Source organism: Neophocaena asiaeorientalis, unplaced genomic scaffold, assembly GCF_003031525.2.
Source record: "Neophocaena asiaeorientalis asiaeorientalis breed wild unplaced genomic scaffold, Neophocaena_asiaeorientalis_V1.1 scaffold336, whole genome shotgun sequence".
Taxonomy (NCBI): Eukaryota; Metazoa; Chordata; class Mammalia; order Artiodactyla; family Phocoenidae; genus Neophocaena; species Neophocaena asiaeorientalis.
The window spans coordinates 4,658,948-4,780,719 of record NW_020174788.1 but is presented as its reverse complement, the minus strand read 5'-3'; the positions used below and the strand labels follow the sequence as shown (position 1 = coordinate 4,780,719).

Genomic DNA, 121,772 nt, shown 5'->3' with positions numbered 1-121,772 from the left:
TTTGTTTGTTTGTTTGTTTATTTATTTTTGGCTGCATTGGGCCTTCGTTGCTGTACACAGGCTTTCTCTAGTTGTGCCGAGCGGGGGCTACTCTTTGTTGCGATGCGCGGACTTCTCATTGCTGTGGCTTCTCTTGTTGCGGAGCACAGGCTCTAGGCACGTGGGCTTCAGTAGTTGTGGTGCACAAGCTTAGTTGCCCTGTGGCATTGTTTCTTTTGACTGTTCCTCCCTTGTCTCTGCATCCCCTCCTTTCTCTGATTAAAAACTGTTTGTTTGTTTGTTTGTTTATTTATTTTTGGCTGCATTGGGCCTTCGTTGCTGTACACAGGCTTTCTCTAGTTGTGCCGAGCGGGGGCTACTCTTTGTTGCGATGCGCGGACTTCTCATTGCTGTGGCTTCTCTTGTTGCGGAGCACAGGCTCTAGGCACGTGGGCTTCAGTAGTTGTGGTGCACAGGCTTAGTTGCCCTGTGGCAAGTGGGATCTTCCTGGATCAGGGATCAAATCCGTGTCCCCTTTATTGGCAGATGGATTCTTAACCACTGTGCCACCAGGGAAGTCCCAAACAGGCTGTTTTTATTAGCCAAACTGGCTCATCCAGCTGGACTCTCTTTTGCCTTCAGCGTGTACATTTTGATGAAGCAAGCTGCCATGTAGGAGAGGCCCGTGTGGCAAGGAACTGAGGGTAGCTTCTGGTTAATGCCAGCAAGGGACTAAAGCCCTCAATCCAACAGCTGCAAGGAACTTAGTTCTGCCAGCAAACACGTTAATAACAATGAAAGTAGATCCTTCCATAATCAAGCCTGCAGATGAGACCACAGCCTTGGCCAACACTTTGATTGCAGCCTTGCAATTCCAGCTAAGCCACACCTGACTCCCAGAGTCAGGGAGGCCCCAACTGAATGGCCTCTCACCCATCAACTCTGCTTCTCCAAGAACTATCACTCTCTGTAAGATTTAGACAAAGTCCCACTCCTTCAGGGAGCTTGTCCTAATCTTACCCTTCTCTAATTGACTTGTCTATACTGCTATACTATACTTGTAAGTCTATACTGCTTACAAGTCACTTTGGCCCCTACCTTATACTGCCCTCTCTAGCTAATTGGGACAGCATTTTTCAGGTGGGCTGTGTATTGGCAAGAAGAGACTCCACACACTGACACCCACTGAAAATTTCTGGGTATTTGCTAAAACAAATCTGAAACATTCAAAGCAAAGTGATCATGCAAAACAAAAACCAATGCAGCATGTCTCAGATGTGCCTCAAATCTCCTAGTGGGGGACCCTCGGCTAACTATGACTTCCTCCACCAAAGCTAGGGTCTTCCCTGACCTGAAAAACTTAATTTTAACTGTATTCAAGTCTTTTTGTACTACAGCCCCACATCACCATTCAGGAAGAATTTACCCAAATAATCTGTGCATGTAATGATTCCATGTGAGAAAATGTTTCTAGATATCAGGCTCTCCTTGATCCTTGAAACAATCTCAGTATCAGTGAGACCCTATCTTCCCTCAGGAGGGACAAAAGTAGTTTCCATGCCAAGAAAACAAGCTCTTTCAAGCACCCCAGGTAGCTATTGCCCTTTCCTTGGTTATTAGATAATTTATAAGCATAAGGTTTCACCCCCAGGGAGACTGTAAGGGGAGGGGAATGAGAACCAGTGCTCACTGATCACTCATCGTAATCATCAGGACCATCATCACGTTAAGCACCACAAATTTGCCTCATGTGGGCCAAGAACATGCCATAAACTCAATACGAAAAAAACATACAACCCAATCCAAAAATGGGCAGAAGACCTACACAGACATTTCTCCAAAGAAGACATATACAGATGGCCAAGAGGCACATGAAAAGCTGCTCCACATCACTAATTATTAGAGAAATGCCAATCAAAACTACGATGAGGTATCACCTCACACCAGTTAGCATGGGCATCATCAGAAAATCTACAAACAACAAATGCTGGAGAGGGTGTGGAGAAAAGGGAACCCTCCTGCACTGCTGGTGGGAATGTAAACTGATACACCCACTATGGAGAACAGTATGGAGGTTCCTTAAAAAACTAAAAATAGAATTACCATATGACCCAGCAATCTCATTACTGGGCATATACCCAGAGAAAACCATAATTCAGAAAGACACATGCACCCCAATGTTCACTGCAGCAGTATTTACAATAGCCAGGACATGGAAGCAACCTAAATGCCCATCGACAGACAAATGGATAAAGAAGATGTGGTACATATATACAGTGTAATATTACTCAGCCATAAAAAGGAACAAAATTGGGTCATTTGTAGAGACGCGGATGGATCTAGAGACTGTCATACAGAGTGAAGTAAGTCAGAAAAAGAAAATCAAATATTGTATATTAACACATATATGTGGAACCTAGAAAAATGGTACAGATGAACCGGTTTGCAGGGCAGAAATAGAGACACAGATGTAGAGAACAAACGTATGGACACCAAGGGGGGAAAGTGGTGAGCGGGATGGGGGGTGATGAATTGGGAGATTGGGATTGACATATATACACTAATATGTATAAAATGGATAACTAATAAGAACCTGCTGTATAAAAAATAAATAAAATAAAATAAACTATTTTCCACTTCAAAAGAAAAAAAAAAGGTGGTGGCATATATTATCCTATTTCCTGACAATGCTGTGAGGTAGATATATCACTTCTGCTTTTCCAGGTACAGACACAGGGTCTCAAGGTCAACATCTTACCCAGGTTTGCATATCTCACAAGTTGCATGACCAGACATAGAATCAGCCTTCAAAGCCTGTGATCTTTCCAGTACCCGGTGGGCCTCTCTGTAAATCCCCCATATCCACTCTAATGTGTGAAAGACCATCTCAGTCAAGAAATCCTCCCATCTGTCTAACCGAATTCCTTCAAGCTGCAGCTTCAGGCCCTCGCTGCCTCTTCTGTTCTTGGAGGAACTGGTACCCAGACTTTAATTGCTCTTCCGCTAAGATTGTTAAATCACCCCTTGACCATCTTTTAGGCTGAACCATCCTGTCTTGCCAGGCCTGATTTGGGGGGCCATTAATCATTTCCATTCTCTTGACCCAAACACTTTTGATTCTCTGTAGCCCTCTGATGTACTGTCTCCATTTTGAAAGGTTCTTAAAATTGTCCAGGTTTCGGGGGTGGGGCATGACATTTGGGGGTAGGGAATCTTTCCATCTCTCCAAATAGAATGCCTTGTTCCTGAGGGAAGAGAGATTAGAAGAAAGCTCAGAGGGCTGGGGCCAGGGAAACAATATAGAGAATGAAAATAGATGAGTTCAAATGAAGATGAATCAGAAACACGGGATTAAATTTCCCTGAGGCCTTCAATCTTACCAGGAAATGTGCTGGATAAAATAGATTTGGATTTGATTTGTCAAATGCAAAATGATTTCTTCCTTTAAAAAAAATTAAGCAGGGCTTCCCTGGTGGCGCAGTGGTTGAGAGTCTACCTGCCGATGTAGGGGACACGGGTTCGTGCCCCGGTCCGGGAAGATCCCACATGCTGCGGAGTGGCTGGGCCCATGAGCCATGGCCGCTGGGCCTGCACGTCCGGAGCCGGTGCTCCGCAACGGGAGAGGCCACAACAGTGAGAGGCCCGTGTACCACAAAAAAAAAGAAAAAAAAAAAATTAGGCAAGATGCAGTGAGTACCCTTCCAGACCACGCACGGTTGGAATTAAGCACCACAAAGCCAGCACTGCCCCTGAGTAGGAGTCAGGTCAAGGCTGGATGCCTGCCTGTGTCTCCCTGGAGCCAGCAGTTTCCAGCAGGGTGCCTCCCATGTTAATCAGCACAGGAGGCAGCAGGGGTGTGGAAATAAGAGTGCCACACTGGGGACTTCCCAGGTGGCGCAGAGGTTAAGAATCTGCCTGCCAATGCAGGGGACATGGGTTTGAGCCCTGGTCCCAGAAGATCCCACATGCCACGGAGCAACTAAGTCCCTGCGCCACAACTACTGAGCCCGTGCACCACAACTACTGAAGCCCGCGCACCCAGACCTCGTGCTCCGCAACAAGAGAAGCCACCTCAATGAGAAGCCACACACCGCAAAGAAGAGTAGCCCCCGCTCGCCACAACTAAAGAAAGCCCACGTGCAGCAACAAAGACCCAAGACAGCCAAAAATAATTAATTTTAAAAAAAAGAATGCCACGCTGGGAATCAGGAGACCTGGGTTCTAGCCCCGGCTCTTCCAGTAACAAGTGGATGATGCTGGCAAGTCCCTTCACCTCTCTGAGCCTCAATTTCCCCAAATTTAAATCCAAGGGCTTCAGACTAGCTAATCCCAAGCGTCTTTTCCTGGTCTCACACTTCATAATTCTCCATTGAATATCAGCAGTTGCCAAAATGGGGTCCACCAAACACTGAATCTACAAGATGCTCAGTGAAAAGACAGCTAAGTGGTCCCCTAGGTTTGGGAAATGCTGTCTATGAATTCCCCTTTAGAGATTCAGAGTGGATATCAGCACATTAAAGATTCTGTGACTACTATATATGAAATAGATAACTTATCAGAACCTGCTGGTTAGCACAGGGAACTCACTCAATACTCTGTAATGGCTTATATGGGAAAAGAAACTAAAAAAAAAAAAAAAAAAAGAGTGGATATATGCGTATGTATAACTAATTCACTTTGCTGTACACCTGAAACTAACAACATTGTAAATCAACTATACTCCACTAAAAATAAAAAAAGATTCTGTGAAAATCTAATGTAAAAGAAATAACAAAATATGCTTAACTCAACCCAACAGTTCCCTAATCTTATATCACAGAACTTCTTTAGTTACTACCTCTGATCCTATGGAATGTATTTTGGGAAACACTGACATGTAAAAATTCTATACCTCCTCCCTCCTTGCCTTCAGGGTTTGATCCTCATGTGTGCCTATCTTACCCAGTCACAGCAGGACTTGGACAGCCCCATGGGGAGCTGGAGGCTCTGAGCACTTGTGTCCTGAAAGGAGCACATTGGTCAGCACGCAGTCAGCCCCAGGATAGTCATGTGCTTGCAAACAGAACCAGGGCTAAAATGGCAGGAAAATGAATTCGCTGTGTATGAGTGCTTTAAGTGTCATATAGGTAAGATGCAGGTTCTTCCCTGTCTCTGAACATCACCTCACAGGATGGACCCTTCTTCAGGGTCTTGGGTGTTTCTGGACAAACAGAGCTCGGAGGCCATCAGAAGAATGACTTCTATTTTGGAAAAACCTAAATTCACTGAAGTGGTGCATTAGTCTGCCAGGGTTGCCATAACAAAATACCACAGACTGGGTGGCTTAAACAACAGAAACTTATTTTCTCACAGTTCTGGAGGCTGGAGGTCGGAGATCAGGGTGCCCTCAGGGCTGGTTTCTGATGAGCCCTCACTTCCAGGCTTGCAAACAGCTGCCTTCTCCCTGTGTCCTCACTTGGCCTCTTCTCTGGGCCCACAAATCCCTGGTGTCTCTTTCTCTTCTTATAATAAAGCCATTAATCCTCCACCCTAATGACCTCATTCAACCTTAATTACCTTCTTAAAGGCCCTATCTCCAAATACAGTCACTGATGTGAGAGGGGTGGGGAGTAGGGCTTCAACTTATGAATTTAAGGGTGGGACACAATTCAGTCCATAACAGGGGGATTCCTCTGGATTGTTACTCAGAGGGAGAGAGAAAGGTGAGTTTGGGAGTTTAACAAACAGAGTCAGAAAAGGAAGCAACAGAAAATGTCCTCCAGGGCTGAGTGGATCAAGTGGTCTGTGGGTGCTCCCTGCCCCTTGCAGGGCTGGGAAGTACTAGGAAATCAAAGGGGATGTCTTGTGACACACCTCGAGAGGCTGTGCCCTGTGTGCCTCCCAGGGGCCAGCTTGGCCTGGAAGATGCAGAGCCCTTCAAGATCCTGTAGACTTGAAGGAAGGTATCAGCTGTGAGAGTGTGGACACAAGGTCCGAGCCACCGCCCAGTACACAAGACCTCAGGGCATTTCCCCACATGCCAGGGACAAGGGAGGGCCCCAGGGATGAGTGAAATGGAACTACCCACCACCCAGAATCATGAAATCTTGCAGCAGGTTCAACTTGTTTCAGAGACATAAAATAGCTATTGCATACACCTGTGTTTGGAGCGGATTTCACACCTGACACTGAGTACCCTTCCAGATCACTCACTGTTGGAATTAAGCACCACAAAGCCAGCACTGCCCCGAGTAGGAGTCAGGTCTCAAAGGGCAGGTCCAGACCTAGGTGAAAGATTCCTAGCAAGGCTGGACCAGTCAAAACTCGTTATACAGCATTTGTATTAATAAGCAGTAGAGTAAATGCTGACCCCTTTGGGACAACCAGGCCCAGTAACTCACCCTGGTTTAGCCACTCTCTTTGACTTGGTGGAAGGAATATTAGTTTCCTGCTATAAAAAAAAATTATCACAAACTTGATGGCTGAAAACAACAGGAAAATGGGCTTCCCTGGTGGCGCAGTGGTTGGGAGTCCGCCTGCCGATGCAGGGGACTCAGGTTCGTGCCCCGGTCCGGGAAGATCCCACATGCCGTGGATGTGGCCCGTGAGCCATGGCCGCTAAGCCTGCGCATCCGGAGCCTGTGCTCCGCAACGGGAGAGGCCACAACAGTGAGAGGCCCGCGTACGGCAAAAACAAAAAAAAACAGGAATTCTTTCACAATTCTGGAGGCCAGAACTCCAAAAGCAAGGGTCACCTGATTTTGTTGACCTTCCCTCCAGAGGCTCCAGGGGAGAATCTGTTCTCTCTTCCAGCTCCTGGTGGCTGCAGGCGTTCCTTGGCTTGAGGCCACATCACTCCATCACGGCCTCCATCCTCACATCACCTTCTCTTCTTCTGCGTGTGTCTCAAAATTCCCTCTGCCTCTCTCTTATAAGGATATATGTGATTGCATTGAGGGCCCACTGGATAGTCCAGGATAAATGCCTCCTCTCAAGATCCTTAACTCAATCACAGTGTCTGCAAAATGAGGTCCATTTACAAGTTCCAGAGATTTGACACAGATATCTCTTGAAAGGTAATTTTCAGCCTACTACAGGAGGGTCAAGATCTTGAGAAGCTCAGCCAAGTGTGACCCATCCTGCAGCAGCCAGGCCCACCACCATAGCTCCTGGGACAAGGCCTGGCACACAGTGTGGTGGGCTCTTAAGATTTGCTGAATGAAGAGTTTGTTGATAAAAGCCAATATGACGAGAAATAAAGCCATGGGCTAGGCTCACCCTTGAAAGGACTTATCTGTGGACTCTAGATTTTAATCGACTAGATAAACCTACTCACAAACACAAAAGTTGGGAGGGGGGCATGCACGGAAAAGTCCCCACATAGAACTTCCAGCCTTTTAAATTGCAAAGTGAGGAGAGTAAAAGAAAACGCCATTTACTTTCATAATCATTTCATAAAAGAAAGAACATTTTAACAACACAGGGAAGGTCATTGCCTCGAATAAAAGACAGTCCTTGAAATTAAATAAACCTAGCCTCATTAAAAATTCACTCCCAGTTCCTTTTTTTTCTTTCTCAGTTTGCCACAGACAAATGAAAATTCCATCATAGACCCATTCCATTTGCAAATGGGCATCTGGAAGCAACTACAGAGAAAAAATGTTAGAAGGGAAAAAGTTAAACCCAAGCAGGATCCTGTGGGGCTCCTGAGTGCAAAAGCCTTTCCGTGTCCCCTGTTTCTTGCTTGTAGGAAATAGGCTTCATTCAGCCTCCATGACCTTCCCTGAGTTCCAAAGGGCAGGTTCAAACAGTTGCTAATCAGGGAAGGGAGGGGATGTGGAGACAAGGGAGGAGCAGTCCAGAAACAATAGTGCAGCCTTGAGGCAGGGTCCTGGTTCCCCCTCGAGGGATACACATAACAATATCTTTGAGCTGTTTTGCTGCTACTGAAACCCTCACCAGGTGGAAGAAGTTAACCGCATACTTCCCACAAGCCCGTAAACCCCAGACCCTTTGGAACCAGAAGGTTGGTAATACTGACTCCCGTGTACCTCACCACCAACCAATCAGAAGAATGTCCACGAGCTGATCACGCCCTCTTTGAGCCATTACTATCAAACTCCTCACTACCCCCTTCAGGTCGGGACACACAGTTTTGAGGGCATTAAGCCCCCCGTGGTCCCCTTTGCCTGGCAAAACAATATTCTTTTCTACTTCACCCAAAACTCTGTCTCCGAGGTTCAATTCAGTACCGATGTACAGAGGCCGAGTTTCAGCTACAAAGCTACTCAATTCTAAGAATGAAGGAATGAGCATCTGTTGTTCAGGGAGCCTTCCCTCCCCACAATGTCCCAAACTGGCCATCAGAACTCCAGGCCATCAGCCTAACTGTGCCCTTTCCCTGCCATGAAGCAGACGCATGCATCCTTCAAGAGCTTCTCCCTCACCAGGGGCCACCCCAGGGTTATGCCAACAGCATCTGCTTCCTAAGGACCTAATGTGTTCTCTTCCCCATCACTAGGCCCAGGTGAGGTGAGCTCCAGGTGCTATTGTGGGGGAAGACAGCCAGGGACGGTGCTATTGACCAGGGGGATTTCACTGCTGGGCTCCATGAAGCTTTCAGGACACCTCAAAGAAAGAAGCCACTGCATCCCAAGAGTCAAGCCTGTGAAGTCCCTGGAGCTAGGCAAAAAGTCCCCTCTGATACCTGAGAAGAACTTAGGACTCTTGTGTATTGCTGGCTGACCTGGAATTCACACAACTGTCTGGAGGACAAAAAAAAAACAACACAACAAATACCTAAAAACAAGCCAGATGAGGGGCTGAAGGGAGAAGGACATAGTGGGTGCCGTCCAGCAAGTGTAAAGCTTTGGTTATGCTCCCATAGATTGCCTATCTCCACAGCAGTTTAAAAAAAAAAAAAAGTTTTGGTTATGCAAGATGAGTAGGTTCTAGAGATCTGCTGTACAACCTGTACCTATAGTTTACTATACTGTATGTACACTTAAAAATTTGTTAAGAGGGTAGGTCTTGTGTTTTCTGTTCTAACCACAATTTTTTAAAATAAATAAATAAAATAATTTTTTAAAGATAGCTCTTTGACCCAGTAATCCTACTGCCAGGAGTTATGAGAAAACATCAGAGATCCATCTGCATTTTAGGTATAAGAATGTTCATTCTAGTTACATGTAATAGGAAAGTGTTGGGGAAACTGGAAATACCTACATATTGGAATATCTTGAAGCTAATAAAGGTTACCTTGTACAAAAGAATTCTTAATTACATTTAGAAAACAGTCCCAGTAGAATAATATACCGAGATATTCACTGGTGCTCATTGCCACTCTGAAGAAAATCAGGAAGAAGAGGAACTATTGTAGCTTGTTCTCCCTACATATCTTCCTCGCCCACACAGGCCAAGGTTGTGCTGTTCACTGGCCTCAGGGGAGATTGGTGATGCAACGCAGCCTCCCTTCCGGGTTTTCTTCTAAATTCTAGAGTCACTGGGGCAATCTGCAGGGGAAAGGGAGAAGCTGTTGATAGGGAGAGAAAGAGGTGAGAGGAGAGAGGGCGAGAAAGGTTTGCGGGATCTCTGCCCCTCCTCCCTTTCCCTGTCTCCCATCCCCTGACTGCACCACAGGCAGATGGTGGCCCCAGAGGCGTGGCAGCAGCCTGCCCCAGGGGGCTCTCCCCCAGTTCCAGCCCCAGCCCTGCCCCGTCTTGACCAAGGTCCCCTTGGCAAACCAAGCACAGAAACTGCAGCAGGCCCACCATCAAGGAACATCTGGAAATGAGCCCACAGTCCAGCACATGCAAAGGACCTGGGACAAGACTCACGATTTCCAGGCCAGTTCTAGGGAGACCCAAGGTACGGACATGGGGAGCCCACCAGTGGGGCAGGGTGGATAGGCAGAAGGAGAAAAGATTTGCCTTAAAGAGCTAATCTGCCTCTTCTTACATGCCTAGATTTATGGAATAAAATCCATATTGACTATAGTTGCAAAGTGAAAAAAACAAGTCATAAAATGGTGTGACCTGCATCATCCCATGAGGAAGGTGATGCCATTTTCCCCATTTCACAGATCAGGAAACTGAGGCACAAGGAAATCAAGCAGCTCCCTAAAGGCCATGCAACTACCAAGTGTCAGAACCAGGTTTTGAACCCAGGTTGTCCAACTCTAAAGTGCCCCTCACCATCCACAGCTCGCAGAGCCCATGTCACACCTGTGTGAGTGCACCCTGCAGAAACATATGGACTAAAAGGGTCTTAGTCTAACCTTGGTAGTAATTTTTCTCTGTTCTTGTCCATATTTTCTGTAATAAACATGCATTTCTTTCATAATTAGAGAAAATTAAGTTATATTTAAAACAGGGGATAAAAAGGGCGTCTGTGTTCCCTGAGATCCCAGGAAGTACCCAAAACTCAGAACAGCCCCAAGGGAGGGCAAGTCCTCCTGCAGCACGCCCCATCTCCAACCCCTGCAGGCTCAGGACCCTGCTCCTTGCCCAGCAGGACTGGGTCTAGCTGCCTCTTTGGGGCCCAGGGGAGAAAGCCACATAGACACAGAGGTCAGCTGAGTTGCCTTCTCCCCTCCCATTGAGAGAGTCCAAAAGGGACCCCAAGGGCAGCTCCACTGCACCCTGACTCTGCTTCCCCCTACTCGCCAGACCCCATGCCCTGAATCCACTCGCACACTAGGTGGGCGGGCTCCTGGGGCCTGTCAGGCTGCAGAAGGCTTGGCTGTGCAGGAGCTGCCCTCCCAGACTCAGGGCTGGGGGGCAGCCCAGCTCTGGCCTTGACGTCGGATCCCACCAATGAGACCAGGACTGGTAAGGGAGGCTCAGATTCCACTGAGTGGGGATGGCTTACTAAAAGCCCCAGTGAGAGGGGAGGGCAGAAATTCCTCTGATGGTCAGAAAATGGTGTGGGCAGAACCCAGCAATTTTCACCCATCCCTGAGAACCAGGTCAGCCTCAGGGCAGAGACACTTTAGGAGCCCTTTGGCCACCCATCCCATTCAGCCCCTGACAGCTCTGTCCTCTTATAGCATCCACAGTGGGCTCTTCTTGGTTGCCCTATCTTATCCCAGCTGGGATAGCTTTCTAACTTGTTCCAGGAGGTTCTCTCTTCTCCTCCTGATGTGTAGTCTGTCTTATTTTTATTATTATTATTTTTTTTGCGGTATGCGGGCCTCTCACTGCTGTGGCCTCTCCCGCCGCAGGGCACAGGCTCCGGATGCGCAGGCTCAGCAGCCATGGCCCACGGGCCCAGCCACTCCACGGCATGCGGGATCCTCCCAGAACGGGGCACGAACCCATACCCCCTGCACCGGCAGGCGGACTCTCAACCACTGCACCACCAGGGAAGCCCATGTAGTCTGTCTTGAGCACTCCACTTCAGGAGTTCCAAGAGCACAGAAAGCCTTTTCCTGCCTCAGGGCCTTTGCACTTGCTGTACCTTCCGCCTGGAGCACTCACCTTAGGACAGGCTGGGTCTTCAGGTCTCAGCTTGGAGTCATCGCCTCCAGAGCCCCCTGACCTCCCTAAGTTGGGATCCAGGTCCTCAGCACAGCATCCTCAGGCCAAAGGTCACCAACTCAAAAAGATGAAACTGGTCCAGTGCAGGTGGATGAATGGCTATGGCACTGGGCTTCTGGACTGGACGAAGATGGGGAATAATGGGGATGGTAGCAGACCGGAGAGAGGATACCTTGTCCAAAAGGGGCAGCCAGCACACAGCCTCAGTCGGGGTGCTGCCTTGCAGAAATGTAGGCTGTGCTGCTGAATTTCTAGTTTTCCAAGAAGATTCAGAAACCTGGATTTCCATGGGAACTCTTTAGATTGTTTCTGTCCGTTTCATGCGCTGCCGCAGGCACCAGCAGGTTCTCCTCTGAGTCCCTGGGGTTGAGCTCCACCACTGCAGCCCGAGCTTTCCCCGGGGCTCAGGCCCCTTGCCAATCTCCTGGTTCCTCACCTCCTCTGGCCACTGTCCTCAGCTCCATGCCCCACCCCCAGGGTATACCTGGTGTCCTGCTCTGGCCTCACTGACCCTACTGCCCAGAGGGCAAACCTGGTGAACTCACCTCTGACCCAACTGAAGGAAAGGGCCCTACAGGGTTTTTCCAAGGCTGCCAACCCCATATGAGTGCCCAGCAGCGTCCGTGCCAAATCACCGGGGAACACAGACAAATGCCATCCCTACCTCTCAAGTTGGTGAGCTGTTTCCTACCACATCCTGCCCTTCGATCCACAATCGGCAAACCAGCATGTGTGCCTCTGTTTCACTAATTGCAGGCTGACGGATGGTGCTAGAACAGTATTCTGTCTCCTGCATACCAGCAAGCAGAAGCCTCAGGAAGGTACTGCCTGGACTCAAGTGGGCCAGGGCAGGGAGCTGACCCTTCCCCAACCCCATGAGCCCTGGGGTCTGTCTCCCTCATAATTTGGAGCAGATCCCAACACTTTTCCCAGCTCTGGAGCTCAGTTCCTAAACTCCCCAGGAAGGGATTTCCAGCTGGAATTAGTTTGTCCATTTCCCAACCTCTTCAGGCCATTCCTCCACTAATCCACAGAGAGACAGCCAAGATTCCAGCTGTGGAGGAGGCAGCGTGACCTTCTCTGGCTGGTCAGTGGAGTGAGGAGATGCCCCATCCCCAACGCCAGCTTCCAGGCTGAAATCGATGTGCAAAAGCAGGGGTTCATTCATTAGTTCAAAAACAGCAGCAAGCACGCTGGCAGGGACTGAGCCGTGCCTGGTACCACGTGGGCTGTATTAGCTCATTCAGTCCTCATGGCAGCTGGATGAAGTCAGCTGACACTACAATCTCCTTTTACAAACTAGGAAACTGAGGCACAAAGCTTTTAAGTAACTTTCCCAAAGTCATATGGCTAATAAGTGGCAGAATTGGTATTGAACCCCAGCCACTGGGGGCTCCAAAGCCTTAACGCTGCCCCGTACTTGTCAAGAATCTACTGGGACACTTGTAAATGTATGCTTATTCACATGGAAACATGCTCACAACCTACTATTAAGTGAAAAAGAAAGCAGAAAAACAATACAGAGAGATCAACCCTTTGGGAGAAATAAATATATATGAACATGCAGTTGCACAGGCTAGAACGTGAAAAGTCATGTCCCAATGACAAGGTGTTGGAAGATGGTGGGCCAGACAGACCTCAGCTGAGTCCTGGCTACTCCACTCTCTCCTCCAGTGGTGACTTCCAACAAGTCACTTACCCTCTCCAGACCTCAGTTTCCTCATCTGTAAATGAAAGGCTGCATCTAACATCATCCATATATGGATGAAACACAAAACACCACCCAGTGCGTTGTTCCATTTATATGAAATGTCCAGAAAAGGCAAAACTATGGAACCAGCAAATAGATTAGTGGTTGCCTGGGGCTGAGGGTTGGGAATGGGATTAACTGTAACGGGGCCTGAGGGATTTTATTGGGGCAATGAAAGTATTCTAAAACTGGACAATGCTGATGGTTGCACAATTCTGCAAATTTACTTAAAAGTCTCTTCATTAAAATGACTCATTAATTAAAATGGGTGGATTTTATGATTGTATATAAATCATACCTCAATAAAGTTCTTAAAAAATTATATGAAGTGGCTAGTACACAGCAGACCCTCAGCATATAGTGGTGGTTATTGCCATTATGATTGTAAATAGAATTGTTGACAGGCTTATGAAGTGGTATTTTGAGTGAAGTAAAATATTTATTTCTGCTTATCTGTATTTTTTATGTTTGTACAATAAATATGTATTTCTTGCGTAATAAAAAGAGAAAGAGAAAAACAGTTCCACTAAAATATCATTGAAAAGAAGGACTCTGTTATCACGCGGGTGATTTTAATTTTCTTCCTTTGGTTTTATTTCTCTTTGGCAACAGTGAATATGCACTGCTTGGATAAAACAGAGACTGTTGTTTTCATATACAGCTAATTTTATATTCAACCTTGGGCTAGACACTGCAAAGCATACACACAGGAATATGAGAGACTGTTCCCTAGGGTCTTTCCATCTGGAGTGGAGGCAGGACAGATAAAGGACTGATCTGGAAAGTTGAAGAACAAGGAGACAGCTAAGAAACAAAATGCACACCCCCAGCAGGGCTAGAGGACCCCGTGGAGGAGGAACACCTGTGGGCTGAGAGCTGAGCAGCCAGGGAAGATGGCCTGAGAAGACAAAGAGGGAGAATGTCCATTCCCTCCATAAATATTAATTGAGCACCGACTGTATGCCAGACCATGCTAGGAGCTGGGGACACATGGTGACAGCACTGACAAAGTCGCTGCCCCACAATGCCATGCTCCCGGCCACCCCAGCCCAGCTCTGAACACAGCACCAGCCAAGCATCCTGTGCCTGAAGAGGGTAGGGGTGGGGAGTCCCCGCTGTCCAGGCCCTCACCCACAGCTATGGGAGCACAAGAGTAAGAGGAGGCCCAGAATTATGAGATGGCCCGGACTCTCGTGCCAGCACTGCCACTAATTCCCAGGAACAGGTCTCTTCCTTCTCCACAGGTCAGTTTCCCCATCAGTACAAATGAGAGTGTAATGATTATGGGCACAGCTCTGAAGACAGAAACGTGCATGTCCAAGCCTGGCTCTGTCACTGAACCAGCATCTTTACCTCCACCAGGTGGCTTAGCTTCTCGGAGCTCCAGTTTCCTCCTCTGAACAAATGGGTGACGTGACAGCACCTAACTCGAGAGGGTTTGGCGGGTAGCGAGTATTAAACAAGGTAATGCATAGAAAGGGCGCCAAAAGTATACTGGGCAAATGTAAACCACAGCTGCAGCTTGTTTTCTTCCACCGGCTCGGGGATATTCGGAATTCCTGGGGCAGCCCAGCCACGAAGATCAGACCTGAGGTAACAAACAGCACCAGCTCAGCAAATGCAAACCGGATAGCCTAGAATGTGGGAGGGAAAGAGGCTGCAAAACCACTTGAAGAAAACAATCGAGGATAGTCCTCCAATTCGCTTCTCCTGCCCCTTACCCACATACTCAGTCCAGCACTGCCACCTTCTGGAGTTTTGCAGGAAAAGACACCTTTCCCACTGGCTGGGTATCTTTAATCCCAGCTGGAAAAGACGGAGTGGGAACACTAGAAATGGGGTGGGGCAGCATGCAGCTAATTCCATTGGAAAGTTGTGGGTGGAAGAGATTTGAGCTCTGGAGCTATAAGACTCAAGTCCAAAGCCTGGATTTTCTATTTATCAGCTGTCAGACTTTGGGTAAACTATTTAACCTCCCCACGCCTAAATTTTCTCATCTGTGAAATGGGAATAACAAGGTCTCCTTCTAGGGGGATAATACATGCAAAGTACCTGACACGGTGAGAACTCAATAAAGGGTTTTTCCCTCTGGACCTCTCCTCTCACCACACTGCACCTCTAGGGTTTAGAAGGTGAGGTACAGTGCAGGGGTCAAGTTCTGGGGTGTATCATCATCCCTGAGTGCTTGTCAAAAATAAAGATGCTGTGCTAATTATTAGAGAAATGCAAATCAGAACTACAGTGAGGTACCACCTCACACCAGTCAGAATGGCCATCATTAAAAAGTCTACAAATAACAAATGCTGGAGAGGGTGTGAGAAAAAGGAACCCTACCACACTGTTGGTGGGAATGTAAGTTGGTGCAGTCACTGTAGAAAACAGTGTGGAGGTTCCTCAGAAAACTAAAAATAGAACTACCATATGATCCAGCAATCCCACTCCTGAGCATATATCCAGACAAAGCTATAATTCAAAAAGATACGTGCACCCCTATGTTCATAGCAGCACTATTCACAATCGTCAAGACATGGAAAAAACCTAAATGTCCATCGACAGATGAATGGATAAAGAGGATGTGGCACATATACACAATGGAGTACTTACACTCAGCCATAAAAAAGAATGAAATAATGCCATTTGCCACCACATGGATGAAACTAGAGATGATCATACTAAGTGAAGTAAGTCAGAAGGAGAAAGACAAATACCATAAGACATCCTTAAATGTGGAATCTAAAATATGATACAAATGAACCTATCTGTGAAAGAGAAACAGAATCACGGACATAGAGAACAGACTGGTGGTTGCCAAGGGGGAGGGGCTTGGGGGAGGGATGGAGTGGGAGGTTGGAGTTAGCAGATATAGGCTTTTATATGGAAGGTCCTACTGTATGGAACAGAGAACTATGTTCAATATCCTATGATAAACTGTAATGGAAAAGAATATTAAAAAAAAGAACGTATATGTATGTATAACTGAATCACTTTGTTATACAACAGTAATTAACACAACATTGTAAATCAACTCTACTTCAATTAAAAAAAAAATACAGATGCTCAGGCACCACTGAAGTTGCTCCAGATCTGCTCTCCAGGGATGATGGTCTAGGAGTCTGCATTTTAACTAAGTCCCATGTAATTCTTTTTTTTTTTTTTGAGGTACGTGGGCCTCTCACTGTTGTGGCCTCTCCCGTTGCGGAGCACAGGCTCCGGACGCGCAGGCTCAGCGGCCATGGCTCACGGGCCCAGCCGCTCCGCGGCACATGGGATCTTCCCAAACCGGGGCACAAACCCGTGTCCCCTGCATCGGCAGGCGGACTCTCAACCACTGCGCCACCAGGGAAGCCCCCATGTGATTCTTATACTCAAACTTTTAGAGTCACCAGCACAGTGCAAAGAGCACCAAGGTAGGAGTTCCAGTTCTACCAGAAGGGCATGTCCTTTGGCCTTGCTCAGTTTCTGTGTCCCTGCCCATGAAATGTGGCCAAGAGTCCTGGCTGGTATGCCTCACAGTGGGGGGGCAGGGAGGATGCACTCTGGAAACTGTTGTGCCAGTGCTAACAGAAGAAGTAGGGGTGGTCAGAACAGCAGGGTATGGAGAGGTGATGGGGGAGAGGAGGAACAGGCACGGCTCCCCAGCCCCTCCTTCCGGGAAGGGCCAGGATGCCCAGGGGCTAGGTGTGCAGGGCAGATGAGCCTGATTCTCAACCCTCACAGAGCTTGTCACCTGCAAGCTATGTAACCCATGCCACGGGGAGGAGACAGAATTCCAGCTTTGGGACCCACAGCAGCCACCAAAATAGGCTGGTCCTTTCTGAGAAGAGGGTGGGAAAAAGGGGAAGAACCCAGGTTATTTCTAGAGCAGCAGCCCCTCCACTCCCCCACGCCCTCCCAGGTCACCTTCCTCTCCCCTTTGGGGTGCTGATCTCCTGGCTAGACTCACAGCCTTCCGGCACCCTGGAGGCAGACAGGGTCTTCATTTTGCAAACAGTAAAATCAAGGCCCACAGAGGAGATGAGCGCCACTTGCCCAGCATCTCTTAGTAAATCCTTAGCCCAAGGCTCACAAAATTCTCCTAACAATTACAGAGTAGGCAGGGCAAGGATTAGTATTGATATTTCCATCACAAAGAGGAGAAATCCAGATCAGAGATGTAGATATGTAATTTATCCAAGAACCCACAGCAGAGCTGAGCCTCAGACCAGGCTCTCTTCTTACTACCAAGTCACCTGTTTGTATTCCCACTGCAGGTAAGACACTGGGCCAGGTGACCTCCAGGCCTCCTCCAGTTCTACCTTTTATGATCCCAGGGCTATACCCTGTTCTTTCAGGTTTATCTCCCTCTAGTTTTCTCAACAAACCAACAACTTAGGCTTCCCCTCTGTCCTCTGAGCAAACCTCAAAACTTTCCACTTGTTTTTCTCTATTCCAAAGCTCCCTCCACCCCATCCAATCTCATGCCCACTCTTGCATATTTTTGGAAATTCTCCGGTCCTTCAAAGCCCAGCTCAAGTCCCACCTGCTCCAGGAAGCCTCCTCTAATCCCCCTGGTGAGGAATTTTATCAATTTGGTGTGGACCAGGGCAATGGGATCTGAAACGCCAGCCATTCAGTTAATGAGCACATGAGCCAGGCCCTGTGCTCGGAAATGCATGTACCTGTATTATACATATTGTGTCCATGTGCATCACACACTTGTATACACATTCCTTGACTAATCCCCGAAAGCTCCCTATGGGCCAAGGACTGACAATATGGCCATCTTACAGATGTGGGAACCAAGCCTCAAGTTGCTGACATGATGCACTTGAGGTTATTTGAGAAGCTGTCATCCTGCAGAGAAAGGCTCAGGGGGAAATATTAAAACCCGGTGTGAAGAGGGGACAGTGTTACAGGGAAGCAGGTTTCAGAGCAACATAAAGAGAATGTGGAACTAAAACCCCATGAGGACATGTGGTCACAGGGCCCAGGGTCCAGAAAGGCCTTAGGGTGGTCATTTTCCTTGGGTGACAGCAGCTGGTTAACTAGCACAGGACTTGGACAAGCCTGGTCTCACTCAGTACAATCATCTTTTTAGAAAGACAATCTCCTCATTCTACGTAGAAGGAGTTAAAGGCTGGATAAACAGGTTCACCCTGGCCATAGTGGGCCTGGGACTTGAGGCAAGCTGGATTCCAGAATCTGTGTGCTTTCTGATACAGGGGTCCCTCCTTATGCCCGTGGGGTCCATTCCAAGACCCCCCGTGGATGCCTGAAACCATGGATAGTACCGAACCCTGTATATACTGTTTTATCCTATACATACATACCTATGATAAAGTTTAACTTATAAATTAGGCACAGTAAGAGATTAACAACAATAACTAATAATAAAATACAACAATTATTATAACAATATACTGTAATAAAAGTTACGTGAATGTGGCCTCACTCTTTCAAAATATCTTATTGGACAGATTTAGTGACTTTTCCATTTTAGCTAAGCACTTATCACGCACTGTGGTCATCACTTTCCCGATTTGAGGTGCACAGCAAAACTAGCATGAATTTCTTTTTCCTTCTTTACCATTTCACAGATAGAAGATCCATTCTTACCATAGATCTTAGCAACCTCAGCATACAATTTCATCTTTTCTTAATAAGTTGAGAACTTCCCCCTTTTCCCTTAAATGAAGCATTTTACAGCTTCACTTTGGCATATCTGAATTGCTAGCATCACTGCTCCAGCCATTAGTAAGTAAAATAAGGGTGACTTGACCACAAGCACCATGATACCTCAACACGTGATCTGATAACGAAGTTGGCTACTGAGTGACTAATGGACAGTATAGCTAGACAGAGGGATGATTCATGTCCTGGGTGGGGCGAAGCGGGACAACACAAGATTTCACCACACTGCTCATAACAGCATGCAATTTAAAACTTATGGGTTACCTACTTCTGGAATTTTCCTTTTAATGTTTTTGGAGCTCAGTTGACCACGGGTAATGGAAACTGCTGAAAGCGAAACTGAGAATAAGGCAGGACTGCTGTCCACGACTGATATATTATTTACAAAGTTACTCAGAAATATTTACGTAGAAGGCCCCTCTGCTGATGGGCTGGCTCGTGGCCACAGTCCTGACCTGCTGCCATCCTGGCTACCCGGACACCCTTCTGATGCTCAGTGAACTCTGACGCTCCAGCACACTTGATCCTGTGTAAACGCGCTTGTGAACCTTCAGGTCTTCACGAAAATGAGAGAGTTTCTGGAGGGCCTCGCTCCTCAGTAGATTCATGGCCCGGTGCCAGAACAAGTCCCTGGACAAACAGAAAGCACCACAGGGAGAAAAGGACTGGAGGAAGGGTGGGCATCCATTCACCCAGCAAGGTCTGAGGGTCTCTCTGCTGGTGTTGGGGGTACAGTGAGAACAAGACAAACCTGGCCATGGCCCCCGGAGTCCCAGACACAGAAGCTTCCTCCTTCTCAAGTTAGCCATGGAAGAGGAGAGTACAGGAGGGCACCTCCTACCCGGGGACCCTGGTGGTCCCACCCTCCTGGAGCCCCTTCTTAGCAGCTACTGTGGGCTCTACCACTCTCCATAGCCAGAGAGGGGGAGGGGTCAAGGTACCTGTCAAGATACCCCAAGAGTTCTGCCCGCTCTTGGCCACAAACTCTACCTCTTGTCGCCCTTCCAGGCCCAGCTCTGAGGGGACCTTCCCTGGGTAACTTCCCAGAATCCCAGCTTCCCCACCCCACCCCCCAGCTGGAAGTGAGCTCTCCCTCCATCCTGTGTCCCTCCCCCTTCCCTGTGTGTCCATCTGATCCACCCAAACAGAGCCCAGGCCAGGAGCAGGCTCTGATCCCCTCAGGGACCTCTCCAGGGTCTTGGAGGTGCTAAAACCATTTTCTAAAAGAGTGAGTGAGTGCATGCGGTCAGGCAAGAATAGAAGGGGCCAGCAGTTCCACAGTCCTGACCCTGTGAAGGAAGCTGATTGATGACAGGGAATCCAGGCAGAAGAATGCGAGTAGTTTGGGTTAACCTTGTCTACCTGAGAAGCCACCTGGCAGGGAGCACCACCAAATGCAAACGAAGGGCAGCCAGGTATGTGTCCACAGGAAGCATTAAAAAACTAGAAACTGTGGTCAGTGGTGACTGGGTTATCCAGTGAGTTCAGGCAGCATTTCTACAAAAAGGATCCATGGAAGTTTAATTGAGAGGTGATCTGTAAGAACAGAGGTCACGGTCAAATTTGTTTAGTGAATACAGCACATTTCTCCCCTTCTTACAGACCTGCAGTGCCCCCCCTGCAGCACACTAAGGCACTGAGCAGTCGTGCTGCAAAGACAGCAGTTTAATCTGGTGCTTCCCACACTGAATTGCCTTTGTCTTTTTAAAATTTTTTTTTAGTAAAACCTACTTAACATCCCAAGGAACTAGCATTGCATAGGACACACTCAGAAAACAGGAGGGTGCTGGTTATTCAGATGTCTGTCTCTCAAGGAGGCAATTTTTGATGGTCTGGAATGTTTTATTCCTCTGTTTAAAAAAAAAAAATCTGTATTTGAAAGGCATTACAGCTTTAAAACAAAAGGACAAAATCCCAGTGATGGACTGTTAGGTGGCGGCCAGCCAAGTTGGATGGGTAAGGAATCTGTCATGAAATCTCCTGTGCCTTCTGTCCTTGACTATAGACATGACCTTTTAACAAGTGACTTTTCTGTGCCCCCAGTTCCTGTTTTGTAAACAGTTGTGAGGATCAAATGAGTTACTCAGTAACAAGTGCTAGAAGATTCACAGCATCCAAATAACCTTCTATATTATGAATAGCTCTTATTGTCCCAAACATACAAATTCAATGATTTCCTTTTCCACTCACGTGGTAAGTTTGATGGGCTCATAACTTAGCGTAATAGCCCTTTATGTGACATAATTTTGGAGCGATACGCACTAAAGAACAAAAGAGAGAAAAGAGGTACAGTGAACATTTAGAAAGGGAAGGATTCGTGTGTGCCACAAGATGGGCTGTTAGGAAGGCTTCCTGGAGAAGTGGAAAGGTGAGTGGGGCATGGCCTGGGCTGAGAGGACAGTCCTGGGAAGGGAAGGACGCCAAGTGAACATGGGCCTGGAGGTGACAACGAGCACAGCGTGGGCCTCGTTAACTCGGCTGTGGACAGGCAGGGAGTCTGCTCCCAGGAAGACTGCTGCTGACGGGAGAGCAGCCCACCATGGGAGCCGGCTCTGCTGCACCAGCTGAGGAGTAGTCATGCCCAGGTCCTGGAGGTAAGGAGAAATGACAGCTGGTCTGAGGAGCAGAATGTAGCCTTTGCTTCCCATGAGCCCCCCCCGCCCCCAGAAACCCCTCCAGGGCCCGGTTGGTTGGGAATCACATCATGGCCAGAGGCAGAAACCCACTGAAGCTCGCTCAAGTGTAAAGGTGGTTGGAGAGAGATTCCAGGGCATCTCACAGAAGGCAAGCAAGGGCAGGGGGGCAGCTGGACCTTGGGAAAAAAACAAAATACCGAGTGCCAAGGGCTCTGTCTTTGTCTCTTTGACTTTTTCTCTTTCATTGTCTCTGTCGCTCTAAGTCAATATCTCTCACCATCCCTCCCTCCCTCCCTCTCTCTTCCCATCTATATGTGTGTCTCTGTCTCTCTCTGATGTTTATTGCAATCTCTTTCACCCTCTAAGGGCCTCTCTCTCCCTCTCCTTCTCTCACACACATACACACACATACACACACACACACACGCACACATCTCTATTCCAGTCTCTCCCTCTATGTCTCTCTGTGTTTATCTCTGTCTCTCCCCATCTATATGTGTGTCTCTGTCTCTCTCTGATGTTTATTGCAATCTCTTTCACCCTCTAAGGGCCCCTCTCTCCCTCTCTCTCTCTCACACACATACATACACATACACACACACACACGCACACACACGCACACATCTCTATTCCAGTCTCTCCCTCTGTGTCTCTCTGTATTTATCTCTGTCTCTCTCCATCTGTATGTGTGTCTCTGTCTCTCTCTGTTTATTGCAATCTCTTTCACCCTCTAAGGGCCTCCCTCTCCCTCTCCCTCTCTCTCACATCTCACTGTCTCCCATCTCTGGTCGGTCTCTCTCCGCAGGCCCTTTCTCGACCTGCTCCTCAGCATGCATGGCACACAAATTGCCACCCCAGCCCCCAACACTGGACTCTGCTTGGCCTCTGAGCCCCAGGGCTCAATAGCATCTGTGACCCTCAGCAACAACTCTCTTTCAAGAGAAAATCTGACTGACCCAGCTCAGAGTTCAGATGACCACTCCCAGTCCAGTCAGTTTTGGCCAGGGAAAGTCCTGTGATGACACCATGATGGCTTCATCTAAGAAGGAGTCTGGGATGGGCATCGCCCTACAATGCAGCTTTTACAGCAGGACAGAACTGCACAGTAGGAAGGGCACTCACTAGGAGTCATGGGATTGTGTCTCCTATTAGCTCCCATGGAACAGCTGTGTGACCTGGGGCAAGACTCTGCCCTCTCTGGGTCTCAAATACCCCATCTATAAAATAAGGAATTGGATAAGGTGTTCTGTTAAGACACTTCTAGCCCCCAAATTCTATGATGTTCTATTTACAAAACAGGCATGGAGACCAGGAAAAAGAGAGAATAATCTAAGAAGTGACAGAGCAGAATGCTGAGAAAAGAGAAAACCATGTCCTGTCAGAAAGGGTTGGCAGAATTGTGTCCAGGGCAGGCACTGAGAGTGGGGGGCTGTCATTCCCGGGGCAACAGAGGTGGACCAATGGCTCCTGGAGCTCACAGATGCAGATTCTAGGCCTGTCCCAGATGGTTTGATTCAGCAAGTCACTCCAGGGGACTGTGGTACAAGTGGTCTCAGAACTTCCCTCTAGCATTATTGAGCGGGACTTTTCAAAGGGTTAGAGCTGCCTTAGGAGGAACTGGGCTTCCTAGGAAAGGTAGTGATACCCCCACCTTTGGGAGTATGCAAGAAAGGCAGGGCTGCTCTGGATGACCTCAACCATCCCTTCTTGCCTCCAGTTTCTCCATTACTCTGAAGTTCAAACGAAATCAAGACTGCAGTGGGAGCTCAAGACTCAAGCGGGGAAAGGTTTCCCCTCTTCCTCAGCTGCTTCTCTGGCCCTCACTCATCTAAACTAGAGGCCATGGACCTTATGTCCAGACAAGGGAAAGGAAGACACCAGGCAAACTGGTCCTCCTCTGCCTCTCCCTTTACAGCTCCTGGGCTTTCAAAGGCTAGCTTCTGGGTCAGTGGGAGTGCCTCTAAGCAACTCTCTTAGACTGGGACTCACTCATCTTCCAGAAATAAGCAGAATCTCTTAGACTGGGTGGGAGGGGGGAGTTCTACTCTAGACTCTGCAAGGAAGCCCCAGATCCTGAAGCCATGAGATTAGAAGAACGGTTCATCTCCCTCCTCTGAGGAGGGTCCCATAGCCTGTGGGCTAATTGGGTTCCAATTACCACCTGGGGTCCTGTGTGGCTTAGGGAGGACTCATAGGTCTGGAAATTTAATACTTTCTTAGAGGGCTCAAGAATTCACAAAGCACCTTCACACCAACTATCCACTGAATCTTCTCAGGAATCGGGTGTAGTGGTTGGTTGTGTGTCAGATGGGGAAACTGAGGTTGAGAGAGGCTGGGCTGGAAGTGGAGGAGAGGCAGAGCTGGAGGAGATGCAGGTCTCTGCCTCCCTCTTCCTTCCATGCCCCCAACTCCTCCAGGAAAGCCCTGGCTTGGAGAGGTGGAAGGACGCCCCACCCAGTCAGGGCTGGAGCTGGGACCAGGAGAGGGTGGGCTGTCATGGGAGCAAGTGGATGGAGCAGCGTGCTTATTAAGCAGATGGTCCTTTCTCAGGAGGATGAGAAGAAGTGACCAGCTGGGATGGAATCCTTGGAGAAGGGGGCTGCTAGGGAGCTAGGCAGACAGCAGGCTAGTGGATTTGGGTGTCAGGAGACCTATGTGTGTAGCCTGGAGTGAGGCCCTACTTCTCCCCAGGCCTCAGTGTCCCTGCCTGTCCTTTGGTGGGGCTAGACTCCGTGGCCTCCAGTGTCCCTCCTACTCTGGAACTGGGGCTTCTCCCTCCCTGAATTTCTGCCCAGCCCCTAGCAGCACAGGGCCAGTGTGACCCAGAGGCCACAGAAATTCCCTGGACTTTCAGGTCATCCCTGGTTCTGCCCCAGGCACCCCTAATCCCCACAGTGACCAGAAGTTTCCTAGAAGACTCAACATTACCTGATGTCCACAGTGGATGACTACACTGCAAAAGTTGCAGTGATTGGTACTGACCAGAAGATGGAGCCAAATATCCTGGAAACATAAGTTTTACTTCCTGGTGAGTTTTTTCTAGAGCTACAGGTGCAGAAACTAAACCATAAACACAATAAGAGATGTACTCAAGGTACCCCACCTGCTCAGTGGCAGGGCTGGAAACAAAGCCTCTCTCTCCCGCCCCTGGGGCCAGCAAGGATCCTTCTACCCTCCCCTGCTCTCTGCTTATGCCACAGGATTCTGGTCCAGTCAAGTTCATTCCAAGATGCCCTGACCTAATTGTAGCTCATTTGTGTTAGGTTGATGGGACTGGGGAGATCCTGAGGGAGAGACAGTGAATCTTTAAGTGGATGGGGTCGGGCTTTCACGTTTCATGTGTAGATAGGCAATATGGTCAAACACAGTCATATGCGAAGCTCTCTTCCCCACACCCACCCACCCCACAGCTGTGTTAACTTTGGGCAAGTCTCTTGAGCTCCTTAACCCTGTTTTCTCATCTGTAATTTAGAATGATACTACAGACCTACTGTGTTGTTTGGAGGGTGACATTAAATAATTGAGAACAGCTCTAAGCACTATGCCCGTGGCATAGTAGGGGGAAAAAAGACATCCTGGGGCAGTAAAGACATGGGGAGGGTACACACAACAGAGAGATACAGATTTTAGTCCAAATTCTGATACTAGCTTCTCAAAGTCTCTGACCTTAAACTATGAATGGCTGCTATCAGATTCTTTCCAGAGAGTATGGTAAAGGTGTAAGGAAGGAGAACCTCCACTCCCACCCCTACCACCACCACCACCCCATCACTGAGAGGCTTCACGGGGAGGAAAGAGGAGGAAGAAGCAACCAGAGAAAAATGATGGGGCAGCATCAAACTGTTCCTACTTTAAAACTTTTCCAGGAGCTGCCCAAGGCAGAAGGCAGCTGCATCCATTAATCTGCTTCTACACAGGCTTCAAAGAGAAGTTTGTTCGGAAGGTAAATTACCAGAGGAGAAGGAGAATGTTATTTGGGAACGCTGTTCCTGGGACACGGGACTTAGACAAATGACCCTTAGATGCAGCTGGGACCATTCCCCTGACCGGCCAAGGTGAGGCTGGAGAGGAATCAGGAGCAGAGTTCCTCAGTCTAGGCACAGCGCCAGCATCCTCTAAGCATGCCCTATGAAGCCCACAGCCCCTTTTCCCCAGCCTCTCAGCCCTACTCAGTAATTTGTATGAGGTCTTTGAATCCATGTTTACAGCCATGTGACATTGATTGGTCCATTCACCAAGTGCTGAAGTCACTTTCCAGTTGGCCAACAGCTTCCTTCCTGGGTCCTCTATGCCTGAGCAGAACCAGCCTCCCTCATCCCAGGATATCTGCCTGCCAGGAGCAGCTCAAACCGGGACAGCACAGTCACCCCAGAGAGTCTCCACATGAGCTGTGACCCTGGCAAGTCTCATTTCCTAACTGTTCTGACATAGAGAGGGCACAGGAGCCTCACCACCTGCTCAGCCTTCTTCTGCTGCTCCTCACAGGGTGTACGCTTCAGCTTCCCCTTCTCTTTCTGCAGCTCCTTCTCTTTTTTTTTGCGGTACGCGGGCCTCTCACTGTTGTGGCCTCTCCTGTTGCGGAGCACAGGCTCCGGACGCGCAGGCTCAGCGGCCATGGCTCACGGGCCCAGCCGCTCCGCAGCATGTGGGATCTTCCCGGACCGGGGCACGAACCCGTGTCCCCTGCATCGGCAGGCGGACTCTCAACCGCTGCGCCACCAGGGAAGCCCTGCTCCTTCTCTTTGTCATCATCTCTGCCAAACCCTGGAGAGGGTGGTGAAGAGAAAACATGCTCAGGTGAGAGGCCGGCTTGATGGTGTGACCTAAAATCATCAGGGTCTGTTCCTCCCTTGCCCACCTCTCCCCTTTCCCTCCTCCTTGCATGTGTGCAGGTTTTTCAGCTTTCTCAAAGTACTTTCATATTGAATATTCCATTTGAGCCCTACTGCCATTTTCAGAAGGGATTGTGGACCCATTTCACAGAGAAGTTAACTGAGATCCAGAGAAGGTAAGTGGCATCTCTAAAAACATGTAAGGAAATTGGTGCCATGGGTGAACTAGAATCTCAGATTTCTCCCTCCCGGTCCAGGGGTTCTTCCCCGACCAAGTAGAACATGACAGTTGAGAGAAACAGCCCAGCTCCCCCCATCAGCGTTGACTGGTGGCCCTAGTCAAGTGCCTCCCCAGGAATGACCTGCAGCCTCTGCCTTTGGGGGACACTTTGGGGTCAGCCTTTGGGTCTGTGTGGGCTGTGGGAAGGGATACTAGGCACCTGGTGTATGTAATGACAAGTGAGTGTCCACGGATGATATGTGTGCACGTAGCACGCCCGAGCTCAGCCATTCACACTTTAACAACCTACACATGCATGTTCCCCAGCGGCCGTTTCTGCTCATGGCTGCCATGGCCTCTCACCCCAGAGTTGTTGGTCTGGGGCTCCAGATTTCTTGATAGCCATTGTTTTTCTCTAAATCCTAGTCAGACCTCGGCAACTCTGGGGAGAGTTTTCCTGTTAAGATGGCCCCTTCTCCCACCAGGTCCCCGGAAGGTCATGCCCAGGATACAGAGAAAAAAATCCCAGGTGAGCAGGACAAAATCCATCTTAAGTGAGATTTCTTGCTTTTGTGCACACCAAGCTGAGAACAAATAGACTGACGGCAGCTGGCATCTTCCTGGCATGTACCAGTTTACAGGGGGGTTTATGGATGTTGTCTTCTATGATGGGCAGCCCTATGAGGTCAGCACTGCTAGCCCACTGGACAGATGAGGAAACAGAGGCCCAGGGAGGTGAGAGGAACGTCCCAAGAACCCACGGAGAGTCAGTGCTCCCACAGAGTTCTCTTCGCCTAAAACCTCAGATTATCTCCCAACAAAAGAAGGAGGTGGGTCAGGCGGAGAGGTAGGGTGGGGTGTAGAATAAGGACCCTTTGACCCTCCTTGTTTTCCTATTCTCTGTCTCCCTGAGCCAGCCTCCAGCTGGAGGGCTCCCCTCCTCAGACAGAGCCCCACAGGGAGGGGGCCTCCAGCCCTGGGAGCACAGGCTCCAGAGACAATGGCCATTAAGGTCCACCCCTCAATTTTTCATGACTCATCCCCACCCTGCACCCACGAGAGCCACTCTGCTGGATGGTGACTGTGCCCCTTCTCGGACTTGGTCTCGAGATTCTCTCCTGAGAACGCTGACACCTCCCCTCCTGCCACCCTCACCAGACAACTTGCCAGAGTAGCAAAGACAAGGCCAGATCAGAGAGCGCCGGGCTTTAGAGATGGGATTTCAGACTGCAGAGGACTGGAAAGGATGGTTGTGTAGATGTGAAAACTGAGGCCCAAGGGGGCAGGGACTTGCTGAGAATCTGTTGGGGGCTTAGAGGCAGAGCTGGGCTGGAACCCAGGTCGTGGAACTCCCCACGAGCACACCTGGCCAGGCATGCGCCCCACCTCCACCATCCCCTGAGATCACAGGAACTGATTTCTGCAGCCCCTTGAGCTGCCCAAGGTCACCTTTCCTCCTCCCCAGGGAGTCTGCCCTCTGATTTGGGGACACCTCCACCTGGGTTTGGAAGGAGACATCAACCCCAGTGAGAAGGGGAAATGAGTTTCTCAAAGCCCAGCCAGCTTAGAGACCTAGGGGCTCCCTTACAATGCACCTTTGACTCACAAACTCTTATGGGTGCATATTTCTCAAGTCCCCCTGCCCATAGAAGGCTGGAGGAATTGGAGTTTCTCTGCAGGGCCCTAATGGATAGAATTAGGACCAGTGTGTGGAATTTACACAGAGGCAGATTCCAGCTCCACATAAGACAGAACTTTCTATGGTCAGAACTGTTCTAAAATGGAATAGTCTGTCTTCTGAGGTGGTGAGCTCCCCAACACTAGAGGCAACCAACCTGCTAGGGATATTATAGAATAGAGTTTCTCAGAGTGTAGCCCACCTGTATCAGCATGAATTATCTGGGGTTATTCTTAAAGGGGCAAATTCCTGGGACCCACTCAACACCCACTGAATCAGACTCTAAGTGTGGGCCCAGGAATCTACCTTTTTAACAAGCTCTCAGGTAATTCTGAGGTAGGATTCTGACAACTGAATGTTTGAGAATTCCTGCTCTAGAAGAATACCAGATGGAATTTGCTCCCTTTCACCTCTGAAATTCTATGATTCTATCCTTCTATGAAATACATAACTCCCCTGGTTATTTGTGTTGTATAAGGGACATCCTAAAGACAAATTATTTTTAAGTTACAGAGTCACAGCTCCATGATGGAAGACAGCAGGCAGAGGAGGTGCATGGGGGCAGGCCAACCACAAAGGCAGCTGTTAATTCCCTGCTTCTCTACCCAGTGCTGACCTGAAGTGACAGACTAATATTGCAGAGCTTTGGCTATCTAAGTCTCAATGGTCCCACCCAATTTTATCTCAACGCCTTTGTATCCAAGGCCCAAATTCACTAGTCATAGCGGAGCCAAGAGAACAGAGGAAAATATCCACCTACTTAATCTGGAGCTGGAGGGCAAACTGGTCTCTGGGCAGGGCTAACAGATACTTCCTGGAGCCTCTCAAAAGTCTTCACACTTTCTACGCTTCCTCTTTTCAGCCCTGAGGTGAACAAACTCGTCCAAACATCCTAAGGCATCACAGTCAGATCATGACAGATGTTTCCAGCCAAAGCCTGGGGCTCAATCCCACCCCACCTCTTGCCCCCCTTGATCTCCCTTGTCAGTGGCAAGGCACACCCTCCATAAATTGTGGACATATTTTATGCCAGCCTTCACAATTCTCTCCCCTCTGACCCAGGAAATAGCCACTTATGTGTTTAAAGATATGTATAAAATGGTAGCAGCTACAGTATTATCAAAATAATAGACCTAACAGAATAACCTTAGCTAACACATATACAATACTTATTTGTTTCATTTCCTAAATGCTATTCCTATATTAATTTATTTAATCAGCACAATGAACCACGAACCAGTACTGTGATTATCCCCAGTTTAGAACTTGTACATCCCCTCAGTAGATGAAAAATAATTTGAAACAATCTGAGTGTCTAACAATAAAGGATTTGTCAAATAAATTATGGAGTTTCCCTAAAATAGAATATTATGAAGCTATTATAAATAAGGTTAAAAATATTTAATAAGCCACAAATATGCTCATTTGGTAATATAAAAAGCACAGGAAATAAAACTACATATAACTAAATTTGGGGTGAATGTGCATAGGAAAAAAAAAACATACCATGGTTAGGTCCTTGGCAGGGAAATCTTTCTGGAGTGGGCTGGCATTGAGCTAGGGTTTGTGCAGAAAGCTAGTAGGAGCTGGGGCAGGGGGTGTGCTCCTGATGGAAGCTGCATGAGCTGTTGCCACTCACAATCCCAGGTAAGAGGCCAGAGGGGGAGCTGAAACTGAGAGGCTCAACACTGACTGACAATTTGGAGATCACCATTCACTTCTGATTCTTTTACCACCTGCATGGTGAACATGGCCAAGTCCTATCCTTTCTCTGGGCCTCAGTTTCCCCATTTGTACAAAGGTGGTAATAACACCTTCCCCGACTCTCCCATGAACCAGGAAATGCAAAGCTCAAGTGAGGGCTTAAGTTTAGGGATTCCTAAGGTAAGCTGTGGACAAAACTGGGCTCTCTCTCCTGACCACTTACTGAGGCCTTACTAAAGACCAGAGATCAGGCTAAATCACATACAGGGCCAGCTTCACGGGTGTGTAACCAGTACAATCACACAAGGCCTACACTCACAAGGGCCGATGCTTGGGGGTTTAATGCTCTGGGGTTACCATCGTGAAATGCTTAATAATTTTATATTTGAATTTAGCTCTTGTTAGCAAAGTTAGATAGACAGTGGAACATGTGCTGGGGGCTTGGAGCCTCGGCCAACGCATGGCTCAGCTCGCTTTTTCTCGGGGTTGGGCCCCAGGCTCCTGTGAGGGTCTGCGCTAGCCCGCCAAGTATCCTTGTGCCTGAGAGAGCACAACATTCAATAGCAAATAAAAAACTCCATGGCAGGTGGACAGAGGAACCACGGAAGAAGGTGAAAAGCTCATTCTTGCTTTTTGAACAAGGAACCCTGCATTTTCATTTTGCACTGGAGCCCACAAATTAAGTTACCCTGGGCAAATCTAAACATAAGGAATGTGCTCATTTTATTTCATTTCACAGGCAAGGAAGTTGTGGTTAGTTTATGATGCCTAAGGAAACATAGCTGGAAGTAGCTTAGACAGAATTTGAACCCAGGTCAATTTGAGCCCAGAGCCTGTAGTCTATCTAACCACTGCGCTGCAGGCAGTCAGGTGACTGCACTGGTGGGGAGTCCCTCCAGAGCAGCAGCCCCTGATGCCCTCCAACCACAATCAAGGCTGTCACGATTCACACCAGGGGCAGCGTCTTCACCTGGACAGAGAAGGCAGAGCCCACCTGGGGGTTGTAAGAGGATTAGGAAAGCCTTCACACCTCAAAATAATCTTCATCAGCTGAGATAGTCTGGCCTGATCTCATCTGGCTGTATGAGATTCTTCTCTCTCCTGGGGAAGCTGAGTGGGCCCCAGAAAAAACCCACAGGGAGCACATTTTCTGGCTGTCTGGTTCCAGAGCTCACCCTGGCTCTTAAACATCTTGCTGTTCTGCCTCCGCAGGGGAAGTGAGCGGGGTAAGGATTGCAAGCCGAAGTGGATTTTAAATGGCCGCTGACAGCTGATGGGTCCGCCCACTCTAGGTAGCAGTGTTCTCTCACCCCAATTCCATTTGAGCGGCCCCCTTTTTAAGCCATGCCAACCCTGAAGATATAGAAGAACCAAAAACCACCCAAAGGTGGTCTCCTTAAACCCCAAGGAACTTCAAGATGCAGAAGAAAACCCCTCAGCTTGTTTGCGCTATTGTGTATTGTCTCTTCTCTCCCATTGGATCTTGGTATCTCTCTTTCACCTTGGCCGACACGCATCCTGTCCTGATTCCCTTCCTATAGTGTATTAACAGCAGCAGTTGCTTTTCTGGGAGGGCGTAATGTGAACTTGAATGAGCCAGCACACAGATATTTTATCTTCCCATTGCCTGTCTTTTAGGTAATCAAAGGAGACAGGCTATAATATGCATTCAACCATCAGGACTCTTTAGAGACCTTAAGTCTATTGGAGAGAAAGGGCTTATTTTTCACATTCAATTGGGATATAACAGGAAGTCCTAAGTAAGTCTCATCCCTTTGAAGGATGAAAAATCCTGTTACCCTCTCTGTCCCTCAACCTGCCCAGGCTTATCTTCCTCCCTGTAAGGCAAGATTGGCACTTCTTAAATTATGTCTTTACTGCCCCCTGATAAGTTCAGGTCAGAATTAGCTAATTGGCTCAGCATCCACTGGAGGCATGGAGAATCCAGACCCAATGGTCCAATCTCCTCTTTCCACAGCCGAGAACCAAGCAGCAGTCAGTGTAGTGGCTATGAAGGCAGGCCGAGGGTGGTGGTGAGTCTGCTCTCCCACCACACACCGTGTGACCTCAGGCTAATGTCTTAACCTCTGCAGGCCATCAGAACAGTTCCAGCTTTGTTAGGCTGTTGTGAAAATAAATGGGATGATGTACTTACAACCTTCGGCACACTGGCCTGGCACATAGTAAGCACTCAGTTAACAGTAGCTATTATCATTAGCAAGATTAATGCATTGAAAGTGTCTCCGTATAAATCCTGTGAGTTAGAGACTAAACCAGCATTAGAACCCAGTTGTCCTGGGTAGGTCCTGTCAAAACCTTTATTTATAAATGGCTTTTATTTAATTTATAATGCTTCTTTCACCTGTTTGATGCAGAATTTGGCTTTAATGATGCTGGAAAAAGAATTCCATAAACATCTTTTCCATTGAGTTGGTTGATTTCAGTGAACAACAATGGATTAGAATCACCCAAGAAAATTTCTCAAACCCCTTCCACTTTGGAACCTGCTCCCCAAGTACCTGTTTATGAAGAGGAGCCAGACGGAGCTGCACTTGCCACCATTCCTGCTTCCGAACACCTGTGATAGGGACGGTCACCTGAAAGAGAGGCCCCTTACGCCTTTGTTAAACCCAGGAAGTGGGCAACATTTCTTGACTCTTTGTCTCCCTTGGCCCAAAGCCCTCCTCCTTGCTTTTTTTTTTTTTTTAACTTAAATAGGTATTGAGATAATTATAGATTCACATGCAATTATAAGAAACAGAGATTCTGTGTTCCCTTTACCCGTTTCCCCCAATGGTAACATCTTACAAAACTAAAATAAAATTTCACAAGGATATTGACATTGATACAATCCACCTGTCATTCAGAGTCCTCAGTTTTCCTTGTACTCATTGTGTGTGTGTGTGTGTGTGTGTGTGTGTGTGTGTGTGTGTGTGTGTATTTAGTTCTATACACTTTATCACATGAGTAGGTCTTTGTGGCCACCAGCGCAGCCAAGTTACTCCATCACCACAAGGATGATGTGTTGTTCTTTTAAAACCACACCTACCAGACTTCCCTGGTGGTGCAGTGGTTAAGAATACGCCTGCCAATGCAGGGGACACGGGTTGGATCCCTGTTCCGGGAAGATCCCACATGCAGTGGAGCAACTAAGCCCATGTGCCACACTACTGAACCTGTGCCCTAGAGCCCTCGCGCCACAACTGCTGAGCCCATGCACCACAACTACTGAAAGCCCATGCACCCTAGAGCCTGCACGCTGCAACTACTGAGCCCATGTGCCACAACTACTGAGTCCATGTGCCACAACCCGCACGCCTAGAGCCCGTGCTCCGCAACAAGAGAAGCCACTGCAATGAGAAGCCTGCGCACTGCAATGAAGTGTAGCCCCGGCTCGCCACAACGAGAGAAAGTCCGCGTGCAGCAGAGAAGACCCAATGCAGCCAAAAATAATTTTAAAATAATAATAATAAAAGCTTAAAAAAAACCCCACACCTACCTAGCTACCTCCTCCCCCATCCCCATTCCTAACCCCTGGCAACTATTGATCTGTTCTCCATTTCTGTAATTTTGTCATTTCCATGTTATATAAATGGAATTATATACCTTATGCAGTTTTGGGGGATTGGAGTTTTTCATTCAGCATGATTCCTTTGAGATTCATCCAAGTTCTTACATGTATCAACAGTTTGTTCCTTTTAACTGCTGAGTAGTAACCCATGGTGCGGATGCATTCACCCACTGAAGGACATCTTCGTAGTTTCCAGTTTGGGGATGTTACAAATAAAGCTGCTGTGAACATTCATATACTCCTCTTTCCTCTTTGATCACTAATTGATGCAGATTCACCAAGATCTTTGTTCCTCCTGCTGCAAACGTGACTTGTCACTACACCATCCCTTCTATGCCAACTCCTAGTAGCTTTGGATAATCTGCCCAGATGCTCCCCTACAGACACTTATCACTAGACAGGTGCCTTCAAGCCTTTCTCCTAAAAGAAATAAAATAGAACAAACGTGAGTTTGGGAGCCAGACAACGTGAGCTCACACTGCAGGGGCTCTGCCTTTTACAGTGGTGAAGTCTCATGCGAGTTACTTAACTCTGAATCTGTTTCATAATCATAATAAAACAGCTGATAGTTAAGGTTTCTTTATCAACCACCTGTGGTGGCAGTGTAATGTAATGGTTAAAAACAGGAAGTCTGGTACCAAGCTGCCTGGGTTTGAATCCTGACTCTACCACTTGTTGGGTATGTGACCTCGGGCAAGTTATTTGTGATCTTCCTGTGCCTCAGTTTTTCCATCTGTAGATAGGCATACTAATAGTTCCTATCTCGTGAGGATTAAGTGAATACACACAAAATGTTCAGAACAGCACCTGGCACATAGTATTTACTAAGCATTAGTTCCCACTGCTATGTGGCAGGCACTATTCTAAGCACTTTACACAGATTATTTTACTTAATCCTATCAATGACTTTATAATATACGAGTGCTATTATGAGATCAATTTTACAGATTACCAAACTACAATTTAAGGGATTAAGACACTTGCTCATGATCACAGGTCTGGAAAATGAGGGAAGTCAGATTCAATTTTGAGTCTGTCTTTGCTTCTCACTTCTACACCATCCTGCAGGCCCATGAACTGGGGGAGGCAGTGCCCTGCCTGGCAGAGCAGTTATGAGGATTTACAAAGTTATGTGTCTTCCGTGGTGCCTGGTAGTCAGTGGGCTCCACATGTGTTAGTGTCCTCTTGTAACTATTGGTAGCTGATGAACAACAGATCATTCTATAGTTCTATACACAGCAGAAATTGGCCTCTCAAGACACAAAGCACCAAAACAGAAGTAGCAATTTGAGGGTTTTGAGGATGCATCTGCAAACATTTGCAATGTGACCTGCCCAACAATCACAATCAGATTTGGGACGAGTCCATCCAGCTCAGCCACAATCCATTACAAGAGAGCAGCTGCCTCACTTCCTTTCTCGGAGGGCTTTGCAGCTACCATGCAGAGATTGCTCAGACAGTGGCACCCACGTGAGCTCCTACAGGACAGAGGCCACACATTCTGCAGTCTGTTCCCCCAGCCCTTAACCCAGTGTCTGGCATAACCTCTCAGTAAATGTGTGCACAACCCCAGGGAGGCTCTGGTGCAATGGAGAGACTAGGCCGAGATTCAAAGACCCAGATTCGGGTCTACCCTGAGCTTGCTATCAGCCAGCCATGTGACTTTGGGGGTCACTTTTTCCTATGAGGCCTCAATGTCCCCAGCTGTGAAATGAGGGGTTTTCACCTTACATGCTCGAAATCCCTTCCAGCTCCATATCCTCTACTAGCAGCAAAGCACTAAGCAAACTTTCCTCTTTTACTTTTCTTTTTCCCTCCCACTCCCCTCCTTTTTCTTCCTTCTTTCTTTCAGCCAGACAACAAATATTTCCTGCCATGTGCCAGACCCAGTGCCAAAAGCTGGGAACTCAATAGTGAGCAAGACAAATACAGAAAAAAGGTACTTAATATTTGCTGATTTACTGAATGCACTAAATGCCTAAGAATATTCAATTCTTACTTTGAAACTTTTGCTTCGACATACATGCTAAACATGCAGTTCTCATTACTCTCAATGATATGCCTGGAAGAAGTAAAGGAAGATCAGGTTGTACTAAACACTTAAGAGAAGGCCTTCAGTTCTGACATAAACAGCTACAATTACTATATAGACAATTCAGGCTTAAACAGGTTTGGCTGAAATTGCCGAGTCAGTGCACCAGTTACCCAACTGAGACTGGCTGGTAGACACTGTGGAAAAATACTCCCATTCCAACTTTAAAAACATGTTTTAAAATATTAAGCATACTGGTGCATGCACAGTTGTGATGGGGAAAATGACTTCCTCTTTAGAACTAGCTTAAGAGCGTAGCAATGGCCCGTGCACACAGAAGGAAACAAATGTGGGGCTGACAAGAAGACACAGATGATGATTCAATTCTATTTGTAGTCTCTGTATCTGCCCCTTACAAGAGTAAGCCAGTCAGAAACTTAGACGTCTAGAAAATTCAACATTCATGTGTGAGGGTGATCAGTCACTGCAGCCTTCCTTTACCTTTAGCCTAAAGGACATGTTAGTTCAGACAATATTCTGATTTATAAAACAATTTCCCTGAAGAGCTGATTGGGGAAGTGATAGACATGAAGGGACTTTGGGATCTGGGCAGATGATGTAATGACAAGAAAGGATGTAATAACAAGGGTCACAAGTAAAACAGGGAGGAACGAGTGACTGGTTGGTATGTGAGGAACAGGTTGCGGTTGAAAAGTGACACTAATGGGCGAGTTTTCCAAATTCTCCTCATGTATTAGCCAGAGAACTCGATGACACATTAATTAAGAGGTTTGTTATTTTTAGAACTTCCTCATTTCTCAAATGCTTCATTCTAAATCATTTATGAAAATGAGCTTCACATTGCAAAGACATAATAAGCGATTTCAACCTTTGACATTTATGAAGAAATATCATGCTTACTGAGAGCCCACTGTGGGTACAATTTTATCTGGGTTTTTCCATCCTGAAGAGTATACTCGCCTTTAAATTCGGAAAACATCTAAAAGTGTAGAAAAATGTCTATTTCTCAACTGATGGCATCAATAGCAACTACTTATAAAACATCTCTCCCTGAAATAAGTCTTTGTATAAAAACAAATTCAAAAGAGAGGGTCCTCATTCAAGCAGAGGAACCCACAAAATCTTGTTTCCTGATTGTAGGACTGGAAAATTTACATTTGCACATCAGCCCTGATTTCAGATTTGTGGTAATGCCACCGATATGAATTACAAATTCACATTTCAGACACCTGTCAATCTAGGCGTCTAACCTTAAAAAAAAAAAAAACCACCTATCAAAATCAAGTAAGGAAAAAATAGCTTGTCCTTAACATGTTTCCAAGGTATTGTATAAAGGAAAAAGGAACAAGAATTAGTTCATGGAAATTTCTATTTCTTTTAGATCAAATTAATAAAGTCTCTTCTAATCACAGCCTTTAAAGATCCCAACAGTAGGAAGAGAAACATTTAATCCAGTAAAAACTGAACATTTAACCTATCAAGGTGTTAAGTGAATTGGGAAGGGGAGGTAGCACATACTATGACACAGCAGTAAATATTAGGTACCAAAAAATTTAAAGGAAGTAGCACCAGAAGAGTAGGTATCATCAAGAAACTACATCATGTACTCACCCCAAAAGGAATAATGAAGCATGCATCATCCAAAAACCATCACCATAATCCAACAGGTTCCAATGAGTCCCCTGAATCCACCTATTCCACCTATCAATGAATGTTTATGCTCTTACTTCCCTTACTCTACTGAATCAAAGAACTTTCATTCTTTTTCATCATATTCTAGGTGAAAGGTAGGTAACTGTTACTCAGAATTCATTGGTCCTTTCACCATTTCATTGGTGGTCTCCTAAATCCACTAAAACACATGTGAGTGGGTGGGCAAACCTGATGAGAGGGATGAAAGAGAAAGAAGAGGCAGTGACTCACAATGGCCTTCTGTAAGATCTAATCTAAAACAGGTGAAACTGAGGGCTGCAATCTGTAAAGGCATAAGAAGTCACTGTTCTATCCCCCACATCTATACCCCTCTTCTTAAAAGAAAAACCTTAGATGTGTTTCCAGATCAAAGAGTAAAAACTGCAAACTGCCCTTATATGAGAATCTGAACAGGTAGTAGGTAGTGTGGCCAGTTTCTAAACTTTACTCAAGAAATACCACCCTCAAGGATCCAGGTTCAGACACAGCAACTGGGTCTGAGGCACAAATTAGGGCTGGGGACACCAGCTTTACTTACCACAACACAACTGTTTTTCTGAAATTACAGAATTACTCACTTTGGGAAGGGTTAAATGTTTCTATAAAAAGAAATATTCAAAACCTTTTCTCATCATGTTAGAACAGAATATAAGCAGAGTAACATTTTAGTGATGTTGGTGTATCTTTTTAGTCCAAATCTACCTATTTTCCTCCTTGCTAACAAACTGCCCCCTACCCCAAATAAGGTGATCACATAGAAATAGTCTTGATATCAACCTGTTATAGGTTCACTTTGCTATTTCTGTGGTCTGAGAAGATATCAGGGCTCACATTTGCAAAAGTAAATAAAAGGATCAGCTGACATGATTATTATATTTTATTTAAAGGTTTTAAAAGATAAGGGGCAGAGCTCACAAAAGTTACCTGAATCATTAAAAACCATAAAGTTGGAGAATTTTTTTTTAGAAGAGTGGATACCAAAATAGCTTTCAGGAAGAAGATAACCTATAAGTCTTTTAGATTGTTGAACAAAGCAAAAGAAGGCTTAAGATATGAAAGATAAAAGTTATATTTATAAACATGCTAAAGAATACATTAAAAGAAACAAAAAAGAATGAGGAAAAATAAACTGTCTTAATCCTGTTATACATAAACATCGTTTCTATGGGACTCTACAGTCCACTTCAACAATATTCAAACAACAAAATCCCCATCATTGAAAGAGCTTCAACACTCCTTTGGAGTTGGCTATTACAGAATTTATCCTGCATATCGGGTATGCATGAAAAACATCCTGGAGACTCAGAATATCTGCAAACATGAAACTGTTTCTCTAAATTGCATTTATTGGTCATGAATCCCGTAAAGGGGGGTCAACTACAACTTGAAGCTTGTCATCTTGCGGTGGGAAAGCAATTTGAAGCCAAAGGGCACCTTGCTATAGTTCATTCATGTGGCTCTAAGTATATTCCATAAGCTTCTCTTCAATGCCAAATATCTACTGAGAATTAAAGAGGAGATGAAACTTTCTAACCAATTCCAAGAATTCATGTAATCATTACAGAGTTTATATATACTCGGTTTTCTTAAAGTCATAGATTTTATTATAGAGAGGAGAAAGAAAATGGCATTAATAGATCAAGCACATGAATTCCAGAATACTGAATTCCTTTTCCTCTTGCTTAACAACCAATTACATCCATGGACTGCAAAATTACAGCCACTGCAAAATTTTTAGTGTTTTGCATCTTGTCAAAGGAAGACCAATATTTTTGCCTGAGTGTCCCCTTAACCTTATGAGCTATTATTTTTTAACTTTCTATAAAACTTCTTTTCAAATAATTTATTAATTATAACAACTGGGAAGAGCAGTGTGAGGACCTGAATACTTCAACCAAGCACTGAAGGCAACAAACTTCCTTAAACATGCTCTCCTGCCTGGATTTTTATATATTAAAATAACCTTTCTCCCTCACTTCTCCAGGGGTACCCAGAAAAGAGTGGCATTTCTTGGCCATCACAAGTCTCATGTAGAATCTTCTCTGTTCTTCAGTGTCCTGACAAAGGCCTCTGGACCTGTAGCTCATGCCTCTGGTAATTCAGTCTTGTTCTCAATAAGAGAGATCTCCAGCACAGGTAAAAGTAGCTGAAAGGCATCCTGAATGTAGGAAGCACTGTTTGATGCCTATAAGGATAAGGATTGAAAAATAAGAAAAAGAAAATACTGCAGTCACTTAAAAGAGAAAATATATTATAAGACAACAAAAAAAAAATTAATTTTTACAATCTAACTATATCTGTAGCCTGGCAAATAAGAATACATACTTAACCATTTCACTAAACTTATAGGGGAAAGAATGATCTAGCTCTTTTGTTTGTTTGTTTTTTTGATCTAGCTCTTAAAATGATATAACAGCACCAAAAAAGAATGTCACCATTTTTGTCCAACTTGCCCATTAGAATGATAGCCATTCTTTGGCATCTTGCTCAAATATGGCATTCAAAGCTTATCTATTCCTTGATTGAATGGGTAGATCCTGTCACAGCATTTTAGTCTATTACTCAAAGAGGATTTCAGAAGGCTATGAATCCTACATCAATAGGATTTCTAGTCCACTGTGATTGTTCTTCTTCCATGGACTCAACGTAATCAGTGAACATGCGACAGGTGCTCACAAAGACAAAGAAGGAATACTGCTTTTAAAGATGATAAAGTACAGATATGTTTCTGTCTACTACAAGAGACATATGAAAAACTTGGAATCATTATGCTCAGAGTTTGCCAGACTTCATTTATATCTGACAAGTTCTGACTTTCCAGAAGCATAAGAGTTCATTACCTTAAAATAAAAATGTATAATTTCAAGGACAGGAGTGTTTCAAATCTGTAAGCAAGAACAACCAACTCAGAATAACAAAAGGGTAACCGTATCAAGTGAGCTTACGTTGTTCTGATTTATCAATGGCAAGAACCCCTGTTTAAACTTCAGTGTGACGTTTGATACCAAGTTTTGCAGCCAAAAGGGACCTCACAGCACATCTAGTTAAATCTCTTATTTTGTATATAAAGATAACAAGATTGCCAAGAAGGTAAACCCCTGGTCCATGGTCATAGTGCAAATCAGGGGAGACCTAGGACAGGACTGGGCTCCTGGTTTGCAAACTTCTTTCATCTCTACCACTCTGCCATCTACTAAATCATACACTTATTTTTTTTAAATTGCTTAAGTGATCAGAATAATTTCCCTAACTATTAAAGGAAAACTATGCAGTTAAGGAATGAAAGGCATTTCTTCATCGGTAATTTTAAAAGAATCTAAAACTAAAGAAGTAACACTCTGGTGGCAAAAAATTTTTTTCAATTCATATTTAAAACCTAACTGATTATCAAATATATTTTTCCCCTCAGACTTAGATAAATATGTTTTAAACAAATCATCAAACATCTAAATTTTTGCACAACTAATTTACAAGATAGTTCGTTTTTTTTTTATCTTTCACTTTTTCTGCCTTCTGTGGTTTTCTCTTTTTATCAATATAAATTTATTTATTTATTTTTGGCTGCGTTGGGTCTTCATTGCTGCACGTGGGCTTTCTCTAGTTGCGGCGAGCAGGGGCTACTCTTCATTGCAGTGTGCGGGCTTCTCATTGCGGTGGCTTTTCTTGTTGTGTAACATGGGTTCTAGGCATGCAGGCTTCCGTAGTTGCGGCACACAGGCTCAGTAGTTGTGGCTCGCGGGCTCTAGAGCACAGCTCAGTAATTGTGGTGCACAGGCTTATTAGTTGCTCTGCTTCCCGGACCAGGGCTCGAACCCACATTCCCTGCATTGGACCAGGGCTCAGACCTGTGTCCCCTGCATTGGCAGGTGGATACTGCGCCACCAAGGAAGTCCTAAGATAGAGTTCTTAAATCATGGAATCCAGAAAGCATCATACATGGCAGCAATATAATCCATCCATGGACTTAAACTACCTACCTTCTTAAATCTAATGAACTGACACGGATTATGTAAACACAGGTAGCTTTTTGACATAATAAAGCAAATTTCTGCGCAAGAAAATGACAAAATGTTTTGTTTTGTTTTGTTTTGTAACTAATCTTCTCTGCATAAACCTTACTCCTTTAAGGAGCAGTGCTAGCCTATTTGTAATTTTCAGTGCATCATGTTTACTAGCTAGTCTCCAGAAGATGTTTCATTAATGAGAATTGGCCATTAATTACAAAGGGGTAGTACTAAGTAATGACAGCCTACCGCTTCTTCCACTGCACTTTACCTGGCACCTTCATCTTTATGGTTTATAATTAATGAATAGGAAATATGATAAAATATACACCATTTTGGTCATATCTGCATCAACATGCTAAACTAGTGAAAAAAACAAAAAATGAAAACTTAAAAGAGTTATTAATACATAATGCCCCAGAAGTTAGAGACTTAAAAAACAATTAGTACTACTAACCTCTAGAAATACTGCAGTGATTAACGGATTAAGGACGTCTGCCTTTTCCTTGACCTAGAACAAAGGATAATGTGTTAAGCGAGCATAGCACATTAAAAAACAATAGGTAAAATATGATGATTGGTTCAAGATGGCGGAGTAGAAGGACATGCTCTCACTCCCTCCTGCGAGAGCACCGGAATCACAACTAACTACTGAACAATCATCGACAGGAAGACACTGGAACTCACCAAAAAAGATACCCCACATCCAAAGACAAAGGAGAAGCTGCAGTGAGGTGGTAGGAGGGGCACATCACAATAAAATCAAATCCCATAACTGTTGGGTGGGTGACTCACAAACCAGAGAACATGTAACCACAGAAGTCCACCCACTGGAGTGAAGGTTCTGAGCCCCACGTCAGGCTTCCCAACCTGGGAGTCCGGCAACGGGAAGAGGAATTCCTAGAGAATCACACATTGAAGGCTAGCGGGATTTGACTGCAGGACTTCGACAGAAGTGGGGGAAACAGAGACTCCACTCCTGGAGGGCAGACACAAAGTAGTGTGTGCATCAGGACCCAGCGGAAGGAGCAGTGACCCCAGGGGAGACTGAACCAGACCTACCTCCTAGTGTTGGAGGGTCTCCTGCAGAGACGGGGGTGGCTGTGTCTCACTGTGAGGACAAAGACACTGGCAGCAGAAGTTCTGGGAAGTACTCCTTGGCATGAGCCCTCCCAGAACCCGCCATTAGCCCCACCAAAGAGCCCGGGTAGGCTCCAGTGTTGGGTCGCCTCAGGCCAAACAACCAACAGGGAGGGAACCCAGCCCCACCCATCAGCAGACAAGCCGATGAAAGTTTTACTGAGCTCTGCCCACCAGAGCAACAGCCAGCTCTACCCACCACCAGTCCCTCCCATCAGGAAACTTGCACAGGCCTCTTAGATAGCCTCACCCACCAGAGGGCAGACAGCAGAAGCAAGAAGAACTACCATCCTGCAGCCTGTGGAGCAAAAAGCACATTCACAGAAAGACAGAAAAGATGAAAAGTCAGAGCGCTATGTACCAGGTGAAGGAACAAGAAAAAATCCCAGAAGAACAACTAAATGAAGTGGAGATAGGCAACCTTCCAGAAAAAACATTCAGAATATGATCGTGAAGACGATCCAGGACCTCGGAAAAAGAATGGAGGCAAAGATACAGAAGATGCAAGAAATGTTTAACAAAGACCTAGAAGAATTAAAGAACAAACAGAGGTGAACCATATAATAACAAATGAAAAATACACTAGAAGGAATCAATAGCAGAATAACTGAGGCAGAAGAATGGGTAAGTGACCTGGAAGACAGAATGGTGGAATTCACTGCTGCGGAACAGAATAAAGAAAAAAAAATGAAAAGGAATGAAGACAGCCTAAGAGACCTCTGGGACAACATTAAAAGCAACAACACTCACATTATAGGGGTCCCAGAAGGAGAAGAGAGAGAGAAAGGACCCAAGAAAATATTTTAAGAGATTATAGTTGAAAACTTCCCTAACATGGGAAAGGAAATAGCCGCCCAAGTCCAGGAAACACAGAGAGTCCCAGTCAGGATAAACCCAAGGAGAAACATGCTGAGACACATAGTAATCAAATTGACAATAATTAAGGACTAAGAAAAATTATGGAAAGCAACAAGGGAAAAATGACAAATAACATACAAGGGAACTCCCATAAGGTTAACAGCTGATTTCTCAGCAGAAACTCTACAAGCCAGAAGGGAGTGGCATGAGATATTGAAAGTGATGAAAGGGAAGAACGTACAGCCAAGATTACTCTACCCGGCAAAGATCTCATTCAGATTCGATGGAGAAATCAAAAGCTGAACAGACAAGCAAAAGCTAAGAGAATTCAGCACCATCAAACCAGCTCTGCAACAAATGCTAAAGGAACTTGTCTAAGTGGGAAACACAAGAGAAGAAAAGGACCTACAAAAACAAACCCAAAACAATTAAGAAAATGGTAATAGGAACATACATATCGATAATTACCTTAAATGTGTGAACGGATTAAATGCTCCAACCAAAAGACACAGGCTCGCTGAATGGATACAAAAACAAAACCCATGTATATGCTGTCTACAAGAGACCCACTTCAGACCTAGGGACACATACAGACTGAAAGTGAAGGGATGGAAAAAGATATTCCATGCAAATGGAAATCAAAAGAAAGCTGGAGTAGCGATATTCATATCAGATAAAATAGACTTTAAAATAAAGAACGTTACAAGAGACAAGGAAGGACACTACATAATGATGAAGGGATCAATTCAAGAAGAAGATATAACAATTATAAATATATATGCACCCAACATAGGAGCACCTCAATACATAAGGCAACTTCTAACAGCTATAAAAGAGGAAATCAACAGTAACACAGTAATAGTGGGGGACTTTTAACACCTCACTTACACCAATGGACAGATCATCCAAACAGAAAATTAATAAGGATACACAAGCTTTAAATGATACAAGAAACCAAATAGATTTAATTGATATTTATAGGACATTCATTCCTAAAACAGCAGATTACACTTTCTTCTCAAGTGCGCACAGAACATTCTCCAGGATAGATCACATCTTGGGTCACAAATCAAGCCTCAGTAAATTTAAGAAAATTGAAATCATATCAAGCATCTTTTCTGACCACAATGCTATGAGATTAGAAATCAATTACACGGAAAAAAACGTAAAAAACACAAACACATGGAGGCTGAACAATACATTACTAAATAACCAAGAGATCACTGGAGAAATCAAAGAGGAAATCAAAAAATACCTAGAGACAAGTGACAATGAAAACATGACAATCCAAAACCTATATAGCATGCAGCAAAAGTAGTTCTAAGAGGGAAGTTTACAGCAATACAAGCCTCAAAAAACAAGGAAAATCTCAAGTAAATAATCTAACCTTATACCTAAAGGAACTAGAGAAAGAAGAACAAACAAAACCCAAAGTTAACAGAAGGAAAGAAATCATAAAGATCAGAGTAGAAATAAATGAAATAGAAACAAAGAAAACAATAGCAAAGATCAATAAAACTAAAAGCTGGTTCTTTGAGAAGATAAACAAAATTGATAAACATGAGCCAGACTCATCAAGAAAGAGAGAGAGAGGACTCAAATCAATAAACTTAGAAATGAAAAAGGAGAAGTTACAACAGACACCGCAGAAATACAAAGCACCCTAAGAGACTACTACAAGCAACTCTATGCCAATAAAATGGACAACCTGGAAGAAATGGACAAATTCTTAGAAAGGTATAACCTTCCAAGACTGAACCAGGAGGAAATAGAAAATATGAACAGACCAATCACAAGTAATGAAATTGAAAGTGTGATTAAAAATCTTCCAACAAACAAAAATCCAGGACCAGATGGCTTCACAGGTGAACTCTATCAAACATTTAGAGAAGAGCTACCACCCATCCTTCTCAACCTATTCCAAAAAATTGCAGAGGAAGGAACTCATTCTATGAGGCCACCATCACCCTGATACCAAAACCAGACAAAGATACTACAAAACAAGAAAATTACAGACCAATATCACTGATGAATATAGATGCAAAAATCCTCAACAAAATACTAGTAAACAGAAACCAACAACATATTAAAAATATCATACACCATGATCAAGTGGGGTTTATCCCAGGGATGCAAGGATTCTTCAATATATGCAAACAGATCAATGCATAATGAAACTTAAAAGCTTTTGCAAAGAAAACTACAAACAAGACGAAAAGACAGCCCTAAGAATGGGAGAAAATATTTGCAAATGAATCAATGGACAAAGGATTAATCTCCCAAATATATAAACAGCTCATGTAGGTCAATATTAAAAAAAAACAAAACAACCCAATCCAAAAATGGGCAGAAGACCTAAATAGACATTTCTCCAAAGAAGACATATAGATAGCAAAGAAGCACATGAAACGCTGCTCAATATCACTGATTATTAGAGAAATGTAAATCAAAACTACAATGACTTATCACCTCACACCAGTCAGAATGGGCATCATCAGAAAATCTACAAACAACAAATGCTAGAGGGTGTGGAGAAAAGGGAACCCTCTTGCACTGTTGGTGGGAATGTAAATTGATACAGCCACTATGCAGAACAGGATGGAGGTTCGTTAAAAAACTAAAAATAGAATTACCATATGACCCAGCAATCCTGCTACTGGGCATATACCCAGGAAAACCATAATTCAAAAAGAGTCATGCACCCCAATGTTCATTGCAGCACTATTTACAATAGCCAGGTCATGGAAGCAACCTAAATGCCCATCGACAGACGAATGGATAAACAAGATGTGGTATATATATATACACAATGGAATAATACTCAGCCATAAAAAGGAACGAAATTGGGTCATTTGTAGAGACGTGGATGAATCTAGAGACTGTCATACAGAGTGAAGTAAGCCAGGAAGAGAAAAACAAATATCGTATATTAATGAATATATGTGGAACCTAGAAAAATGGTACAGATGAACCGGTTTGTAGGGCAGAAATTGAGACACAGATGTAGACAACAAATGTATGGACATCAAGGGGGGAAAGACGTGGGCAGTGGTGGTGGTGGTGTGATGAACTGGGAGATTGGGATTGACATGTATACACTAATATGTATAAAATGGATAACTAATAAGAACCTGCTGTAGAAAAAAATACATTAAATAGAATTCAAAAATTCAAAAATAAATAAAGTATGATTCCACTTTGAAACACACCCACACGTACCCAAATATAAATATAAGCATAGACAAAGGCTGGATCAGACTCAAGAAGGGCTTTAAATTTCCTTCTATCCAAATTGAGAGTGTATGCCTTTGTAGTTTTTTTGCTTGTTTGTTTTTGTTTTTCGGTACGCGGGCCTCTCACTGTTGTGGCCTCTCCCGTTGCGGAGCACAGGCTCCGGACGCGCAGGCTCAGCAGCCATGGCTCACGGGCCCAGCCGCTCCGCGGCATGTGGGATCTTCCCGGACCGGGGCACGAACCCATGTCCCCTGCATTGGCAGGCAGACTCTCAACCACTGTGCCACCAGGGAAGCCCTGCCTTTGTAGTTTTTACTAACTTTAAAAAGTATATTCATTTTGGAAGGGAGATAGAAATGGTATATTTGACCACAAAAACTTTAGAAAAATTTTAAAACAAAATATACAGATATGAAACATGCGCTCAAAATACTCAACTCGTTTTTAAGATGGGCTGTTTGGAAAATGTGGAGACAAATAATGCAAATTTAATACTTGCATGTGTTAGCACCTTAGAGTTGACTTGCTGGGTTAAAGTATCTTTATGAAACACATGGAAAACTTTAGCCTCATAAGATTAACTTCAGGAAACCCAGAAGCTCTTTTAAAGAAAATACTAAGAGGAAAAGAGAAACTATATCACAGAATTATCCCGTATAGGAAAAATCTAAACTCAAAGTGAGAAGAATTAATTTGGGCCATGCTCTTAACTAAAATAAATTTAAGGGCCCAGAATAACTTTGCTGCCACACTGACCCTTATACCCTTAACTACGAGCTGATTTTTTTTAATTGAGGTATAACTGACATACAACACTATACTAATTGCATATGTACAAACTAATGATTTACTATCTGCATACATGGCAAAATGATGATAATAAGACCCGTCAACATCCATCACTATACACAGTGAAGTAATTTTTTTTCTCGTGATGACAACTTTTAAGATCTACTGTCTTAGCAACTTTCAAATATGCAATACAGTATTATTAACTATAGGTATCATGACGTACATGACATCCCCAATGCTGTACATGCTGTACATTATTTATTTTATAACTGGAAGTTTGTACCTTTTGATCCCCTTCACCCATTTCACCCAGCCCCCACCTTTGCCTCTGGCAACCACCTATCTGTTCTCTGTATGTATGAGTTTGGTGTACTACAAAGTGATTTTTATCTGTCCATTTAAAATGCCCTTGATTTTATGCCAATTCATGATTACTGATGTCTGAATCATCTTCCATAGTTCACACACCTTCAGTAAATTTTTACAATTCCTTAAAACAAAACAAAAAAACTTTAGCTTTAATTACAACTCTCCTACTGGCTGGCAACTGCAAACTATGAGAGTTGCCATAGTCTAAGTAAAGCGCTGCCCCTTTAAACTAGAATCCAACTTTGGGATTTTTATCTTATCAAGGTCTACATTCTCAGTACAGGTCTCTAGAGCGAGCAGCACAAAATATACTGAAGACTGTATAAAAAAGAACAACGAGTTGCAAAATTCAGTTAGACATAGACAAACTGATCCTAAAATTCATATGGAAATGCATAGGGCCCCCAATAGACAAAAAAATCTTGAAAAAGAAGAAGAAAGTTGGAAGACTTACACTTCTTGATTTCAAAACTTACTACAAAGCTACAGAAATCAAGACAGTATGGCACTGGCATAGGATACCACAGATCAATGGAACTGAAATAAGAGCCCAGAAACAAATCCCTATGACTATGGTCAATTGATTTTAGACAAAAAGGGCCAAGACAATTCAACAAGGAGAAACTTTTCAACAAATGGTGCTGGGACAACTGGATATCCACATGAAAAAAAAAATGTTGGGCCCCTACCTCACACCATACACAAAAATTAACTCAAAATATATAATAGACGTAAACATAAGAGCTGCAACATAAGACTCTTAGAAAAAAACATGAGTAAATCCTCATGATCTTGGGTGAGGCAATGATTCTTTAGATACAATACCAAAAGAACAAGTGATAAAAGAGAATATTGACAAGTTGGACTCTATCACTATTCACTATCAAGAAAGTGAAAGGACCGCCCATGGACTGGGAGAAAATATGTGCATATCATATATCTGGTAAGGAACTTGTATCCAGAGAAAATAAAGAACTTCTATAACTCAATAATAAATAGTAAATAATAAAAAGACACATAATTAACATCAGAATAAATTATAAAATAAAAAACCCAATTTATAAAATAATAATAAAAAGACAACCCAATTTAAAAATAGGCAAAGGACTGGAAAAGACACTTCTCTATAGAAGACATACAAATGGCTAACAAGCATGTGAAAAGATGCTCAACATCATCAGCCATCAGGGAAATGCAAATAAAACCCATAATGAGATAACACTTCATACCTACTAGGTCTGGTAAAAGTTTAAAAAACAAAAACAAAAACACAAAACCAGACAACAGCAAGTGTCAACAAGGATGTGGAGAAACTGGAACTCTCATACATTGCTGGCAGGGGTGTAAAATGGTGCAACTACTTTGGAAAACAATCTGACAGTTCCTTAATGGTCCATATTACCCATATGACCCAGAAATTCCACTCCTAGCTATCCACCCAAGAGAAATAAAAACATACATGCATGCTCATAGTAACATTATTCATTACAACCAAGAAGAGTAAACAATCCAAATGTCTATCAACTGATGAATAGATAAATGTGGTATATATCCATATGATAGAATGTTATTAGGTAATAAAAGGAAATACTGATACAATGTGGATGAACGTCAAAAACATTATGCTAAGTGAAAGAAAACAGACACAAAATACCATAATATTGTATGATCCCATTTATATTAGATGCCCAGAATAGGCAAATTTATAGACAGAAAGTAGATTAGTGTTGCTTAAGGCTAGAAGAATGTGGAGGGGAAGGGAATGGTAAGTGACTGCCAATGGTAAGAGGTTTTCTGGGAGATGATGAAAACGATCTAAAATTAGATTTTGGTGACTGTTGCATGGCTCTGTAAATATATTAAAAACCATTGAAACGTACACTTAAATGGGAAAAATTTTATGATATGTAAACTACATCTTAATAAAGCTGTTCTAAAAACAAAACAGGGCTTCCCTGGTGGCGCAGTGGTTGAGAGTCTGCCTGCCGATGCAGGGGACACGGGTTCGTGCCCCGGTCTGGGAAGATCCCACATGCCGCGGAGCGGCTGAGCCTGCGCGTCCGGAGCCTGTGCTCCGCAACAGTGAAAGGCCCGCGTACCGCAAAAAAAAAAAACAAAACAAAACAGACATTAGCCCAATAAAAATCATGAATTCTTACCCCAGCAGTTGTTAGGCAGGTGGTGAACTCTTTAGACAGAGAGGACAACTCTTTACACAACACAACTGTCATCCTAGGAAAGAAGGGAAAAAAGAAGAAACAGGTCCTAGGTCCCCATATATGTTCCAACAGGTCCTAGGTCCCCATATATGTTCAACTACATATATGGGGACCCATGTTATTATAGGAAGAGAAGGTTCAGTCCTTAGAGAAATACTTTTCTACAAAATTCTCTAGAAAATACTATGCTTTCAAATTAAATCAAAGGAAATAACTAAGATACATTTTAAGGAGACAAGGTCGTACTTAAAAGATCCTACATTCCATTTAGAAATATAGTTAAATTAAATATTTATTCATTCATTCGACAAATACTTACTGAAAGGCTTCTATGTACCAGGTACTTCTGAGCACTGGGGATATATTAGTAAACAAGCAAAGCACCAGTTTTCATGAATACTAACTTACTTGCTGATTGACAGGGATACTATAAATATAGAAAGAGATGGATGTTTGTATATGTTTATAGTTATATATGTATACATTTATACACACACAAAAGTATACATATATTTATATATATAATATGTACTAGATGGTGATATGAAAGCAAGTAAAGAATTCTAAAATGTAACAGGGAAATGCAAATCAAAGCCACATGAGGCAGCAACATGGATGGACCTACAGATCGTCATACTGAGTGAAGTAAGTCAGACACAGAATGACAAATATTATATAGTATCGCTTATATGTGGAATCTTAAAAAAAAAGAGTAAAAATGAACTTATTTACAAAACAGAAGTAGAGTCATGGATGTAGAAAACAAATTTATGGTTACCAGGGGATGTGGAGCGGGGGGGTGGTGGGGGTGGAGCGATAAACTGGGAGCTTGGGACTGGTGAATACACACTACTGTATATAAAATAGATAACTAATAATAACCTGCTGTATAGCACAGGGAACTCTACTCAATACTCTGCAATAGCCTACATGGGAAAATAATCTCCAAAAAAAAGAATGGATGTATGTATATGTATAACTGATTTACTTTGCTGTACAGCTGAAACTAGCACAACATTGTAAATCAACTATACACCAATAAAAATTTAAAAAACAAACAAAAAAACACACAAGATATCATCTCACACCTGTCAGAATGGCTATCAACAAAAAGAACACAAATAACAAATGTTGGTGAGGATACGGAAAAAAGGGAACCCTTGTACACTGTTGGTGGGAATGTAAATTGGTGCAGCCATTGTGAAAAGTAGTATGGAGGTTTCTCAAAAAACTAAAAATAGAACTACCATATGACCCAGGAATTCCACTCCTGGGTATATATCAAAAAAACAAAAACACTAATTCAAAAAGGTACACGCGCTCCAATGTTCACAGCAGCATTATTCACAATCGCCAAGATATGGAAGTAACCTAAGTGTCCATCAACAGATGAACGGATAAAGAAGATGTGGTATATATACACAACGGAATACTACTCAGCCATAAAAGAGAACGAAATTTTGCCATCTGCAGCAACGTGGACGGACTTGGAGGGCATTTATGCTAAGTGAAATAAGTCAGACAGAGAAAGACAAATACTGTATGAAATCACTTATATGAGGAATCTAAAAAATACAACAAACTAGTGAGTATACCAAAAAAGAAGCAGACTCACAGATATGGAGAACAAACTAGTGGTTACCAGTGGGGAGAGGGAGGGAGGGGCAATATAGGGGTGGGGAAGTGGGAGGTACAAACTACTGGGTGTAAGACAAGCTCAAGGATGGGGAATATAGCCAATATTTTGTAATAACAACATGGGGAATATAACCAATATTTTGTAATAACTGTGAATGGAAGGTAACCTTCAAAAATTTTATGACTTTTTTTATTACAAAATAAATTAAAAAATAAAACAAAATAAAAATCCTACCCTTGAGGAGGTTAAACTGATCAATGTAATAGTGAATTAGAGTTAGAGAAAAGAAAAAAAGAATGAGAAAATAGTAGAAGATAGTATTAGATAGGGTGGTGAAAAAGGACCCTCTAAGAAGTAAAGGAAATTCAGTGAAGGAAAGAGCCATGACTGGAAGAGCATTCCATGCAGTGGAAATAGCTAGTTTTCCAAAGAATAGTCTGCTTTGGGACTGTGAATCCCTCATCCTAAGGATGTTTAAGACAAAACTAGGCCCCTCCTTACGGGATGTTGTAGAGGGGCAGTGAAACCGTCGGTGAAGAAATGGCTGAGAGAACATCAAGGGTCCCTTCCAATCCTAACACACTAGACACTCTCACTCATGTTTTTTCCTCCAATGAAAATTCTCATTATTTAATTAGGAGATTTATTTAGAAAACAGTAGGGTTTTTTTTCCTCCTGTGACTACCTACATTCTATCATTTTTCAAATTTTTGTTCAAAACCAGCAATATACTGGAAAAATACGGTTTGAAACTTAGATAGACCTGGGTTTAAATCCCAGTCTGCACAACCTGGGCATAATTTACTTAATTTCTCTTATGTTTGTGTTTCCTCATTTTTAAAGCTGGACTGATTATTTATCTTGAGGGTTGTTTTTAAAGATTAGAAATGATACACATAAATCCCTTAGCATGGCACCTGGCGTATAATTAGCACTCAATAACCAACAACTGTTATTAAGAACTGAGGTTATTAGAACTATTTTCTGTTTTCACTTATGCAAAATTCTACTTCAATTAAGGTCAGTGATCTGAAAAAAAAAAAAACTAGTTTTCCGAGTATGAATTGGTTAATAAAAAAGGGCAGATTTATAATATAGATTTATGGCTCAATGAAAATAAACAACACCCTTGGCTACATATTAACTAAAACCCAAAATGAACAAACCTCTAAGATGTGAATGGTGCAATGTGAACAGCGTCTTACTGAGAGGAAAGTTTCTAAAACTTTGGAAAGAAACTGAGAAAGCTCAGCAAACTGTATCATTTAGAGGGATACTCATTACACTTACTGGGAAAGGGCTCTGCTCCTTTCTATGGCTGTTACTTCCTGCTTCCTGCCATGCAGAACCAGAGCCACTGTTTTGTGAAACAGTTCAATTGAGCAGGCAGTCAGTTCTGCTAGGCTCCTGATTGCAAATGCATGGATATCCTGGATGGAAAAACAAAACAAAGCATAACAACACAGAGCATTGTTTTTTTAAATACAAGAGGAAATGACAACACCCTGCTTCTCCCATACTGAAGTATACGTTATCTTGAAAGCAACAGAGACTAACAGCTGCCCTTCAATAAACCTCCTCTTCTTCCATAGTAGCTATATAATTTTATAACTGGGCTCATAGCTATAAAAACAGAGGCTCCCCTGAAGTCAGGTGTGACCATGTGACTAAGTTTTAGCCAAAAGATTTGAATAAAAAGTGTCATGTGCAGCTTCTGGGAACCTTCTCATGACGCCACATACATGCACCCTTTGTCTCTTTTTCTTCACTCCTTGCATCCTATAGTCTAGAACTAAGATGTTGCGATCTTGGATCACAAGGTAGAAATTATGGATAGCAGTACAACAAAATAGGTGCTTACGTCCCTAATTGCGATACCACATTGAAAAAAAAAAAAGCCTTAGTTGTTTTCATTACCTCTATTGAATTGTTATTGATTTGCTCAATTTTTTCTGCTTCCAACTGTTTTTTTCCTTCTTCCTTCTCTTCTTATGGTTTGGCCAGAGATGTCCTGATCCATTCACAGGCTGTATTTCTTGCCTAAATAAGAAAAAGATTATAGTTGGCCCTCCATCTACACAGCTTCCACATCTTCAGATTCAACCAACCACAGTTTGAAAATATTCGGGAAAAAAAAAAAAAAATCCAAAAAGTTCCAAAAAGCAAAACCTAAATTTGCCAAGTGCTGGCAACTTAAATAGTATTTACATTGTATGTACAACTATTTGCACAGCATTTATACTGTATTAGGTATTATAAGCAATCAAGAGGTGATTTAACATATACCAGAGGATGTATGCAGGTTATATGCAAATACCACACCATTTTATATCAGGGACTTGAGCATCCCTCAATTTTGGTATCAACAGGGGGCCCTGGAACCAGGACACCTCTGGGGATATCAAGGGATGACTGTACAGTCCATCAGCAATTCGATTCAGCTCACCAAGATTACTGTGCACCCACCAGGAACATTTTAGCATCATGGAAGTCAGTGTTCTTGTTCTCACCCAAATCAACATCCCATCTAGCTTTTCAGTACTTAACTTACTAGATCTCCTTACAACACTTAACATTCGTGACCACACATTCCCTCTAATCCTTTGGCTTTTTTTAAACTGAGGTGTACCTTACACACAGTAAAGTGCGCAAATCTTCAGAGCATGACAGGTTACATGTGTATATGCCTGTGTAACTGTGACCCAGATCAGGATACAGAACTTTCCCATCACTCTAGGAAGTCCCCCATACCCCTTCTTAGTCCCAAATGGCAGCCTTGGTGCTCTACTTATCTCACCCTGCTCCCTCCCGTCTCCATCGATCCTATTTCAGTAATTTTAACTATTCCCTACCTGCTGCTGACTCCTGAATCCTTATTTCCAGCACTAACTTCTGAAAACAACATATTCCAACTCCCTTCTGGACATACACATCAGGATATCCTATAGGCATCTCTCATATATAACATATGCAAAATTTAAATTCATCATCTTTCTCTCCCTATCCCTAAATTTTTCATCCTCTCTTATTCCCGAGCTTTAGAAGAACCACCATATACCAGTCATCCAAGCCAAAATACACGAGCCATCCTAGATTCTTCCTTTCCAATCACCAAGATAGTCTGATTTTACCGTATGTATTTTTCCACTTTGCTCTTCCTCTCTATTATCACCACTTAAGTTCAAATCTACTCTATGGCAAGAGCACTCTGATTGGTCTCCCTGCTTCTGATATGGCTCCTCTTAAATCCATCTTCCATAATGGTACCAGTGATCTATCTAAGCCCATAGCTGATCACTCTGCTTTTCTTCAATGGCTCTCCATCCATTAGATCATGCTCTTTGACATGATCTAAAAAATGCCCATGACCTACTCTACCTACTTCTCTAGCTTCATCTCTTACCATTTCCCACTTTATGATCTGGTAATAATGACCTGTAATATGCCTGTTCTTTGTTCATGGTATTCCCTTAGTCCAAAGTGTCATTTCCATTTTTTTTTTCCCTAAATCAAGGCAACTCAATTTTTTTTCAATCCTCCACCCAAACACTGTCTGCTCCAAGTAACTTTCAAAGGCATCCCAGGAGATTGGGCACCTCAACAACCCTTTTCTGTACATCCACAGTCCCCTAAGTACACCTTCAACTTAGTACTTACCAAAATACACTGGAATTAACTATGTGTTATCTCCTAAATAAACTACATTATTACAGAACAGTGGTAGTATCTTATTTGGATTAGTGCACCCAGATGTTCCCTATAGCATTGAGAGATATCTACTGTTTTTACCTAGTTGGCATATATATCTCCTTTCTTTTGGTAGCAAGTTCTAGATTTTTCTCAGTTCATGTGGTTTGGATGGGGTTACTTTCAACCTCTGACTCCAAGGGTTGGCAAATGATTCAGGTTTAGCTACCAAGAAATTAATCCCCCTGTCTATACAGTAATTAGTTCATGGATGGAAAAGTGACCCAAGCTAGGTCAATGGGCATCAGCCTCAGGACATCTCATAAAATTACTGGGAAAGGGAAGTCCTCTTTCTGTTGGAGTTACTCAACTGGAAGAAGTCTCCTGAAGCTGCCAGTAATCATTTACCATCATGTGGAAAAGCATCCCTAAGAATGAACAGAAGAAAGCAGAGTCAAGAGATGGAGAAGGGACAAGTTTCTGGGTGGAGAGCCATGCCTGAAGCCAGTGTTGCCCCTTAGTTTTCTAGTTCCATGAGCTACTAAATGTGCCTTTTTCTTAAGCCAGTCTGACTTGAGTTTCTGTCATTTGCAACTGAGAAGAGTCCTGGTTTCTAATGAAATGTTTACTGTCATTAAATTAAGTCACCCACTTGAGTAACTTTATATACACAGAATGTGTTCAGAGCTGTAACCAGGCAATAGGAATCCAGAGAAGACGCTGAGGGTCATTCCAACTGAAAACTGAGAGAATCACAGGCTTTATTACAGACATAGTATTGGGGCTGAGCCTTTAAGGATCAACAAGTGGGGCTACACCCAAGGGTACAACATGAATGAGCTAGAGCACAACCTATGAACCCAGACAAAAAACAGACATTGATTTATGTGAGATGGAAAAAAGAAGAAAAATAGAGAGATATAAGGCCACATAAAACAAAAAGAAATCTGATACTATAAATTTAACTTACTTGGAGATATTTTAGTAGGCATAATACATACTCAAATTAACCTAATAAATATATTGTTATTATAATCTATTGTGCCAACTCAATGTAATTTATCATCCCTTTCAAAAAATATCAATGCTTGGGACTTCCCTGGTGGCACAATGGTTAAGAATTTGCCTGCCAATGCAGGGGACACAGGTTCGATCCCTGGTCTGGGAAGATCACACATGACGCAGAGCAACTAAGCCCGTGCGCCCCAACTACTGAGCCTGCGCTCTACAACCCACGAGCCACAACTACTGAGCCTGCGTGCCACAACTACTGAAGCCCACGCACCTAGAGCCTGTGCTCCATATAAGAGAAGCCACTGCAATGAGAAGCCCACACACTGCAACGAAGATGAGCCCCTGCTCGCCGCAACTAGAGAAAGCCTACACACAGCAACAAAGACCCAACACAGCCAAAAATAAATAAATAAAATAAATTAAAAAATAACCAAACCAAGGGCTTCCCTGGTGGCGCAGTGGTTGAGAGTCTGCCTGCTGATTCAGGGGAGGCGGGTTCGTGCCCCGGTCCAGGAGGATCCCACATGCCACAGAGCGGCTGGGCCCGTGAGCCATGGCAGCTGAGCCTGAGCGTCCGGAACCTGTGCTCCACAACTGGAGAGGCCACAACAGTGAGAGGCCCGTGTACAGCAAAAACAAAAAAACAAACAAAACAAAACAAAACCAATGCTAGCCGCCCTCCACACCCAGAATTCAGTCTGGAACGTCCCACTGATGAGATCTAGAGACTTTGGAATTAAAAGGCACCTTTGAGCTTAGCTTCTCCAACAACTTATTTTTTTTTCCAGCTGAAAAAAATGAGGCCTGGAGAACAAATGAGATTTGCCTACATCACATGTGAGAGTCACAATAAGAATCAGAACTGTGTTCTCAGACTTTTGCTTCACTGCTTTTCCCCTGCATCATACAGACTCTCATATAAATTCCGGGAAATAATCAGGCCCCGATCCTTAATCATTCTACATCTTAAGTCTCAACACCCAAAATATAAACAATACAAAGACTGCTTTTAGAGAATGACTAGGACTACCAGATAGGTAAGGGGTTACTTTTTAAAAACAATTTATTTATTATGATGATCTATTTGAGCAGAGAAACTATGTCTCTTTCATTAGTTTCCCTAGCACCTAGGAAAATAAAGGTTTATTGTATATATGTTTATCGAACATCTAAATGTATAACATACTGAGCTAGCTTCTTTAGGACCATCAACAGTGAGTATTTACTACGGGCCAGGCACTTTTAAGAGCTCTGTGTGTATTAACACATTAAATCCTCACAGGAACCCTACATTATCCCTACCTCACAGACAGAGAAGCTGAGGCACAGAGAGGTTAAGCAACTTGCTTAAGACCACACAGAAAGTAAAAGATGGCAAAGCTGGGATTTTAAGAACTGATAAAGCACAGAGCCAGCCTTGAAGAAATTTAAGTTTTAGAATGGGAGGTAAGATACACACATTTAAAAACAAACAGGGGCTTCCCTGGTGGCACAGTGGTTGACAGTCCGCCTGCCAATGCACGGGACGCGGGTTCGTGCCCCGGTCTGGGAAGGTCCCACATACTGCAGAGCAGCTGGGCCCGTGAGCCATGGCCGCTGAGCCTGCGCGTCCAGAGCCTGTGCTCCGCAACGGGAGAGGCCACAACAGTGAGAGGCCCGTGTACAGCAAAAACAAACAAAACAAAACAAAACCAATGCTAGCCGCCCTCCACACCCAGAATTCAGTCTGGAACGTCTTTGCGTACTGCAAAACAAAACAAAACAAACAAACAAAAACCAATGATAATTTTATGAAAATACTTTTGCACACAGTTAAGTGAATAAAGTGCTGAAGAATACATATATCAATAGTATGTTAACTTTTATATAAGAAGGAGATAAGAAAATATATCTGCTTGTCTTTAAATATATATCTGCTTATCTAAAAAAGAAACACAGGAAGGATATGCTGGAAAACAAGAAAGTTTAATATCTAAAAGGAGAGGGGAGAGTGAAGTGGGTGGGAATTGAGAGGAAGTGACACTTCTGAATATATTTTTTGTACAGTTTTGACTTTTGAAAACATATTAATATTCTATATATTCAAAGATGAAATTAAATTAACATGGGGAGACAATAAATATAACATAAATTTTTTTTATAGTTTGGTTTTATAGTAGTATGGGCAAAGCAAGGGAAACATTTCAGATGCATTACAGGACTAGGGAAATTAGGAAATGCAGTAATGTTGTTGGGAGACAGAGTTCTTACTATGAAAAAGAGATACAAATGTATAATGGGGAGAGGCAAGGAAGAACCTGTAAGAATGGACTGAAACTGGAGTTATCAGTGTGAACTCATGATCTCTAAAATATGTATGTGAGCATATACATGGACACACACACACACACACACACACACACACACAGGTGCACGTATGTGTACTTGAATACATTTCCTAGGCCAACAGGGCCTAGAAGCAAAGATACCCCAAGCGATGAGCACACCTAGCATCCAGGTTTTGTCCTGTAATATCAAAAAGGAACCATGGCTCCTTGAAGAAAAGGTTCATTCTGGAGAGAAATATGGAAGGTACAAGATCTCGTTATGCCAGAAAATAAGGAAATATTCAAATAACGGGGGCATGTCACACAGGAGTCAGCTTGAAGGACAATTTGAACAGCAAAATAATTAAGGACAGTAATGAATTACAAACCAATGGGGGAAAAAATAGAAACCCATGAGACCATATCAATAGCAAACAGATAATAAAGAGACAAGGGGAGAAGGGAGAGCTCTTAATTCTAAGTAGAATGCCGAGAGCTCACTGGTAAATGTGGAGCATGTACTGGGACTGAAACAAATGATCATTCAGCAACCATCACAGTAAAGACTGGTGCAGCAAGAATCATGAATAGTTGCTAAATCTAGGATGCTAAATTATGAGGAGCAGGATATTTGTATGGTCTTAAAATGTCTCCCCACAGAAAGCTCATTAGCAGCAAAGGAACAAAATCATAACTATACAGTGAGAAATCAGACAACACATCACCAATAAGGGACAAATGGACATCGTGTGCCTCTAGATATGGTACCCTGTGCAGGATACAACATCACTTACAAGAATGCATAACCTGATTTTAATCATGAGAAAACACCAGACAACACTCAAATGAGGAATACTCTACCTTTATAAAGGGGGAAGGGGCTTATATTTCTCAAAAATGTCAAAATCATAAAAGACAAAGAAAAGCTAAGGAACTCTTCCAGATTAAAAGAGACTAAAACAAACAAAAAAACAAAACAAAGCAAATATAGATTAAAAGAGACAAAGTACGTGACAACTAAATACAATTCGCAATCATGTACTGGCTCCAACATTAGAGGAAAAAATTGGATATGAAGGACATTATCAGGTCAATTGACAAAACTGGAATGTGGACAACAGATTAAATAAAGTATGGTATCAATGTTAAATTTATTGCAGTTGATAATTCGTGTGGTTATAGAAGGGAATATCCATATTCTTACGAGATACATATTGAAATATTTAGGAGTACAGGGCTATAATGCTTACATCTTACTCTCAAAAAATAGTCCCAGGGACTTCCCTGGTGGTCCAGTGGTTAAGACACCATACTTCCAGTGCGGGAGGGCATGGGTTCTATCCGTGGTTGGGGAACTAAAGATCCCGCATGCCACACGGTATGGCCAAAAAAAAAAAAAAAGTCCCAATAATAGTAATAACTTGTGTGTGTGTGTCTATGGGGGAGGTGGAGAGGAAGGGATAGGAAGAGGGAAAGAGAACATATTTGCAAGCACAAATGATGAAGCAAATGCAGTGAAATGTTAATAGGTGTATCTGCATAAAAGCTATATGAATGTTGTTTGTACTTTTCTTGCAACTTTTTTCTAAGTTTGCTATTACTTCCGAAACAAAAAACACTATAACACAAGCTAGAAAGTGCCATAAAGTGCTACAGACAAGATGAGGGAGAGAAGCTGCTGACGCAAGGTTCTGAAAAGCTTTCTTGGGAGAATGCAGTGTTTTTAGTGGGCATGGGAGAGCAGGGTAACTTCCCTGAAGCATCCTATTCCTTACCGTGGGGTACACAAGAGGTGACTCTGATGACTATACAATGGCTATCAGCTCTCCCTGGCCAGGAAGCAATGTGTGCTGCTGCTAACCGATTCTAAGATATTTCTCGAGAAGAGGGTGAAGAGGCAGCAAGCAGCCCAAGACCCAGAGAATACTGTCCCAAGAGCTGGCACTGGTGTATATGCTAGGCGGGTACTACCCTGGAAACAGTATCTCCCGACCCACTCTGAGCTTTGACTGAAGACAGCTCAGGCATCACTACCAAAGACCAAGGCTCAGGCCATGGACTCTCTCATTTCCACAAGCTAAGTGGTCATTATGTGAGTTACTGGGCTCTGGGAAATGGCAAACTCCAGCTACCTAAAGGCAGGGGCCACATCCCATCATCTCGGAATCACTCAGAGCCTTGAGAACAGTGAGCCCTCAATAGAGAACTAGCCCATTGGTATCATGATGGCTGATGAGTGCTGCCAACTTTAACTGACCAATGCTATGGCCTAACTTCAGCTTTCAGACAAGCAAAGCATTCCAAATGGAACAGGTGAGGATGGCAGATGTGTTGGGGGGCTGGGGGTAAGGGGGTGCAGTGTGAGTTTAGCACACTAACCTGCAAGACCAAGAGGGAGACAGGAGGTATGGAACTCAGAATATACCCTTGGTTTTGGTGACATCCTTGCCAGGAATTTACAACCTTACATTCTTTATCCACTAAATATATATGTAAAAAATTGAAAATCAGCAAGAAGGAAAACTTACCCTAGTAAGTTTCTCCGGTTTGGAGGAGACATGCAGCTGGGAAAATACCTCTGTTATCTCTTTGGTAAAGTCTTCATCCCCTAGAAAAACAAGTCCCACATAAAACACTGCAGAAAGACTGGTGAGGATCATTGCAGGGAGAGAGAAGAGGAATGACAGTAGCAGCTGTAGCAGTAAAAACAGCAGAAGCAAATTATATGAGCAAGGTGCTTTAGTGCTTACAGAATCCTTTTATGTATATTTTACTGATGAATTCTTCCAATAGGCTTCTAAAAAAAATGCGTCATTATCCCATTTTCGAGATGAAGAAACTAGGGCTTGAAGAGGTTAATTTATATCCCCAAATCTCATAACAAATAAGGAGTCAAACCTTGGGCTTCCCACCCCCAGTCCACAGCCTATGCTCTTTGGATTACATCCTAGAAGTATGAATGGAAAAGTGATGAAAGCAGAGTACTAAGTGGGTAAGAGGCATGTGCTTCCAAAGAAATGGATTTAAGCTGGGACATAAAAAACAAGTACAAGTTAGCCAGGAGAATGGAAGAGCTTCAGGCAGAGAAAACAAGTACAAAGGTCCAGAGGTGAAAGAAAGCGTGGCAAGAAGTTTAACATGGTTGGGAGTGTCCTAATGGAAGAAAGAGAAGAGGGGTAGAATGAAGCTAGGAAACTAAGCAGGATCCAGATAATAAAGGGCATCATAAACCATGGTGAAGAATTCAAACTTTTATTAAGAGAATGAGGAGCTGCTGAATAGTTTTATACAGACAGGTAAGTCCAATTAAAATTTTAGAAAGATCACTTTAGCTCCTGGTGGGAATGAAATAAGAGAAACATGAAGGGAGGCAGGAAGCCTGAGGCAATATTCCAGGATCCAGATAAGAATAAGGGTAGGTAATAAGAAAGGAAGAGGATTCCAGAATGTTGGAAGGATAGTAAGGAAGCTTTGGAATAAGCTTGATGAGCGATATGTGGAACATGGAATACTTAATACCTGAGAAACATGCAAACAAACAGGTGAGTCAAGATCAAAAACAATTAACACATCCAAACAAATGACAGGAAATGGCTCTTTTCCTCTCTATTCATCTAAATCCTATCCAATCTCCTCTCTGAAGCCCAGCCCAAGTTTTCTCTCCACCAAAGACTACAGAGAGAAATCCTGTACACAGAAATCTCTTAGCACTTACAATCTATGTATTTCTTAGACACCAGTTCATGGTTACCAAGGCAAATTACTACTGCTTCATACATGCTTCCTCCCCAGAATCCTTAGGAAAAAAATCTGTCTTGGTTCTTCTCTCTCCATCTGCTCTTCTGTCCTCTCTTGGCATTCAAGGCAGAGAATTCAAAAGGTTTAGTGATCCCAGGTATAACATAGTTTGGGAAAAGCCGATCTCACTAAATGATACAACTGTGACCTATATAACTCATGTGAACAACTCCTAAATCATATTCTACTACAAACCTGACTCTCAGGAAGGCATTTTGCTTTCCCAGTTAAGCTCTAAATTATGTGAGACAAGGGATGGATCTGAATCCAAGTGGGATGCAAGCACCTCAAAGGGTTCACAAAAAATTGAGTGCAGGAGGAAAAAAATGCAACTTTTACTTGTAGTCATTTATCTCATTCTTCAAGAAGTACTTTTTTAGGATGTACTTTAGAATGTAAATAACATATTACTATGGTAGTATATGTGTATAATTTATACACATTCAAATATACACATATTGGGTCTAAGTGCTCAAAAACCTTTTACTGCTAAGCGTTGATCAAAAAATGTTTGCATTTGCAACATGTATAGACCTGGAGGGTATTATGCTTAGAGAAATAAGTCAGATAGAGAAAGACAAAAACTATGTTATCACTTATATGTGGAATCTAAAAAATAAAACAAATTAATATTTAAAAAAATAATAAGGTAAAATAAAATACAGGGGGAAAAAATGGAGATCCTTGTCGCGTACTCCCCAGAGACTTGAGCATAAAAAGCAGTTGTTGCATTAGAATAAAGCATGTAAGGATGGAAGGGAGACAGGGTTAGTGCTTTGGAGGGACTCAGGAGAGAGGCTGGCACCTCAAGCAGGAAGTCTCCTAAAAAAGTGAAGGCATTGAGTATATACGATAGAGGGACAAGGGCTAAGGATGCTGATAGAAACTGAAGATGATCAACATCACCAGAACTAGGTTCTGTGGTTTTCTCTCCCCTCTGCTACCACTTTTTTAAAAAAAACTTCATTGAGATATAATTAAATACCAAGGTCAGTGTTGCATTCTCAACCAAAATCACTGCAGAGGGCCATTGGGAAGGGTGGCATGCAGCACTCCACTGCTATCTTTGCAGAATCCTGATCTCAGGCAAACAGGGAATAAAAATATTATAGACACAAATCCATCTGTTTAGAAATTCCCTTAGAGTCCTCTGAATGGTATTTAAAGATCAGGATTTCTGATCACTATGTGAAGCCAGATGTCAACTAAATTAAACAAATCCTGTTAGGCACTATGTACAAATAACCTTAATTAAGTTCATAAATAACCAGGGATTGCCACACCAGGGCTTAGTTAAGAACAATGGAGCAACTTAAGCAAATCAAAATTAATTTATACGTTTCCTGCTAAGTGAGACTTTGAAAATGCAGATCTTTATTTATTTACTTATGCCATCCTAATAATGAAAATAATAGCCATTTGTTGAGTGTTTACTATGAGCCACACATTAAACATAATATTTCATTTAGTCCTTATAACAAACTGAGAGGAATTAGCTACCTCTACTCACCAGTTGAGGAACCAGACACTCAGGGTTAAGTAATTTCACAAAGTTGCATGGCTTAATACATGGCAGATCTTGATTTAGAACCCAGGTCTAACTCCAAAACCCATCCTTTTATCCACCATGCTTATTGCCTTCTCAATACCTCAAGACAGCTTTAAAAACTCATATTCAAAGACCATTTCATATCAGGACTCTTTTACATAGAGTAAGATACCATTTAGCAAGATATTACATAACCAGACAATTGGTTTCAGAAAATGTGGTATATATACACAGAAGGAACTACTACTCAGCCATAAAAAGAATGAAATATTGCCATTTGCACCAACATGGATGGACCTAGAGATTATCATACTAAGTGAAGTCAGAGAGGCAAACACAAATACTGTATGATAGCACTTTTATGTGGAATCTTAAAAATAGTACACATGAATCTATATACAAAACAGAAACAGACTCACAGACACAGAAAACAAACTTATGATTACCAAAGGGGAAAAGGGAAGGGGGGATACATTAGGAATATGGGATTAACAGATACAAACTACTATACATAAAACAGATAAGCAACAAGGATTTACTGTATAGCACAGGGAATTATATTCAATATCTTGTAATAACCTATAATGGAAAACAATCTGAAAAATATATGCATATAATTGAATTACTTTGCTGTACGCCTGAAACTAACACAATACTGTGAATCAACTACACTTCAATTTTAAAAAAAGAGTTAATGTAATTGGAGAGATTTATTTCAAGGACAATCACTGCATATAAACACACTACATCCCTCCCACTCAGATGCTGGATTTCCATGTTACCTTTCTTCTCTTCCTCCTCTTCCTCACAGAACTCTGCTAGGGAAAATGCTTCTTTGAGTTGCTCCAATTCACATTTTAGAGTCTCTAATTCTTCTCCACTTAGAGAATTAAGAATAGATTTCACCTGAATTGATATAAAATAGTAAGTGGGAGTATGAGAGAAAAAGAAAAACATTCTCAAATGAAGAGGCTATGGATCATATTAAAATTAAAAGTATGAGTTCACAAGCTCTTCCTCAAGAACCTTAATACAAGAGGCAGGTCATCAAAGAAAGGTACAGAGAATTGTGCTTCCAAAAATAATATAAGCAGAAATGTCTGGAAATTATTAGTGCTTAACAACAGCTTAGAAATTAGGAGGAAATGGAATAGTCTTGAATCAATTAAATGCTAACAGGTAACTGTATCCAAACTGGCAGCTTAAGCCAAAGAAACTTATAAAAAGAAAAAAAAAGAACAAGATGAAGGAAAAATAATAGATATGCTATTAAGACCTCTTTGTTAACCTGTCCTTTTTTTTTTTTTTTTGCGGTACGCGGGCCTCTCACTGCTGTGGCCTCTCCCATTGCGGAGCACAGGCTCCGGACGCACAAGCTCAGCGGCCATGGCTCACAGGCCCAGCCACTCTGCGGCATGTGGGATCTTCCCGGACCGGGGCACGAACCTGTGTCCCCTGCATCAGCAGGCGGACACCCAATCACTGCGCCACCAGGGAAGCCCAATCTGTCCATTTTTGTTTAAATTAAGAGAAACAACACTTGACTCATTCTATTTCTAGCAATTAGTTCAAAAATTAGTTTTTTTGTTTATTTTGGTATAGTATTTTCAGAGAGTCTCAAGCCTCTACCTGACATACATTTCATCCTCCAACTGCACAAAAGGAAAAGAAACTATGCAGTGTGCTTCTGCTTAAAGACTACTCCAGTTGAAATTTTTGGTTTGGAATTACCTTTATTTCACTTTCTCGGGAGAGCATCTCCAGAGCTTCTAGATGTGAAAGGCCTTGAAATTCATCAAAGAGTAGCCCATAATGAGTTTTCTTGTCCGTTTCCATGGTAACCTCATTGGTGGTCCATAGCTCTTCTTTCTCCTTCGCCTCTCTTAAAACCTGAAAGAGATCAAGGCATTACACTGCAACAAGTAACAAGAGCTTAAGGGTGAGTTCTGAAAGTCAAGGGAAGCAAACTGAGACGGGTAACACTGCCCTTTCATTCTTGGAATTGTGATTCAAATCGGATAGGCTCAGGAGCTGCAGGGAAAATATGATCACATAATTTGCTCCTAGACAGGGTAAATAACACCCCAGGAACCAGGTGTTTCTCTGACAGTGGTTTTACTATTAATCTAATAACAACCCTGAAAGGGCTTGGCATCTTATATTGCACTGACAAGAGGCTCCTGTAGAAAGGAAAGAGGAGGAAAAAAAAAAGAACTGGGCATTTTTCTAAGCATTAGAGCTGTGCATCCCCTTACCAAAAACAAAACAAAACAAAAAACACTGAAAAGTCCTCAAAAGGAAATAATAAGAAGGTCCCAAATTACCAAAGGCAAAAATACAGATCAAAATACAGACAGGAATGCAAACAGTACCTGAGACAGTGTGGAAGTCCGGTTCATCAGACCCTTGGTTCTTTTAAATCCAGGATCCCCTTCTGCTATTACATCCATTGTCTTTTTCCCAATGAATTCTAAGGCATCCAAACCCCCACTGATAACACTCTTTCCCTAGGAAACACATGCAACCTCATTACAATAATACTGAAAAAAGACACCTGCATGTTTTCATTTCATAAAATAGTGGCTAACAATAGCAACCACTGGCTAGAACAAGGAGCAACTAAAACAATCATACAGTGCTTGTGGGAATGTAAAGCAGTATACCCACTTTGGAATATTATTTGTCAGTATCTACTATAGCTAAACATGTGAATATCCTATGACCCAGCAACTCCACGCATGGTTAAATATTCAAAAAAAATGTGTAGAGGTTCATCAAAAGACATACAAAAACACCCATAGCAGTACTATTATAAAACCTAAAAGCTGGAAATTACCCCAATACTTACCAACCCTGGAATGAGTAAATGCTACATAGTCACTCGATGGAATACAACAAGGAAAATGGAATACACCACACAAACTATACTGTGGATAAATTATATAAACATAATGAGTGAAAAAAACTAGATACACTAGAGTACATTCTGTATGATTCTGTTCATATAGCAGGGAAAATTAATCTATGATGGCAGAAGACTGAACTGTGGTTATCTTAGATGGCAAGAGGGGGAGGCACAGAAGACTGGGAGACAGCACAGTGGAGACATCTGATATACCACCCTTCTGTTTCTTAGTCTGAATGTGCTCATGTCGTGAAAATTAAAACTGAACACTTATGATTTCACTCGTCTGTATACAGATTATACTTCAATAAAAAGTTAAAATTAAGGGCTTCCCTGGTGGTGCAGTGGTTGGGAGTCCGCCTGCCGATGCAGGGGACGCAGGTTTGTGCCCCGGTCCGGGAGGATCCCACATGCCGCAGAGCGGCTGGGCCAGTGAGCCATGGCCACAGGGCCTGCGCATCCGGAGCTGTGCTCCACAACGGGAGAGGCCACAGCAGTGAGAGGCCCGTGTACCGCAAAAAAAAAAAAAAAAAAAACACAAAAAAAACCACACAAAAGTTAAAATAAAAAAGTACTAGCTATCTATCCTCATGTAGGAAAGATATCAAGCTTCTAAGCTTCTTATTTAATCCTTTCAAAAATATTTCTAATCATCTATAGTTTTATAAGTATTTACCATAAACATCTCATTTTCCCTTTGTCTAAAAGATATAATTATGACAAAAATATTTTTGTAAAGCAGAGATGTTTTTCTAGGGCCACCAAACTAAGAATTCTTAGTCCATAAAATATTAGGTACATTGCCTCTCTATTACTCTGCATTTCCTGCTCCCTCTTTTACTTCTTTTAAGTTTTCAAGTTAGCTCTCACTTTACCCTAAGATCAAAGTGAATGATCTTCAGCAATTTGAACTCCCATAAGAGGAATCAGTCCCCATGACTTTTCAAGGAAAAGAAAGAGGAAGAGACAAAAACCCATTATAATCATGGAAGGAAGCAGGCCACCTTGCAATTTTTACTCACTGTGCTCTGAACAGCAGTAGAGATGGTAGAGAATACCCCAAATGGCCCACTCATTGGAGAGGAGTTTTCATTCTCTTTGGCACTTGTCTCTCCTATAGTGGGGAAGGGATGTGTAAATATGAAGAGACAGTCCGTAAATAATTTTGCTTTATTAGCATCTATATGAATTTTTAAAAATTAGACTTTATTTCCAACACACAAGGCCTTAGTACTTTTTGTTTTATTATTAAACCATTTCCCTATTTTAAAATAAAAGTTAAGGCAGTTTTTCATTTTCATTTCAAAAACAAAATCCAGTCTTTTGAACAACCTATGACATATATAACAGACTATATACTGTGTGATTCCATTCATATGATCTTCTGCACAGGTAAAACCACAGGGTCAGAAAACAGATCAGTGGTTGCCAAGAGCTAAGAACAGGTGGAGGGGAGTGACTACAAAGGGGCATGAGGGGATTTTTTTTTTGGGGGGGGGAGGAATGAAAATATTCTCAAGTCTTGTCTATACAAAAATAAGAAATATTCTATATCTGTAAAATCACAATGGACTGTGATTACATAGCATAAACAGGACAGTATGTTTGTTAAAATATGTAAAACTATATACAGTTGGCCCTCTGTTCTATGGATGCTGAACCCGTGAATACTCATTTTGTATAAAGAACTTGAGCATCTGAGGATTTTGGAATCCATGGGGGGGGCTCCGGGAACCAATCCCCCCATGGATATCAAGGGATCATTGTATCTAAAAAGAGTGAACTTTACGTAAATTATAACTCAATAAATGTGACTTTTAAAAAATCCAGTCTACTTTAAACTTTATCCTGGAAAATTATGCTTCTTCACAGGATTCAGACATGCATTACAAAGATTTGTTTAAAATCTGTTCTATTTTATTAACACTAAAATCTCTTATAGGAGATCAACAAATAATCTATTGTAGGGAGGACTTCTGCTTCCAACTATGATGGATTATCTGGTGTCAGACTTGCCCTTCTACCATAGCATCTAGAAAACTGGACAAATATAAGAAACAATTACCTCCAGACATTGGACTACAGACCATACTGTACTATGGTTCAGGAGAGAAGAGAAACAAATGATGAGAACTCTGTGATTGGCTTGCTTTCCAGACCACAGCACAGGGAGGGGAAACCCAAGCAGAGCATGGCAGTCTTATTAAGTAGAAGAGACAGAGACTGGAATCTAGGAAAGCTGAAGCACCTGGAATTTGCAGGTCAGAGTACAAGCATACCTCATACCTTGTGCATGAAGCACAAGCACTTTATTGTGCTCTGCAGATATGCTTTTTTTTTTTTACAAACTGAAGGTTTGTGCAATCCTCTGCTGTCAGATAATGGTTAGTATTTTTCAGCAATGAGGTATTTTTTAATTAAGGTATGTACATTATTCTTTTTGACATAATGCTACTGTACATTTAATAGCCTACAATATAGTATAAATTTTTATATGCACTGGAAAACCCAAAAAAGAATTTGTGAGACTCTTTTTTTGCGATATTCACTTTATTGCAGTGGTCTGAAACTGAATCCACAATATCTCCAAGGTATGCCTGTACTGGAGAGGAGGGAGATACAGAGGTAAAGAGTTCCAACTATCTACACAGGAGTGCCCTTGAGTCTTTGGCTGAATACTAAGCTGTTCCTGCACTGGAAAACTCCACGATACTGGGCAAAGAACTGCCATGGAGCTGTAAACTAAACAATGCCCAAAGCTCATGCTAGGCTGAGAGACATTTGACTTCCAACCAATCAAGTAGAGAGACCTAGTTAAACACCTGGAAATTAGGTAGAGACCTCAGAAGGGTCAGAGACTTGGTAGTTGATCTAAACTAGCACTTAACAATAACGGCTACTCTAGAAATCACGCTCAAGAAGTTTAAAATCGAGACCAAAAGATCAATCTAAGCTACAAATATCTTAACTGCCTTCCAAACAAAACTCACACCCTTTAAAGGACTACAAAATCCACTCAGCAAGGTAACATTTCTAACGTGCAGCATCCAATCAATGAAATGAAAATGTTATCTCTAAGCAAGAAAAAAAAAATGGTCACTAGAAACAGATTCAAATGACAGAGATGACAGTCAGGGACACTAAAATATATACATAAGGAGGTGAGAAATGGAAGACAAAAAAAGAAACAAATGGAATTTTTAGAGTTGAAAAATATATCTAAAATTTAAAAGTCACTGAATGGACTTAACAGCATTAGACACAGCAGAAGAAAAGATCAGTAAACCTGAAGCCACAACAAAAACTATCCAAACCGAAGCACAGAGAAAAAAGGCTTAAAAAAATGAACCATGGAACAGCACCAAAACTAACACATTAAAACATTTTTTCATGCCACAGTAGATTCAAATTCAGCTAACTCTTACTGGGCTCTTACTCAATTGTGCCAAGCACAAAGCAAGGCAATTTTTACAATCTACATTCATGGCTTTACTTATTTAATGTTTGTAACAGTCCTCTGCAATATAAAATATCACCCAATTTCATAGATGAGGAAAGTAAAGAGACACCTGAGTGGTTAAAGCCAAAGATTCCAAATCCCATTTCTCATCAGCCCCATGATGCCCTGAATACCAGACAGTCAAAAAACATCTACTGAAAAAAATGAGCTTAACTATTCCATTTCAGTTTATAATTCTAGGCCTTAATGTTTCCATATACTGACCTGTTGCATACTGGACTTCAGATGAAATTTCACTGGGACTAGGGATTCCAAGGGAAGTCTCTGCCTTCTCAATGACATTTGAAATACCTTGTCCTAATGAGAAAAAATAACATTTTTATATTTGAATTTATTTGCTACTAGTCACCAAAACTGAAGAAACAAGCTGAAAATTAAAACCACAGATTTTAAAATTCATTACAACCAGAATACATGTTATTTTGACCATATATAACTCATCTTTGGGAGTGTATCCTTACTAAAGGAAAAAAAAATTGATTTATTATCACCAATGAATAGTTTTATATTAATTCCTAAATGTCAACCTTCTAATGAAATACGTTACCAATTCTAGTGGCAGTATAAATCAGCCCATCATTATTAATGTATCTTCAAACTATAAAGCCTTTGAGTAATCATGGAAGAAGAATGATTAACAAAGTCGTTTTGAACACAGATCTGTAGCAAAATGCACACAAAAATGAATAAAATGACTGATGACCTTACCTACTGTGGCTACTGTAGCTGAGGCTGAGGAGAGCAAGGACTTGCCCCAACTTCCCCAATAGCCCCATCCGGTGTGGGGTACATCTTTGGAAACAGTCTCCTATTTTTCCCAGTAGCCAGAAAAACAAAGGCAAAGAAAAATGGAAAAATTAGAGGAAAATAAGAGTGTATATACAAGGTAGCTAATTACTGGCCAAAAGTATGGGTGAACAGATACATATTAGTTGGCTCAAAAAGTGTATTGCTTGACTGACAGATGTATGTTACCTGCAATGTAAGCACCACATAGCAAAGGCAACCACTCATAAAAGCATTTATAGAACTGAGAAAATTGTTTTATGGTTATAAAAAGAAAGAAATAGGTACAATCCCAATTTGGTATTGATTCCGTATTCCTTTTAACCCTAATACTTTTTAATCTCAATGTTTTAATAGATACTTTACTTTGCCTGCAGCCTGTGATGTCTGAACAGGGAGAACGTCTGAAGTCTCAAGGTCACTGGAAGGTTTGGACTCTGGTCTTTTCCAAGTAGAAGCTACAGGTTCTGATTTACTCTCTGACTTGGCACTTTGGTCAACTGACTCAAAATTCTTGGTTGGCTCACAGTTCTCATCTTCAAGGATGGAAGTTGCTTCAGTTATCACTTCAGTCTCAATATCACCTTTATCCGACATGATTAGATCATTGCCTGGTAAAATAAAAGCCCCCCAACCCCCCAAAAATTAATTATATAAGCTTGTTTTTGGTAAAAGTTACTTGAATAAACTTTTTGAGATTATCGAGTCACATGCAGGTGTAAGAAATAGTACAGAGAGATCTAATATACCCTTCATTTAGTTTCCCCCAAGGGAACAATTTGTGTAACTATAGCATATCACAACCAGGATGCTGATAAGATACAATCCCCCAACATTACTCAGATTTCACCAGTTTTACATGCACTCATTTGTGTGCGTGTAATTAGTTGTATGAAATTTTATCACATGCACAAATTCATGTGATACAGAATAGGATTACCACAGTCAGGATACAGAATAATTCAATTACCAAAGTCAGGATACAGAATAATTCAGTTACAAGGATCCCTTGTGTTATCTATTTTTAGCCATGTCCCACCCTCCTCCTAACCCACAGCAACCACTGATATTCTCCATCTCTATAATTCTGTCATTTCAACATGTTATATAAATGCAATCACACAGTATGTAACCTATTGAGATTTACTTTTTTCACTCAGCATAAGTCCCTCAAGATTCATCCAAGTTGTTGTACCACTAGTTTCTCCCTTTTTATTGCTGAGCAGTGTTCTTTGGTATGGATGTATCTCAGTTGTTTCACCATTTACCTGTTGAAGGATGTCTGGGCTGTTTCCAGTTTAGGGCTATTACGAATAAAATGGCTATGAACATTTATATACAGGTTTTTATGGGAATATAAGGTTTCATTTCCCTGGAATAAATGACCAGAGTGCAATCGATAGTACTTGCTTAATTTTATAAGAAGCTGCCATACTCTTTTCCAAAGTTGCCGTACCATTTTACATTCCCACCAGCAATGTATGAGTAATCAAGTTTCTCTTCATTCTCACCAGCATTTGGCAGTGTTATTTTTTATGTGAACCATTCTGATATAGGTGCACTATGACAGCTTAACATGGCTTTAAGCTTTAAGCTGCATTTCTCTAATGGCTAATGATATTGAACATCTTTGCATGTGTTTATTTGCCATCTGTATATCCTCTTCAGTGAAACAGCTTTTTTAATCTTTTGCTCATGTTCTAATTGGATTTTTATTTTTACTGTTAAGTTTTGTTTTGTTTGCGGTACGCGGGCCTCTCACTGTTGTGGCCTCTCCCGTTGCAGAGCACAGGCTCCGGATGCGCAGGCTCAGCGGCCATGGCTCACGGGCCTATCCGCTCCGCGGCATGTGGGATCCTCCCGGACCGGGGCACGAACCCGTGTCCCCTGCATCGGCAGGTGGACTCTCAACCACTGCGCCACCAGAGAAGCCCTACTGTTAAGTTTTGAGAGCTCTTTTTATATTCTAGATTCAAGTCCTTTGTCAGATATGAGGTTTGTAAACATTTTATCCCAGTTTGTAGCTTATCTTTTCATCCTCTTCATAGATCTTTTCACAGAGCAAAAGTTTTTAATTTCAATTTATCAACTTTTCCTTTTTTTGACATTTTAAAAAAATCTTATTACTCATTAATCATTCCTACCTCAATTTTTCAGAGAGAAGATTATGAAATTTAAGCTACCAGAATAAGATTTACATCAGACCAGCTTTTGAACAGCAATGTTAACAAATTCAATTCCTTCCAGAAGTACGGCTCTTTGACAATTAAAGTCAAGATATTATTGGTGTTTTTACAAGGAGGAGATGCTGGTTTCCAGGATAACCAAGTATTACCAGGGGAGAAATAAACGTATCCCACACATACATAGACACACACATACACCCAGACCTCGGTATGTATAAGCACATGTTTTTACCAATATATACTAACCACAAAATTAGACCCAATCCATCAGTGCCATCAAAACATTTCTAACATACTAAAAAAGAGACATACTAACAACTAAGGCAGCCTGGAAGTAGCACTATAACTGAGGTACACACAAAATGTTAAAAGAACAGAGAGCAAAGAAAAGTATCCTACGATCAGGAAATAACACTCATGAACTTTAAATACTTGAAAAAAGCATAAAATAGTGATCACAAACTGGGATTTTGAGTCCCAAATCCAGCCTACAGATTTTTTTGTTTGGCCTGCACATTGCTTAAACTTTTTTCTATACTAATTGGTAACATTTAAAAATCAGAGTTTGTTTACAAATAGAAATTTCCAACTTCCCTTGTAAAACTGAAAGATCTGGCGACACTGGGCCCACATTCGACTTGTTAATAACTAGCTCATGCCAAATATTTGCTGGGGATCTTTTAGACAGGGTAGAGTAGTGCTCTCTAGTTCCCCGTAATCTCCACCCAAATTCACTTGACTCGTTTATGTTACCTGATTAGCCCCTGTAGGCATCTGAACTTGTAATACCTGCCTTAAAGGGCACTTAGGATTCTGACAGATGAAGATGCCAATGAGAGAATTCAAGGGTGTGTAAACAACACAGGGGAAATCTCAAAGGTCTGAGGTATGACAGCGTGGAATACAGACAGATACCAGGAGTAGTTAATATGGCAAAGAGAATGATGGGGAGGCGTAAGGCTAGAAAGGTAGATTTATATAACATCCGGGATCCTAGACCATATGGTATATGATATACATACGTTTCCGAAACACATAGAAAAAAACAATCTAGATACAACCATCCATAAACATAAAAACCAACTGTGAAACACTCATTCATTTACTTGCAAACGTTTTTTTTGACTACCTGTTGCATGCCAAGCTCTGGAGACTGAGAACTAATTTAAGACACTATTTCTGCCCTACTTACTCCAGAGGCCAAATAGGAAAGGCTACACAGTTCTTGCACAAAGTTCCATCAATGTTTCGTGTAGCTGAAACATTGATGGAATATTTTTTTGCTCTCCTTATGCTGTCTCCAAGTTACAACACACGGTAATATGCATGTAACATACACATTATATACTCTATATAATATGTAGTTAGGCTGACACTCTTCCAACTCTGTACTTGAGTGACTGTGAGAAGTCAGTTCACCTATGTGCGTCTCCGTTTCTTCATCTGTAAAAGGAGGAGAGTACTACCTACTTGCCAGGATTCCTGGAAAGACGAAACGACCCGGTGGATGTGAGGGGTTCGGAACGGAGCCTGGCACGTAACCCCTCACGGGTAAAAGCTGCTGTTAGTACCTGGTGGTTGTCTGGAGGGAGCATTACTATTTTCACTAATATAACGATTTGTCTCGAGATGTACAAAATCCGTTCTCCCTTCTTCCTAATTACAAGAACAGGTGCCAAACCGGAATTCTGGTGTAAACCTGCGCTCCTAAGTTCTCCGACGCTGACAACGACGAGAATTCCTCACGCAAGCGGAGCGCTTCAATAACCAGAGCACTTCCGTAGCCTCAGCGTCCACCCCGAGGCGCCCGCGCCCCAGCCCCAGGCCGCTTCCTCCCCTTCCGCGGCAACCCCGAGACCCCGCACCCGGCCTGCCTCCTCCCAGGAAGCCCCGTACCCAGCCCGCCGCCATCCGCACCGCCACCACAGCCGCAGAGAAGCCACGCCCTACTGCCCCGGAAGTCCTCCTTCAGGACGGAGAAGGCCTTGCCTACCTGAGAGAGCTTCCGGGTCAAGCAGCCGGTCCAGCCGGAAGGAGCTTGGCAAGGGTCTGGTGAGTGAGGGCTAGTTCGCGGTCGTGGTCTAGGGCTGGGGCGGGGTGGGGATGGGTTAGTAGCGGTGCCGGGACGTGGGTTTGAGCGGTGGGTTGGTGTACAACGTGAAGGAGGGTGGGGTATCCGCTGCCCTTTTGCAAGCCTGGCCTGGGCTGCAGGAGTTCGGCCGTCGTATATTTACGGAGCTCCACATACCTGCCAGGCACTTCTCTGGGCGTTTGGGACATACTGGTTTACGAGCGACTGTGGCTTTGCTCACAAGTAGTTGACAGCCTAGCGGAGGAGACCGACTATAAACAGGTCAACAAACAAACACGATTATCTAAGACGGTAGTGAGTGCTTTAAAGAAAATTAAGCAGAATAAAGTGACGGAACGAAGCGAGGGAGTAAACCTTTTGAAGATCTGGTGAAGAGTATTAGAAGCAGAAGGAATAGCAAGTGCAAACGCCTTCTTGTGGGAACAAACCGAGCCAGGCCAAGGAAGAGGAAAAAGGCTACTGTGCGTGGAGCAAAAAGAGGAAGATGAGACCAGAGACTTAAACTGGCCAACCCTTGTAGGGGCTGTGAGCCAGGAGAAGGATTTTGACTTTTATTTGGAAAGCAGTGGAAAAGCACTGAAGGTTTCTGTGCCCAAGAGTGACATGCTGTGATTTATGACTTTAGGTTACTCCTGACCCTTCATCAGAAAGATGCACCTCTTCACTTGCCCTTGGACAGTGGAATGCATGAAACCCAAAATGACGGCCAGAAAAGCATTAGAGACACCCTCCCTGTAGAGATGTGAAAAACTAAGTCCCAGAGAGGTGAAGGCACCTGGCCTTTTAAGAACCAACGTCTTCCAACTCCATTTAATGCTTTCAGAATGACTATTTTAATGTCTATACATAATTGTCACTTCCTAAAACTCTTCAGATGGTTTCCTTTGCTTTGATGGTGCTTCTCTAAATTTAGGGGCATCAGTATCACCTGGGAGCATGTTAAAAATGCCTATTCCCAAAAAAAACAACACTTTAAGTATAAAATAGGTGTTTTCCTCTGATTTTCTGTTGTAATGGAAATGCATAAAATTGGAGGTTTAAGAATAGAATCTTGGCAAGCCACTTAACTGTCTTATCCTTAAAATACTACTGATAATAATTATAATAGAAAGTGTTCAAACTTTTTGGTCTTAGTATCCCTTGACACTTTTAAAACTTATTGAGAACGTCAGAGAGTTTTTGTTTGTGTGCTTATAACTATCAATATGCCATTTTTCCCCCCACCCCTTCCCTCGCCCAGAGTTCCCTCATACCCACTCTCACCCAGCACTCCTTGACACCCTCCCTCTCCCAGAGTTCCTCAGTATGCCATTTTATATATCAAAACAGCTTTTCAAAAATTATTTATTTAAAATGATACATTTATTACATGTTAACATAAATAGCATTTCTATGAAGAATATTTTCCAAAAGAAAATTATTGGAAAGAATGGCATTGTTTTACATTGTTACAAGTTTTTTTTTAGTATCTGGCTTAATAGAAGACAACTAGATTCTCATATCTCCTTCTGCATTCACTCTTTTGTGATAGCATTCATTATGTAGCCTCTGGAAAACTGCACCATATTGTGTGAGAATGAGAGAGAAAAGAGCAAATAATTTTCTAGTATTAATACGAAACTCATTTTGAAAAAGTCTCAGGGACCCCCAGAGGCCCCTGCACCACACTTTGAGAATCAGTGAATTACAGTAAGGTTTTGAAAATCAAAAGATACATGGGCTTGATTTGTAAGTCATTAAAACTGCATGCACGGCAAAGATGCAGATGCCCAAGAAATCTGCATCTTTATTTTTTTAATAAATTTATTTTATTTATTTATTTTTGGCTGTGTTGGGGCTTCGTTACTGCACACGGGCTTTCTGTAGTTGCAGTGAGCGGGGCTACTCTTCGTTGCAGTGCACGGGCTTCTCATTGCGGTGGCTTCTCTTGTTGCGGAGCACGGGCTGTAGGCACGCAGGCTTCAGTAGTTGTGGCTCGCAGGCTCTGGAGTGCAGGCTCAGTAGTTGCGGTGCACGGGCTTAGTTGCTCCGAGGCACGTGATATCCTCCCGGACCTGGGCTCGAACCGGTGTCGCCTGCATTGGCAAGCGGATTCTTAACCACTGCACCACCAGGGAAGTCCCACATCAGGCACTCTAACGCCAGAATCCATGTTCCTGATCACATAGCCATGATGACACTGTAACTTTGATCTTGCAAAACTGGAAGAATTGTATTGTGTGGTTATCGTTTGAACTATGTATATACTGGACAGGTAGATCTGAGCATCAGAGTGAGGAGTTCTTTTTTAGTTATACTGAGTTTGAGATACTGGGAGGGTGTGGGGGCAGGGGGAGGTTCAGACTATAGAGAAAAAAATGGGCAAGGAGATCATAAGTCTAAGCTTGTCATATCTATGTCTTTGTGTAGCTTCATAAGCAAATGCTTATGGCAAAAATGATCAAAGTCAAGGGCATAACAACTAACCATGGTTTGAAGCACAACTTCAGCAAATACAGAGGGTGTTCCTCAGTGTACCAGAAAATATGCTGACATTTGAGCCAAGTGCCCAAAGGCCAGTGATGAGGTGTGTGATGGCTCTAAGATGCTGTTGGGAGCATAAGGGCTATTCAGAAACTTTTTGGAAAATGGCCCTCAAAATGATGATTTCTGTTTGCGTATTACTAACCTTTTTATGTTATCTATAGCAGTGGTCGAGTATAAGCACAACAGCTTTACATTTATTCTCTGAAAGGATAGAGGAGTGCTAACAGCCTGCTCTTCATTTTTTTTCTCCCCTTTGCCAATTCAGAATGCCACTCTGACCATTTGTGTGCCTCGTGTAGGGATCTTCTCCATTTTTCAAGTGTAACAGTGCAGGCTGAGGAGAGTGGATAAGCTGTAAATACAGCCTTGAACGCAGTTAACTATGGAGAATGAACCGTTAATATCCCAGTATACTTGGAGCAAAAACCAATACCATCTGGGCATCAGTGTTTTTCCTTCCTTTGAATTATCCCAGAACTATTTCTGCAAACAGCTGTTTCCTCAGCCAACTTAATATTGAGCCACAAGAATGGAAGTTAGCCACATTACTTCCTTATTTACTTCTGTTGAAAATTGGAAGAGAATGGAAATATTTCTTCTCTCAGAATTTGGCAGGAACAGCAACAAGGCAATCTGTTAGGGATGATAGCTTAGGCGCTTTTCTTTCTTTTTCTTTTTTAATGATATAGCCAATATCCAGAATGATTCTGGAGGGTAAAATCATCTACATTTCTGATTATTCATGATCCTAGAAAAGCTAACGTTTTAGTGTACCTGAAAGATGAAAAAGGAGTTAGATTAAACTTAAATATCACACTTTTCAGTTATCCTATTCATGCTGAAGAAAGGTAATAAAACATTCTACCAAGTAACTTCAATCACAAGCATAGCATAGCCCTTTTTAACTGTTTACAGGAAGGTGGCACTTTGATTTTCCTTTTTGAACTCTTTCTTCTTAGCCTCCAAATGTCAGCTGCTCCATTGAGAATAGCAGGCATGATATTATGCAAAGTCCCAAGCTTTTAAGTGAGTTGCATTTCTAAAATTCATGAAGTCCTCCTTTCTCTTTTGTTTTCACAGCACAATTACACTTCTCTTCAGTACTTCTCTTGTATATAGTTAGCTGTCTCTGCCCCTGCCTTCCAGGTTTTGCTGAACTCAGTCTTTTTTCTCCCACCTGACCGTTTCCCCATTTCCTTCATTGTTTGCACAGTCAGCCTTCATTTTTGTGGTTTTAATTTTGAATAAAATTAGATAAAGATGTTTATTTATTTTTTTAACATCTTTATTGGAGTATAATTGCTTTACAATAGTGTGTTAGTCTCTGCTGTATAACAAAGTGAATCAACTATACATATATCCCCATATCTCCAAGATGTTTATTTCTCAAAAAGAAAATAAGGGCTTCCCTGGTGGCGCAGTGGTTGAGAGTCTGCCTGCTGATGCAGGGGACACGGGTTCGTGTCCCGGTCCGGGAGGGTCCCACATGCCGCGGAGCAACTGGGCCCATGAGCCATGGCCACTCGGCCTGCACATCCGGAGCCTGTGCTCCGCAATGGGAGAGGCCACAGCAGTGAGAGGCCCGCGTACTGCCAAAAAAAAAAAAAAGTCATATTGAAGCCAGGAAGTAGAATTCTATCAGGAGCCGGAGCAGCATGTGTGAGTCCCTCTTTCTCTTCCCTTCTGCAGCTCTTTCTACCACCAGCAGCCCCTATCTCCTGTCTCCTCTCTCTTTCCCTTCTCCACCCCTGTTTTCCTTTCTCTAACCTGATTGCCTCAGCTCCCTATAAGGCTTCTCTTCCTCAGATGGCCCTAACCCACAGTGTCTCAATCCAAATTCCAAGAACAAGATTCTTCTTAGCCAGTGGGTTGACTTCCTCCTGGGCCTAAGAAGGCAGGGCTCCAAAAAGGGAAACACGGGCTAGGTAGATCACAACAAAAGCTCTCTACCACAAGCTCAGGACACATTAAAAACAATGTAATATAATGGTTGGGCTCCAAGGTCAGTTTACAGTTCCTGTTTGATCCATTATCATTGTAAAATATTTATTTGCAATGAGAAAAAGAGTGTGAAATTTAAAGACTGAAATTACCTAGTGGTGTTTCCCCTCCCTCCTCCATGATTTTTAAATGGTTGCATGGTATTCCAAGTAAAAGTGTTTTATTTATCTTAAATAATGGCTTTGCTTTAAAGTGTAGATTTTAGCACCTGAAAGGACCATCAACAATAATAATATCTAGAGCTTATTCAGTGATTACTATTACCAGACTCTGTGTTTTTTATATACTGTCTCATTCAGACCTTGCAATAGTCCTGTGAAAATAGATGCTATTATTTTCCCTGTTTTAAAGATGGGGGGACTGAGGCACAGAGAGATTAAATCATTAACAAAAGTCGTAAGGCTGGTTAGAGTCAGAGCCAGGATTCGAGCCCAGGAAACCTGGTTCCAGAGTCTGTACTCTGAACTTCTCTGCTACCCTGCCTTTATCAGAGGCCAGCAAGATGATGTTCCAGGGTGAACAATCCAGAATGTAATCTGAGTAATAGTTCTCTCGTATTGGAAGTGTTCAGACAGTCTGGAGCAGGGCTGTTGTAGAGGCAATGAGGAAGTATATTAGTGGTTGCTAGTCCATGGACCCTCTGCCTCAGAATCACCCAGGGAGCTAATTAAAAACCATGAATTCCAAGGTCCAAACACAGGTTCTTATTCACCAGGTCAGTAGGTCTGGGGTGGAACCCAGTAATCTATATTTTTAACAAGTTCTCTAGGTGATTGTGATATTCAGCCTGGCTTGGAAACGCTGGACTTGGTAATCTTTTATTGCCACCATTATCTCCTAGGACTAGATGGTAAATGAAGACTTTAAGGGTTAGTGGTTGGTTCAAGGAATGCATTTAGGCATTATGCCTTTAGGATCTTTCGAGATTACAACATTGGTTCTTTTTGTTCAGACCTTGCAATAGTCCTGTGAAAATAGATGCTATTATTTTCCCTGTTTTAAAGATGGGGGGACTGAGGCACAGAGAGATTAAATCATTAACAAAAGTCGTAAGGCTGGTTAGAGTCAGAGCCAGGATTCGAGCCCAGGAAACCTGGTTCCAGAGTCTGTACTCTGAACTTCTCTGCTACCCTGCCTTTATCAGAGGCCAGCAAGATGACGTTCCAGGGTGAACAATCCAGAATGTAATCTGAGTAATAGTTCTCTCGTATTGGAAGTGTTCAGACAGTCTGGAGCAGGGCTGTTGTAGAGGCAATGAGGAAGTATATTAGTGGTTGCTAGTCCATGGACCCTCTGCCTCAGAATCACCCAGGGAGCTAATTAAAAACCATGAATTCCAAGGTCCAAACACAGGTTCTTATTCACCAGGTCAGTAGGTCTGGGGTGGAACCCAGTAATCTATATTTTTAACAAGTTCTCTAGGTGATTGTGATATTCAGCCTGGCTTGGAAACGCTGGACTTGGTAATCTTTTATTGCCACCATTATCTCCTAGGACTAGATGGTAAATGAAGACTTTAAGGGTTAGTGGTTGGTTCAAGGAATCCTAAAGGCATTATGCCTTTAGGATCTTTTGAGATTACAACATTGGTTCTTTTTATCTCAGAGAATATAACAAGTGCTAGTAAATGCATGTGGGCCTGAATAATTATGATCCCTGTCGTATACCATTCTTCAATTTACAAAGATCCATAACATACTTGATTATATTCAAACTATTCTCTATCAGTAAGTATTTATTGAACATGTGCGAGTTACGAAACATAGCATCAAAAAATACAGTCCCTGTGCTTAAAGGGCTCATAGGTGAGATGGTGTAGACTGCCTGGTAGTACAGAGCAGCATATACTAGAGCCAGGTGAATAGTGTAATGGTGAGGGCTACAGGGGTCAGAGAATAGCCATCCTGCATCCAGGTATACTCTGGATCCATATGGGAGGAAGAGCCAGGCCTTGAGAGGAGTCTCAGGGAAGCTGCATGAAGAAGGGATTCCATACAGCAGTAACACTGCCAGGACACTATTGCCCTACAGCCCTGTCACGTGGAGGCTGTCACATGGAAGCTGTTCATTCCCCTGAAGCTCCTGATCTCAGAGCAGGGAGAGTGAGTCCATTTCTTCTATTTCCAGTGTCTTCTACCTTAGCTGCCTTGATCCTGGGGGGACATTAACACCCCCTTACATGAGGTACCCCACTTTTGAGCCTCTCAGTTCTTTGACTGCTTCACCTTGGACAATTATCTCTTTCACTCACTTCAACCTGCCACTCCAGTTCCCAAAGTCTACCTCCAGTTTTGCTGTTGGTTGAAACTGCTCCCCTCCAGAATCAGGAATCGGACCCATAACTCTCTGGCCACAACTTGTAGCTCTTTTTCCTGAACACCTTCTAACCAGTGACCCCTCTGCTTTTTCCCTGCCCCCATCCCTTTACCTAGATGGCCCTCTTGCATTCTCGATTCCCATTTATCCTCAGGTCCTATTGCACACCTTACTTTCTCAGGGAGGCTTTCTGCGACACGGTTAGCTCTCCATGTTGGGTGCTCCTGTAGCATCCTGTACTTTCCCTTGGGTAGCATTTAGTGTATTTTGTATGTACTTAGTGTCTATGTCCTCTACCTGACTGAGCTCCGTGAAGGCAGAGATGGTGTCTGTGGTAGAGTAGGTTGGCAAAAAGTAGCTGCTCAGTAGACACAGTTGAATAGATTAAAATGTATACCTCTGGTCTAAAATAGTGGGTTCTAAACTCTGTAGTAAGAAGCGGTGGGGAGCAAAGGAGTGGCAGAATAAGAAATGAGGTGGTATTAGAATAAAGTGGAGTTCTGGGAGGTTTGTTTTGTTTTTTTTCAGTTTGAAAGCAGTCACTGTTTATTAACTGACCAGATTACAAAAATAATCGTGGTAGATACCTTAGTTCATCCTTCTAATAAGCCTGTCGATCTGGTCTTCCCTGTTGCCAGCATCTCCACCTTCTACAAAATGGGTGGTCTTTTTCTTCATTCCACCTCGTGGAGAAGACAATTTGAAGGGCCACAGGAAGTTGTTTGCTTCTTTGAAACGTTTTCCAACAGTATAGATCTCATGAATCAGATCCTCCATGCAGATAATACCGTATTTGCCAAGAGATCGAGCAATCAACACGTTATCCGTCAGGGCAATTCGCTTCTTGTTGCTTTTGCCATAACCACGCTTGTAGATCAGTTCATTTACTGACTTCAGGTTTGGGTACCCCCGTGCAATCAGTGTATGGTTCCACTATTCTCAGCATGTTAATTGAAGCCTCCTCGTGCTTCACAAAGGTGCCATTGAAAATCTGACGGAGGCAAGGAAGCTGCAACACCTTTCGAACCTTTGGGCTCGCACCATTGATACCTCTGATCCTGATGACAAATGCCAATTTGGGTTCCGCGGGTATGTGGAAGTTGCCAGCTTTTCTTGCCATCCCAGCCGTTCGAATTTCAGTTCTGTACATCTGCCGGTATTCCCTGTGATAGTGCTTAGCTTTTTCATAGATCAACTTCCTCCGTGCCTTTCGAAGCATCTTTTGGGCAAATTTCTTCCTCAGGCACTTGATCTTAAGCTCTGTGAAATTCACTTTTTCTTAAGGGTTTCTGGCACAGCAGGAACCTTCTTTTTCTTTTCTTCTGCACTCTCCATGGTTCCAGCCAGGAAAGAGCTGTTTTGTTTTGTTTTTGTTTTCTCCACAAAGAGAGCAGGCCTCTAGCTCAGAGCCTTCAACAGATGGCAGTATCTCTAGAAGTTAATAACATGACTTTGTTTGCATTGTACTTATGTGTACAGTTACTTTTATCTACAGATGTGATACAGACTTTCCTTTTAACATAAATATATGAAAGAAAAATGAGTTTTTTAAAGAAAAGCATAACTAATAATAATATGGTTCATGGATATAGCAAAAAAAAATCATAACGGTAGAAGAAATGAATGAAATTTGGGAAATGCCAACTTGGATGAAGCCACAGGTACTTGTTATGGAAGTCCTGGGGAAAACTTGGAGCGCTTTTTCAGCATACTCATTTCCTGTCACTGTTGAGAACCACGAGTCTAGAATAAAAGACAAAAATCACATCTGCCAATTGTAGTGAAAAAGTTGGGAGCTTACATATATCAAGCCCTAGCACAGTGCCTGGCTTACTTCAGTCATTTAATAAATGTTATTTCTATTGTTTCCACCCTCCACTCCCTCCTAATAGAGACCAGGATTCTCCTGCTAACTTATAGTATGCTCTTAAAGAGCAAGTCACAGTGAAGAGGTTAGACCAGATCACTTCTATAATCCCCTGCAGTGCCTAAGTGCTTTGTTTCCTTTAGTGTCATTTTAGTGGGGTTTTGGAAAGAAATGGAAACAAGCACATGTGTTTATCTATTTATGTATAGCAAACTCTGAAGTTCTTTGTTTTACTCTAAATAGTCCATACTTAAATTTGAAAGAGAAAATTATTGTCATCATCCAACCATCCTTTCAAGGTCTAATGAAGACTAAATGATATTTACAACTTAATGTGATTTAGACTTTGAGTAGTTTAATGGCAAAATACAATGATCAATTGATTTTTATGTTGTATGATCAAGCAGCTTTCACGTGAGTATACAGGGGAGTAAATGTCATTTCCAAAACTAATTATTTTGGGCCCTCATAAGAAATAAAGCTAGGTGTTTCATCCCATATTTTATAGAAATAGAATTTGAAATATTTCTTTAAGAGTCAGTGATTTTAGGGGCTTCCCTGGTGGCACAGTGGTTAAGAATCCTCCTGCCAACGCAGGGGACACAGGTTCGAGCCCTGGTCTGGGAAGATCCCACATGCCGCAGTGCAACTAAGCCCGTGGGCCACAACTACTGAGCCTGCGCTCTGGAGCCCATGAGATGCAACTACTGAGCCCATGTGCCACAACTACTGAAGCCCGCGCACCGCAACGGAGAGTAGCCCCCACTCACCGCAACTAGAGAAAGCCCGCATGCAGCAACGAAGACCCAACGCAGCCAAAAATAAATAAATTAAATAACTAAATTTTTTAAAAAAGAGTCTGATTTTAAAAGAGGAATCAAATTACCAGGAAGTTCATCATAATCACATAGATTCTTACACTGGGATATCATTTTGCTTTTATTTATGATATTTTACTCTTCTTTTAAACGTGTCTGACAATCTTTCCCTGTAGCTTACATCTGTATTTCTACCAACTAGACATTTAAGGTGTCAGTTCCTCCCTTAGCTAATTTTATAGACTTTGAGCTAGAAATCTGGTATTCTTACAAACTTAAATATACTGAATTTTGTTTCTTGATATTGAAGAAATTATTAAAGGAAAATTCTTTTGTCTAACATTCTTGCCCAAGAGGGAGTTTCTATAGCCTCAGAAGTCAGTAACTATTTATGTACATGTAGTAGTGCAGTTTTCTTTCTAATGTTAAAACAAAAAAACTACTTCAGGTAGCCCTGTATTATTTATATCTTATATGTCTGTGTACTTGAATTACTCAAATTTTGAGCTCCATGGTTATGATTATAATGTACCAGTTGATTTAAATTATTGATATAACAGCATTTGGTAATGGTGCAGGTTGGAATAAAAGATCATTAAGCTAAATATTTTAACCTTCATTGGCTCCCTGTTGCTTGGAGTTTGTCAGAGTGAAATAGAATCACAGCATTTCAGAACTAGAAGGGCCCTTAGAGATTGTCTCATCCAGTCCCTCATTTGACACATGAGAGAACAAGCCTAGCTACTTGCCAAGGACCTACAGCTAGTTAGTAGCAAAGCTAATACCAGAATCTAGGTCTGCCGTTTCCCAATTCAGTGCTCTTTCAACCGATTCCATTGGGATTTTTAGGTGGTGTTCTCTCTGTTTCACTCCCTAATGTTGATGCCAATTATTCTAATCAGTTTCACATCTGTTTATTTTTAGTACATAGAGTTTCACCCTACTATGAGTCTTTCCTGGTTAAACTTTATATCTGGCTTTCTTTTAGGTTGGTCTCCACTCATCTCTTTTAATCTTGAAGACTTCAAAATATACCTGGATCTACCATTTTTTTTGAAAACTCCAATACCAAGCAATCACCGTGCTCTTGTTATAATATAGAAGATTTTCAGTTCTCCAACTCTAAACAAGATTTTCTCCCATTTTCCCATGAAGCCACATTGTTGTTTATTCACTTTAGTGGTGAGTGTTACTGTGCCAGCTGCTTTTGCTTTGGAAGATGTAGGCTTCAACCAAATGACCCCGCTGGGAGCAAATCATAGTTCTTCCAATGCATCATTTCTCCCAAGTTTTGAACTCTCAGCAGATTCCCACTCAGGTGATGATGTCATCATAGCCAGAGAGGGAACTAGTGTTTCAATTGAGTGTCTTCTCACAGTCGACCACTATGAAGGTGTCTATTGGTACAACTCAAAAGGACAGCAGCTGGATAACAGAGGCAGAGGTAACTATGCCAGAGTATAACTAATCAAGGTTACTCATTTCCTATTACTTCTTTCTTCTTGGTTTTAAGCCATATTCAACAAGAAATCTCTAAGATGAGGTACTACAGTAAATAGTTAAAACTTTGGAAGGCCTGGAGTATTATACCTATCAGAAAAAGCAAAATAATGGTAATTACTTAACCAGAAGAAAATAAATAGAGAATAGTTATGAATTTAAAAGGTGTTCACATAATGATGGTGAGCTATTTTCTCTCCTCTTGGTGAGCTGGTTTCCTTCTTCATTCAAGGTAAACTCCATCAGGGTTGCTGCATACAGCTGTGCAGGCTACACGCTGCACAACTCCAGGGGCACCATTCACCTAGACTGTAATGTGAGTAGTACAGAGTGCTGGCCCTGTGTGAATACAGCAAGAAGGATTTGGGTTAGACTTAGAGTCATAAATAAAAATGTTTTGTTCAGAAATGAGTTACTAAAAATGTTGGAGGAAATCCAGGATGTTTTTAAAAATAGTTATAAAGATCTGTGCATAAAACTTTAAGTCCCTCAGAATCAGAAGGGCACTGAGGAGGAACTCTATAAGCCCTTTCTATTCTATACCTTAATTTACTTGAAAACAGGAGAGTTTCCCTTGTATTTTTTTTTTTGTCTGTCAGTCTTAAAAAATCACACAAACATCATAATAATGTGACCAAGGTCTACTTTTTGACAGGTTTTTATTTGATTATGCTGTTTGTGAACCCGTAAACACATCTTAATCAGAATACTATTTCCTTTAATTAGTGTTCTGTTAGAAAGATTTTTTTTTTTGAAGACTTCTTGTGTTAAAACACCTTAGGAAGAAATCTCCATGAAATATCAATGAGATAAAGATTAAATTCTGGGATCCTCACAAGCTACACTTTTTGGAAAAGGCCGCTTTATATTTTTTGCTAGAAAGATAGTCTAATCTCTTGGAATATAAGGATATTTGGCTATTCATATTAGAGTGGAAAACAGAAAAGGAGACAGATGGTGCTTCCTTCTAAAGTATACGCTAAATATTTTAATGTTATGCAAACTGAGTAACTGGCCACCAAGGGATTGAAGAGTTTGAATGTTAGAAAGAACAGAGCTTCTTAAGAGTATAGACCTATTAAATCAGAATCTCTACAGTGGTACCCAGAAAGCAGAATCTCTAGAGTGGTATTTTGAACATGATTTGGGGTTCCCTGTTTGGATCCACTGAACTAGACTCTTATCTCGTTTGGCTCTAGGGTCCTAACAAACTCATTTAAGATGTGAGTTAATCAATGTGATTATTACGGACTGACTGTATAGACAAAGCTTAGGTCAGGATGAGACCAGCCAAGTGGAATGACAGTTTTATTTTCCTATTTTGCCCTTACTTTGAAAACCACTAACATCTGTCATTGATGCTTTCAGCAGCAGCTCTGGACAATTATATTAAATTTTATGAATCTCAAGTGAGGAGAGTTTAAAGAGCATATTAGTCTAGTATAAGGTTCATAAATCTTGAGCTATTATCAGCAAGTAAGCTAGAGAGTTTAGATTGTGGTTATAGTGGTTGATGAATGGAGTCTATGTAGTTGATCATACCGTGGATTCACAGGGTATCCTTTTCATAGCTCCAAGTTTATAGAACAGAAGTTTATAAAATAATGACTATACTCATAACTACATGTTTTCCTCTTTTTACTTTAGTAAAAATATAACTAGAATTTAGATAAATTTTGATGATGATAAGAACGGGCACAATCCACAGTACTTACTAATTGACGTGCCACCCAAATAATCCTGAACCATAGAATCTCAGGGATGAAAGAGATCTGGAAGATTAGACATTGAAATGGTGCTTAACAAGCAGTCACCCAGCCTCCTCTGGGACACCACCTCTAGGCATTGGGACTCATACCTACACCGCACATCTATCCCATCTTTGAATGGCTTTCATAGTTAAAGCACAGAGTACACTGAGAACTTACCACAAAGGTGAGAATTGTGCAGGCAGAGCCAAGTTGTTTTTTTTTTTTCCAAGTTATTAAAGGATGTTGAATCACGGTGGGTGGTCAGTGTGCTTTGTTTTTCATACTCATGTGCTTTTGTATACGCGTTCCCTGAATGAAGATACCTTCATGTATGGAAGAGAGGCAGCATGTTTTAGGTTTAAAACAAGCCTAGGCATCTTAAGGGCAACTTTTTTCTCTCTCCCAAGCTGGTCATTTAGCCTTGCTTGTGAAACATATCTTTTGGCTTGTGCTTCATTTACTCCTGCCAGAAAAACAAGATACTATCATCAACCAACCTTTTCTAACAAGACAAATTAACATGTGCAAGGCATGCCAGATTAGCCACTTAGTAATTGAAGAAATGCATTAAATTGGTAAGATTTTTTAAAAATAGTTTTTGTCTTAAATAAGTTCATTACTGAAAGTAAACAGTTTAAAAGGAAGTAAAAATTACTCATAACCCATTATAAATAACCATTGTTTTATATTTCTGAGGCACATCCTTCTATTTATGAGAAAGTCTAGGTAGAGACTGTGATACAGACACACACACACATGTAAATATTTCTTTTTAAGTTTAGTCATTTAGCATTATGTCGACACACCTGTCTCCCTGAAAGGCTTCTTACATCTAGCAGTGAAAAGATAGTTATGATAATCATTAGTGTCAGGAAGATCTTGATTCCCTTTTTTAAGTTCCAGGCTGTTTAAATTCTGACTCTGAACGTAAAAAGTCTGCCCTTTCTTACATCTTTTAAGGAAATAGCAGAGCCTAATAGAAGAGTTGATTTAAAGTACTCTCATGAAGAGGTGGAATATTGATAAGGCAGTTGGCATATTTAGTAATAGTATTCTTTATACTGTAATTTTTTATTTCTGTTGGGTTATCAGGTGGAAAATGGTTGGTTTCTGATAACTTCCTGAATATCACCAACATAGCCTTTGCTGACCGTGGGCTCTATACATGTTTTATCACCTCTCCGATCCGTGCCTCCTACTCGGTCACCCTGCGTGTTATCTTCACCTCGGGAGACATGAGTGTCTACTACATGGTTGTTTGCTTGATTGCCTTTACAATCACTCTCATCTTGAATGTCACACGGCTGTGCATGATGAGCAGCCATCTTCGTAAAACTGAGAAAGCCATCAATGAATTCTTCCGAACTGAAGGGGCAGAGAAACTTCAGAAGGCCTTTGAGATCGCAAAACGCATCCCCATCATCACCTCAGCCAAGACTCTGGAGCTCGCCAAAGTCACACAGTTTAAAACCATGGAGTTTGCTCGTTATATTGAAGAACTGGCAAGAAGCGTCCCTCTGCCACCTCTTATTCTAAACTGTCGGGCCTTTGTAGAGGAGATGTTTGAGGCTGTGCGAGTGGATGACCCTGATGACATGGGAGAAAGAATTAAAGAGAGACCTGCCTTGAATGCTCAGGATGGCATCTTTGTCATTAACCCAGAGATGGGCCGGAGTAATTCACCAGGAGGAGATTCGGATGATGGTTCCCTGAGTGAACAAGGCCAGGAGATAGCAGTTCAGGTTTCTGTCCACCTTCAGTCAGAGACCAAAAGTATTGATACAGATTCTCAAGACAGCAATCATTTCAGCCCGCCTGATGATATAGGATCTGCTGAATTGAACTCTAACTACAAAGATGGGGCATTTGAAAGCTGCCAGCTGTGAGCTACCCCAGTACCTACAAAAATGGCTCTCAGAAAAGGAACCTGTTTCATGCAGGAAATAACATTTTTACCAAAAGATAAGTAGGACTTTCCCCTTACTCATATTAAGCACATCAGGACATGAATTGTTACCAAAATCTTTCTAAAAATTCAGTGTTTTCCCTATCTGATCTTTCTCAGTCATTTACCGTGAGCTTGATTAAATGACAGATGTTGAGATTTAAAGGGGCCTGAGACATCAGCCTAATGGGGAAAGTACCACACCCAGAATTACGTGGCTTCTCTTCTGGTCATGGTTCTTCCATTGTTAGGGCTGACACTTTAGGCCTCAGTTTTCCCACTAACAAGATGAGGGATTTGCACTGGATGATATCTAAAGACATTTCTGGCCCTCTAACTTCTTACCTGCCACCTTTGAACCAAAAGAATCTTCAGCCCATTTCTGAATAAACACTTCCCTAGACTTTGAGTCCCTTTTTATGGAAAGGACCAAGCTGAAACTTTGTGATTTGGATTCCCACACCAATGCTATGCATAGAGGTGTGGGTGTTTTTCAGATGTCTTGCTGGTGGAGCATACAGTTGTATATGCTATGTTGAATGTCTCCAGTGTAGCCCATGTCTGTATCGTTATACAGATACCAGGGAGCTAACTGCTCATTAGTAAGCTACTTTCCATGAGTAAATTGGAACTTGTGGGGGTGTATCATGTCTTTTTAACTTACTGAGGCATCATTTAGCTCATTGAGCCGGCAGTGATTTCCCAACTGTTCTCCAAAAGTGAACAGTTCATTCCTAAAGAATAATGTCTTCCTTGTTTTTAGAATAAGAAACAATGTCAAATCATCTGTGTCTGGTAAATTAATGGATTTTGACATTTCTGTTCATAGAATTTCTCAGGCTTTCCCTGTTTAAAAGTACTGGACTCTATGAGGTAGTTCTGTGTTTGGGATCCCATTCCAGGAGAAAACCCACAGCTGAATTCCTCTTTAGACCTCTGTCAACACTCTTGCCCTCCGTGGTCTTTAATATGGTGCTAAAGGTTGCATGCCTCCTTATCTTGTCTTGTTTATATTTTATTGTTGAGGTTTTTATTTTTGTGTACTTCAGGTGTAGAATTTTGAGCTAGGGCTGCTTTTGTGGCCTTTCTGAGAAGCACTAATCTGAAATAAGATTAGATAATGGTGTGTGGTGTATGTTACTATACTAAATATATAGATACTAATACAGATGGATATATATATACACACATACAGATGATCTAGACATAAAGAGGGAGAAAAATTATGAGGGATGCCACCTGATTCAACTGTGTATAATAAACACTTAGGACAGTATTTCTTGCCTGGCTGAGATCTGATATAATGGAATTGTACATACTCTTCAAAATAATTTCTTCAGCTACAGTAAGCTTGGCGTCATATAATTTTAAGAACTTGGCAGTGGAGCTCCATGTGCTTCACGTTTCTTCCTTTGGCTTCTGATTACTGAAGCATTACTTGAACAGAGGTTCCTGAGAGAAATGTTTGGGGGAGGTTTTTATCAGGATTTTAATTTCAAATGGAGGAAGGCAGGAAATTCGAAGTGTGACCAGATAGAACTCCTTTCTCCTTTGTGAAGGCTTATCAGAAGTAATATATCTGCTCTCAGTAGCATGAATGAATCGATGTGCAGTTTTATCAGATGGCATTACAGATAATGATAATGCTGCCTTTTCTGTCTCTCAGACTGTTTCCATGGAAACCTCCAGAGCCAAACAAAAGCTACCCATCATTTAGCCAAAGCTTGTCTTGGCTCATAGACCTGTATTTCTTTAAAGAACACTGTTTTCATACATTTGGCTGTGAGAGCAAGGGCTCTTGAACATGCCCTAGATTATAGAACACTTTTTCCCTTCCCAGAATGTTTCTCTTGAAAATGTAAAAAATTTTTAAATCCCTTGTCTGAGGTCTGTCCCCTGAATGTCCCTCAGCTCTTTAGATAGCACCTTGCAACCTGTCCCAGTATAGCAGGTTTGGGGTCATTTTTAGAATGCAGCTTGTCACATTAAAGAGAATGGATTTACCCCACATGTTCTCATAATAGACATGGGCATTTGGGACCTTAATGTAGACATATTTAATGATCAAAGTCCTGAGAAACAGGGCTTTGGAAAAATACAAGAAATATTGGGAAAAAAATAAGTTTGCACAATACTATATAACAAGTATAGGCTACTCCAGTGTATCCTAGATAAATCACTTTAGAAATGTAACGGTGACTTAATTTGGTGGTCAAAGTAACTGGATTACTTTGAGTATTCCAGGTTAAGGTGCCACTGATAAGGAATTAAAGTCGGTCAAAATTTAAGTGGAGCTGGTATTACTTTCTAAATCTAGTTGTTCAGAGGAAGAAAACCACAGTCACTAACATTTTCTGTAGCTAATCAAATACTCTTCATATATTATTAATACTCATGCTGTCTTTTTGTAAAATCCTTAACCTTTTGAACTTAAACTCCAGTAACAGTCTTTTGACAATAGTGATAGTGTAATTATCCTTCTGTCTTGCTAGATTTTATGGTTAGTGAAAATGCCTTTACGCAACAAACTGTATTTGAAATAGTTATGTCATCTCATTTACAAATTCTGTCTTGTATTGTGATTTAATGAACCTTACTGTCCTTATGAAATGAAATGGTGGCTTTGTGAAATAAATTTACCAAAAATAGACATGTGAACATTTTTAGAGATTCCTTACCAGCTGAAATCAGACAGACAGGCATCTTTTGAGCTGATACTGCGATTAGTTTATAGGCAGTTTGATAAGCCTGTCCTCAAAGTCGCATCTGTTCTGATAGTTTAGTTCTTGAGTCTGGCCCAGTGAGCGTTTATATTTCCTTGGCCCAGTGAGCGTTTATATTTCCTACCAACTACCTTGATATAAATATCTTGGGAGTCGCTGACCTGGAATGGTTGTGAGGAGGCTCCCGGCTTCTTCACCTCACTTACCACGTATTTTAAAGTCGAAATACCCAGCTTCCCTTTTGTCCTCCAGCCACAGTGAACCCCTTGGCACAGTCCTCTCCACGCCCTGCATGTAGTTTCAACCTAAATCAGAGTTTGTATTCTGTGTCACAGAGCAGCATGGGAGCGTGAATGCTTGTTTTCCAGGGCCCGGCCAGTCATGGGTGCTAGCCTTGCCTCCTCACATCAGCTACGGTAACACAAGTATACCAAATTTCCTGAATCACTATTAAGAGAACAGAGTCTTTTGTCCCCTACGCCAGCAATGTTAAAAGTGCTAAGCCTTGGGCTTCCCTGGTGCGCAGTGGTTGAGAGTCCGCCTGCCAATGCAGGAGACACGGGTTCGTGCCCCTGTCTGGGAAGATCCCACATGCCGCGGAGCGGCTGGACCCGTGAGCCATGGCCGCTGAGCCTGTGCGTCCGGAGCCTGTGCTCCGCAACGGGAGAGGCCACAACAGTGAGAGGCCCGCGTACCACACACACACACACAAAAAAGTGCTAAGGCTTATGCATAAACTCCTAGATTCTCAGCACATTTCATAAGAGTAAATGAGTTGTTTAATATGGTTCAGATGATGTTTAAATGGTTACCATGTTAATGAATACTTACATTAAAATTTTGTCCTTTTTCTAAAAAAAGTTGTACTTGAATGTAATGTATTAAATGTTCAATGGAGTGTATTTCATTTGTCTGAAGTCTTCTATAGAGATACATTCTTTTTTTTTTTTTTTTTTTTTTTTTGCGGTAGACAGTCAAAGTCTGTACCTTTTTATCAGGAAGGCAATAGCTTTCCAGAAGCCTCACCTGACTTCCACTATACAGCTTCCAGAACTAGGTTACATGACTACCGGCAGTTACTGTATGAAAGCTTGGGAAGATGAAATTGTATATTTTTTCACTGGACATATTGCAGCGAAGTGTTTTATTATTAAGAAAGTGAAGAATGGAAGTTGTAGGCAACTGGTAATGTGCAACAAGGTCAACTTCACTTGAATTACAGGAGCAAAATGTGGTTGTGTGGTGGGTATAGTTGCAAACCATGTTCCTTGAAGATACTCACATGTATGGATGAAGAATGTTGTGTACCATATCAGTAAACAAAGGATGTTGCAGCCATCAAGCCATCAGCCACTACAGCCACCCTGACTGTGCACCCTGAGGGGATTCAGGATGGAGAAAAACAGGATACCGGCCTAGATAGTTAAGGTGTACATCAAAGGAATGGTTTCGATGAGCCCAGGCTCTTACATCTTCCCATACATGGAGAAGTATTAAGTTCATTAACTTGAGATGTCTGGTTTTTCTTTAATTAACTAATCTTTTGCTGTTCTGACTACCTGTTTTTTGTTGCAAAAATTCATGTATATCCTGGCTACTCCCTTACCTCTTCAGAACAGTCCCTCAGAACTATCTGAAAGGCCGCTTCCCAGGCTTAAGTCCTCAGTATGTCTGCCGAATAAAACATAATTCTCAACTTTTAGGTTGTGCATTTTTTTCAGTCCACACATGCATGAACAAAGCAAGAATCAGAAGCATTAAATCTTAGGTTAAATCTTCAAGCCGCCATCACTTATGTAGTCTCCAATACACGTGGCTCAAACAGCAGACAGACAAGTTATGTGATTCTGCTGGGGTATAATTGGCTTATCTTAACCTATTTATTCATTATCAGATACGTACTGGCCACCTGCTATGAGCAAGCAATAACAAAGTTCCTAGGGGACAACAAGGTTGGCCTATTGGAGAAAGAGAAGAAATAAGCCTGTGTGGCTGTGAGGGGAGAATGTCAGAGAAGCAGGCAGGGGCGGGAATAAGGTTAAAAGATTTCAAAGCTCTTTTTGGCTGTCCCCAGAAATGTGTTTCTTAGAAGAAATGCTAGCAGTGCCTAATTTGGAAGAGGAGATTTACCAATTTAGGGAGGGAAGTTTGATCATTCAGTAGTACTATTCGTTTTGTCCTGAAATCATCTGCAGCTAAAAAAAACAAAACACAACTCGATTGTCCTAATTTTCTTTAAGGAATCAAACTCCTTCAGAGCCCCTTAAATTCCAGTCATGTCCTTGAGTTTTCATGTTTTCACTGGAACCTATTGATTAGGAAATATATATGTAAATATACATATGTTGCTCCATCTGCCTGGATGATCGAGGCTGCTGCCAGCATGCTGCTTCTTCCTGACAGCTGGAAACACTCTGCTTTGCCTCCTGCTTAGCCGTGTGAGAAGGAGGACTCAAGTGTCCTGAGTGATGATAAAACAGCCTTCAAGGGGGCCTCCTTACAATAGAAGAGCCACCCTCTGGGAAAGAGTTTGTCCCTAAGCAGAAGGGAAGTTTATCAAGAGGAACTCCCGCTGAGGGGTAGTTTTACCATGTGAATTTCATTGCTCTTTCAGAAACTACAGGCAGTTGGACCATGCCTGAGTCTACTCTGCTCAAGTCCCTTGACCCTTTGAACACCTAAGGCTATGCCTATTCAATTTTTCAACAGATGTTTGTTGCACATAAACTAGGGACACTATCATGAGTAAAATCAGAGGTGGTCCCTGCTCTTTGGGAACTGACAGCCTATGGGAAGACAGATCCTATTCAAAAAGTCACACACAGGGTAGATAATTAAAAACTGAGGAGTGTGCTAGAAAATGATTCTCTGAGAGCTTGGAACAAAGGAATCCGATCTCATCAGAGGTCAGAGAAGAATCCCCTGAAGAAGTGACACTAGCAGCAGCAGGCATTGCTTGAGGGCTTATTATGTTTCTGTCCTGAGCCAGAGACAGAAACATAATCGAATGCTGCTTAGAAGGAATTTATAGACCTGTTGAAAAAGTAAGATGTTCCTACAAATAAACCATCTGAAAGAGACAGTGTGGCATGAAGTGCTAAATGGATTAGCACTAGATAATAAAAGTTTAAGGAGTTAAAGATGAAAAGTGAGTGGTAGCAGAGGGTGGGCAATACCTTGTGGATGGGGTGAGATTTGAGCCAGGCCAGGAGGATGAATAAGCCTTGGACAGTGAAGGAAAGGTGTTAATCTGGTCATGGAACTCAGAAATCTTCAATGGTGCCCTGCTGTCTTAGCAGTTAAAAAAAAAAAAAAAAAAAAAATCCAATTTCTTGATCCTCCATGATCTGCTCCCAGCCTATCTTCCCAAGTTTACCTTTTAAGACCCCTCCACTCTCTTGGAAATACAGTAACATTCTACCTTTTATATTATAGTTACTCCTTCCTTACAAGTTTATGAGCAACTTGAGAGATGGCATCATGTACTAGTCACCTGTATTTGTAGCCCCTTATTCCTTAGGGTAACACCTTTTGTATAGAAGAGACAGTAAATGTGTGTTTAATGGGATGGGAGGGGGGACAAAACTGTTGTGTTGTAGTATATGACCACATTGGTTAATGTGGGACTTGGGGGTGAGGGCTCAGGAGGTGTGGCTATCTCTTTTCCAACAGCACTCTCTTCCTTGGAGACATCACTGACTTTTAAATTTAAAACTTTTAAAAAGTTTTAAATACCATCTTCACACTGGTGACTCCAAATTGATATTTCCAGCTCTAAATGCTCTCTTCCAGACCTGTGGATCTAACACCTCCCTACTTGCCATCACCATTTGGCCAGGCACCTCTAAAAGGCATCTCAAAATTAATATATCTGAAACAGAATTTTTGATTCCCTAACCTGATAACAAAAGCATACATCAGTTTCTACCTCCACCATCTTCTCTCAGTAAATGGCACCACCATCTAGTCATTTGCTCAAGACAAAAATCAGTTTCATCCTGGACTCAATTTACCTTACTCTCAGTGTCCAATAGATCAGCAAGTTCTCTTGTTTTGCTTCAAAAACCATATATCTAATCCATCCACTACTCTCTTCCTCCATTGATGTCATCCTGTTTCAAGATACCATCATCTCTTGCTTGTACTATTTGATGTTCCCCACTATTGTCCCCAGGTGATCCATTCTCAGCAGTGCAACCAGAGTGAACTTTCAAAAGCATGTCATCTCCTGCTTATGTTCTATAGTGTCTCCTGTCACTAGAAGAAAATTCTAGAAGAAAATCCATACTCCCCACCATAGCCTATAAGACTCCCTATGAGCTGCTCCTTCCTGTGTCCACGCTCATCACCTACCACCCACCTCACTATACCTCCCAGCCACCCTGACCTCTTTGCTGTTCCCCAAACACACCAAGCTTGCTCCCACCTCAAAACCTTTGGTCTTGTTCTTCCCTCTGCCTAGAATATCTTCCCCCAGATGTTCCCTTCACTGGTTTCTTCTTGGCATTCAGATCTCAGCTAAGCTGTCACCATTTCAGAGGGGCCTCCCTGACCATACAACAGTAGGTGCCCCCAGGGTTGGGGTTAGAGTCAGGGCTAAATAACTCTAATAATAACTGTTAATTTTACCATAGTACTTGTCACTATTTGTCTTAGTCCACTGGGGCTACTGTAACAGAATACCATCGACTGGGTGGATTAAAAAACGGAAATTTCTCTCTCACAGTTCAAGAGGCTGGGAAGTCCAAGATCAAGGTGCCAGCAGATTTGGTGTATGGTGAGAACCAGCATCCTGGCTTGCAGATGGCTGTCTTCTTGCTGTGTCCTCACGTGGTGGAAAAGGGTGAGAGAGCTCTCCAGGGTCTCTTTTATAAGGGCACTAATCTCATTCATGAGGGCCCACCCCCATGACCTAATCACCTCCCAAAGACCCCCACCCCCTAATACTGTAACACTGGGGATTAGATTTCAGCATATGAATTTGGGGGAACACAAATTCAGTCTATCACTCTATTAGATATTGGTTATTTATTTACTTGTTTATTATATTATTTCCCCCACCTACAATATCAGCTACATGAAAATAGGGACATTACTTTATTTCCTATTATATTATCAGCAACTAAACAGAGCTTGGCACCTCTAAATTGACAATCACTAAATATTTGTTGCATCACTGATATAGATGGATGGGTGAATACTGGTTAATTATGTAAACTTAAAGAAATAATTTAGAATCTTTGCCTCAATTTACCTCCTTCCTTGATGTAGACGGAAGGTAATATACTACTTATCTTTTCTGGAACACAAAGGACGTGGTTAAGATAAATGAGAAGGCTGAAGGCTTTACCACTTATTATGAGAAAAATATTGGCGTGTATGGGCAAGGAGCCATTTGAAAGTGGTGGTGACAGGCTAATGGAGAAGAAATTCATTTGTTTTATTACCCGTGAACCTCCTGGATACTGAGTAAGATGGAGGAAAATGAAATGTACCCATGTGTAATATAAAAATTCATAAATACAGCTTTTGTTAGTTCAAAGTAGAGTAATGCTTTGTTTTTCTGGCATCAATAGGTATTTTGCTAAGTGTTTTGTTTTTTCAGATGGTTAATGTTCCTGTTGTAAGAAGATTTTTTTCAATTTGACTGTTTTAATGGAAATAGTTTTCAAATGAATTTCAGTGCCACTTTCTCTGGCAGCACACTGAGCAGAGCCTTTTGTCAATAACTTGGAATATCATTACAAGCTTACATTACATACGTGGGTATAAAATAGTGATAAACTCTGAAATCACAGATGTGTAGAACTTTTATACTTCCTGAGATCTTTTATGTATATTGCATAGGTTTTTTTTTTTTTCTCTTCTTTCATTTATTTAATCAACAAGTAAGACACACAGTACCTGCAGGCTGGCCACTAAGAACTCTGCCCAGAGTGATAAACAAGAGAAATGTGATTCCTGCCCTCTTGGAGCCCACAATCTGCTGGGAAAGATTACGGTGACCAAGGAAGTACAAGTGCGACAAGAATCTCAAAGGCCTACCCTGGGGCTTGGGAAGCACCTCCCCAAGGAAATGGCCTTTAAGCTGATTCCTACAAATTGCTCAGGGGAAGAATGTTCCAGGCAGATGGAAAAGCATGTTCAGAGGGTGTGAATGGTGAGACAAAGGTGCATTTGAGCAGAAAAATTAAGACCAGCAAGTCTCCTGATGATGCTGTAGTGTCAGGGAACCAGACTGCAGACCCCTCCTCCCATAAGCCCAGGCTAGGAATCTGAGACTTCATTCTAAAAACAAATTAAATGCTTCTTTTAAAGAGGAGTAACACGATCAGCATTACCCTTCAAAATATGTGTTAGAAGAAAACCACTAAACCTATGCTTTCACACATATTTTTGGTTTAAATGAAGTTAAGATAAGTGATGCCACAGTTATCAACCTTCCATAAAGTATGGAATTGACAGGTGATGCTCAGGGCCATAGGGACAGTGCAAAAATCGAGAAGAGGATGTTCAAGTTTGGGAAAGTGTGGGTTTCAGAAAGGAGCCTCATTCTTGGAGGCCTCTTACAATACGGTATATATAAGAGCCTGATTTAATTCGGTTCGACATTATCTGAAATACCCGCCATATACCCAAGAGCTAAAGGAAAAGTTTAAGTGGATGAACATGCACTGGGAGCAGATGCCTGAGTTCCAGGCGTGCCTTGGCCACTACCAGGATGGACTCTGGCCTTCAGCAAGTCTCTTCCCCCATGGACCTTAGCTTCCTCTCCTGCAGAATAAGATGATGCCTGTGCAAGCCACTCCGCCTGGAAGGCTGAGACGCACATAGCTTAGCAGGCAGGAAGCTCAAAGGGGGGCTCCATCACCTACTCACCAAGTGACCTTGGACAGGTTGCTTAACTTCTTTGAATATTGGTTTACCTATTTGTGAATGCCCTACCTCACAGATGATTGTGAGAGCTAAAACGCCTGGCACAGACAACGCAGTCAAGTCAGGAAATATTAGGATCACTCTGTAATTTTACAGCTTAATATCTGCTGGCTCACATATTAGCCCACTAAAGCAGGAAAAAGAATTTGGAAATGAATGTTTCCTTCAGGAAAAAAGTGGCCCCTTATGAATTAAGAACTCATTCCACGTATTTCATTTTTCTGTATCCTTTTGAGACTTAGCAACATTTTGGGAAACATCTTCTACCATCCATCTGTCCAACATTTGTGCTCTGTAATATCTTTCCTCTAACAGCTTGGCCAGACTCTGTTTTGCATGTGTCCAGTGACACTGTCCCTAGCCTATCTATTCTGAGCATGTTATTAACCTGAGCTTGCATGTATCAGTATAAATTCTGCTAAGAGCCAACATTTCCTTACTTTCTGAGCATCCATGCGGAAATAAGCTTGCATGGTTTCTTTGTGGTCTCTTTGTAGACCCCAAGGGTATTAATAGCAAGTCATACACCCTCCATTTTTCTTATTTTTAAACAACTGGGTTTTAAATAAGTTTAATATATGCACATTGTTTAAAAATATGAACAGTATAGAAAGGTTTTAGGTTCAAAAATCTTTTCTTTGCTTCCCGCCCCCTGATCCCTAGTTATACTCTCCATATATGAACAGTATTTTATACATTCTTCCAGAAATCTTTTCCCTCCCTTCCTCTCTTTCTATGTATATTCTACATAATTATCTTTATCTTACACAAATAAGACAATAACATCCCACCTTCCTTTCTCTATGTATTTTATATCATTGTATTTATTTTACACAAATGGGACTGTACTGTTCAGACCTTATGTCTTAGACATTTTTCCATAGGAATACCTATAGATCTGCCTCATTCCTTTGAGTGGCTTTCTGGCATCCTATTAATGGAATGTACCCTTTAACCAACCCCTGTTGTTGGACTTTTTAGATGTTTCCAATCTTTTTCTCTCACAAACAGTTTCCTAAAAAATATCTCTGGACATACTTCTTGGCACACTTGATAAACTTTATCTGTAAGATAAGTTCTTATAAGTTTTAAAACCCAGAAGAGCATCCTCCTGTGAGTTCCCCAAGCCATAACTGGGTTTTAAATAAGTTTAATATATGCACATTGTTTAAAAATATGAACAGTATAGAAAGGTTTTAGGTTCGAAAATCTTTTCTTTGCTTCCCGCCCCCTGATCCCTAGTTATACTCTCCATATATGAACAGTATTTTATACATTCTTCCAGAAATCTTTTCCCTCCCTTCCTCTCTTTCTATGTATATTCTACATAATTATCTTTATCTTACACAAATAAGACAATAACATCCCACCTTCCTTTCTCTATGTATTTTATATCATTGTATTTATTTTACACAAATGGGACTGTACTGTTCAGACCTTATGTCTTAGACATTTTTCCATAGGAATACCTATAGATCTGCCTCATTCCTTTGAGTGGCTTTCTGGCATCCTATTAATGGAATGTACCCTTTAACCAACCCCTGTTGTTGGACTTTTTAGATGTTTCCAATCTTTTTCTCTCACAAACAGTTTCCTAAAAAATAATCTCTGGACATACTTCTTTGCACACTTGATAAACTTTATCTGTAAGGTAAGTTCTTATAAGTTTTAAAACCCAGAAGAGCATCCTCCTTTGAGTTCCCCAAGCCATCAGCCTGTCTCTGCTAACGTCAGACCTCCAAAAAGAGCTCCTTCCAAGGCTGGTGGCTGCCTTATTGGACAACACAGGTACAATCAATACTTTGAAAGATGTTATCAATCTTTACTGTGAAGACAGGTGATAATGTAGCAGAGTGCCTAACAAATACCCGAATATCTGACATACTGTAGTTACCTGTAAATGGTGGCTCTTAGTCATATTGCCTTTATGCTTGTGAACAACCGGTGAGGAATTTATCTCCAAGGCCCGAAGCTAAACACAACTAGAGTCAATGGGTTGGTATAATATTAGCAAATTTAGGTGGCACTATTTTTATGAAACAGCCATTTACTGAAGATGAATGTCCAATGGAACAGGAAAGTCCTTCTTAGATAGTAAAGGAAAACCCATGAGGCATTATGCTTCAGTTTTAGAAATTTTCTCTGGCTGCATCTCCAAGAAGCCTTGACATTTTCAACAATAAAAATCAATTCATAGCTGGTAGGTATTAATCTTAGCATTTTGGGAAAAAGAATTGCCAATTTAAACAAAGTAGTGTTGATTTTGATCTTGAGAACATGAGAACATGATCAGGCATTTGGGTTCCATTCATTCATTCCTTCATTCAACAAATGTTTATTGAGCACCTGCTAGGTACAAGGCAGGGTCCTAGGTTACAGGGGATGCAATGTAAACCAAACAGATATGAGCCCAGCAATTAAATAGCCATGTGACCTTGGACAATCCTCTTGCCCTTCTTGGACTTTATCTTCCACATCTTTAAAAGAAGCTGGCTGAACTACATTGTCTCCAAGGATCCTCCCAGATGTATCATTCTGTGCCTCTCCTTAATGCATTCTTAATGGCGATCTCAATGCAGTGCTGCACTAATTGCATAGCACATGGGGACGCCATATAATCCTTCACAGGAGTACTGCCAAGTTTTGACCAATGGGTACTGTATTAGTTTCCTCAAGCTGCCACGACAAATTACCACAAATGTGGTGGCTTAAGACAACAGGAATTTATTCTCTCACAGTTCTGGAAACTCAAGTCTGAAATCAAGGTCATCAGGGCCATGCTGTCTCTGAAGGATCTATGGAAGAATCCTTCCTTGCTTCTTCCCAGCTTCTGGTGTTGCCAGCAATCCTCAGTGTTCCTGGGCTTATAGCTGCATCACTGCAATCTCTGCCTCAGTCATCACATGGCCTTCTCCCTGAGGGTCTGTGTCTCTGTTTTCTCTTCTTATAAGGACAACAGTCAGTGGAGTAGGGCTCAGCCTAATCTAGCATGAACTCAACTAGTTACACCTTCAAAGACTATTTCCAAATAAACTCACGTTCCTAAGGTTCCAAGTAGACATAAACTTTGGGGGCGGGGGGACACTGTTCAACCCAGTACAGATACTATTTCCTTTTGCTTCTATCAAGGGTATGGACTGTTACAGCAGTGTCCACCAGTGGACACTGAGTTGGGGAGGTCACCCAGCCTAGTGCAGAGGGGTGCTCTATGAGGAAGAGGTAGGCAGTACATCTGAGCATCAAGGCTGGCACAAAGAACGGAAACGTGTTTAATGGAACCTGTGAGGCTGTGCCTTGCAGACAGGTACAACAGGACGGGCAAAGCCAGCTTGCGCGCCCAGGACGTTCCAGGCAGTAAACAGCAACATCGTGTTGGGCGTGACAGTGTAAAGGGAACGATAACTGAAAGCTTTCCTCCCAGTTATACCTGGGAGACTTTATAACAGCGCTGTAGGCATGATTACTTCTAATTAATTGTTGGTTTCTTTGGTACCGTTTTGAGTCATTTCTTCCCTTCTAGTTGAGCACCCAAAATGCAGGGATTTTAAAGGGTGACCCACATGCAGGAAGGTCAACAGCTGGGCCTTGCAGAGCAGGGGTCAAGGGCTCTAGCTCCAGAGGCAATTCCACGATGGAACCTCTGCTCTTCCCTCTTACTGGCTGTGTGTCTCTGGGAACATTAGTTCGATTCTCAGTGCTCAGACTCCTTGGCTGTAAATTGCGGATAATAATAGAAACGTCTCATAGGGTTGTGGTGAGGAGAAAATGTTATGTTGTGAGGAGAATAATTCATGTGCAACGCTAAACAGTGCCAGGAGCATAAAAATGTGCTTAATGTATGTTGTTGCTATTAAAATATCTACTAATCTTTCCCTGAGCTGGAGGAGCTTTCCCAACAAAGAGAGAAACATGTTGTTACTTCTCTCATATTAAAAAAAAAAAGACCTTTCTAGACTGTATCTTCCTCCAACACCTTCCCTTTACAGCAAAATTTCATAAAGGAATTGTTGGTCCTGTGTCTCCAGTTCCTCTCCTCCCATTCCACAAACAGGCCTCTGCCCTTCTCCCAACCCCTCCACTGACACTGTTCTTGGTCGGCGTGGTCCCCCGTGACCTCAGTGCTGCTAAACCCGGAGGTCATTCTCAGTCCTCACATTACTTGCCTGGTCAGCCGTTTGTGACAGTTGAGCAGCACCTTTCTCTTGAAACACTTTACCACTTGGGTTCTTGGGACACCACCGGCTCTTGGTTCTCTTCCTACTTCCTTCTGACATTGGAGCGCCCCTAGGTCTCCTCTGAACTTCTCTTTTCCATCTACGCTCCCTCCCTAAGTAATCTCAGCCGGCCTTTGTACCTTAAACACCATCACCGACAGCTCACACACTTAGATGTCCAGCCCGGACATCTCCCCTGAACCGAGTCAGCATCTCCATTTGAATCTCACAAAGACATTGCCAAGTCAGCATGTTCAAAATCAGATTCCTGATCCCCCTCCACGGGGAAACCTCTTCCTCACTTCGTCTGCCCCACCTTAGCAAATGGAAACCGTGTCCTTCCAGCAAATGGAAACCGCGTCCTTCCAGTTGCTCAGGGTAAAAACCTGAGAGTCATCCAGACTTTTCACTTTCTCTTACACCCTGTATCAAACCTATGAGAAAGTCTTGATAGTTCTACCTTCAGAATAGATCCAGAATCTGGATCTATTTCCTCCACTGCTGCTGCTCTGGTCTAAGCCCCCTTCATTCCTCGCCTGTATTACAGCAATACCCTCCCAACTCAGCCGTATTACATCAGTAGCCTCCCAGCTTAGCTTCCTGCGTCTTCCCTTGACCCCCTGCAGCCTATTCTCGACCCAGAAGCCAGAGGGACCTCACTCTTGGCTGTACATTAGAATCACCTGGAAAAGGTTCAGAACTGTCAATGCCCAGCCCATATCACTCTAATCAAATTAGAACCTCTGGGGGCAGGACCAGAGGGCACAAGTGTGGTTTTGTTCTTTTATGTCAGATCATGTCACTCCTCTGCCCCAAAACTTCTAATGGCTTCTCATCTCAGAGTAAAAGAGTTCCTGAGATGGCCCAGGAGGCCTCGCATCAGTGGTTCTCACACTGCGACAGCATCTGACTCAGCTGGAAGGCTTGTTCAAACACAGCCTGCTGGAACCCATGCCCAGAGTTTCTGACTCAGTAGGTCTGGGGCGGGGCCCTATGATTTGCATTTCTTGCAAGTTCCCAGGTGACGCTGATGCTGGGAGGGGGAGGGGGGATGGGGAGGGGCCACACTTGGAGGCCCAGTACCTTGTGGGATCTGGTCCCACACCTCTCAGACAGCATCTCCTGCTGCTCTTCCCCCACTCGGTCTGTGCCAGCCAAACTGGCCACCTTGTTATTCCTAAAACGGCCAGGTGCTTTCTCACTTCAAGGCCTTTAATCCTTGATGTTGCATGTACCTGGATTCCCTCCCTCATCTCTCTCAAGTCCCTCTTAGATGTTACCATATCAGTGAGGCTTTGTACCTTGTTGAAAAGGGCTATCCTCCTCCCCCTCCCTAACCCTCCTCCCTGCTTTATTTTTCGTATAGTTCTGAACATCCAACATACATTTACACATATATGCATGTATATTTTCTGTCTCCCACCCCCAACTCACACAAGAAAGCTTAAACCTTACGAGGGAGAGGATTTTGTTTTGTTCACTGATATGTCCAGGGTGTCTAGAACCGTGGCTGACACGCCGTAGGTCTCAATACATCTAAACGGAAAAAAAGGCAGAAAACCCGACCAGACAGGAGTGCCTTAGTTCTGTTGATAGCCACGAGGGGCCGCTGTGGCGCCGCAGAACGGACAGGAAGGCTCGCTGCTGCTCTGCCTCCCACAGCCAAGGGCTTAACACAGACCCTGGGAGGGAAATACCTGGGTGGCCAAGCAGGCCCAGCTGGGACATGGAAACATGTTTGTTATTGCCTCCTAAAGCCTCGTGCCCAACACCAAGCCAAGCTGCTCCTGGAGATCCGCCGCAGCCCATATCTAGTAAGCTTTTGGAAGGCGGCATATCAGGGTGAAAGCATTTGAACAAGTCCCCAGTGGGGTTTGATGGATACCAGGTCCTGGGGAAAGGCTGAGGGGAAGGAGTGAACCTGGCCTGGTCCAGGTAGACACAGCCGAGAGGCAGAATTACACAGAGTCGGGTAGTCACTCCAAGTTTAAATCCAGAAGCCAAATTCTCAGAGGGGAGAGGTGAACCTAGCTTGAATGTATCCCTCCCTGGATCTGGGATGTTCCAGGGCTCACTCTTTCCTCCTTCCTCATCAATATAGCCATCTATCTGTCCAGATGTACATGCATGCATATACCTGAAGGCTCTAAGAGAATTCGTTTGCATTCTCCGTGACATAGCATATAAAAGCTCTGGGCTTAGGAGTTAAAAAAAAAAAAGCTTTAGTTTCACCTCCAGCTGTGTGACTCAAGTCTTACCTTATCTGTGTTCCCTACCTCATGGATTAGTTGTGCTGAAATATTAGTTGAAATATTGTGAAAGCTCCTTGTGAACCATCTAAACATCAAAATGTTTGTGTTTTTTTTGCATGTGGGTGGGGCTGCTTTCACATATGGCACTTGAATCCAGCAGGGATTTATCAGAAGATCCCACCCAGCGTAGAATCCAAGTGAACCACAGATTTATTTGTGTGTTGGTTTGCGTACAATTTAAGGACAATATTAATAATAATAATGGCTAAAAATTATGTAGCATTTGCCTCAGGCCAGTAAACCCATTACACACTTCATCTCATTTAATCCTTACAACAAATCTAAGAGGTATGAACTGTCCTAATCCTCCAGTATATAGATGAGGAAACTAAGGCTCAGAGAGGTTAAGTAACTTGCCCTAAATGACAGGCTTGTAAATGAGATTTGGACTCAGGCAGTCTGCCCCCTCCCCCTCCTACACCAGAGCCTGTTCGGTGACCTGAAGGGACAGTGAAATCATCCTGGTGGACCAGCCTTGGACCTTAGACCTGGTGTGCATCCCAGCTCTGCTACTTCTCAGCTGTATAAACTTGGGCAAATGATTTATCTGCCCTAAGCTGCTGTTTCTTCCTCTGTAAAATGAAGATAATATTTCCCTTGAAGGGTCGTTGTGAGGATTAAATGGGATAACACGTAAAGCACCCAGCCAGTCCCTGTGAGAGTAGATGTCCATTAAACATTACTCCGCCCCTGACTCCTCATTAAAGATGAAAAAGCAAAGCACTGAGAAGCTAAATGTCTTAGCTGACATTTTCCAGTGTGTTTTCCCAGACTTTGTGGTCAGTCCCTGGGCCATCTCCAGGTAAGGTTTTCTCTTTGCTGCAGTTGGTAGTCAAGGATCTTGACTTTTCTCAGTTCCCTCTTAGCCAAGGTGGGACCCTGGCAGATAGGGCCCATCAGAAGCCTTTGCCCAGCCACCCTTCCCTCTCACTGGCCCTTCTTTTCTGCCCTCTCCCCATAGGTTGAAAAGAAGACTAGGACAAGGAGAAGTTAAAAACTCCCTTGGTCATCAAGAGAATTAAGGTGAGGAGAAGGGATAACGTGGAGGGGAGAGATTCGTGGTTTGGGTCATGCCCGCACTCCAGTCAAGAGCCTCTTAGCTCTAAGCCACCCACTTAGGCACAGTAAGATTCACTTAGTCACGCCATCTAGAATCGCATTTAGTATTAAAGCTGAAAGACCGCAGAGATTATTTCATTTTCAGCCAAGCTTCATGCCTGGTAGATGAGCCATCACAGGGTGACTAACTTTCCTGGCGTCCCACATTAGCAGTCTCCCCAGCCACCCAGGGTCCGAGTTCCCTGGCCTCTTTGCCTTTTACCACTTTGACTCCCATGACCTCGCCATTCTCTGTGGACTCATTGCCCTGGAGCTTTGCATGGTCAAGGCTGCAGTGATAGACTTTACCCCTCTAGTGCCATCTTCTCCCCCAACACTCTTGCTCTGCTGAGCACCACTTAGTCAAAACCTTTTTTGCTGCCTCCTGGCTGCCCAGGACCCCACACTAAGGTAAACTCCTTTGGCAAAATCCCATGTCCTAAAGCTTCCCCTGTGCCCATTTCTCTATCACAACTTACCTTTCTTATGTCCCAGCCAACAGTCAAATTCAAAAGGAAATCTGGTATGTAATAAGTTCCACCATGTTTACGACTGATAATGAACTCAAATGGTTCCAAGGTTGTTTATTTTTAAAACTGGGCTCCTAGAAGAATGAAATGTTTACCCACAGAGGTAAGGCCTTCAGGGTAGAATTCTGGGAATTCTGATGCAGAAAATTCTCCCCAGCATGCCTCCAAGTGTCCAGTGGAGACAGCTCCAAGCACTGACCCCATGTGATACTAGCCTTGAGTTAGAGGTATGTGTGGTTTCAAGCGTTAGCCTGATGATGGTCTGGTCTCTTTTCTGAATCTAAGAAGTTCCTTGGTCTTCTTACCATAGCAAATCTGAAGTCGTTTATCATCTCCATTTCCTTGGAGCACTCTTTTAACCTTTCTTTTTCACCCAGTGCCTGCAGTCAGAGAGTTAAGGGAAACGGGGGTCTGTCAGGGGAGGGTGCCAGCTGGTCTTTGACTACTTCTTGTAGCAGCTCTAGAGGCCCCCCCTTCCAAAAATCTCAAGCACCAAACCCCAAATGCCTTATTTCCACAGGACTTGACCTCTTTCCCAAAATGCTTCCTAAGATCAATGTAAGTGCCCATTGTAATGGTTAGAATGGTGGTGCTGCCAGCTGTAGTAGATTTCCTCTCCATGTCATCATGATTCATGGTGGTCCTGAGGGATGCGGAGAACACAGTGGCCAGGAGCTGGGATGACCACGCATCCCTGTTTCTGCCTGCTATCCTGGCGTAATTATTAATAGGGCCAAAGTGTCCTGGGTTGAACGATAAACTATTAAGATCATGGGCTTGGGAGTGAGTTTGACCTGAATTCAAAGCCTACCCTTGCCTCTTAGTAGATGAGTGACCTTGGACAAGTTTCGTAAAGTCTATGAACCTCAGTTTCCAAATCTGCAGAAAGAGGATGTTATTAGCCACCACACCCCACCACCACACCCCCCGTTCATAAGGTCATTTGGCAGGACTGGCTTTGCACAGTGCCGAGCACATGCTAAGAGTGCAACCTGAGTTAGCTCTGATTCTAGAATTATAGAACATCCATGTACATCCTCCTCATTTGCAGACTCACCGCAGAGAGGATGTAGACTCCAGTGAGGAATATTTTGCACTGGAAAAACTTGCAACCAGACAGACTAGCATTCAAATCCCAGCTGCACTATTTCTAGTTCTGTGACCCCGGGCAATTGAAACAAACTTTTTGAGCCTCACCTTACTCATCTGTGCAATGGGGATAAAAATCTCAGGGTTGTTGAAAGGAGAAAATGAGATAAAGGTATTGGAAAGCACTGTGCCCTGTGTACTAGTAAATGCTGCTGCTTATTATTACATTTGGGGGAAGTGAGGCACAGAGAGGTAGGAAGAACTGCCCACGTACACAACTAGGGTTGTGAGAGAGGGGGCATGTCCGGCTCCGTGCACTTTCCACTCTATCTTATGGTCTCTGAGGACTATATTCTCCCTCCTCCCCAGGTTACGATCATGCCCTAAGCCATCAGCATCATTTCCAATGCTGTATCAATCCTTCACAAGCTCTCCCCTCCCTTATCATGGAGGTTCGAAACAGGAAATGGAAGCCTCATGATGACATGCAGCTGGCCCTGGGATTTCTGAATTAGAACCAAATTTCATGTTTGTGGAATAGATGTCAGTCTGCTGGCTGTGTGACATTGGGCAAATAACTATACCACGCTGAGCTGCAATTTCCTCCTGTGTAAAAAAAAATGACACCCCTTGCAGGGTAGGCGACAAACTAAAGTCATTCTGACTCCCAAGCCTCTGCTTTTAACTTTGATCCTAGCTCAAGTTCAGTGGCTGTCCAGTCCCCTGGCCGTTTGGGAAGCAGTTAAGATGATGGCAGGTAGTAAGAAAAAACCTACATTTCAGGTGTATGAGGATGACTTCAAAAATTGAGATTTGGGCTATGATATGAGATAGAATGCTACCTCGTGTGGGTAGATATTTTATTCAAAATCGTCCAAAAGCAGTTGGCCTGTTTTTGGGTTTTTGTTTTTAACATCATTATTGGAGTATAATTGCTTTACAATGCTGTGTTAGTTCCTGCTTTATAACAAAGTGAATCAGCTATACATATACATATATCCCCATATCTCCTCCCTCTTGTGTCTCCCTTCCACCCTCCCTATCCCACCCCTCTAGGTGGTCACAAAGCACCGAGCTGATCTCCCTGTGCTATGCGGCTGCTTCCCACTAGCTATATATTTTACATTTGGTAGTGTATATGTGTCCTTGCCTCTCTCTCACTTCGTCCCAGCTTACCTTTCTCCCACCCCGTGTCCTCAAGTCCATTCTCTACGTCTGCGTCTTTATTCCTGTCCTGCCCCTAGATTCTTCAGAACCATTTTTTTTTTAGATTCCATATATATGTGTTAGCATACGGTATTTGTTTTTCTCTTTCTGACTTACTTCACTCTGTATGACAGACTCTAGGTCCATCCACCTCACTATAAATAACTCAATTCTGTTTTTTACAGCTGAGTAATATTCCATTGTATATATGTGCCACATCTTCTTTACCCATTCATCTGTTGATGGACACTTAGGTTGCTTCCATTGTCCTGGCTATTGTATTGTATAGGAATGCAAGAGATTTCTGTGCATTAATTTTGTATCCTGCTACTTTACCAAATTCATTGATTAGCTCTAGTAGTTTTCTGGTGGCATGTTTAGGATTCTCTATGTATAGTATCATGTCATCTGCAAACAGTGACAGTTTTACTTCTTCTTTTCTAATTTGGATTCCTTTTATTTCTTTTTCTTCTCTGATTGCTGTGGTTAAAAATTCCAAAACTATGTTGAATAACAATGGTGAGAGTGGACAACCTTGTCTTGTTCCTGATCTTAGAGGAAATGCTTTCAGTTTTTCACCATTGAGAGTGATGTTGGCTCTGGGTTTATCATATATGGCCTTTATTATGTTGAGGTAAGTTCCCTCTATGCCTTCTTTCTGGAGGGTTTTTTTATCATAAATGGGTGTTGAATTTTGTCGAATGTTATTCTGCATCTGTTGAGATGATCATATAGATTTTCTACTTCGACTTGTTAATATGGTTTATCACATTGATTGATTTGTGTATATTGAAGAATCCTTGCATTCCTGGGATAAACCCCACTTGATCATGGTGTATGATCCTTTTAATGTGCTGTTGGATTCTGTTTGCTAGTATTTTGTTGAGGATTTTTGCATCTATGTTCATCAATGATATTGGCCTGTGGTTTTCTTTGTGACATCTTTGTCTGGTTTTGGTATCAGGGTGATGGTGGCCTTGTAGAAGGAGTTTGGGAGCGTTCCTCCCTCTGCTATATTTTGGGAGAGTTTGAGAAGGATAGGTGTTAGCTCTTCTCTGAATGTTTAATAGAATTCACCTGTGAATCCATCTGGTCCTGGGCTTTTGTTTGTTGAAAGATTTTTAATCACAGTTTCAATTTCAGTGCTTGTGATAGGACTGTTCATATTTTCTATTTCTTCCTGCTTCAGTCTCGGAAGGTTGTGCATTTGTAAGAATTTGTCCATTTCTTCCAGGTTGTCCATTTTATTGGCATAGAGTTGCTTGTAGTAATCTCTCATGATCCTTTGTATTTCTGCAGCCATCAGTTGTTACTTCTCCGTTTTCGTTTCTAATTCTATTGATATGAGTCCTCTCCCTTTTTTTCTTGATGAATCTGGCTAATGGTTTATCAATTTTGTTTATCTTCTCAAAGAACCAGCTTTTAGCTTTATTGATCTTTGCTATTGTTCCCTTCATTTATTTCTCATCTGATCTTTATGATTTCTTTCCTTCTGCTAACTTTGGGGGTTTTGTGTTCTTCTTTCTCTAATTGCTTTAGGTGTAAGGTTAGGTTGTTTATTTTTAAAGATGTTTCTTGTTTCTTGAGGTAGGACTGTATTTCTATAAACTTCCCTCTTAGAACTGCTTTTGCTGCATCCCATAAGTTTTGGGTTGTCGTGTTTTCATTGTCATTTGCTTCTAGGTATTTTTTGATTTCTTCTTGATTTCTTCAGTGATCTCTTGGTTATTTAGTAGTGTATTGTTTAGCCTCCATGTGTTTGTATTTTTTACAGATTTTTCCTGTAATTGATATCTAGTCTCATAGCATTGTGGTCGGAAAAGATACTTGATACGATTTCAATTTTCTTAAATTTACTAAGGCTAGATTTGTGACCCAAGATACGATCTATCCTGGAGAATGTTTCATGAGCACTTGAGAAGAAAGTGTATTCTGTTGGTTTTGGGATGGAATGTCCTATAAATATCAATCAAGTCCTTCTTGTTTAATGTATCATTTAAAGCTTGTGTTTCCTTATTTATTTTCATTTTGGATGACCTGTCCATTGGTGAAAGTGGGGTGTTGAAGTCCCCTACTATGAATGTGTTACTGTTGATTTCCCCTTTCATGGCTGTTAGTATTTGCCTTATGTATTGAGGTGCTCCTATGTTGGGTGCATAAATATTTACAATTGTTATATCTTCTTCTTGGATTGATCCCTTGATCATTATGTAGTGTCCTTCTTTGTCTCTTGTAATAGTCTTTATTTTAAAGTCTATTTTGTCTGATATGAGAATTGCTACTCCAGCTTTCTTTTGATTTCCATTTGCATGGAATAAGTTGACCTGTTTTTGTTTTCCATACCTATGAGCCTCTAGCAGAACCTGTATAGCCTGCTGACTATTTTTGTAAATAGAGTTCTATTGGAGCACAGCCATGCCCATTTGTTTATGTACTACCTATGGCTGCTTTTTCTCTGCTGTGCCAGAGATGAGTGGTTGCAACAGAGACCACACAGACTGTAGAGGCAAAGTATTTACTATGTAAACCTTTACAAATAAAGTTTGTAATCCTGCTAGACAGTAAATACCACTTAAGTTTTAATAATGATAATTACAGTAATACCTGCTGCTATCACGTGCTTGCTCTGTGCCAAGTACTGTTCTAAGGCTTTATATATACTGTCTAATTTAATACTTGCAACAATCCCATGGCACACACATACTTTTATTCCCATTTTATGAGTGAGGAAACTGAGGCAGAAAGAGATTAAGTAACTTGCTCAAGGCAAATGACAATTGGAATTCTAACCTAGGTAAAAAGTATTAGACTTCCTTAGAAACTTTCACACCCATTTTCTTTCCTGATACACTTAGTCACTCATCATATGAGAGAGGATTTTAAGTGGTCCACAACACATTAAAAAACATCCTGTCCTGCGAATTCCCTGGCGGTCCAGTGGTTAGGACCCTGCGCTTTCACTGCCAAGGCCCCGGGTTTAATCCCTGGTCAGGGAACTAAGATCCTGCAAGCCATGGTGTGGCGCAACTAAAAAAAAAAAAAGAGTCCTCTCCTATTTAAAATGTATTCCCTTTTAAATTCTCTTTAACATTGTGACTCTCCCTTTTAAAAGAAAGAATGAGTGGTCTCTTCACATATAGCGGTAACTTGCTAAAATTTGTATTGCTTTGTTTCATAGCATTTATTTTTATGGTTGCCTTTTATTTGTGGCAAACGATGCTTGCTTTCCCTTTGTACTAGTTTCCTTTCAAAATTAATTTATTTAGGAGTAAAAAGTAAAGTCAATTCAATTATTAAAGAAACAATGTTAATAAATGTACAGATGGTGTGTAGATATGACAAAAATCATGACAACAGCACAGAAATGAATGACAGCGCCCAGAGCGCTGGCCCCTGTCCCAGCCAGCAGTAGTTTGGTTTGTGGCTGTGGACACACCAATGCTCCTTCTCCACCCCCTGAGCCTCAGGTTCCTTATCTTCTGAGAGAAGGAGTTGAATTAAATTATCTCTAATGTTCTATGGCATGCCAGTTTATTCTTCCTGGCCTGGAATTCACCATACCTTCACTTGAGCCAAGATTAAATTAGACTTGTTAGAGCTCCATCCTTTCAAGCGCTGTAAACACAGAGGACTCGATGGCACTCCTTACGTCTCTCCCTGTTAGAGTGAGCCCGTTAATCCCCATCTAGATTCTTGCAGAAAAGGGAGAGACAACAAATGCATATGGTAAAGAATTCAATTTGTGCTTCTGGCCTAGAAATTAAACAGGTCCATGTTCGTCCAGGGCATTTACCAGGAGAAAGAGAAAGCCCTCGACATTACCTCGTTCATAGTTATTCCACCTGGGCCCAGCAGGCCTGGCCTGATGGGCTTTCTCACCCTCTGGAGGGCTCTGTGTCTCCTTACCCAGAGACAGCCATGTCACAAAGCTCACAATGGCTGGAAGGAAAAGAGTAGGATTTCTATTAGAAAATACAAGATGCAGCACTTCAAATGGGCTCCAAGTCTATATGAAAAATATCCTGGTCAGTAGTGGCAAGAGTGGCAAGACCCATTCTTCTTCCCTTTAAGAAGACTTAGGGGTGGAGGGGCACCCGGGATGGGCCGGGGACAATAAGCTATTTACAGCACACTGCTATATTTAGTACTTTAACACACCCCTCCTCCCTCCCGCAACATCAGTTCTGAGAGGTAAGAGCGATCACCAGTGTCGTCATCATCATCATCGTTTATCATTCATTTTATTACATTATATTGTATAGATGAAGAAATTAAGACTCAGAAAGGTTGCAATCCCCTCTAACTTCAGTATAGTCCTCATCGGTATAGGTGTTATCACTCCCTATTTTATATTTAAGGAACTTGAGATTGAGGGTAAGTGACAGAGTCAGGTTTTGAACCTGGGTCAATTCTCTTCAAGTCTTTTCCCTGCGCTTCCTCTCATGCAGGCCTCGGGAAACTTTGAATTATGGCCTTCTAGCCCTTAGCAGGAGAGAGGGAGGGAGAGGGAGAAGCAGGCAGGCTGGATTCCAGTGGAGATGATAGTAAGAGAGGGCAAGGGGGTTTCCCCCTCCGTCACATCTTCATATGGGCACCGACCCCACCCAACAACACTGTCATTTTTCATTCCTCATGTATGTCAAAAATTCCTACACGGTCAGTACAATGCACGCTTCCCCCCAGCCACTCATGCAGATTTGAAACCATCTATCGATCCTTCCCAATGATAGCTGACGGAGGTGTCTGTGGCCAAAAGCCACATGAGTCCCTCCTCCAACTGCCAGCAAGAAGCAGGTTAAGAGCCATGTTGTCTGTCTTGACTAAAGTTCTTTCCCACGGGCTATTACTTAAGCCCCATCCATACACAGTCTGTGAAACCCAGGTTATCTGAAGTGCCAGGACCTCTGTCTGCAGGGAGTCTCCATCCATAGTGGGCAATGTCAGTGTTCCACCCAAAGTCCTCAGATCCCTTTCACCATTTCTTTTTTTTTTTTTTTTTTTTTTTTTTTTGGTGGTACGCGGGCCTCTCATGGTTGTGGCCTCTTCCGCTGCGGAGCACAGGCTCCGGACGCGCAGGCTCAGCGGCCATGGCTCACGGGCCCAGCCGCTCTGCGGCATGTGGGATCTTCCTGGACTGGGGCATGAACCCGTGTCCCCTGCACCGGCAGGCGGACTCTCAACCACTGCGCCACAAGGGAAGCCCCCTTTCACCATTTCTGTGGTCCCTCGGCCAGCTTCTGTGTGCTCTGTTTCTGATGAATCACACCTGCTACTTTCTGCAGAGGCCTGCCTCAGGCTGTCGGATTTGCTCTGCCCTCACTTTCAGGGAGCCAGAAGTGCCTGAGAGCCAGTGACCAAGTAGGGCAGGAGCCTAAAAACCCAGCTCTCTTGCCGCAAGTCAGGGCCAACTCTAAGGTGTCAATTACATTCCAGAGATCCCCCTGGATCAGGCTCGGATTGAGCCTGAAATCACACCTTTGCCTGGCCTCTTCCTCATCATGTTTTACTGCCCACACTCCCTCACCAGTTTCTCCTTGGAGCGCTCCCTTAATAAATCACATGCAAGCACACTATCACCTGCCCTGAGACACCATCTGCCCTAAGACACCATCTCTCATCCTTCATCTACCTTCCTTTCCTCCAGGCCCACAGACTATATTCCCTTGAATAAATATTCCCTCCCCATGATCATCTGCATCAGTCTTCCTTATGGAAATGTGTCTCATGAATGTAAACATGGTAAATGGGAATGTCACTGTTAAAGTTACCTACTCTATCAGCAGATTTCTAGACAACAATAAACTCAACTTGGTGGTGTTCATGTCCATCTTATATATAAAGCCTTTTCAATAAGGAAATTTCACTACACATAATGGTGACCTCATCCCATTCCTTTTATAGAAAAGAAAAGTGAGAAATTTACCTTTTTTTTAAAAGTTGAATATTTTTTAAAAAATTTTTATTGGAGTATAGTTGATTTACAATGTTGTGTTAGTTTCAGGTGTAAAAGTGAGAAATTTAGAGTTGAGTTTTTGTTTTTGATCCATCCACTTATTAACTTGTCCATTCATTTATTAACCATTGGTAAGTGGTATGACCTTTATTTTATTTTTAAAAGTAAAAGGTTTTTTTCTCCTGATTCTTAAGGTAATATACATATATCCTTTGTGAAAAATTATTTTAAATTTAGAAAAATATTATAATTCAAGCGTGCTAACATCAATCAGCGCTTTTTGGTAAATTTCCACCCAATTGTTTTTTTTCTATGCAGATATTCTTAAATAATTGTGATAGACATTACTCACGCCCATCACCTGGTTCTCTTCTCCTTCTAAATACATGGGGCAATTATACTTCCTTCCCCCCTTGATATTAGGCATGGTCATATGACTTGGTTTGGTCCATGAAATGTGAGCAGTGTATTTAAGAGCTTGTGTGCCGTTCTCCATGCCCTCTTCCATCACTAAGGTGAACCCTGAAGCTTCAAGTTGAGATGGTGGCTCCTCCATCATTCTGGGTACCTGCAAGATTACAGGCTCTCTGATAACAGAGCCCCCTGCCAACCCAAAATGGGCATGTAGCATATGCAAGAAATAAACGGTTGTTTCAAGCCATTGGAACTCAGTGGATATATTAGTTTGCTAGTACTGCTGTAACAAAGTACCACAAACTGGGTTGCTTAACACCAGAATTTACTGTCTCATAGTTCTGGAGGTTAGAGGTTCAAGTTCAAGTTGTTGATGTGGCCTGGTCCCTTCTGAGGCCTGTGAAGGAGAATCTGTTTCATGCCTCTCTGCTAGATTCTGGTGGTTTACTACTGATCTTGGGCATTCCTTGGCTTATAGAAGCATCTTCCTGATTACTGCTTTCATCTTCACCTGGCATCCTGCAAGTGTACATATCTGTGTCCAAATTTCTTCCTTTTAATAAGGACACCAGTCATATTTGATTAGGGCCCACCATAATGACCTCATCTTAACTAATTATATATGTAATGACCCTACTTTCTTATAAGGTTACATTCTGAGTACTAGGGAGTAGGACTTTAACATATGATTTTTAGGGAGACACAATCCAACCCATAACGGTGGATGTTTGTTACAACAGTGTATCTTAGCCTAAACTGACCAATATAGAGCTCATCCTTCTTGTGCTTTTTTTTTTGGCTACGTTGGGTCTTCGTTACTGCATGCGGGCTTTCTCTAGTTGCGGAGGCTACTCTTCGTTGCGGTGCGCAGGCTTCTCATTGCGGTGGCTTCTCTTGTTGCAGAGCACGGGCTTCAGTAGCTGTGGTGCACGGGCTTAGTTGCTCCGTGGCATGTGGGATCTTCCTGGACCAGGGATTGAACCAGCGTCCCCTGCATTGGCAGGTGGATCCTTAACCTCTGTGCCACCAGGGAAGGCCCTCATGCTGCTTTTTAACTTCCTGTTTTCAATTTATGAGGCTAAATAATTTTCCCAAGGTCACAAAACCAATAAGAGGGAAAACTGGAATTCTAATACAGGTTTTTCTGATTCAATAGAGTGTACTTTCAACTAGTCTCCAGAGGTTGATCCCTGACAGTCCAAGTGCTTTGCCACTCAACACAGTACCTGTTATATCCCAGACATTGAGGGTCAGTACTGTTTGTCTTGGGCTTGGCCTGTTGAGTTTCCTACATGAATCAATTTATTTGTTTACGTTACTTGTTTTCTCCCTGTGGGCATTGCTTTTGCAACCTTGCACTATGCTATAGTTCCTCTAAAATAAATATTAAAAGTATAACACATGACCTTCCAGGTCACCAGAAACCCTAGAGTCATTAAGACAATCTGAACCACTCTCACCCTAAGCTCCCCTTGTCCCTGACTCTCTCCTCCCATGAGCACAAACCCATGGCCTAGGTCCCCATTACCCTTCTTGTACCTGATTTCTGCCAAGCAAATTTCCCCTCAAAGGAATGAGCCAGGAATAAAAATATTTGATCGATTAAAGCAAACAGGTTGTCAGGTAATGGCAGCTCCTCCTGTGTACGTCCTTTATAAAAGAATCACCCCATTACAAGGGACTCAATCAAATGGCAACTTTTTCTCATTCCTGATGTTCGCATCTCCCAGTGAAGAGAAAAGAAGAAACCCCACTTTGTGAAGCTTATACTCAGGCAGGGAATCACAGAAGCTCTTCAATCTCTTATTGCTTTTTCCCTCTTGCCATTCCTATTGAGCATGATGTCTTTTTTATCTGACACTGAGAGGCTTTGTGTGTGTGCTACTCCTCATTAATTTGATCACAGAGGGCAGATCTAAGATGTGATTCAAGTAAATGAAAGGTTCTCCAGAAGCTATCCAGGTATAGGCATTCTCTTCTAAGCCCTTATCCGTGCCTTTGAATTCATTAGCTCGGAGAACATAGCACTTCCAAAGAGGCACGTAGACCACATATACACACCTCGGAGAGCCTGACTCTGCAGACTGGCACCAAGTCACCTTCTCCTAACCCAAGTCGATGAGACACACATCGTGTTTACTCCAATTTTCTCATTAATTTGCTGGCTGCCTGACAGCCTCTGCCTCCCCGGATTAGATTTCTGAAATTAGGCTGATCTTCATGCTGCGACAGGCCCAACTGCCTCCTTGCAGGCAAAAAAATCCCCATCCCCATTTTGGCAACTGAAGCTCTGCCAGGAAAGATCTGTCTGAAGTGGTAAATGCTGGGGAGGCTTGCCTTCGTGTGCAGGTCAAGTGATTTGCCTAACCAGAAAGAAAACCTTACCAAAACATCTCTCAGATGCCTGCCACTATGCTGCAGTGTACAGCATTGGTCCAAGATTTAAATGAGGTGTTTTAAAACGCAGCACTTACCCGGAAGGATTGCTATAATAAGCCATTAATGCTTTCGTGCAAATGAGTTTGATCAAATTGACTTTAGCCACCTGGCAGGGTCAGGAGGGACACAGCGAGATAAATTCTAGTGAGATAAAAGGATTCAAAAAAGGCAGCAAAGGCAAGAGGAGTCGTAAGGTGCCCAGGACCCCGGGAACATCAAATGGACATTGGGTCAATGAAATGTGACCAGTGTATTTAAGAGCTTGTGTGCCGTTCTCCATGCCCTCTTCCATCACTAAGGTGAACCCTGAAGCTTCAAGTTGAGATGGTGGCTCCTCCATCATTCTGGGTACCTGCAAGATTACAGGCTCTCTGATAGCAGAGAGCCAACAGTTTATTTCTTGCATATGCTACAGGCTCATTTTGGGTTTTGCAAACCCAAAATGAGCCTGTAGCATATGCAAGAAATAAACTGTTGTTGTTCCCCCACCAGGTGGGGGAATGAAATGGAGAGGCCAAGAGAACGTAGGGAGATGGTGCAGATGACTTGAGATGATGTCAAACAAGCTGTGACCTTGAACGAGCCCCTTAAAACTCTCTGACCCCATTGCAACTATCAGAAGCAGAAAATAGTGGTTTATCTACCCAAAGGCAGAGGGGCGAATTAAAAGATCCCTTTCTCCAGGAAGATTCTGTGAGTCAGAGTGAAGTCCAGTCAGTGAAGAAATCCTCTGGTTTAATCCTTCCAAGCCTTAGCATCATTGTTAGAGCCAGGTAGACTTTTGTGTGTTTTCTTTGTGGTTTTTTTTTTTGCGGTACGCGGGCCTCTCACCGCTGTGGCCTCCCCCGCCGCGGAGCACAGGCTCCGGACACGCAGGCCCAGCGACACGCGGGATCCTCCCGGACCGGGGCATGAACCCGCGCCCCCTGCATCGGCAGGCGGACTCCCAACCACTGCGCCACCATGGAAGCCCTGGTCTCAATTATGAGCTCTGCCGCTGCACAGTTCACTGGGCAACCGTGGGTGAGTCTAAATCTCTATGGGCTTCAAGTTTCTCATCTACAGATAAATCATAAAACCTACCTCACTGGGTTGTCAGGAGGTTTCAATAGGACCATGTATGTACAATCACTTAGTAACAATGATGGGCAGAAAATAAACCCTCAGTAATAACAGCTTAGCTTCCATGTGTCATCACCATCACCACCACCACCATCATGCCATACCCACCAGTGATTGCGTGCCTCCTGGTGGGTGGAGTTCAGCAACATCATGGTGAAGGGAGTGGGTTCTGGAGTCAGACCATCCTAGTCTCAAATCTGGGCTGTAATGGGGACCAGATATCTGCTCTTGGACAAGTTATTTATTCTCAGCTTCGGTTCCCTCATCTGTAAGTGGGAATAATAAAATTCCCTATCCCACAGGTGAGGATTAAGTGAGACGATTCATGTAACTTGCTGAGGCTGGTGCCTGGCACACAGTCAGAGTTCAATAAATGGGAGATAGGGACCGCAAAACTCCCTTTCTCATCCTCTGCCTTTCTCTGCAGTTCTTTTTTGTTTTTTGGGGGTTTTTTTTGTGACAGATTTGGTTGGGTAGGGATTATGAAATCCAGTTCTGTGGATGATCAGAGTAGATGCAAAAAACATTGCTTTCAACCAGAGAGACAAAGAAGACCCCCGTGAGCCAGCTCAAATCTGGTTTCATCCAGCTCCCATAGTATTCTGGCTTTTAGGCTGCAGTACAGAAAATTAGTTCTCCTGAAGCTGTCCCCTTCAGAGTGCAACTGGGGAAGATAAAGAGTGACCAAAGAGCTCTGAACAATGGCTAATCTTCTAATTAGCACTTCAGAGAGAAGTGATAACAGGAATCCACTCTCAGCCATAAACCCCAGGGAACGGCAGGATCTGATCCATGTTTTCCTGGAATCTGACTCAAAGCCACTGAGCTCCTGCCTTCTAAGTTTGTGTCTCCCTCCTGGAACCTTACCTTCTGTCCCTCTCTTTTTTTTTTATTTTTTTTTTCCGGTACGCGGGCCTCTCACTGTTGTGGCCTCGCCTCTCCCGTTGCGGAGCACAGGCTCCGGACGCGCAGGCTCAGCGGCCATGGCTCACGGGCCCAGCCGCTCCGCAGCATGTGGGATCTTCCTGGACCGGGGCACGAACCCGTGTCCCCTGCATCAGCAGGCGGACTCTCAACCGCTGTGCCACCAGGGAAGCCCCTGTCCCTCTCTTTTATTATCTTCTCCTTTTTCTTTTTCCCGTTTTCAATCTTCCTGTTCCCTTCTAACTCTCAGAACTAGGCAACCCCCTTCCATCTCTTTCTCTCATAACTACCATAATATGGGGTGCGTGTAATCAGGTGTTTGTTCCTTCATTCTTGAGACATTTACTGAATACTTACTAAGTGCTAAGGATATAGAAAAGAATAAGATGGTCTCTTTGTCCACAAGGAGATAGACTAACAAACAATGGACAGTGCTTGCAAACAACCTCAGTTGCTTCAGCAAGTGCTTTTTCAGAAGTATAAGTGGGGTGGGTGTATAGACGAAGTGCCAAATTCTGGCTGAGTGGGGCACAGAAAGCTATTCTAGAGGAGCCGGTCCTGAGCCTGAGACATAAAGACTAAGTCTAGGCTTTTTTTTTTTAAGATTTTTTGATGTGGTCCATTTTTAAAGTCTTTATTGAATTTGTTACAACATTGCTTCTGTTTTATGTTTTGGTGTTTTGGCCCCG

General features: G+C 42.6%; 2 protein-coding genes, 2 long non-coding RNA genes and 1 pseudogene across 4 annotated transcripts in view; 3 read left to right on the top strand and 2 right to left on the bottom strand.

The window, feature by feature from the left end:
• Nucleotides 1-26,185: 26,185 nt before the first annotated feature.
• On the top strand, nt 26,186-32,803 carry LOC112409824 (uncharacterized). Its single transcript, XR_003005237.1, has 3 exons — nt 26,186-26,348; nt 27,089-27,132; nt 31,198-32,803. It is a non-coding gene; the product is annotated as an uncharacterized LOC112409824 (long non-coding RNA).
• Nucleotides 32,804-38,160: 5,357 nt separating this feature from the next.
• Nucleotides 38,161-75,242, bottom strand: FAM114A2 (family with sequence similarity 114 member A2). Its single transcript, XM_024760173.1, is given in 15 exon segments — nt 38,161-39,398; nt 39,400-39,486; nt 41,763-41,816; nt 49,858-49,930; nt 52,847-52,986; nt 53,474-53,596; nt 61,092-61,171; nt 64,693-64,816; nt 65,642-65,800; nt 66,283-66,417; nt 67,838-67,929; nt 70,540-70,632; nt 71,044-71,143; nt 71,488-71,732; nt 75,204-75,242. Coding segments are annotated over 14 exon segments (1,539 nt in total). The 5' UTR covers nt 71,719-71,732; nt 75,204-75,242; the 3' UTR covers nt 38,161-39,350.
• Nucleotides 75,243-75,309: 67 nt separating this feature from the next.
• MFAP3 (microfibril associated protein 3) lies at nt 75,310-92,773 on the top strand. Its single transcript, XM_024760149.1, has 3 exons — nt 75,310-75,359; nt 85,916-86,371; nt 89,271-92,773. The coding sequence occupies exons 2-3, from the start codon at nt 86,077-86,079 to the stop codon at nt 90,062-90,064; spliced, it is 1,089 nt and encodes a 362-aa protein (XP_024615917.1). The 5' UTR covers nt 75,310-75,359; nt 85,916-86,076; the 3' UTR covers nt 90,065-92,773.
• LOC112409818 (60S ribosomal protein L7 pseudogene) lies at nt 82,831-83,577 on the bottom strand (annotated as a pseudogene).
• Nucleotides 92,774-107,267: 14,494 nt separating the features above from the next.
• The window catches only part of LOC112409822 (uncharacterized), a 34,912-nt gene continuing 20,407 nt past the window's right edge, over nt 107,268-121,772 (top strand). The window contains exon 1 of the long non-coding RNA XR_003005236.1: nt 107,268-107,331. This is a non-coding gene — a long non-coding RNA (uncharacterized LOC112409822). The remainder of the gene's footprint in view (nt 107,332-121,772) is intronic.

Bases quoted from the DNA above. Each gene is read 5' to 3' on its own strand.
- MFAP3 (XM_024760149.1), top strand. From the start codon at position 86,077: ATGAAGCCACATTGTTGTTTATTCACTTTAGTGGTGAGTGTTACTGTG. The intron at 86,372-89,270 runs GTAACTATGCCA...TTGGGTTATCAG, and splicing joins GCTGGATAACAGAGGCAGAG to GTGGAAAATGGTTGGTTTCT.